Source organism: Vanellus vanellus (genome assembly GCF_965231255.1).
Source record: "Vanellus vanellus genome assembly, chromosome: 5".
In the NCBI taxonomy this organism is placed as follows: Eukaryota; Metazoa; Chordata; class Aves; order Charadriiformes; family Charadriidae; genus Vanellus; species Vanellus vanellus.
This window is the reverse complement of record NC_138910.1, coordinates 78,329,251-78,473,429: the sequence shown is the minus strand read 5'-3', so window position 1 is coordinate 78,473,429 and position 144,179 is coordinate 78,329,251. Positions and strand designations below refer to the sequence as shown.

Genomic DNA, 144,179 nt, shown 5'->3' with positions numbered 1-144,179 from the left:
TCTGCTCTTTCACAAAGGCATGTGAGTGTGATATTATAATCTGTTATTGTTATCTTCAGCTATCAATTCTGCTTGGAATTGAAGTTTGATCTGCATCAATGGGGTGCCACTGGAGGCTGGTGGATAAGGTGTAAGCATGGGTCACTGGTGTTGTGGACTGAACTGTTTTCTCCCCTAAAATGTTTGAGTTTTGACAATAATTTCAGGATTTCTCCCCAGAAACGGCTTCTCAGCTTTTCCATAGACCCACTGTCTGACCTCTGGCCAACTCGGTCATCTCTCTACGCCACTCTCTCATCCGTCCCATCTGTTTGGACTTTAAGCTCTTGAGAGCAGCCGTTGTCTCTTAAAGTGTATTTATTTTGTACAGTACCTAGCACCACGGGGCTTCTGCCTCAGTTGGAACCACTGGGTGTGACTGTAATGTAAATACTGAGTAATAATAATAGCATATGTGGGGGTGTAGAAACAGGGAGAGAGAGAAAAATATTTTCCCCATTCTTGTCTGCTTTTTGTTGTTGTTCTATTTCCTATTCACAGAAAGCATACAATACTGATTAATGAAAAATTTCTGGCTCCAGTTCAGTATCTGGCTTCAGTACATTTGCTATTTGATATCTGAGATATGTACAACATGTTCACAGTGAATTCTCCAACTGAAAACAGTAGAGTTCAAACCAAGTCAATTAATTCACAGAGTGAATGGATTCAAGCCCAGATTCTCGTGCCTTGTGGAGGCCTCTTTGAGTCTCCTGCCAAAAGATATCTGTTTATAAATGCAGTAAACGTAACTATTTGATACTTATAGCTCTTACAGCCTTATGTGATTTTTTCCTTGTTATGGCTGATCTCTGATAATTGAGTTACATTTTGCAGACATTTCAGGCATTCTCTGTCTCTCTGCGCTTTCTTCCCCCCCTGGCGCTACAGCTCAGCCAGTGCTTTGGACGGTTTCACATTTCCTTTCTCTTTGTTGCCTTGGATATTCTGCTGAAGTAAGGCATAACAAAACTGTATCCAAAATCCATATGTAGTTCTAGCCAGGCTCCGTCTTGAACCTGCTTTGTGACTCTTGCCTGTGAGAAACCTTACCATTTCTGCGGAAGGAGAAGAGAGATAAAACCTTATAATAAAAATGACTGTTGTGTTCTGCATTGATGATCCAAGAACATTAATAATAGATCTTTGTTGAGTAGTATCTCTCATCCCCAACATTCATGCATTTAATCAACTGATGTATATAGTACAGTAGGCATTTTTGGAAAACATTCATCACTTATGTGGAGTATAGTAGGTAATGTTATAAAACCAAATAGAGAAAACAGTACATGGGGAACATCTTTTATACATGTGAAAAATTCAATTAGAACAATGGGGAGTGGAAATTTGGGCAGGACATATGGGCTAGAATTTCTTTTCTAATAGGAAACATTCAGGATTTCTTTCTTTGATTCTTTAAATCTTGCTTTTGTTTACTTTTCATCTCCTTGTTGTGCCCTCTGCTTTCTTTCTTCCCCCAAGTGAAGGTGCTCCCAGGCCTCTTTTGATTGTGCTCTCCTCTCTTCTCTTCATACTCTTTGCCCATTTTTTAATGCATCCATTCAGCATATTCACCTGCTGTCTTTACACCCACTATCCTCTGACCTTCTGCTTCTGAACTGTTTCAAATCATCCACCTCAGAGCACGGACACATCTTCCTGGCTATTTTGCTACAACTGAAATGCTTTATAGACAGAAGTTAACTCCTAATATATCCTTAATATTTCTCTCAGCCTGTTTGTTCTTTATGATCCTTGGCTGCACCACTCTTCCCTTGCTGCTCAGGTCTGCCGCCTGTGATGATCAGGTTTGATTCATTCCAGTCTTTGGCCCAGACAACAAGGAATTAATTCCTTTCCATCTCATGGACTTCTCATCCATTTGCTCCAAAGGAATTACACCAGTAAAGATTATTTTCCTTGCCCATTCCTCTGAAAATTCTTCTAATTACTCCTATTTTACCTCATCATCCCTACTATTTCCTTAATCCCTACTACTTTCCATAATCTTCTGGATCCTTGTTACCCTTGTCTCTACTATATTCTTGTGTCTTTCACTGCAGTACCCATCTACCCCTGCTCCACCGTGGCACCTGGACGAGTTGCTCATGGACCAGTATCTCATACTAACAGCTCTGGCTTTTATCATATCATAGAATGGTTAGAGTTGGAAGTAACTTTAAAGATCAGCTTGTTCCAGCCCCCTTGCCATGGGCAGGGACACCTCCCAGTAGACCAGGTTGCTCAAAGCCCCGTCCAACCTGGCCTTGAACACTTCTAGTGCCACTGTCTACTCTTGATTGTCTAGTTTCACCTCCATGATAATAACAAAATAAAATCAGTCAGTAAAAGAGACTTAGAGACAGGAAAGATTAACAATACCCATATTTTAAAAGTACATTAAAAATGCATACACTGTTATATTATTCCCCGCCTCTCCCCCCCCGCAACAGGTTCTGTGTATGACTTCTATACTTCTATTCTGAATGGAAACTGCAAGGCAGGACTTATTTCTTTCAACATATTTCTGCAGCACCTGGCACAATGGAGTCCTATTCTGCTCTATTATCATAAATGCTGCTGAGAAGCAGTAGTAGCAGATGAGTACTCGCTAACACTATGTTGAAGTATTAGAATATTTTGTTTAGCCGCCTAAAGAGAGGTAACATGAAGCTGGTACAATATCAAATGAATATATATTGTCTTCAATATTTTTAGACTAGGAATTAGAAGACAGTTTGTAGCTGCCAAAAGTTCAGGAATGGCCTCACCAAAAGGATTGTGTTTCAAGAACAACTTAATGAATTAATGCAAGAGATCGTAAAACAGGATAATGGCAGTCTTGAAACCACTGTTTCTGATCATGAAGCCAGGGGTATTTCATTTGTTGATTCATTATCCACAAAAGCATTGTGAAAAGAGATTTGATCAGTGAACATGAGTTGTGTTGTATTGGTGTGGTATTTAACTAATTCCATGCTTTAGGGCTTCTACTTTCCTCTAAAGAAACAGTAACCCGCTAGATGTGAGATTTAGTATGTAGTAGACAAGATGTATCTAGAAGTCTAGTTTCTGAAGATGTTTTCCTGCTTGTAAAGGTGCATCTTAATTGCGCAGGTTAACTGGGGGGTTTAGCTGCATATGCTCAGCTCAGGGGATCTGGAGCCAGTCCTGCTCCCTCCTGCTGCCACTCAATGGCAGATAGCTTTCCCTTCTTTTGCAGCAAAGACCCGAAGCTTGCTCAATGGTCTTCAGGAGGCATTTTGTGTCACGTGAAATGGGTGACCTGCAGTCCATTCTGGCTTCGGCATCTGTGCTGGGGTTATCGGCAGCTGCAGGGGCTCAGCAGCATCGCCGCAAGCAGCCTTTCCCAGTAGTTCCCGTTGCCGTTCACCAGCCATCTCCTGCCCGCATATGACGGCAGTCGGGCTGCGCTTGGCAGATGCTGCTCAGCTAATGGGATCCCTGCAAAGGGTGCTATAACCTTCGGCAGGCAGTAGCACTGCTGTCAGCACTAGCACGCTGAGCTGTTATTTGTGGTATATTTCGATAAGGAAAGATAACTGAGGAAATAAGTGTCAAAACTTAAATCATTTCACATTGTAAACTGTTGAACTGCTTTAATCCTACAATAGTTCTGCTTCTTTCAGTTTATTTAAGTTCAGTCACAGCTAGAAAATCAGTTCCTCGGTATTTTTGCAACCACAAGTAAACCTTGCCAGCAGTAAGAAAGAGGGGAAAAGGTGAAGGGTTGAAACAGTAAAGCCTAGAAAATAATGAAATGTCAGCATTACTGTGCTGGTAGCAGATCCCTAGCAAACCAGCAAAGAGCAAAACCAATCATGTTAAACAGCCAGGAATAGCAAATGTAAGAAAGCTATTTGGACCCTGGGACAGTATTCCATCACAAGCAATTGCAGGAATGTGCAGGAAGGCTTTTGTTAGAAATTCAGAGAAGTCAAGAGCAATTCCCTCTTCCATTTCTCTCCTTAGAGCATTTATTAAGGTTATCATTCTAAATCTGCCTCTCCTTGTCTTGAGGAATTCTCCTGAACTTTATCCTAAGATAAAACCTTATGTGTACTAATTTAAAAAAGGCATCCAACAGATTCTTCACTGCACTTACCTTGCATATATATATAGGTGGAATTTCATTCCAGCACTGCTCGTGTAGTAGAAAGTGCTTGCATAGCAAGCTATGATTTTCCTCCTCCTGCTTAGGAAAGCATCAGTATCACATGGTCGGGGCATCCCATCGCATATCATGGACACTGTCTAATTGAAAACATGTGAAACCAAATATCTGGTCATCAACCCCTAACTGAAATAGATTTTCAGAAAACTTCTCAACAATGTCAAATAAACGAACTGTGTTGATAGACAAGTTCTGAGCAGGAGGGAGAAAGTCTAAATTCATCCATTTTAAGCTGTGAATTAATAATAGCTTCAGAAACGGCTTCTGTCATGCCACAGTTTTGATGTTTCCCTCCCCAAATTTTCCTCATACCTTCCCTTCCTTTCATCCTGATGATTAGAGCTTCCCTTGGGATGTCTGCTCCAAGACATGCATATCCAAACAACCACATAGGCGCTAGTTTCTCACAGATCGTCTCTCTCCCCTCCAGTCTAGAGCTCAAAAATGCTATTGCTTTAAAATTTCTCTATAAAACGTCTCCATCCAGCTGTCTCCTAGACCATTCACCCTCTTCCATGCCTTGCTCATCTCTTTCCAACCCTTTACTCAACGTTTCCTTTGTCCATTCTCTTATTCAAAAAATTCTGTCTCTCCTCACTACGTATTAGTGGCTTCTGTCATGTTTATAAGTCAGGTAGTTAAATTTTGCTCATCTTTTTGCTCTAGTCTCTTCAGTGTTTTTAGGTAGATGATGGTTCATGAAAGTGTGCAGTAATGTAAAAAAGAAAAAGTTAAATGAAACCATCAAATAAAGCTAAGAGTGAGGCTGAGACCTATTCGCAGATGTTCAATAAAGTCAAAAAGAAGCTGATTTGAGGGGATAAATTATTCATAGCTAATTATTTGCTCTTCTTTAATGCTAAATATCCTACATTTCAGCCTCCTGCAGGCAACTCAAGCCGTGATTCCTGAGTTTTTTAACAGCAACAACCACACAGAGTTTTTGAAGTGTTTTTGGTCCCTCCGGGTTGACAGGTGCTACATAAAAAGCAGACAGGATATTGTTATTAAGACTCTTGAGAGTTTGAAGCATAAAGTCCTGTAGAATGAGCTGAGATTGTATCTTCAAAACACACATATTACAGCTTCAATGTACTCAAAGGCTCCAGGCTGTTCTTTCGGCACAGGCTTGAGCGAAGAGCAGTGTGTCGGTTGCTCTGCCCCGGGGACTTGGTGACTCCAGCTCGGGGCTGAATTGTAGCTCATTATCTGCATCTACAGTGCTGTGAGGAGAGAAGAGGAGAATGTACCATTTGCCTGCACTACACAAGGAGGTGCTGGTTCTCCTATGCACATGCTGACTTTGCTGTTTGCCCAAAGAGCAGCTGCTCGACTCAGGTTTCTTCTGGTCTTTCTCCTTGCCTTCCACCTGTCCCAGAGTAGGTAAAGATTGGGCACAAATCTCCGTTTTCTCATATAAAATGCAAGATACAGCTTGCCTGGTTAGACCTGCAAGATTTTTCTCCAAAATCATAGTTGAAGTCTCAAACTGACCACACATGGCTATGGACGCACACTTTTGGCTATGGATACTCTGCACTCTGGCCTGTTTTATTCAAGGAAGTTGTTATTCTGTAATTCAGATTGTGCCAAAACTGGCGTATAGTTATCCATCACTGAACTAAACCATACATAAGTAATGCGCACTATCGATCCATTGTATTTGTAAATCCGATGTAAAAATTGTACCGGAAAAAGACTTGCTTTTCTTTCCTTTTCTTCTCCTCACCCCCACCCCCCCCCCCCCCCCCAAAACTGGAGATGCTCGTGTTATTTAAATGAACTCAGACAGTCCAAGTCAGTCCTTTGACAACCTAAGCCCTTCGGTAGTCGGTTCTGACTGGCACACAGCCACTCTCTTCTGCACTTGCTCATAATGAAATCCATTCAAACATATCAGCTCCCTGAGAATGATGTGCCTCAGTCTAAGATTACCATGAAGGAACCTACAAAACAGGCAGCTACAAAGTGAGGACTATTTATATGCATCATTTTATTTGCATTGTAAAAGGCTTTTTCCAACACACAAAGAGGTCCCAGTTGTCTGTGATGTTTCAGGCTGGCTACTAGAATGCACTGTATATTTTATATATGTATTTATATAGAGATATATATGTATATACTGTTAGAAGATTATTAGCTCAGCAACTTCAGAGTTGTATCAGGCTATGAGAGGAAGTCAGTGTGCTTATACAGACACCAAGTAGTATGTTAAAGGGCTTGTTTTTTGGAAATAAAAGCTTAATTTCATTATCATAATGATGATAACATACAGCTTTGAATGGTATTAGTTCCTGTTTACATTACTTATGGTGTTGGTCTAAGCTGCATTTGCCATCTAGACATAATTACTATTTTATTATTATTTTTTTCACAGTTAAGTGGAGCATTTTAGCACAGCTGAATTGCTGCAAGCCTTGGTGGAACAAATCTATTAGTGGTATGGCTTGAAACAATACACAAAAGAGCCCTGTGTGTGGTCTGCTCTACATGCTTTTCACTTCCTTATGTTAAACAATAAATCTCTGAGTCAGCTAGAACTCGGAGACTAACATCCAACGAGAGCCGCATTTTATCTTTTATTCATTGGCAGGAACATAGCTGTAGGAGGTATTCAAATCACACTTTTATTTAAACAAACACAGCTGGATCACAGCCTCTTAATATAGCAATTCTCTAATGAAAAATAACAACATAGTATTTATCTCTTTTCTTTTGTGCAGCTCTCAATTTGCTAAAATTAGGCAGACTTCAATCCCATACAAAATTGGCATGTTTTCATGACCAGAGCTCATAGCAACTAACTGCAAAATTATAATGGGAATGTAATTATAGTAGGGCATGTGAAATACACATCCTTTTGCTGCTGTAAGCTATATGGGGTTATACAATTATGCTGTAATAACATCATTTATCTTAAAGAAGTCAGACAGCTGATTTCATTTATTTAACTTGAGTTCTCCAGTTATCTGCTATGTCAGGTTAACATTAAAGTATTGCACAAAGTAATACGGTGCAAGAAGCGAGGGCTTCCCCGAGTTGCGTTCTTCCCTTGTTTGCACAAGTTTATTTTATTTATTTATTTAGAGACAAAAAACTTGAGTTTCTAGCTCTTTGGGAGCCTTGTAAAACGTGTTTCTACCTTTGCAGCTGCACTGCTTTTTTCTTTCTATGGGTGTGATTTGGGGCCAACAATTTGTAATTAACTGCAGAAGGATGTGGCAAGGTAAAATAGCTGAGTCACCTGGCTGCATGCTGTGTGAGAGGTTGAAAATAATCACCTTGCATTTATGTGGGGTAATAATTAATATTGGCCAAATTCTGCACTCATCCGAGGCAAAACAGTCACATTGAAACCAATAGGACTTTTGTAAATCAGTCCAATCTTTTATCTCCTCAGGATTAAGCAGGGTACCCAGAATACCATATTGCTATGAGAGATGCAGTATTTAGTGATAATTTTTAAGATTATTCTAGCCAATTATAGTACACTGGGAGTAGTGGCTTGGAAAGAGTTGCCTTGCAGAAACAGGACAGGGACATGTGACACCAAAAAGATAGTAATAAATGGTCAGGGAGGACTGCAAGGTGCTGTATTCCCAGTCAGATATCCTGGGAAGTTGTGTCACTCTCAGGACAGAAAGGATGTATGGGGCAGGGAGACTATAATCTGAGAAAAGCCTCTTCTTTGGGAGAGAGACTTTGATCAGATCTCAGGTATTTGTGTTTTATTGTAATAAATAACGATAGTAATTATTATTGCTGTTCAATGGGACAGTGCAGGCACAAGCGATAATTAAGTTCACGTCTCTGGAAGTATTTTACCAAGCACTGGGATGTGTATTCAAGTCCTGTTCTGTAGCTTGGGATCACACCACCATCCTAACACTATGTTTCCCTTGGCTTCTTCCTAATCAAGCATTTTCAATAGACAGGCACACAGTGAAAACTTTTACGGAATCACGGAATTTTCAGAGTTGGAAGGGACCTCTAGAGATCATCTAGTCCAACTCCCCTGCTAAAGCAGGATTGCCCAGAGCACATTACTCAGGACTGCATCCAGGCGGGTCTTGAAAATCTCCAGAGAAGGGGACTCCACAACCTCCCTGGGCAGCCTGTGCCAGTGCTCTGTCACCCTCACCGTAAAGAAGTGTTTCCTGTATTTGAACGGAACTTCCTCTGTTCTAACTTGTGCCCATTACCCCTCGTCCTGTTACTGGGAACCATTGAAAAGAGCCTGGCTCCATCCTCCTTCAATCCCCCCTTTAGATACTTGTATGCCATAATAAGGTCTCCCCTCAGCCTTCTCTTCTCCAGGCTAAAGAGTCCCAGCTCTCTCAGCCTTTCCTCATAAGGCAGATGCTCCAAGCCCTTAATCATCTTAGTTGCTCTTCGCTGGACTCGCTCCAGCAGTTCCCTGTCCCTCTTGAACTGGGGAGCCCAAAACTGGACACAGTATTCCAGTTGTGGCCTCACCAGTGCAGAGTAGAGGGGGAGAATGACCTCCTTCAACCTACTGGCCACACTCTTCCCTATGCAGCCCAGGATTCCATTGGCCTTTTTGGCGACAAGGGCACATTGCTGGGTCATGGGTAATTTACTGTCTACCATGACCCCCAGATCCTTCTCCTCAGAGCTACTTCCCAGCAGGTCTGCCCCTAACCTATACTGGTGCTTTACGTTCTTCCTCCCCAGGTGCAGGACCTTGCACTTGCTTTTGTTGAACCTCATTAGGTTCTTCTCTGCCCAGCTCTCCAGCCTGTCCAGGTCACACTGGATGGCGGCACGGCCCTCTAGGGTGTCAGCCATCCCACCCAGTTTGGTATCATCAGCAAACTTGCTGAGGATACACTCTGTCCCCTCATCCAGGTCATTAATGAATATATTAAATAAAATTGGACCAAGTATTGACCCCTGGGGGACACCACTGGTTACAGGCCTCCAACTAGACTCTGTGCTGTTGATCACAACCCTCTGAGTTCTCTTACCCTCTGAGTTCTGTCTTCTGTTTTAGTTTCAGTCTGAACTCTCCATGTTCTTAGTGTATTAAATATGCCTTTTGTGGACTGACAAAATATGGTATTATTGATGAAGGTAGCAAATTTGGATTTCTTCAACATCCATCAGTTCACTAAACACGTGTAACTCCTGATGTAGACTGGATTAAATAAACTCTCTGTTCGTTTCAGAAGGCTGGTGTTTAGCACACTTGCTATAATGGATTTTGAAAAGAGTTCAGCCTGTTTAAAACAGCAGCCATATGGTTTTCAATACTGGAGGGCTGGCCAGAATGTAAATGGATATGACACACATTGTCAATAAAAAGTCATTTTACCGCTAAACACACATCTGCAATTTTAAGGACACTCTTGGGTTCAAGTCCACATTCGTTCAAACGTACGGGGCACGGATGTCTCATGTGGGGCTGAATTTTCACATTGTTATTTTGGATTACAAGCTCCATTTCCCAGTAAAAATATCAACTTTTGTTTGATCAAATTTGTATCAAATATCTTGATTTTTTGAACAAGTTCATTTGTATTTGTACCTAACTTACTGTGTTTCCTACTTTTTTTTTTTTTTGAGGTTTTCTTCTGTCGCTGCAGCTATACCTGTGATATAATATCTGAATTATGCTAGCCTCCAGAAGTTATTGGTCAATCTTCTTTAAGTCCTATGAGTGTAAGTGAGGACTGGAAAGCCAAAAGATCCCCCAAACACTGACCAGTCTGTAATTGCCAAACTGCAGCCCCAAAAAGTGGAATTTTACTAACACAGACCTTTGCTTTTTACTTTTTGCCATGAAGTGCACAGTGTGTTTAAAGTGCAGTCAGTGTTTCTACAATCTAACTTCCCTTAAATAAGTGTGGCACTTTTCTTCTCTGTTTTGGAAACAGTTTGTTGGAGCTGAGGTTGTTCATCATGGTGTTACTGAAAGCCAAAAATGTCTGTGTAAATGGTTCTTTAAGAAAGGCTTGTTTCCAAAGGTACAGTTGCAGCTGGCTATTATATGCCTGTGAACACATCTTTGAACCTTGGAAGCTAAAGCAAAAATATAGTGAAGAGTTACTTAGAAAAATTTAGTGAAGAATTCTTGAAACCTGTTCTTAGGTAAGACAGAATTTGATCATACAACAGGCTATAAATTACAACATAGGGCCTCAAGATTGTATCAAATAGAAAGCTTAGAAGGACCCTGAAAGATGAAGGGACCTCAGGAAATTTCACCAATACCTGTGCAGACTCTCAAACAGTGAGCTATCACCTTGCATTACAAAAGAAGCCCCTTGAAGGGAGAGAAGACTTTCCTCTTCAGTCAATGTGTGTTTCCACTTTCCAAACAAAATGGGGCCCTATTGTATTTAGTGTTTAATTTTTTTTTGTTTACCATCTCTACAGTTTTTGTGTCTGTCTAACATGGTATCTATCATTTATTGCTATCTTTCTGGTGTCACATATCACTGACATTTAGCTATCCCAGTTTTCACTGTTACAAATCCTGGAAAATTCAGCCAGGAGCCACTTGAGTGGAGTGAAACCTTGAGAACAAACTGAGCTTATGAACACAGCCTACGTTCCTGGAGATGTTTGGGAAGGTGCAGAATAGAAGAGTGGTTGGTGAGCAAATACTCCCAGAAACGCATTTGGCAGACACTACTACTCTTCCAGGGACTGTCCACCCCCAACTCAAAGTGAAAAACAAATAAATTAACCTTGGCGTTGTCCTTGAGGAACGAAGCTCAGTCAAAATGATTTCTTTCTATGGATGCCTGGCAGATCATCATTATGACAAGTAACTTGTCTGGGCACTGTGACAATTTGTGGATTTTGTCTATGGATGTGAATTTTCACCGAACAGAGCACTCATGAATGCAGATAAATTCCTTTAGGATCTAATTCCACTATGGTCCACTCCACTATTAGGGATAGGTGTCAAACGTTAAGATGGGCTAAAACACTCAGCTGCTCCAGAAGTTTATTCAAATCCATTTGGATAAACTAAGCTGAGGTAGAGCAGCCTCAGGAGAACGAGCTCTCTCACAAGACGTGTGATACTTCCCGTTTCTGATTTTACAAAAAATAAATATTCCTAAATACTGTTTCAGCTTTCGTGCTTCTCTTCCTGATTAAAACCAGGAAATGTGGCATTACACTGGGGAGGTAAATGAAATCAAGGGAGGGACATCAAGCCACTTCTTGATACTTCACAAGCATCCTGGTTCAGGTTTTGGAGAAGTGAGCTTAAGAGAAAATTCAGCACTACTGATTCACAGGTTTGGCAGCATAAACCAGAGTGACATAACTGAAAGAATATTTATTCCCCAGAATGAAGTGTGGTTGTAGAGTTCTAAAGTCAGCTTGACTGTGTATAGTGGCAGTATGTTAGTGGTTCTTTCATTATTCTGCATCAGGCATGAAATCAAGCAGGACTTCAAACAAATGTAAACAAAATAAACAGGGAACCAGTGGTGGCTTCTAAGCACTGGCTTTCTGTGCAGCTGCTACATTTTCAGTGATCATCAGGAATGCCAGCACTGGAGCCTGCTGATGTAATTTCACCTTTAGGATGCAAAGCTCTGGATGTCCCTAGAAGAGAGACAATTTAGTATGTGCGTATGAGAGAGATGATGCACACAGATTTTGCACTAAATTCAGACTGGAAAAAGCACAACTTTAGCCATTTAGAAGCCTGTCCAAATGTGCATCCCGTGTATCCTTTCTTGTAGGGAGCTGTAGCCTCTCCATTTAGTTTTATGGTGAAATTTGGAAAGAGTGTCTTGCATGTTTTCCTTAATGACATGGTTCAGGAAGACCTTTTGTTTGCTCTTATGGATGAACATAGAGTTCATCTGCCAGTACATCATCAGCAAACACAGCCTCACTCTGTCTGTGTTCCAGTTTGTCCAAATTCCATGTGGCTGTGTCAACACAGCACCAAGCCCGAGTTAATATATTTTGTCACTGGCAGGGTTTTCCCATTCAGATTTGGCATTGTGTTAACCACAAGGCTTTGACCACCTTGGAAAGTGGTCAGACTGAGCTCGTGTCTGTTCACAGTACGTCATATAAGACCCTGGAACCATTGGAGTACTGGGGCCGCTTCCACTTTGAACACCCTTTTCGTATACTTGCTTATTTTCTTAATGTATGGTGTTCAGCTGTCTCCCCTCCTCCTTCCTTTCAGAAGCATCAGCACAAGGCTAACTTTGATATAAAGCCTAGGGCAACTCGTCAAAAAGCTTAAAATCAGATTTTTGATGTATTATATCATCATGCAGAGACATCAAATACATTTTATCAGATGCTTTTACCGAATTGTTAAACTATTAGCTGTGTTTTCCCTCCAAAACTGCGTGGAATGGAGTACTTGTGTTAATGACTGACAGAAGTACCTACAGCAATGTGGTACTTCTGTTTGTGGCTTACACTTCTGTTGAGTAGTGGTACCTAAGGCAGAGAATATTATGACAGGCAAAGTTTTGAACATGGAGTGCTAAGCTAGTATCCCATTAGAAGTAGCCACAGAGCTGGTTCAAGGTGTAGAGTAAGTGATCAGCCCTTTCACATGGTTGCAGTATGTCTGCGTCTGAGCTGGTTGCTCCTGAGAAGAGGTAAAAGGTTTTTTCTAGCCTCCATCAATAATTTCTGCTCCACCTCTCATTGTCAAAAGCAGCAGTTAAAGTACCTTGTTGGTTTCCCATCCCTTTTCCCACCGAGCTTTGTCCCTAACCCCACATTAGGAAGAGTAATGGAGAAGAAAGGATTTGAGTTCTGGGAAGTCGTGAGTATGTAGGTTATGTACCTCTGGTTAGCTGCAGCCACAGTACAAATAAGAAAAATGAGTACTGATTTTAAAAATACTTTTAAATGCTTCTGCTTTAAATCACTTGAATCTCACTTTTGAAGATTTCCACCTATAACCTTCTTCATCTTTCACAAATAGAAATATCCCATAAAGTCCCATGTGAGGTGGAGTGAGGTGGAGAGCTTTTTCTTTTAATAAATCTTCTCGAATTGATTTCTCCTGTGGGGCACTAGGCCAGGAGTGTGTGCAAAGCAAGCGGAGAAAAAGCACAGACAGACACGGGTCAGCCAGACAAGTGGCACACACATACTGCTGAGTTCTTTCCCACACTACCAGCACGCAAGAGGCTTTGCCTGCAAACACATGTTGAGTGCCACCTTGTAGATCCAAACAGGCTGGAGCTCCATGGACTTCCCTTTGAAGCACAGATATAAAGAAATAGTGAGGAAGGGAGCTGCTTTTTTCCTTCCTTCCTGTTTATCCTAGACCTCATTGAGCAAAATAAAACTAAGACAAAGACAACTATGGACACAAAATACTTGTGTTGTTTTCCAAAGACTGCTATTCTTTACATTTTACCTTGGATAAAGGAAAATGTTAGTTCAGAATATTGCCTTTTCACCCAACCACTTCACTGCCTCATTTACTGGCAATAAACAAGATTAAGAATAGATATTGTTTCTACTTTCCAGTTAGATGTGCAGAACTACACGGCTATGGGAAAGGGGCTCAGGGTTCAATCCCAGAAGGCACTTCATTAACAAAAATGACATATAACCCCCACACACACTTGGCAGCCACCTGAAAAGGGTTAATGAAGGACCTATTTGCCTCCCCCATCTGTGAAAAAGTGCCAATCAAAAAACAGCTGCTATAAAAGGCTGCAGCCCAGCAGGAATAGGAGTAGTAGGTGGAGAGGTGTTGGAGCAGCAAGCTGTAGGAGGCAAGCCTGCCAAGGAGGGCTGATGGAGCTGGGAGGGGTAGGAAGACCTGGTCCTTTGCTTGTTCAATGCTGGCTTGGAAGCTCAAGGGGAAGGTGGGTGTGGGCCCCCCTGATTTCCAGTGGGAAGGGGACTGAACTTTCAGGTATAGGAGCCCTGTATGTTTGGCCCTGATGCTGGATGTGGGCTCTTCCAGGTTTTGGGGAATGATTCTAATGTTAACTGTTTTCATGGGGAAAGCTGAATGGGCTTGGAAGAGTTCCCACTCACTGGAAAAAAGCCCCACAAAACCAAAGGTGCTAAATACTGTGGGCCCCTGCCCTAAAGATAAGTTTTGTTAAAAAGATAAAATAAATCTAATGGGACACTTGTATCACTCTGTTCTCTTACTACAGAACTCTTAATTGCTTCTCAATAGTCCTGTTCTTACTACTATATTTTGTGTATGCTCATGCTGTTGCTTGCTATGAATGTGTTGCAAATGACTTATTCAGGAAAAAAAGGTGTTCACTGGCTTAGGTTCCAAGCTCAATAACTCTTCCTTTCTTTCCATCCCCAGATATGCCAGAGAAAAAAAATATAAACAAGGAGCTAGAACTTGCTGGATGTTACTGGAGAGGAGGCAGACATGTGGCATACATAGTCTTATGCTTCCTGTAAGGCTCCTTTCCTCTGTGAGATTCCTTAGTTACTTCAACCTTCACAACCTGTCAAAGGGGGGCCGTATCCCTGCGGGTGTTGTACATACAGGTATAATCCTGGGATCTCATTAAATTTAAAAAGCAGGTCTAGAGGAAAAAAGGTCATTTAAATTAATATTAGCACAAAAGTGTGCACAGGAGCTGGGAATGGAAAGGCTTAAGGGAGTTGGAAAATGCCTTCAGCAAAATAAGATGTGATAGAAACGATGTGTCAGCTATCAAAGACATTGACTAGGAGCTGAAAATGGCAGTAGGAATACATTAATAAAACTTGAAAACAACAGCTTAAGGTGTTTGGTAGCTTGTTTCCTTCATATCTGTTGAAGAGATGGAAAGATGATATGAGAGAATGAGGAATATTCCCCACACTAGCTTGTGTCGTTCTCCAGCAAATCTGGTGTGGACTTTGTCAGTGATCTGTTTCTGAAGTGCTTAATTTTTTTACTCATTAGCTCTACCTGTAAAACAGAAAGTCCAAGAAAGAGCATGAGCCAAATGGCAGATCCCTAGATACGTTCATGGGTAAACATCACTTGTGTAATTACAATTAAGCTTCCTGCATGTAACAGCAGTGGGCTGGATATTGTAGCTGTCTGCTATCTCAGTAAAAACCAGATAGATCCCCTGCTCATATGAGGCATGAACCTACTGAGATTGGAATAGGGAAAGAACTCCCTAATGCTTCTCAGTACTGTCAAAGACATTTTTTTACTGGGAGTTGTGCTCGCTATATTTGAGGTAGGACTAGTAGAAATGTTGATGTTTGTATAGATTCTTTAATTTCATCTGCCCTGTGTTATTTTGGTGCCTCTTCAGTAATGTGTGGTGAGTCTGCTGTCTTGTGTGTGGTCCTTGTCTGTGACAACTATCCCCATGCTAGGCTGGTCTGAGGCACTTGGTGGTCTCCAAGGTCTGTGCTCAGGATCTTGGAGTTCCTGCATCCTGCCTTTGGTAGCATGCCTCTCTGGAAAGAGAAACTTGTGGCATTTCCCTTGTTTGAACCTGGAGGAAACGGGCCATCTTGGAAAAAGAGAGAATTTATTCTTGAAGAAGAGTGACTCCATCCTGTGACTTAAAATTGGGATTCTTGATTCTTACTAAAGCCATGTTCCTCTCTGGTCTTTGTGAAAAGACAGGTTTAGGGTGTGCTGCTGATGATACAGTAGCAAAGCTTGTTGTAGGAATATGTACTTCTGGTATGCAAAGGTGTCTTTGCTGTACTGAATTTCCCCTGGGCTCTGTGACGTGCAGAGGCTTTCCTTGGTGCTCTCTTCCCAGCCAGCTCAGCACAGTTTGATACCTTTCACGAGTCTGCCAATATACCACGTTATTGAACATGGAGTACTAATGGCACATGTATTCTGTTAGGAATATGGCAAAGACCATAAGCTTAGTTTATTGTGAAAGCTGCATGATGTATTAACAGTGATGGCAGCTGACAAACTGCTTTGGCTGAACTCCTGCTTCCTTCCTCGCCCTGCCATTCTGCCAGGTCATGGACTCCAACCATCACATTTCCTCTACTCTTCTCAGTATTCCATGCATCCTTTCCCCATATTTGTTCATAACTCTGCTTGACAACTTGCTCTGATTTTCCTGCAGCCTCCCTTGTTTTTGCTTCTTGCCAAGAGAGGAGAATAGACCATGTGACAATGAGCAGGGATTTAGGAGCAGGAGTGGACTCTGGATGAGGGATCTCTGCCACGCGCCCCGTGAGTGCAGTCCTTGTGTTCAGCTTGGCCCTGTGCTGGCCATTCAGCTGTCTGCAGAAGAGGCAGCTTTCCCTGCTGAAGAGTTTGTTGGCAGTAAAATAAGCCAGTCTGGGTTTCAAAAGCCACTATTCATCAATTTCATCTGTTCTATAATGTATGGGATGATAGTTCATTTAATCTAGTTAGTATTATAGAAGAAAGCTAATCTGTCTGCTATACACAGCTTAAAATTGAACCTTGTGTGGCATGTTTAATAATGTTGATGGTCCTTTGTAGAACTTGATATGCTACGCAGACAATTAGTTATCTGCACACTGTTTCCGGATCAATATTAAAGAAATGGGGAACTTTGCACATCATCTAGCACAAGACTAGAGTTATTGATATGTATATTTGGATGAGCAGATTAGTCTCAGTGTGCGTGGGGTGTTGGTGGCTTCCCTATCGGGATGCCAAGATACTACGTAATACCACGTGGCTGTGTAAGGTTTTAGATCTCAGGGTGCCCTGTTTACAATAGCTTTACAACGCTACCTGCATGGGGGGTTATTTTCTTGCAGTCACAAGACCTGCAAATTTTTAAAGTGAAAGCTAAGTGTGACTCTAGAAGCAGGGAGTGAATATGCGATAGAAATAGTGCCTGTGACTTAAATGCTGAGTTACTCCATCTGGGACCACCACGGTGTTGGCTTCTTATGAATGAGAGTCCCGAGGGTTATTGCTAGCTGCTGCCCCAGCAATTCTAAGAAGCTGTTCTAGAAAGTAGCTTCAGTATTCCGTGTTTGTCATGTCTGCACCTCCATCTCTTCAGCTGCTTGGGAAATATTCTTGGACAAGACATGCTTGACAGGTGGGGAAAAAAATCAAGCAAAGCAAAATGCTGGTCTCTTCCAAAGACGGAAGTGTTACCACGTTGGCTGAGGCTCTAATGTTGCCATGCTAGCCATATAGAAAAATGGCGTGGAAAGGAAAGCTTGGGTGTAGTCAGGAGTTCTCACAGTCCTGTTTTTGTGTTATTTGTGTTTGCGACAGTATCAGCTTTTTCCACATAAATACCCGGAAGGCAAAATTTCATTTTTTTTTCTGCAAAAGCTCCAATAAACAATCGCTTGGTGCCTGCTCTGCAAACTGACCCTCTTCCTGAGATAGAAATGTGAGGGCTTTGCTTGTTGTCAATGAGCCTGTCATGGTTTTCAACATGTTACTTTGCAAGAAATTCATTTCCAGTGATCAGCTTATAAACCTGCCATAAGGAAGTGTGTTTTCACACTAGTCTAGTGTACTTCTTGTTTTCAAACTCTCAGGGACGTAGAAATACACCAGATTTTTGGCAGCACATGGTTTAAAAATCAGCACCAACGTATCTATTGAACATCTCAAATGGGTAAAGGAAAGGGCAGGTTTCATCAGGGGTCAGTAAACAACGAACATCTGCCTTGCCAATCTTTTCCTTTACTACAGTTTTTTGCAGTCCCAAAAATCCTTCAGACATATGTTGAGCAGAGTTTCAAAGCACCCAAGCCTCCTGCTTCTGCTGATATTTTGGCCAGTGCTTAACCCTATGTAGTTCAGTCAGGATTTTTTTCTGACTGCAACTGAATCAGATTGGGTGGATTTGCCTAGCGTTTTGGGCTGGAAAATTAAGGTTTCTGATTTCCAGCAGGCTAGATGTGGTATGGGCAGAAGCTCTCTAAGCCTCTTCTGCAGTTACCCAGGAAAAACAGATGAATGAAGTATTAACTAATGTTCTTCAGCCCTCTCTGTTGGATCTTGTCATGTGACTTTTTAGCATTAATGTGCTTATTATAGTACGTTCCTGCCCAGTGCAATCTGCCCCAATTGGCTGTAATAAATAGTTCCACAATGGTCTTCAGCCAAGGAAGTGTTTGACCTAATAATGCATCTTTTGCTCTGCCTTGAAGCTCAGCAATGCTTGCTGTGCTGCGTAGGACACAACAGTGCTCTCTGAAGGTCAAGCTAAGCGAGTCTGCCAGCAAGGAATAGCCATCTGGTGACCCCTTGCTTAAAGCATCAGCCTTCGTTCCATAAACGCGCAGCCAGTGGATTGCCAGCAGATATATTTTGTTGAGCCTGGGCGTTGTGGCAGTGCAGAGGGAGAAGTGATCCATAATGAAGCTTTGTTCCAGCCCATGTGAGGCTTTGATAGACTGACACCCAGCAACAAACAGCAGGTCAGATCGCGAGGAGCAACTTACTCATGCTGCGCTGCTCTGTCAAAGCATTGACGAACGGAAGCTTGTGAGTAATCTTCAGGGAGAGTCACAGCCAGAGTCAATTGTAACTGCCCAGTGTAGGTATGCTTTGCTCTTAGTCCATAAAACCCAGACAGCTATTATCCCCTGGCCCACGTTTGTAGGCAGAAAATGGAAGGGGTCAAAAGCAGTAGTGGAGCAATTATGACTTAAGCACAGTCCCAAGAGCATTTTTTGGTAGCATAGAGGTGTGTCTCATTCTGTTCAATCCTTGTTTAATTTGTCTGAAGTGTGCAAATAGTAATGCTGATTTTGGACAGAAGTGGCCCCTAAGGACTAAGCAGAAATTCATTGTTCTGTTTAACTTTGTTAGATCTTCTCTGTGTTAAAGTATTAGTTTGACTGTGGCTGAACTGAAAGATGGCTCTTGAAGGAAAAAAGAAAACAACAAAAAAACATTAAAAATTCCTTTGTCCATTTCTAATTAGGGTCTGAATCAGGTGGAAGAGAGTGTGCTGATGCACTGCCTTTCATCCTGTACTCAGTAATTTGTCCAAAATAATGTAGAAATATGACTACACTGTGCTGGTGATGTTTCTTGCTTACTCTGCATGTTTTTAGGTAGCTGCATGTTGTAGTAAGGCTGCAGATCTATGCTTTTTAGACCTATGTGTTACTCCAAATACTACTGGAAAAAAGTGTTTCTGATACATGTCTTTGAAATGGAAAGAGAACTAGAAATGTTACAGTTGTAGTCAAGTAGGATGACTGATCAGATATTGTTGTATGGGGGGGAAGCATCAGGTAGCTGATTCTTTTTAAACTTTTTTCCCTAGAAAATGTAATTCTGTCAGAACTGAAAAATTCCTGAAAGCAAGTTGATTTTTAGTGAAATTTCACTCACTTCTATACTCCATTTCACAAAGGAAGAAAGTTTTAATTGTCAAAGTGGAAAATTTTGACATTGCCAGAATAGTCTAAGTATTTTATTTTTCAAAGATCTTCATTCGTTACTTAAATAATGAACCTTAAGTCAAAATGCAAATGGAACAATCTCATGGAATATTTTGTTCTATTTCTGAAAGTATTTTGCTTGGAGAACACAAATTTTGGGGCTTTGCTTTTGTACTGAGTAAATGGAAACAAATAATGAAGTCCTTCACAAAGCGTAATATCTCCCTTTGTGGCTCTGCTGGTCATAAAGTATTGGTCAGAATTTCTCCTTAAGATAGAACACATCTCAATTTCATTCTGGTGAAAAAGATTATACTCTCTTCTTGTTTGAGAAGTATTTGCTTTGATTTAACATCTACTATCGCACACGCATTCAGCTTTCATAAACAAGTTTCTCTGATGCGTAGTGACTTACCTCCACACCAGTCCCAGGGCTAAATATGTAATAACTGACAATGTCTAGAAGAATTTTGCCTCTGCTCACTTGCTAACAGAATTTCCTCACGAACTAGACAAAGAACTTTGAGCAGGGACTCACTGAATTTACTCGGCTAACGAGTCAGTAAAAAATGCAAAGACACTGACCAACTTATAACCTGGGTTTTGCTAACCTTATTGTGATCAGAAACTAAAATAGCATTTCTTACTCCTGTGCTCTGGTCCAAAATAGTTCTCCTGCAACAGCAGCTGGTTATGTCTGAGACAGTGGGAAAAACTTCAGTCTTGCACGAAAGCGTCAGGTACTCAAAATGAGTCCAAGCTCCATGGATCTTCTTAAGGCTTAGTACTACATGAACATGGATTCAGGACCTGACTAAGAGTAAAAAAGATGTCAAAATGTGGATTTTTCTTTCATATCAAAGCTTCTCTCCGAATAAAGGACTCTGTAGCCACACACAAGTACAAGTTTCTTTCGGATGCCATTGTGCAGCAAGTGATACACACAGCCATTGAAGGTCCCAAGTTCCCATCCCCTGGTATTGATTCCCCCAGAGGCATTATGTATTTTGATTAATCCTGGTACTCCAGGGCAGTGAACAGGGGTGTGGGAGACTATTTCTACATGCATGTGAGTGAGGTAGCTTTTCCTCCTTGGTTATTTGCAATGCAGAGACAAGACCAGAGGTAGAGAGGCCAGTAACACAGTATTTTTAACAGGTCTGTAATATAGCTTTCACCGCAACCAAGATCCAGATGAACTGCATGTCAGTAGAAAGCCAGACAGACTTATTCAGGAATAGCCATCTACTCCTGGGGATGTTGTGTGGTACCACCTGCAGCCCTTGAGTTGTGGGACATGAGCACAGCGTCCTTATGTTGTGCTCTTGTTGGATGATCATACGAGGATGTGATGGTGATGAGCCAGATGATCCTTTCACAGTGATCTTGCTCCATACCAAAGCTTCATTTTATTATCAATTGCAAGGAATCAGATTGTACTTACAGGGTCGAAGGTTTAAGTATCCACTGTGTAATTCTTGTAGTACCGTCATGAGGCAGGCTTGTATTAATACCGCCTCATATTGGAAGCCTTCAGAGCCTGTCAGTATTTCTGATAGTGTTTGGCACTTAGATATGACAGTGAATGGTAATTTGCAAGTGCCTCAAATGGACAGAAAATAGTTTTCATTATTTTTACTTGATTTGGAGTAGTGTCAAGCACCCTGTAAGTGCTTGGATATTACTTGGGCTGTGGTGCTCCCTAACAGGTGGCTGTGAGTGGTACAGCGTGTCCTATCCTTAGCGTAGGTCTTGAGGTTGAGTTCAATTCCTGGGCTCAGCACTGATCTTCTGGGTGACCTTGGGCGGAGGAAGCAGCTTGTTTATTGCCTTTTGCAAATTGCTTGGAGAGTTACAGATGGAAATGCTATATAGAGGGAAGGCATGACTGCTGTGTTGATGGGTGTTGGGGAAACATGGGTTATGAAAAAACAAGTGGGTGTAACAAAATAAGGAAGAGGCGCAGGAAAGTGGTGGAGAAGGTAGGAAGGGATAGTAGCTCTTCTTTGATGCTGTGGGACTGGGGTGAGGACATCTGGGTACCAAAGTACTTATGCCCTTGACACCAGGACTTTGGACAAATCAGCCAGTCTACTCCCATGTTGGCTTTTGCTGCTCCTCTCTGCAGACCAAATGATGTACTTTTCCTTTGAAGAAGCTGTAATTACGGAAGAGCCTGGCAGCACTTTCCTGTGGCGGTAATAGATATATCAGCATTTCCACAGAGTCCCTTGTTGAGGGATTTACAGCTCTGCCATTAATATTAGCCACACAGTGGGTGTAAAAGCTGCTTGCCCAAAAGTATTAAAAAATAGTTTAAAACAGCATAGACAACTTTAGTAGGCCTTGTCTAGAAGCAAACTTGCACTGGTTTGATAAAGTGGTTTTAACCTAGTTTGGTTAGAGTATTGCTTATTTGTGTGTGCTTGCTCAGATCTGGCTTGAGTGACATTTCAACCTGTTCTGATTTTAATAAACTAGGGCCCATGCAGAAATTCTTTAAGGATTCTCTCTTTGTGCATAGCATCCACTGTACTGAACAGAACCGGTATCTACTGGATTAAATAAAACAAGCGTCTGAGCATACACAAGGGGCAGTACACAGAACCAGCAAGTATTTAGTCCAAGTGGTTTTGAACGTCACTGCAGCTAAAATGCTATAGATTGTGTGCAGCCACAGCCTAAGACTGAAGATGGGAGAAATCATAGAATCATAGAATCAGTGAGGTTGGAAGGGACCTTTAAGATCATCAAGTCCAACCGTTAACCTACCCTGATAAAAACACCACCACTCCTAAACCATGTCCCTAAGCACCTCATCTACCCTTTTCTTAAACACCTCCATGGATGGTGAATCCACCACCTCTCTGGGCAGCTTATTCCAATGTTTAATAACCCTTTCAGTGAAAAAATGCTTCCTAATATCCAATCTAAACCTGCCCTGACATAACTTGAACCCATTTCCTCTTGTCCTATCACTTGTCGCCAGGGAGAAGAGGTCAGCTCCCATCTCTCTAAAACCTCCTTTCGGGTAGTTGTAGAGGGTGATGAGATCTCCCCTCAGCCTCCTCTTCTCCAGGCTAAACAACCCCAGATCCCTCAGTCGTAATGCTGAGCCTCCAGCTCTGTTACTACTATCATGGTGTTAAAACCGAGAGGAAATATCAGAACCTCTTGGCTCAGTTTAACACAGAACAGCACAAATATCCTTTTATCCTCTCCCATCTACTTTATTACATTGGGTAGGCATAAGAAAACATTTTTCTTCTATTTCTGTGAGTTAAAAATTACATGCATGCTTACTGAAATAAACAAAAGCTTTGAATGTCAGAGGTAAAGCTGAAGGCTTTTTCCGATGGATGATCTTCAGTATTAGGAATTCATGGTTCAGAAGGCACTTTCCTCTGGTAATGGAGTCTGAGGCAGTGTTAATATGTATGGCTTTTCCCATTCTGAGAAAATATCCTGGCAGGAGGAGGAGGAGGCAATGACACTTTCCTAGTGTGGAGATTTCCCTACAAGTGAGGAATATGAAGCAATACAGGAGGCTTCACACTCTTGTCAAAGCAAGACTCCTTAAAAATCAAGTTGGATCCTTGTATGACTGTAGGATGGTGGACTGACCCTGGACACTGGGGCACTTTACCCGTTTTATTTTTGCTTTATATGCTTTGCGATCTCTTTGCCTAGTTATGGCTTTAGAATGGAAGTCCTTCTGCATGAGGACTGTCTCTTCTCTGCTCCTGCAGCACACAGTGCAATGAGTTTCACTTGAACACACTGCTCACCACTAATATTAATATTTATTACTACTGCTACTGTGATCACTTAAATTGGTTAGAAAATGGAGAACATCATTCCAAGAGAGTCTAACAGAGCCTCTTGATCAGCTCTTAATCAAGACCCAACCTGATTTGTGTGTGTTTTCCCTTCTGTTTTCTGTTTCTGAAGATCTAAGTCAGGGATTTAAGAAAACAGTTGTAGATCTAGGAACCTTTTTCCATAGGATGTGCATGTATGTTGAAAACTGGAGTGCGTGAATGCACATGTAACAGCTTTTTTTAGCCTATAAAGGTGGGGGTTTTTTTCCTCCTGAATGTGAAGATTTTTCTTAATCTAGGAGCAAAAAATATTGAAGTGTTGTGTTAGGATGGTGAAAAATTACCCAGGATTACACTGTTTAACCATAAGAATTCTTGTACATCCATGAGCTATAGCTGTAGCCTTCCTCCTCCCAAAAAGCTCCTTTTGGTGACAAGCAATAGGGCTAATGAACAGCTGGAGGAGTGTTCTCTGACTTTTCTCTTTAACGCAGCGGAAACATTGCAAGGAAAACTGAAATGGCACTTAGATACAGAATTTGTGGAAGTGGCTTGATGCTACAACTTCAGAATTTCATAACACTGCTGCTCGCACTACCATTACAATAAATATTGGCAGGCTTCAGAGTGCTGTAAAATATAATAATGCTAGCATATACATAGAAGTCAGTACATGGGAGCTTGTAACTTCCCAAAGGAATATACTGAATAGTGTAACTAAATAGCAGAAATAATTGCATGCGTGCCCCCAAAGATGATCCAAAGGACTAGAGAGGAGAAACTTTATCACAGAGGTCACAGAGAAAAAAGATGGGGGATATGTCGAACCCTTCTGACAATGTTCCAGCCACTTGACTACATCAGTCTTCAGAGGAAGACGTCAATTTGGCCAGGAGGCAGCAATCAGTGCATAGCAAGCTTCCAGAAAGAGAAGCTTCTGTGAATTTTATGTGAGTCTTGTGCTTTGTGTGTGGAAGCACTTTCCATGCCCATGAAAATAATCCTGGCGCTTCAGCTTCATCTTGTCAGGCAAAGCGGTGGAGGTCCCTGAGGAGTTTGTGTCTGTAAGACTGGGACTAGGGGTGCTGCTTGGTTGAGTTTACACAACTTAATATCCAGGAGGATGTTTCTGAAAATTCAGTCAGTCTAACATTTTAGTTATAATTGAATAATATTGCAGACTTGTTAGACACTCGACCCATTCCATATTTAATACTTTCAGAATTAATAACTGATTCAGCCTGGGACATGATGAATGTCCATGTCAAAGTCTAATCATATCTGGCTTTTGTTCCAGCATATTCCAGAGACAAAACATTCTTTTATGACTCTCCTAGTCTATGCATTTTTAAAAACACAGAATAAAAAGTCTTGGCAGGAATCCAGTCACTAGAATGATATTCATTCCAGGAATATTTTTAAGGCCACTGCTTGCTGTTCATCCTCCTGGTATTCTTCAGTTGCTTATTCTTCTCTCTACGATTGAGACATCCTCTTTTTAATTTAAAAATTATACATGGTTTCAACTTGCTCTAGTAAGAAGGCCTAAATTCTAATGATAAAAGGTATTTACTTATCTGTATGTATTCACAAGCTGTCACAGTCCTTTAAACTTCATAAAGCAAGTTCAAAGGAGGCTGTAAAATCAGTATAATTATTTATTTCAATTTTCATCCCTTATGAGATACTCAGATGAGCTACTACTACTTGCATTTCTATAGAGAAAACTTTATCATGTGGAGAGCTCCAGAAATGGCAAAGAACCACATTTTCCTAGTATTACTCAAGCCTGAGTAACTGGTCACTTGCCTGCACTGCTTGTGCTTGGAGATGTAACACCAAGCTACTAGAGCAACTGCAGTGTAAGGTACCCTGCAATGTCTCAGAAATAACTTCAGAGTTAGTATGTGCACTAGACATACCAAGTATTCATGACTTGGAGAATCTGGTCTACAGCAAAAGAGGAGTCCAAAAGAATCCATCTACTTTGAAGATATTAGGATTTACAAAAATAAACCCATGCAGTTACTTTCAGCCATAAAATTAATGATATTTGAATAAAAATGCTTGGAAGAAGAAAGTTTGGTCTTCACAAATTGTGCAGTTCTTGAAGTTGTTTCAATTATTGATTGCTGGATTACGGTGTTTGCAATAACTCAGAAATCTTGAAATGTTTTAAAGTAGCCTTTTCATTTTCATACAGAGATTGCAGAGGTGCTTGTTCAGCAGGATGTGAAGATGAACCCTGCATCCAAATACATAAATAACTGATGAGGCTTTTAGTTTTTTTTTCATTGTAACTGTTGCTTCAATTGCCGTTCTTCTATGGGAAAAGGTATTTTGACTGTTTGTTTTATAAAGACAAAAATACCTTGGAGATCATCAGTGTTTGGAATGTCTTTCTATAAGAAAGAAACCTTAATATTAAAGCTATCATACATAAACTGGCAGGGATCAGATACTTGTACCCATTCTGACATTGAATAGCACTTTGTTAAAGGAACAATTCCAAGGTGATCCACAAGCTTGTAAACTTGTGGGTTATTTTAGGGCAGAAAGGGTCAATATGATCATCTAGCCCTGCTTTGTGGGTCATAGAAATGTAGCTGTTCCTTTTGGATGTAAGCCCAAAGACCAAGTCTGTCTGACATTTCAGTGCTCTTATTGTCTTCAAGTGATTTTTCTTAGAAAAAATAATAGCTTTTTGCTTCAGGAGTACTGCATCATTTTACAATTATGTCCAGTCCAAAGACAATTCTGATTTTGTAATCCATGCATTTGAATAGGGAAAAATAGGAAGTACAGTGACTGGTTTTGATCTCTGAACATCTTATCTAGGAAAGGGATAGATTTTTCTCATCACTTGTGGCATTCCAGTTAAGATTTGATATCATTTTAGCTCAGTAAGAGGGCATTAGTGCACATAGTGGACTAACATAGGGAAATTCTGTGGCACGGGTTATGGAGGAGGGTCTGACTAGATGCACAAATGATCCCTCCTGGCCTTTGTACCGCTGAATTACTTCACGCATGTTAACCATAGTTTACAGTAAATGTGTGCAGTGGAAATTACCAACATAATGAAACAGGCTCTAACCCTTTTCTTTATTTCTTCTTATTTTTCCACATGTGAACAGAATGTCAAAAGAACCATGTAACAAGATAACACATTACAAATGATATTACCTATGCTCTTCTAAGACAACTTACCCTGTGTCTCTAGTTGTGAGTGGGGAAAAAAGTGAGTATTCCTGTAATAGCTGGTGCATTTGTAATAATTAAGGGTTAAGGTATGGGATTGGTACGAGAAGGGTGTTGATACTGGTGCACTCCTGTGCAAAATTGATGGGTTCCCCTTCCAACTCCCGCCTATTGTTAGCTGGCTAGCTAAACCAAATAACACTGCATGCTAAATATAAGTGGCTAGATCCTACTGTGGATCCATCTGCAAACATACCACGTGCCAGTTGCTCTAGGTAGGGTATCTTGGCATGGACATCTGTTTACAGGGAAAGCCTTTCTTTTTTTTTTTTGCTGCCCTAATTGTTTCCATGTATTTCAGACTTGGGTTTCTCCCATTTCATGGACATGAGAGCAATTAGCCAAGAACTTACAAGCTCAGCAGAGTTAAGGGAGTAGTTTATAAACAAATCAAGGTTGCTCACAAGGCATGTTTTCTCAGATCCGGTGAAATAGTAAATACAGTCATCTCTCAATTAGTCTGACCAGCAAGGGGGAGATGGCATAACCTGGATAAAGAAAACACAGATACTACAAAACATGTGTAAATGAGTCAATAAGATTGTATGATAAAAGCATAACAGACAAAAGGTTTATGATGCTTTTGGCTTAGATTCGTGGGTGCTAATGAGCTCCCGAGCTGGGAACTCTACGCAGTGTGCTGCAATATAACTTAGCCCAAGTCTGCCACATATGGTATATACATTTCCCTGGTTCCACGGCCCTAAGAAATCGCATTTCTCAGTGGGGACTCTGTGCTTATGCACAGGGCTGTGAGCAAGAGTGATGCTGCTCCTGAGTTGGGTCTGGCTTGGCTGGCCTCTGCACTGACACTGCCAGGGCTTCTGGTTATAGGGTCAGTGCAGGTGCAACCCCCTCTGTGGTTATAGCATCGCTGATCCGCTGCACCCCATGGGTGGCAGAGCTTGCTACATGCAAGGCTTTCTTGGGATCTGGTTTATAAGCAGATATTTTTCTATCTGATCTCTGTATTGTTGTTGCTTTCCCATATTTCTCTAATTAAATAGCTTCTGTCTGCTGTTCCAATATAATATACTTGCCAATACTTAAACTGACATTTTCATACACTTCTCTAAACATACTGCGTCAAAATTCAGCCTAACTTACACCGATGGGCTTTTCTGAGCTCTGAGAAAAAAACAGTGGAAAGTGTCTTACAAAAGTGAACTTACAAAGCATAACATAATCAGATATACCCTACTATGTGGTATCTTAAAAACTGCTGACCTATGTTCATGCAATGTGCTAGTGAATTGAAGTATACTAGTATAATAAATGTCCAGAACCATAGTGTGCACATATGTGGCAAAAAAAAAAAAACAACAACCCTTTAAGGAGTCACTGTTGTATAGATAAGTACTCTGTAGCACTTGCTTTCAGAATTAGTATTTATTTGCACATCAAATATGGAACATGTAAATATTGTTAACTATTCCTGAACACTTAAATACCCAGTCTGAATTCAAATTCTGCATTGCTACATATTTCATTCCTTGGGTGCAACTTGTGTTCTAAGGTGTGTAAAGCTATGCAAGGTTGCCACAGTTAAGTATGCTTTTTTTAGCATGGATCCTCAAGAGTTAAAGCCCGCTATTCTGAATGGGCAATAATTTCTCAAGGTCTTTTTTTCAAAACCCAAGGGCTTATCATGGACAAGATTTTCTCTTTCTGCTGATGTTCCTCCCAATGGATATGAGTTGGTCAAGCAATGTTGGCAGTGATGGTAAAGGCATATGTGTAGGTGTTGCACACAGTTGTAAAGTGATCGGGACCTTCATGGTTCCCAGGCTGTTATGGATGGAAGCCTATCTCTAAGTCTGGTTGCACTGCAAGGCTCCTACCCAGCATCCTCATCCTGAGCAGCAGCAACGGTTATGCAGGTAACTGCTGAAGTCCGCTGGGCTCCCAAGATGTGCATCTTGTGAGAAAGGGCTGGAGAACAAGGCCTTGAATGCAATAGGCAGATGTCCAAGTCTGCCTGCTCTCTTGATAAAGTTAAGTTTTCTGCACTGATGCCGAAAGTTTTAGGAATCGAGCCCTTGTCTATTTTGTCACTGTCAAACCTGGGGAGGACAACGCTGGTACACATCCACTTCGTAACTGTCTAAGGAGTTGTTTTTTTAAGAAAAGCCAGGTACATGTATACTAGTTGTCTCCTTAGCACAGAGCCTCTCCAGCACTCTAACCCTATACTTTAGTCACTACTGACAGGTAGAGGGCAAATTTGCATAATGAACTGTTTAAATATTCAGTTTTATCAAGGCTTCAAGGCACTATTTGTCCTCCGCATCTTCAATAGCTAGTGACCCTATCTAAATCAACATCATTTGTCAAATCAAATTAGGCTTGTTGTTAATTTCAGACAGTGATGTTCATCTTTTTGATGCTTTCAAACAACTCTGAGGTAAATCCCTGTGACATAATGCTGCTTAGATATGCTAAATGAGTCACTTGTTCAATGCTGCAATTGTCAGAAAAATATGAAACTTAGCTCTAAGGTAAATATTGTTGGGTCACTTGAAATGTATGCAAATTTGACATTTCTCTGCTGATTAGCATATCTACACATCAAAGTTTTCTATATATCACATCAGATATTTTTGATTCAGGAGAGTTAAGGTCAGTGGCACTTGGCATACTCTTTACTTTGCATCAGACAAGATGAGAAATGAAAATCTTCTTAGGGAAACTTTCCAGCTCAAACCTTACTTTGCTGAAGCAAGAACATTGGAGGCAAGCAGGGGAAAATAGCAGACATTCCTGTTTTTCAGTATAAAACTAATAAAGGAACATAAAGAGATTATTCACTTAACTAATGAATTCTAAAGGGGGAACAAAAAAAGGAATAGATTAGGCATTTGGGTTCAGAGAGGGTAAAAAGCTTCTCTTAATCTCTGCAATGAACTTGCCTATACAAAGTAGACATCCACATATGTATCTGTTTGCTTTTGAAATAAGTTGTTGTTTTTTTTTTTTTTAAATGAAAAAAAAAAGGGAGGTATGTCCTGTTCTTTTAAAAGTTGTGTTTTCATTTGTGGCTCAAATGTCAGTTTTGCACTGTCCTTCCACAAGTCTACCTGCATGTGATGGAGTGCTGCAGTTCATAAGTTCATTAGCTTGGTGATTGCTTCCATAGATGCTAATGTAAGTGGTCACAAGAGTTAATTGTTCACACATTTTGCACATCAGGCCTTTAGAGATCATCAATAAATTGTCAGTGGATTCAGGTCTCCAAAACTCTATGTGAAAATCCATTATGTTCAATGACAGACAGGTATTGGTTTGGATGGTCCTGGGCTGCTGTGTACATTATCGTGGGTAGGATAATTTATGTAGCCCCTTTGAGGTCCTGATACCTGAACAGCTCTGTGTTAATGAGGATAAGGAGGTACACAGCAAGTGGGGGGTAGGCACTAAAAATGCCAAAGAGCATCTTGCTGGAGAAAAAAAACTCAGTGCACAAGTACAGTGATTTTTTTTTTTTCTGTTCTGCTGCAGTGGAGTAACTTGGTCATGTAGATTTTTTTTTTTTCTTTCAAAAACAGGCAAAGTATCTCAACTGCCGCATCCAGTGAATGCCAGCAAAAGTTTGTTTTAAAAATAAATAAAAAAAAATTTCAAATTATTGGAGCAGAAAGATGTGTCAGACACCACCAACATATGTTTATTTTTTCTTTTTCTCTCCTATAACTGAAACATGGCCAAATTGTTTCCTTCTCCTTTACATTGTGTGAGTGTGTGTGTACATATATACAGATATGAATCTTATACTTACTCTGCATGGAGTCTTTACATCCTACATTCTGGAAATGACTGAATGGACTCATTAGACTCCAGAAAATAAGACATAGAAATGCTGGTTTATCCATTATTACTGCAGGGCATATAGTACCACTCAACCACATTAGTAGTTGATGTTTGATGATAAATCAATAATAGCTTTTATCTTCTAAGTAAAAGATATTTTATTCTCTTCCGCCTTTCCCGTGATGGGTGACATAAAACCAGGAACTGCACTCAACATTCTTAAGGCAAGATTTAAAAACTATTTTGGTGTAAGATTCACATTTGCAAGCTGCCCATGCTTCCCATATTGGCAATGATTTTGACAAATGTAAAAAAGTCACTAATATTTTGACACTTTCACTGCCCAACTATGATACCAGCTGGCTGTGAATTCAGTTATTCATTGTTCTGCTGTATTTTAAAGACTGGTCCAGAGCCAATGTACTGGACCAGCTCCATTCATTCATTTTCAAGATTGAAGTTTCAGCTAACTGTAGTGGCCATTTTTCAAATAGATCTGGAAACCTCTTCCAATTTAACAGGATAGTACAGAACAGAATAAGTCAAGTGTGCATGTAGATTTAAAGCTCTTCTTCTCAAGGGAAGGGATATATACATTTCGGCATGAATCAACCTAGTCTTCACAGGATTTCTGACTGCTGTCATTTTTTTGAAGACATGACCAGTGTTTTCTTCACAGTAAAGCAACCAAAAAAATTAAATCTTTGTAATGATTAGATGGAATTAAACTAAAATTGAACTAAGGGATAACTGTTCTGAATTCTTAAAATGAGAGATCACTATGATGGACTCATGCTGCCTGAGATTTATAGCAACTCAATCATTACTTTTAAAGAAACTAAAAAGAAACTTACACATTTTTGGCTCCAGGTAGGCAAATACAACTTTAAAAGGGACAGAGATGGAGCTCTCAGAAGTCCTTGGTGCATCTGCAGTGCAGACCAGAAGTACAGGACCTTTCATAAGTCCAATCTTTTCCGATCTGAGCATCCTGGAGAGCAGATACATGTCTAAGTTAACAGGTCCTGTTGAAGTGCCCTTCTTTAACAAATGTAATAAAAATGTGCTTACTTAGTAAGTCTTCTTTATTGTGCCTGCTAACGTTTTACACTGTTTTCCAAAGCCAGTAACAATATTCATCCCTCTGGCTTGTAACTCACTGATTAAAAAACAGATTGCCAGCAGTCATCTGCTATTGTCTGGCTTCTTAAATTCTGTTTCTGGTTTAATTTACTTGATTGTTCCATGCACTATTCATGAGTTCTATAATATTCCAAACTTTAATTTCAACAGATTAATTCTTACTAATTATTCAACATATGAACCTGCACATGAGAATTGTACTGTATGCACCATCCTGAGGCACAGAATGCAATGTCGAATCGTTTTCTGATTTCAAGTGGAAAACAAACTAATTATGTGGAAATATGATAATATATTGTGCTGCAGGGACCAGCCCTTTGTCTGTTTAGAAATGTTTACTTATGATCGGCTCCCTGTGTTATTTCTTCCAGGAGGAGCTGCCCTTTCTTAATGCATAAACATTATTGACTGGTCCATGATTCTTTACTTCAAGAAAGCTGATTTACATAATTTTATATTACTTCCGTCTGGTGGAAACAAACAAGACATCCCAGGAAAGTAATAATTGAGCTAGCTGTAGCAATCTTCTGGAAAGATAAGACACGGAAGTCCTTGGAAATGAAGGATCACTTATTTCTCTTTTATTTCTCCTACTTTTTTTTTTAAGCTGTCATGCAGCTTTACCTCTGCACTGTTTGATTTGATGCGTATCAGCATCTAGCTCTTCAGCACAGCATGGGGTGCAAATCAACCATCAAAAACCTGAAGTAGAACACGCTTTCTCCAGTTTTCTGTCAGCATACCCCAGTCAAAGCTAATTGGGTAATGTTGGTACTGTGAAATATCGGGATACCAGATCATTCGTTGCTTGGGAGAAGTGAGGTGAAGTCCTGCCGTGGTCGGTGGAGCTGTCAGCAGTCTGGGCTGTGGTGTTTCAGCCTTACCAGGCTAGGAACTGTGGCGATGCAGCAAAACCTCACTGTAATGCTGCTCAGCTGAAAAAGAAACGATTTAGTCAAATACAGGAGGTGGAGGGGAAATAAGACACCCCCCCAAAAAAAAAACATAATACATTTTTGCTTCCCATGCCATGTGAAATGCGATATGTGCTACAAACTGAAAGCTTGAAATATGTTTTCATAAATTAATCACCAGAGAAGATGATAAAAATAAAACAGAAGAACTGAGTTTCTCAAGGGACCCTGATCAGTAGTGGCGTTATGTAGCAAGCCAAGGCTTTAAGAAAACAAACAGCAGCAATGATGGAGGAAGGCAAAATCCGGTCCTTAGAACTACATTTTAATTGACCTTGGGTGATACAATACGGTTTAGCATATATCATAATACTTTAATTCCCCCTGAAAATTCAGGTCTTGAGTAACAAGGAGTGTATTTGGTTTTCCATTCCTCGATCTTCCCCAATAGTTTGCAGCTTATGAACTTTAAGGTATCTAATGCATTCCACTATTTATCCCATTTATTTTTTGCTTTATGATGGCAAACCAGTTTGCAGATCGTCTGCTTTCTGGTTCATCTCTATTCTTGCTATTATTTCTACCGTGTCTTGCCTAAAGACCTTAAGGGGCAATCAGAAGGACATGTAACTAATGCAAACAACTGTCCTAAAAGTTCCCACTCTAGGGTCCAATTCTGCATCCAAAAAGAATCCTAGCATTCATTTAGCTGTTTTTATTTAGTAAGTCTAATAGAAGTTTGCAATTACGTTATCCATATCTTAATGTGTAAAAACTGAGTCAATGCTGTGACCAGAAGTTATTTCAGTCCTCTCTGAAAGAAAGTCTTCTCTCCTTTGTGCTGCCTTAGTATTTAAATGAATGTTGAGTTGAAAGTCCCCTTATGGTCTGCATCTGCCTGTCCCAACCTTGCTGCTCGTTACTGGTTGAGAGGAGGGAAGGAAAACAGAACTGATCTTGGGATGAATCCTTTCATTTGTTCCAGCCACTGATTTTCCAACGATTTTTCCTGCCACAAAGAAAAATGGAGGAATCTATTTTTCACAATGAAAGTGTTCCCAGAGAAATCAGGACAGCTCAGGAAGCATATGCAAATCCAAAGAGGCAGCACAGAGGGGAATTAATTTCCTGGTATCAGTTAAAGATGGTTTTGTTCACACTTAATGAAGTGATCAGATGAGGAGGATGATGGGACTATATGGATGAGATGGTTATTTTCCTCATTGGGGCTCAGACTTGAAGAGTAACTTGCTCCTTTTCTTAGAAATAAGGACCGTGGAAAACTTCCTTGGGAAATGGCTGTATAGCATCTCTTAATGGTATTTAAATAATTGAAATATAAATATCATCATAACCAAACAGACTGTGTTTTCTGTCTGCTGCAGCAGTGCTTAGCACGTTGGAAAGGCAACATAAGGAAACGGGGGAGAAAGGAGGATATTTTCCCCAGTCCCAGGGCATACTATGGATCCTGCTACAGCCTGCGGATGTGCCACTGGCTCTAGCCTGTGATCTCGTCTGATCTCCAGCTCAGTTGGGTCAGTCCTTGGCTGAGAGATGTTCCTGGAAAATAAACTGGAGATGTTTCCAGGTATAAGAGGTGACTGAAGGTAGTTGGTTGGGGCTGGATCAGACCTACTCTGGCCAGGGAAGAGACCTTTCTGCCACCTCTAGCTCCACACCTGCAACCACACTAGAAATGCCTGCTGGCAGTCTGTGGAGTCGCTGATGCTAACCATGCAGCACAGTGCACTACCCCTTAGAAGTGCTGTTGCTCCACTTTACAAGTTGGGAGTCGTGTGATGAAGCATCTTGATCAGGACCAAATAAGAACATTTCTAGCAGTACAAGAACATGAAACTGTATCTTCCATGTCATGAGCTACTGCTCTGAAAAGGGCAGTCTTTTGATCTATGTGTTTTGAGTCTCTTCAATTCAGCTTTCATAAATCCTGGGCATCTCTTTGCAAGAAGGCAAGATTTTCAAATTTTTTTTTTCAGCACTATCACTGTATATGAGTATAAAATGAAAAAGGGAGGATTTTCTCATGCTTGCCTGGAGAGCCGGGAGTGCTCTGGGCTGGCTGATGCAGTCGCCTGGGTGGTGTTAGTGTAGGAGGTGCAGGACCTGGTAGAGGTGGGAGGATTGTTGCAAAGCCTGAAGTCCGTGCCTGACCAAGAGTACCACCATCCCCTTCCTCCCCTTAGCACAGTTTAAGCTCCAAGGTGAGAGCAGCTGGCAGAGCAGTGCCTCTCGCCTATAGGGGTGCATTACAGGGGACAACCGAGGTCTCTGTGGATGATGGGGTGTGAGATGCTAATGAATTTTACCTTGATCTACCCAGGCTCTCAACGTGTGTGCCATTGGTGAATGCCTCTGTGTGGGAATGGGACAATTTGTTAATTCCTGGTATCTCTGAGCACTCGGCTGAGTTGATCAAGTTTTGATGCCTTCTGTGGGGGGCTTTGAAGGCATCAGGAAAGTTTGCTCTCTGCTGCTCTGACCTACTCTGAGTATCAGATGCTCCGTATTTCAGACATGAGCGTTTTGGCTGGAATTTTTGATGGTGTTAGGTGGTTTTGTTCAAACAAACAGTGGGGCAAGAGGCATCCTTGTTTCTAGATAAACTTTTCAATCTCCCCCCTTCCTTCCTTCCTTCCTTCCTTCCTTCCTTCCTTCCTTCCTTCCTTCCTTCCTTCCTTCCTTCGTGTGCGTCTCTTCATGGAAGGACAAGTTCCCCCTCTCAGCCCACTTCTCCCAGGTGGTCCCCAGCAGCTTTACCTTCCATCTCCTTGACTTGCGCTCTGCTTCCTTCACTGCATCAGCTCATCTCTGCCACCAGGATGGGATCTCACAGGATGTTTTCTGTAAAGAACAGGCTCCCGCTCCACTGTGGTTTGTCATTGCTAATCCATAGAAACCCTGAGGGAGCTAAACAATGGTCTGTCCTCAACCAGGTCATCTGAATGGGGCCATCTCTTGCACCCATGTTGTTGCTGGTGCACCCACCAGCTCCTGCAGGCTGGGTCCACACCCTTTGGCCAGAATTTATGGACATCAGTTAGCCTGGCTGCTCTATCAGAAATTGCCATAAATAAGGTGCTGAACATGCTTAGATTTACCATTCAAATTTTTCACGGTGTGTCTGCAGTGTGTTAGCTTGTGCCACCCATACTGGGTTTCACTAGAAAGAAGCCTGCCATGGCTACTAACTTAAATGATGTATGCTGAGAGATTTTTGTTGAAGGAGTGACAGATCCAAAGTCTGTTGAAATAAATGCAAAGAATAGCCTTGTCTCCAGCGGGCTTGGGATCAGGCCCAGATTCATGATCATAATATACTGTCTTTTTCATAATTTTGTGAGAATGGCTTTTTCTTTTGTGCAGCAAACCATAGCTAAGGGGAGTGGGGAAGAAAGGAAGTCAAGGAGAACCACAGAAACTGTGCTAAAGGAATTTAAATGAAAAATGCATTAAAAATTTAGTATGTGAGCAAAAACAGACTACTTTGCTCTGGAAGGGTGAAAGGGAGGAAAAATTATTATTTTAATATGTACCAGGCAAGGACAAGCACAAATCTGACCACGTCTGAGAACAGCAGAGAGCCACAGCCTTGGCTTACACTGAAAAGTTCTGGCAAATATCTCTGCTTAGAAGAAGGGGTGAGAGAAGGAAAGAGCCAGATCTGGCACATAAACCCCTAGATGTTTGTGTGAAGCTATACCACACGGCTTCTGAGACTTTTTGCCTGATTTGAATGCATACATTTGATAATAGGGAATGACATATTTATTTTTACTCCTTACATTGCTCAGGAGTCTTTTAAAGAGTTCAGAGAATTAGTACAAACGGTTCTGCAAGTTTCTGTGTCACTCTTGCCAAGGCAACCTGGTAATTAAGGGTCGCACTCTTCAAGTAATGTAAATCTAATGGTACCGGGAGCTTACGTGACTGGCAGGTAATTCTGAGATCTTTAGTGGGGAAAGACAATTTTCTCATTTAAGCAGAGCGAGTTTGGTTTGGCTCTATCTGCAGGGACTCTTGGCCATGCAAAGACTCCCAGTGAGACACGTTGTGTCCCTCCTGGTCACGCCTGTGAGGAGCACCTTGCAAATTGAGACCTTAAAGAGCTGTGGTCAGATATCCTCCTAGTGTTTCCAGATGTTTTCAGTTTTTCTAATGGGCTACATGTGAATTACCCATGACTTTTTAATTATTTTTTTCATGGGCAAAAGTTGTCTTCTAGGGGCTAAGAGACAAATCAAGAGAAAATCTGGTCGTGCCTTTCAGAACTCTGTATTGAGTTAGCTCCTTTGTGAAACTGGATGTGCACGTCAATAGTGTCTGTATGGAGACTTCTGGAAAGAGCATTATCATGGAGAGTCTTAGAGCAAGCAGTTCTTTGGGTGATTTTTTCCTTCTAAAAGCTGCTGTGCAATCAAGAAGGAGATACATACGTGAAAGCGGGAAGATGCAAATACACAAGTCTAGGCCCTCCACATTAAACACCCAAGGGGGGGGAAACAAACCCCCTCATTTTCCTGCAGGAGTAGACATGAGTAAGAGATGTCAGTGCAGCTATGACATCTGTTTACATGGGGATTTTATGCACCTGTTCACTAGGCAATAACAAATGCTTACCATGGTGGTAGCTGTATCACACGGTACATATGCTGCTTCTGACATACATAACACCTCTTTAAGGAAACACATGGCCCCATATGTCATGAGAACTTGTTTACATTCTACAATACAGTAATGGAAAATATGTTTCATAATAAATGTTTTCATCATTTTTGTGTTTAAGGAAAGAATGGGAGCTTTCTGCCCTAGCTGTCAAGCTGAGCGTCCTCCTTCATTGTTCTTATTGAGAGATGTGCAGCTGTGGACTAAACTTCCTACAAGCTTTCAAAGTTCAGAGAAGTTGGGGTCTCAGCTGGTCAGTTTTAAGGGCCGATGTCTGTGAAAAAGGTAAAATAAAAAAAAACAGTAAGATTGCAACATATATTTGGGTGCAAATCGGAGTATTTCTTTGTTTGACTTGCTGCCAAACGCCCAATTTCTGGTCACTTTGACAAGAGAAAAAGTCATGTATCGCCTGTGTAGAGCTCTTGAGATACTGAAACCACCTTAGGAAGAGTATTCCAATGGCTTCACAGCCCCAGCTTTTAGTTCAGTCACCCTGCAACCAAGAAAATAAATCATATTACTTCGTAAAATTAAGCATTTCCATGCTTGAAGGTTGTCTGGTCCAACCTCCTGAGAAATTAATTTGGATAGGTTTTTAGCTTGGATATGTTATGGTTGAGATCATTCAGATTTATGCTGCCATTTTAAGGCTTTTCCTTTCTAGTAATTCTGTTTCCGCCATGAAGACTGCCCGTACACAGGAGTCTGTGTCCTCTATTAGGTCCCCTCTGCTTCGTCCTACAATTAAACTAACAGTACTGTAAAAACTTAAAAAAAAAAAAAAAAGCTTTTACTCTTACTTCCTATGGAAGACAGATCTAAGAGTTAATAATTCTTATTATAGGGAATTCTTTTCTTGATATTTAGCCTAACTGTCACTTTATGGGATTCATTTTTGTGGAGGTAGCTAGCAAGAGTGAAAATCAGACTCCACCTTGTTAGGGGAATCCACTGATTTACAGACAAAACTGAAGTGTGAATGAAGAGCGAGATGTGTGGACAAGCAACTTTTATTATTTTGATTTAAGGAATCCTACATTGATATATTGTTAAAATACATCTTTTCTCGGTTTAGCCTGGCTGCAAAGAAGTATTCACAACTATTTCAGCAGTTCACTTGGTATAAAAGAATAGATGAGTAGACTATTTATTCCAAAATGTAATAGCTCAAGCTGGTCAGTTCTCTTTGTGCATAGATTCAGTGTTGTTTAACAACAAAGAATTTTCCTGACTTTCACAGCATGTCCACCCCAAGTACTTTGTATTACCTTTTATCACCTCTACCTCATCTATCACATAAAATGCTTTTTTTTTTTTTTAATATATATTTCTTTATTTTAAACTAGGGACCTGATAACTTCCTTAGGTGCTTTTAACTGTAGTCTTGTGAGAAACACAAACAGTGTTTGGTGGATTTTTCTTTTTTTTGCATTGGTTTAGATTTTATGCAGTGCAATATTTATTCTTCTCTCCCAACCTCTTTCCAAGACTGGAAAGTCTTTGCCTGTTTTGGCCAAGCTTGGACAAGTGGTGTAACTCTATGTGATCTGAAAACAGGGGCCACAGAGCACTTCAAAACCTTGTTATGAAATGTGTCAATGGTAAAATGATAATAATGCTACAAAAGTAGATTAAACTGCACTTTTACTGACGTTTTCTGGCTTATACTTTCTCAGTGTTAGTTTCTGAATTTCTTGGGGCTTGTGCAATATGCTAGGGCATGAAGGTATTCTTCCCCATATGTATTTGAGGACAAAGATACATACTTTGAGTACTCTGTGATCTAAGCATGTTTTTGGTTTCAAACATGCTGCTCCAGTGTAGTACCACGTGAAAATACTCATGCTAAAGTAACCCATTTTGCAGAAAGGATACCACAGGGCAACTCTGACCTTCAGCCTCTGCAGGGCAAAATTTAATCTGACTCTTGACTGACACTTGCAATGTCACTTCAAAAAGTTAAAACGAAACACCTCCCAAACTGTCTGGTCCCTGCAGTTTGCATAATAGAGAGAAATACGATATATTCTTTTAATATGTTGAGAAACCTGAGGCCCTGATTCAACAAAGCATGCAAGTCTCATTGACTTAAAGGATGGTTAAAGTTAACCACATGCTTCATTGCCGTGTTGAACTGGGGCCATAGATATAGTGATAATGCATTACCCTACTACAAACTGACCTGGGTAAAAGCATGGGCTTACTAGGCTTTAATAGTCCTCAGTTTCATTTATGAAGAATTCCGCATTTTGAAAGTACCCCTTTAACACACCAAAACATAAGGTTTTTTGTCCCTAGGATAAATTACCAGCTGATGGAATCATACATAAGACTCTGTTTCTCCCCATACTTGGCTTTCATCACATAGATATATAAGTATATATAAAAATGTATATATAATGTATATGTGGAGCACCTCTCCTATGAGGACAGGCTGAGAGAGTTGGGGTTGTTCAACCTGGAGAAGAGAAGGCTTCAGGGAGACCTTATAGCAGCCTTCCAGTATCTGAAGGGGGCCTACAAGAAATCTGGAGACAGACTTTTTACAAGGGCATGTAGGATGGGGTATAATGGCTTCAAACTGGAAGAGAGGAGATTTAGAATAGATTTTAGCAAGAAATTTTTCACTCTGAGGGTGGTGAGGCACTGGAACAAATTGCCCAGGGAAGTTGTGGCTGTCCCATCCCTGGAAGTGTTCAAGGCCAGGTTGGATGGGGCTTTGAGCATCCTGGTCTAGTGGGAGGTGTCCCTGCCCATGGCAGGGGGGTTGGAACTTAATGATCTTCAAGGTCCCTTCCAACCTAAATCATTCTATGATAATGTATATGCATGTGTGTGTATATATGTATATTTGTAGGTTAAACCCACAATTAGACACAAGACTCCTTTTGAATTTATAGTTAATTGTACATGGAATAGAGGTGATAGCAAATCTTGTTTGACTTAGAATTCTTGGCAGTCATTTCTTATTCTTAAATACGTTTCCCCGTTTTTTTTTCATTTTATTCATTACATCTACATAAATAGAGCAAATTTGAAAATAATTGGAACACACTTAAGTGTTGTATCTTAATCCATCTATTTATGGATGGATGTCCTTTATAAGAGGATGATGTTTTCAACTTCAACTATGTTAGAGTACACAATTACCTTTTAAAACACTGATTGAAATCCTGTTTTCAAGCTTTTGTACATTGTATAAGCTACTGAAATGTGCAGTGAAATCTTACCTATTAATTTCTCCTATAAACTCTACTGAACTGGACTATTGCTCGTGTACTTAGGTGTCTTGTTTACAGCAGAGTGCTGACAAGCTTTATGAATGGGAGAATGGTATCGTTTTAAAAAGAAAGTAACTTGAATTCCCTAAGGAAGAACAGTTTCCTAGATTTTTAAGGCCGCAAACAATGTTCCATCAGTCTGAAGCCAACCTTTTTTTGACTTATTTTCAAGCCAAGAAGCAATATGATAACAACCTACAGAAACTTGGCACAATAATTAAATAATCCTTTTTCTTCCAATGTCTGATTAAGCCATAAAGAGAAAAATCATGAAGATGAGACAAATTTTATTTCGCTATCATATATGGTGAGTAGTTTCTGAGAAATACTGTTTCCTCACTACAGGGAACCAGCGCTCACTAATAGCAGAGCCAAGCAAAAGTTCTGAAAATTGTTATTGTAATGTTTACATAATGAGATCATATTTTTTTCTCTTATGAAGTACAGGTGCAAAACCTAAACACTGCTCCCAGAAGCGCAACTTTCCAGCCATTTCTTTCTTAAGCAGTCCTTGCAAACTTAACCAGCCAACTATTAATGGGCTATTGACAACCTTGGTAAATCTCTTTTTTTTTTTTTTTTTTTTTTGGCCTCTTGCAAACCTATGAATGCAAAAAAAAAACCCTCAACAATTCCAAATCTTTTTGCTTGTTAATTTTCTTTCTCTCTTTTTTTTTTTTTTTTCCCCCCTCATATTTTAGTTTTTGAGGACCAGTCAACCCACAGAAGAGCATCTGCTGGACCCTGAGTGGGGAAGCAGGCGAGGAAGCCTTGCAAGTGTAAAAGCCAGGAGTGGATCGGACCCCAGATGGTGAGTGTTTGCTCTTAACAAGGAGGCTCTTTCTCCTTCAAAAGAAGGGAGGTAGCACCCTCTAGCACTGAGCCTTTGCTACCACTCCAATGACAGGCACTGCCAAACATAAATCAGAGTGATAACAGTCTCTGCTGGGGATTCAGACCCACATTTTCCTGCATGGAAGATAAAATCTTTTCTGGTTCTTAATTCAATCACATACCCAACTGGCAATCTTGCATATCAAAATGGGAATCCTGGGAGGCTGCTGGAATATGCAGATCAACAGAAGCTAATTAGCATTTACTTGCAGCCATCCTTAACTGATTGGCAGCACAGCTGTGGGGACCAAGCAGAACATGCTGAGTTGCATATTTGTATGGCCACCTGCCATTTGGTGGGATCCAAAATAGTGTAAACTACCACTTCACAATAACTCAGTGACCTTAGTTTTGAAGTAATATTGAATAGACATATTTGGCTAAGTGTATAATTAGTGCTTATTTCACCTGACATGCAGTTCAACAATAGGTGCTGCAGCAGTACCTTCTTAATTTGACATGTTGATGTCTTAATTGAGATTGACAACTTGTTAGAGAGGTACTATATTTCCAATGCAGGCTGAGATCTACCCATCATCACTGACTTCCCTAAGCATATGAAACAATGTGCTTTTATGCCTTAAAACATATTCCAGCTATTCAGAAAGGACCAATCAAACCAGAGTAGGGCTGATGAAAGCAACGGGTCCATTTCTTGGAGGGGTTTTTAGGTAAGTACTTCTATTGCTTTGCTCAAAATATGCAATGGAGTGGGGTGTGACCCAGCAAATAAAAATGTCAGGAAGCATAACAAAGAAAATAAAGGAGGAAAACATGTTTAGGCAGAAGGAATGTCAGCATTGTAGGCCAATTCACACTGGTGTTGAAGTGAAAATGAAGGAAAGCTGTACCAATGATTTACTGTAAGCCATTGAGAAACAAGTGGTGCCTCTCATGGTTAAACAAGCAAAGATCTATAGCCTGATTGCCTCATCATCCTTATCTGAAAATCTGGGTTATCTGGATGTCAGGATACCTCTGCTTACAGGCAAAAATAACCAAAACAGATCAAATTTGTGTATCCATGACAAACTATATATAACTGACCTCTGAGAACTGGCATGTTTTCTCAGGGTGGCTAGACCGGCTTGTAGCAACAAGGAATTTGGTCCTGTTTCAGACTGCATGCTAGAGAATTGAAAAAATACATATATGGGTCTGATAAGTAATAGGAAGAGTACGTTTAGGATTGCTGATCTACGTGAAATACAATGAAATACATAGTGCTATAATACTTAGTGGAAGATGTAGTAGCATAGTGAAAGATAAGAATGGATTTCTTGTTTGCATGTTTCCAAAAGGGGACCATAGCCTGTGGAAAAATAAGTCACTTCAATCAAAACCATATTCTCATTATTCCCATGTCACATAGGGACAGAAGCAAGACCTCTGAGTTCATCTGCTATTCTTCACCTGAGGAAGTACTATAAAAAAAGGCCTCCTATGCCTTAACCATTACCTGCCTTTTTTGGTGTCATTGGGACAAGTATGTTCAGAGATACTTTGGAAGGACATGACCATAAGGCATTTCATGTTTATTAAAGCACACACACATAAAGCACATTCCTGGTAATGCAAAGGAACAGATAGGTGGCCAAGTTAACAAAAACCCTCCCCTGTGCCCTCATGAAAGACATGAGCTACAGGTGGAAACAGTCTACCAGGCCGTTAAGTGCAGGTGACATGCCTCTGAAGAAGTCATTCCAATAATTGCTCAATGTTTGTTCTTTGCTACATTCTCCATCATTTTGTCAGTGCTCTTCAAGCAGAGACAGTTGTTGAATGTTACAATAGGGGGAGAGCTACTCTGTTCTTCAGCCCTGATGAGAAGGCTTTGCACACATGGCTCCAGATTTGCATTGGCTCTTTCTGTAGCCACACTGAATCAAAACATCTGCCTCATTCAGCTACTGGAGGAGGAAAATCTCATCTTGACTACTAAGAAACCCTGACAGATAAGTAAATACTTCTGAGCTAAGGCTTCATAGACAGTTTGTCACTATTGCAATCAATTCTGCAGTATGTAGTAATTACTGCAAGGGGTTGTAGATGTAGCCTGCTGGCCCAAAGGCAACTGAAGGTAACAGGAATTCTCCCATTGTCTTGGATGTGCTTTGGATCACACCCACAATTATCACATAACTGTGTAGTTCTGTTTCTGGACATAAAGAGGGATGTCCTCAGGTTAGGGAGGTCACATGTGTCAGGAATCTTGCTCCTGCCCAATCAGATGTTGATTTCCCAGAAAGTTACTTGGATGTGCTGTTTTATGAAGTCTGAGCAGGCTTGGCAGCTGGCTGAATGTAGAGTGGAAGGGTTGTAGGAGTGTAAGCTGACAGGCAACTTGAGACCCTGTTGGGCAGGTTGCTGTAGCTCTAGGCTTTATGTATGTGTGGGAAGCCAGGAGCCTGGGAGCATTGGCTCCTGACCACCAAGACTCCCATTCATCTGGGCCTTCCAAGTTCCTGTCTCCGTATTATACAGCCAAGTGGAATTTTAATTAGAAACTTATCCAAATTTTTTGATAATTTTTCAAACCTTCTAGATTTCCTTCCTTTCCTTCCAAATCAGAATGAAAACAAACTCCAGAATATTAAAATAATTGTTGTGCCAGAATTACATAGCTTCATCCAACTCTACTTCTAAATTTGTGTCACAATAGGGTTTGTGACTGCGCTGTGTCATGTTGCATCATGCTGTGTGAATGACAGCCTGATATTATAAGTGCTCATCACAGTGCCATATATGTATAAAGACGTTCTAAGTTCTGCCAACAAAAAGACATGGCTGTTTGGGAAAATGTATATTTGCTAAACCACAGAAGTAGTAGTAGGGGCAAGGCAGTGAATTCATCCTCCATCAGCCTACTATTGTGGTTGCTTGTAAGAGCTAAAATCTGATGATGGTCGTGGTGTATGGTGTATTTACTCAGCAGGCTGATATGCACGATCACGCATCTTCCTAAAGACATCTGAGCTTGCAGGTACTATCAGCTCTGCACCAGGCATCTCTGATGTAATGGCTGATGAAATGGGCTGCTAAAGAGCTTCTGATTGCCTTTGAGGTGAGTTTGTAGCAAATGATAAAGAGGCAGCATCATTTGAAATTAAGGCAGGCATTTCTGTGGTGAGCTGCGTGAATGTCTCCAGGTGTTCCTGGGGAATATATTGACCATGCATTGTGTACCCCAGGTGATGCCGCGTACTCTTTTGTGAGACTTTCACACTTTGACCAGGGCATGGTATTTGCACCATGACTGCTCTGTCGCCTTTCCGATGAAATGGGCTCTCTCTCAGGAAACTCAAGAGACTAAAGAGGCCTAAATATGACAAAAAGCTACTGGACCCTGCAGAGGCATTGCTGGGAAATACTTTGTCCCATCCCTGAAGTTGCAGAGGATGATCCTGCTAGCATTAAATCAAATTACATGAATCTCGGGTTCCTGCTAGCAAAGGAAGCCACTCTACCTGTTTAGGAGCATGTTCTGGATTTTCGCTTTCTTTCACACCCAGCTGAGATCTCATGAGCAGTAGAACAGTTCATCCACCAGGCAAGCTCTGGGACACCCCTTCGTTAGGATTCATCCTGATCTGTGGTGATGCTTTAATAGTTAATTGGAAAACTCCATTTTAAGACCCTGTTCTGCAAGCTGAAGTGGGATGCAGTCCTTGCTAGAGACTTTTGCTTCTTTTCTGCTATGCAAAATAACAAAAAAGACTAATCTTAAAACTGCTCTTAATGAGTATAACCAAAATATTAACAGTAGTAAACAAGAATACATTTGCTCATAACTTGTCATATCAGTGTAATAAATTAAGCCAGAAACACATTAACATTTGACAGCTTAAACAATGCAGGAAAAAATACAAACCTCACAGGGACTATGTGAAGCATGTTGGCAGTTTAACAGACATTTTGAGATGTAGATACATATATCAACCTTTCTGAATTTAGTCTTGATAACTCCTTTTCCTCTGTGTGCCAAAACACTGCCGTGTGAAGACTAATGAGTTCCAGATTTGTTTATCTTTGGTGGCTAAGGCAGATTCATGAGCCCCTTGAACCTATTTTACAGCGGCCATGTGATACCAGCGTGCAACACCAGAGGCAGAAATGTCTCTTTTATGCTGATGGATATATGGCATGTTAAAAGATCTTACAAGAAAGATGTGCTTGGCCATCTGATACAAGGGACCATGTCAAATCTGTTTTGGATGATCTATATGAGTGAATTGTCCTGCCTGTTAGCTTTCATATGTGTTTTATGTTTATGTTTGGAGGTGTAATAACAAATGCTTGGAATAAATCTCGCACATGGAATAGGGATTATTATGTCTAACAGCAAGACTTCATGTTATGCACTCACCAGATTTTTGTATGGGTGATTGTTTTTTTCCAAACTTTTTTCATATTGTGTGAGCTCTCAAATAAACATCGTAGCTCAGGAAGAGCCTGGGTCACCTAAGTGAAGCTTCGTCCTTTTGCTTTTCCCCTGTTTGAGCTCTACATTCTTATTTGGCTCTTTTGCTTTTCCATTAATCGGAGGTTTTTTGTGCTTTAATGTTTGCCTTTGTTAAGATCTGCAGCTGTTCCTGGTGAAAGGAGGGGTTATGAATATGCATCTTTATCAAAGTCAACATACAACATTTTGTGTAAACTTCTCTGAAAGCAGAGCAGAGCATTTTCCTGCTGGAGGTCCAAGCTAGTGGGTTCTTTGTGGACTAAATTTTGCTCAGTTCTGGAGAGGGTGGTTTTGATCTATCATCCCCTCAAACCCATGTCTGGTTTTTATCTCAACAGGCCAAAGATGGTGCAAAGGAACCTTAAACACCTTAAAGCAGAGAATGCGGTGTGAGAGTCCCTGGACAACGGCTGGTCCCTGCAGTGGACCTGTCTCTCCTGCTGTGGCACCAGAGGTCTGGCCAGGGACAGGAGGGGCAGCCAAGGCATGTGCCCAGCGATAGCTCTAAGTAACAGAGAGTAAATTTAAACAACTCTGATGAACACTTGACTTTCTGCCTTCAGATTTCTTATTCATTATTAGCAGTGTAAGAGAGGCTCTAATGTACCCTTTCCTTAGTTACAGTCCAAAAATAACCTTTTTTCCTCGAATTTAAATGTGGTGTAAGTGTTTAACTAACTTGTTGTTGTTTTTTTCCTGTTTTAGCAGATGCATTTGGACTAACTACTTCTGCAGAGTAATTCCTTCTTTAGCAGAGACTGCTCTGTATCCTCCTCTTTCTTGAAAGTAATATTTTTTCATAACTTTTGACTAGTGGAGCCAGATCATATATTTTAAATGAGCAGCAAGAAAAGTTAATAATGAATCCTCCCTCCCCTTAATATTCTGATTAGAGAACAACGAAATTCAAGTGCAGCCAGAACCACACAAGACTTTCTGTGCAAGTATGATGGTATGTAACTGTGCCCCATGCAGAAGGAGATGTAATGCATGAATATCCTTGTAGTGTGTGATTTGGGAAGGAAGAGGAAGAGTAAAGAAAGGTTTGTTAGAAAAACTGATCTATGTATTACGGAATATTTTGGGGGTTATTTGTAAGAAAAGCTTATAATAAGTAATCTAACACCTCGACTCTGTTTTTTTCTAGTAACTGGCCTTTAGCTCTTTCTGATAGTAATACTAAACCGAGGTCAGAATTTATTACATAGTAAAGAGAGGTAACAAACACTGTTGGGTTTCACTGCTCATAGATGTCTCTGTCATTTTCTGTGTGCAGCACACTCCCACAACAGCCCGATCGAGCCTGCAGTCCTCATGTGCTACGCGCTGTATGAACGCATGGTGAGAGACAGTTCCTGGCCTGAACTGGTTACTATCTAAATAGGTGTAGCAGGTGAGAAGCGGACAGAGGGGAATTTTATTTTATTATATATAGACATCTGGACTGGTGAGAGGGGGAAATGATTCTGCCGTAGGCAGGTGTTTTGCCCACTCTGGGTGGCTGCTGAGCCTCCGCTTACGCGTCGCACTGCCCTCTCCAGCGCTCTATTCCATGTATGTAAAAGCAACCATTTAAGTATGATTTTCTGAACAGAAGAAAAATCTAAAAAGAAAAAAAAAGCCATCTCATGTAAGAACAGTAGTCCATTTCTGTACCACGAGCCATGACTGTTCTTGTTCCAGTAAAAGCCAGACCTCCTCATAACATACCTTATAACCTGTTAATTATAATTTCCTTCTCTAACACTTGGATCACACTACCAAATATTTTTAAATATCTATATATGTGTTTTTTAAGCTGCTGGGTTTGGGTTACACCTTTTCCATATGCCCAACCCACACAATCCCATCAACGCTTTCACACACCAGTCAAACACTCTATATTTGTGTGAAACTCACTGAAGGAAAAAAATTCCTATTACTACTACTACTAATACAAATTCATTTCTCACAACTATTAGTATTTTCCTGAATGCCACTGAATGAATTTACTGCAATTGAATGTCTAACTTTTTGTTGTGTTGATTCGGTGAAGATTTTTGATTTATATACCCAATTACTCCAGTCCCATCACCACACGTCTCATTTTTTCCTTTTTGCTCGACAAAGCTCCCTTTACAAAACTTAATCACTTTCTGTATGAGCAATCCCCTAATACATTTTATATTCTGTCGTTACGGGGAATGATGTTCTGAAAGTTGATATACATTGCAACAGCAGGTGTTAAGACAAGCAAGTAGGGAACAAAAGCTCTTAGTGCATGAAAAAGTCTAATAATAGACAATTTGTTCACCTGGCACTGACTGCATAAGCATTTGAGATGAGCTCATTGTTATTTGGCGATGAGCTTTCTGCTGGTTGCACGGATGAAAATATGGAAAATCCAGGTTGTGGAAACAAAGGTTTGCTAATATTAGAACAGCATTAAATGGTGCATGATAGAGCTTGGGAGGTCGCAGGATGAGCTGTGGGGTTTGAAGCAGTGAAACACTTCCATAAGTAGGAAAGCAATCAATAAAGACACAGTTGTGTATATTCTTGCAATAAAATTACATGTGTAAACATTTTCAATAACTCTACAACTGGGCAAGCTGTTCAGAGCGGGTTTGCACTCAGAAGTGTAGTTCAAGCTTTTTCTAGGCTCGTTGAAAATGTGGCCATTAGTTAGGGAAGCTCACCACAAAAAACAGAGTTAAGCAATCTGGTCAAAATTGAATCATCGATCCGTAAAGGCAATTCTCTGCAGTGATCGTGCTGGGGCTGCTGGAGCCACGGGGCAATGCTGGGAGCACAGTTATGTCCCACAGGAGTCCCAAGCATGAGGTACGCAGGGGTGTGTGTCCAGACCCAGAGCAGTCAGTGGGAGAAGACGACTCTGATTTCTGGGAGCACATTGAATGCCTCCCTGCATGTTGATGGTGTTGCACAACATTTGGGAAGCTTTCTCCTCAAGGAGGGGAGCATGCCTGCTCTGGGGGAGCCTAGAAGAGGGGGGAGAGAGTCTGTGCTTGGCTGTGGTTCCCATCCATCCCCCAGAACAGACAGTGGAGCTCCAGTTAAAAAGGGCAATGCCACAGCTGACTGTCCCTAGGCCACCTTCTCCTTAGCATGCACCCTGCTCCTAGAAAAAGGGCATATGTGCTCCCCTCAGAACAGACAGCAAAATCGGCATATTTAAACCCCCAGGTGCATTTTCAGGTCCTACTCTTCTAAAATTGAGGAAATCACATTAATTATAACATACCATAAATTGTCATGTTTCTGCTTTTGAAGAGCAAAAATCCCCCTGATATTTCTGATATTCTTTGACTTCCGTAGGAAATGCCACAGGACCCTGTTCCTATTTGCTGCTCTGAGCCATGCACACAGTTGCTTGCCTGGATCCCAGGGAGACTGAGGAGACTATAAATGCCATTGGACCTCTTTCCTTAGGCAGATTGTGGAGATGATCCCTACGCCAGCGACCACCAGTGACAACTGGTGAGCTCACTCTTGGCTTCGGTTATACTGAAACTACACATTTGCTTTGCAAAATCAGGTTGACCTCCTAGTTCAGTTTTTAATCAAAAGTCTCAGTTCCTCAAGATTACGGGTGCAGTTCCCAGGAAACAGTAATCTTACAGTCTTTACAACTGCCGAATGTCAATGAGCCCTGTCATGATTTGGGCTGCATTGGCCACTCAGGTGGAACAACAGATGCTCTCCCCTACCTCTCTTCAGAGAGAAGCAGGAGAGAGAGTTATGAGTTTAGAAGAAACTAAACTACTTTAATGAAATATTAATAGTAAAATAAAAAGGAAATAATGAAATATATACAAATACATATCAAGTTCCCAGGATGACAGTCACGTCACCGGCTGGCGCTGGGGAAGTCCCAGAATGGACTCAGTCACAGATGGGAACTGGATTATGGGTCTGGATTCAAGATCGGGATCAAAGGCAGATGAACAGACAGAGTCCTCCTCAGACGTTGGCCATTGAAGAAAGAGACCTGACCCTTTGATCATTCAGCTTTTATATTGAGCATGAGGCAGATGGTATGGAATACCCTCTTGGTCAGTTTTGGGTACCTGTCCTCTCCACTCCTCCCCACAGGTGGGACCCCTCTAAGCTTTTCCCCTTCCAACCCTCCAACGCAGCAAACAAAGTGAGCTGGCTGTGGGTGTTACAGCAATAAGTATAAGCAAGAGCCTCTCTGCATACCATGCCTTGGCATCACCTCTAAACGTAGAAGAGGCCTAACTAAAAAGCAAAGTTACTGAAAAAAATTGGTCCTGTTTCACCTCAAACCAGGACAAGCCCCTACCAGCATGCAGTGCTTTGGGCTCACTTTCCAAACCATAACTATTAGGGCACATTTTGGGCCAGAAGCCCCCTCCTTATTAAGCTTAAACTACAGTGGATTGACAGTTGTGTTGCTGTCAAGCGAGGATTATCTCACACCAGTACTATTCATCAGCATCAGATCTGGTATTACAAACATTTATGGCGAAGTTAAGCTCATCCAGCAAGAGGTCAACATAATGCTATACCACCAAAATTAGTCCCGATTAAAATACTGAGTACTGACTTCAACAAATACTTCACAAGTAGGCAATGGTTTAAAAGATAAGTGCATGATACCTCACACTCCAGCGAATACACTGAAGTTTGTAAACATTTAGCAATGAGTTCATATATTGCTTGACCAGAGCAGTTGTGCAGTGACAGCCTTTGTGCCAGCGTGCAAGTCTCTTTGGCCCATATATGTGTCATTGAAAAGTTGAGGACCAAAGAGTTAGTTTCTTCATATCAATTGGTTTTGTTGTCTATTAATTTTTTTTTTTTTGTCTTTTAAAATGTCAGCTGGAATTTAGCACGTAAGCCTTTAGGTATCTAAAGGGAGGCCACAACACAGAGAACAGATCAGATTGCTTTTCCTTGCAAAACTCCCCCCTTTGCATTCCAGCCTGACAAAGTTTTGTTACAGTTACTCAGTACATAGATAACTAAATGCTTTAAATACTAATTAAAATAGATGATGTTTAACTGTTGGCCTGTGCCATTTGTTTATGATGGAAGACAGCAGCAAAGCAGGATCATCTATTATCATTATCAGCAGAGTATTTCTTTTCTTCTCCTCTAAGCAATATATACGTCCAGACGCTGACTTTGTTCTTGTAAACAGCCTTGTTTCCAACAGAATCCCTTCCTCCACCTTTCCACTGCCTTATCTTTCAATTCACCCTGAAACTACCTTAAAACAATACATTCCAAGTTCACTGTTTTTTCTTTATACTCAAAACTTTATATTGGAATTGTTTCAGTCCAGAATGCTTGCAGGCTCATTCTCTGTATGCAGAAGTGCATTCCCATTAATCAAAGGAAAAGCTGAGCAAAGTGGTACAATCCACATTCTCATTTTGGAAAATTAAAAGACAGTATCGTTATTAAAAGGCAGTTCTGCTAAATGTTTTCTGATGGAGGGAGAATTGGGACACACTACGTTGTCCAGTGACTTTGCCAAAAATATGACACCAAGAGACACGATAAATGAATGTATAAATAGTAATTGTTCTGAAAGGGGTAGTCATAAATCATGAAGTGAGTTGCAGCACATTTCTTTCTCAGTGATACTTGAAATGTGATCTACCTTGCATTAAAAGAAAATCAGATTTTCTCTTTTGGTTGCATTGAAATGATATAGAAACTGGAAACCCAGTTTCCCTGAAGTAGGATCTTATGCAAAACGTGAAGCTCTGCAGTAAACATTAGACCAAGTTTTGCAAAAGGAGAGGTTTGTTGAAGAATGGAAACCAGCAATTTGTTGAAGTAGGAGGTTATTAATCATACAACACTTAGGGTTAGCAAAGTTCTGGCCTTGAATCAGTGAGGCACTACAACAAATTGAATCACTCCAATAAGAACAAATAAGTTGCTCTGTGAAGTTCTGCAGCAGATCTCGAAAGACCTTTTTCCTTGCAAAACAGCCTGTGTTATAATGAAAAACAATCCTGTTATTTGTTCTGATCATTTATCAGCAGAATTTGACCTGTCTCATGCTGTCTGTGTAGATATTCTTCCCAGGGTTCATCTACTGTGCTTTGGGGTGGAGAAATCACCTGCAGACCACCTCTTCCCTTTTTTCCCCTGAACATTAGTATGTGCACAACCTGGGAAGCACACCTGCTGAGGAGCTGGGGTCTGACGAGTCTGTAAGATGGCTGAGCGCTAGACCTTATCAAAAGGTCTTTCTTCCTAATGGGTGGGGTCCTGTGGAGGTGCCCCTGCAGACCTAATACAATTCTGCTTCCGTTATTAGACCAGATGCAGGATTCATAAGGCACTTTAAAGCCTGGGTCCTCTGTATTTCCAGAATCCTCTAGCCACCTCCCTCTTCTCTTCCAGGGGTCTCTCCATGACCAAGTCTCTGCTGTGCCTATAAGCAGCAGTGCACAGGTTGGCATCACTAGCTATAATTTGCTGTAATTACATTTGAAAGTAGACCCTTGATAAGATTTGGAAACAGGGACCAGCTCAGTTATGCAGCTATGTGATTTTATTTTATTTGCTTTGGTTTCCATAGTCTGCCTCTTGTCCTGCTTGTTGTTTGTCACACTCCCTTGTGCTCTGGTTTAGATCAAATGAGCTCTTCTACACTTCCTGTTTGTATAGCTTAGGATATAGGGACAGCCCAGGAAAAAAGCCTGGGGCCTCAAAAAACATGTATTTCCTTGGAGAAAGCCAGTTTTGGAAAGGCAGGGGGAGAAGAGACTTGGCAGTCACGAGGGGGCTAGAGCGAAGGGGGTCTAACTGGGACCTGATGTACCTCCCCAGACCTGTAGTCGGGTTGCAAGGGAAAACCCAAATCTTTCTGAGCAGGAACGTTTGCTGTAAGCTGCAAGTCCACATGGGGCTATTCAAAGACTGCTGTATCTTTGTTATTCCTATAAATTTGAAGTGGTCAGATGATCACTACTTTGTTTTCCAGTACTATTCTAGAATGGCAGATGCATGTCCTTTTTCCACTGGGTGCCTGAACCTCAGCTACATGGTGTAGGCACTTGAGATGCTCAGGCAGCCTTGACGTTCGTACACGATTGATGCTCTTTCTGATTTCATAACTCATTCTCACCTGATGCAGTAATTTCCTCAGCAGCAGCAAAGAAGCTAATCTGGTTGCTGGCCTGACCGATGCAAGGCTGAGACTTCTCAAGCTCAGTAGCAGGAGTCAAAACACTTGGTAATTTAGGAGTTAGCTGAGTATGTTTCTTTAGTATAGCCTGCAGGTCAGCCATTACCTGTTCATAAATAGGTAATAAATAACCACTAACAGTGTCAGCTTCCTCCTATTTATTCTCTCATACTACATTCTGAGTCTATTTGTGCCACAGGAGAAATTACCTGGTTGGAAAGGCACAAGCCACAGCCGGTTTGCCCTGCTGGCGCTTGTACAAGTCTGTGTGGAATTGGTGCCTCGGGCTGTCCTCGATACCTGCAGGACCGCAGGTAAATCACTGCTGCTGTAAGGGAACTTCCAGCCAACCTTGCTGTGTCACGTCTCATGCATATCTATGTGGCTGACCTGGTCCCCAGCCAGGGATCATTCTCCAGCTGAGAATTTGGCTTTCCAGTATCAGTCTGGTCTTTTTACAAGAGTGAGTTGTCAGGCACGATTGCCTTCTTTCTCATTCTTTCTCTTGTATTTCTTTTGGTTTACTCACCTTGCTAAAACTGGCTAAAAGGTATCTGTCAGAAGATTGATGCAGTAAATTTCATGCTATATCTCCAGTAAGTGAGGTATTTTCTGCCTATTATTCATCCAGCTCCTGGATTTGGACAGATAGTTTGTATTAATAAAATATACGCTAATATCAAAACATTTTTCAAGCCAAATCTATTAATTACTTTTTCCATTATCTGCCTGGCTCTACACATGAATAAATGAAAAGAAGCAGAGAAGACGTAGACATAACATGATCTGTTATGTAAATCACCTTGCACATCCCAAACCATCTTCTGGGGCAGTGCTAACTAATTTATGACAGGTCACCCAATAGTTATTAATAAGTTATTAAATTGATACAAAATTAATCCAGTAATTTTTTTTTTTAATTAACAATGCCTGACTCACAACTTGAACCAGCCCGTTGGTATTTTTTTGGCGAAAGGGGCCCAATGTCATGGCCAGTTTCAAGCTCTATGGCGTTTTTACCTGCATGCGGGTAGATGTTGAATCCCTGCGTAATAGTCAGGAAGATTCGGCGTTGCATTGCTTCACTGCGCAGTCCGTTTCCTCACTGAATGGACAAGCCACTTTGTGCCCTCCCACTGTGGCTGTGGAAGGTATCACAGATCCCAGTTTGCTCTGGGACATCCCAGTGACATTAAACCCTCTTACATTTCCCAGCTTCAGGATTTGACTAACTCTTTGAGTCTGAATTTGGATACAGTGAGTTTCTAGAGGCATGAATGCAGATTTAGAAAACTCACTAACGTCACGGGTCCTTGCTAAAGGTGCATGTAATTAAAATACATTCCCTCTTCACCAGTGGAGGATGGCTCCATAGACATATGCTTTCAATGCATCTTAGGTCCGGAATATCTTCTCTCCGTATTCTCTAAAGCCTTCATGTCTCCTCCTCATTACGTTAATGGGTGGCCATGCGCTGTGTACTCTGCTTGCCTCCGCTTGAATTTTGCATTGAGCTTTCAATTAGTGGTGTTCAAACTGATTATTCTGGCAGTGCTTTCCCCTCCAGAAATCCAACTCTTATTGCACATCAATTTTTAAAAAGGTGTTATTGATACTTCAGGAGTTGTCAGGGGTCTGCTCTGGTGTGCCTAAATACGAGGGAAGAAACTTGCCTGGCATTAGGATGAAACTGCTTCCCATAACCATCCAGTCACATGCATGTGGGATGGCACGCTCCTGCTGGAAGACCTGTCTTTGGAGCCCCTAACCAGAAAACTGGGATTTTGATGAGAGAGACTGGTAGCATAAGACTCAATTCAAGCATTGGGGAATATTTTGGCAACAATTTAAAAAAAAAAAAAAAGCATGAATATTGGGTGGGCTCCCACATCCCCAACTTTGAATAATTTGAAGTTTGCCAGCCCTCATGTCTTTCATTAGTCAAGGATATTTACTCCATTTTCCAACCATTTTTCTTCCTTTTGTCGCCTCAGCTTTGCTGCCTTCAAGGGAACAATATATTGTAGAGAGACTGCTTTGCCCTTAGGAAGGTACGGTGGGTTATTGAGCTCTGATGCTGTTCTACTTCTCCTGAGGATGCAGCCTGAAACTCAGCTGCTATCTATCCGTAATCCAACCTATTTTTTCTAAGCAAAGTTAACCCTTTATTTGTCAAGGGAATTACCTCTTCTCTGCAATGGTATCGGTCACACCAAAATTTCTTCCTCCAAGTCCCAGCGTAGAGATACAAGCCTGCTGCCTTGGTGGTGCAGTCTGAAAGACGCACGGTCAGTTCAGCCCTAGTTTCTCCTAAAAGGAGTTCAGTTAAGCCTTCTGACTGCAACTGTCTAAAAACATTTGGAGCCTTTTTGTTCACTACATGTAATTTTGATTAATGTCATTATTCCAAGCTGTTACAGTACATGTATATATTGTTTTTGCAGTAGTTGAGCTATTAGTGTTCTGTTACTGATACAGCAATATTGCAAATGCTGGTGTCATTCACAGAAATGCAGTTGCCTCACATTAACATTTTTGCAGACCAAACTTCATCTGATGAGAATGTTCACAGGGAGTGAAGTGTAACTGGTTTCAGCGCTCGGGAAACTATTTGAGTGCAAGATTTTGATTTTCCATTTCAGATATACCTGAGAAATAATTAGGTAAAGTTAGACCAGCTACAGTGGAACTGAAGTAGGGAGACTGCGTGGTCCTGTGGGTGTGCACTTGTGCCTCTCCAATTTTTATGATGCCACTCTCCATCGCTTTGAATGAGCTGCCATTGCCTACATCGCAGTGCGGTGCTGTAGGGTTGGGCTTACTCCAGTTAAAAGACCCTAACTGGAGAAGGGTGAGAGCTGCCAACAGCACATTTTGCAGACGCCCGCTGGCTCTGGAGCTTGTCCCCAGCCCCATTGGTGTGAAACGGCCCAAATATTACTGACCCTTCTGGGCATGGTGTAAAAAACCATCTGTATGCAACAGCTTTAGAGGAGGCCTGATGGCATGGGATTTGGACCTGGGTGGAAAGGGGTATATTCTGCCATTTGATTTATTGGCTGGTCAGATTAATTTGCTTTGTTGTGCAAGAGGATCATTATGTTGCCAGGTGTTTATTCCAATTGGACTGTGAATCTAGCTAATTGCCAGGGCTCACCTAGAGCTTGTGAATAACCTTTTATGAAAGCAAAACAAAAACTTAATTTAAATGTACAAAACAACACAAAGCATCTTGCAAAACAACCCTCTTTAGCTATTGATTGGAAGCCACAAAGTGGAAGAAGAATTTAGCACAGGCTGGGGTTGTGGACGCAACAGTACGTGCAGAAGCAGAGCTTTTACCCTCGATGCACAGGTAGGACCTGTCTCAGGGCTGTATCCAGAGATGATGCTTATCTTTGGTATTCTTGTCTCTGCATGAATACGTGGCTGCCAGAGACTAGGGAGCCCTCTCCTCTTCCTCTTCCTCTGCTTCCCAAAGCGGGAGGATGGCAGAGCTGTTTGGTAATTCACCTGGCAGTGAGGGGAGAGCAGCAGAGCCAGGAGCAGCTGGAGGGAGGGGGTCATTCCCCAGGTCCCACTGCCCCTGCAGAATTAGCACAATCCCGGTGCAACCCAGCGGGTAGGGCCCAGGACTAGGATGCCAGGGTCCCAGATTTTGTCACCCGCTCTTCCAACACCCCGTCTGCCTGGCCTCGTTTTTCAGCATCTCCTCCTTGTCTGCTTGCTCTCCAAGGGAGGCGCCGTGTGTGGTGGGGACCGTTTCTGATTCCCAGCACAAGAAGGCTTTGCATCACCTGGTGCATCATCCACCTTGGGACCTACTTGTTTGCTCATTTGAAGCATGCTGTGGCAGGACTTATACTTTTATTTATTTTTACCATTATTCCTACACGTTATAGGTGGTGCCTTTTTTTCTTCCACATTGCTAGTGCAATTGTTAAATGTTCGAAAGCTGCTGGGCATGTCTGAGGGATATGTCCCACTAGGTCTCTTAGGAAGTGATAACTTTCCTCCAGCTTTTTAGCAATGATGCAATAAATTATTACCCCGCCATAGAATTTAATTGCACAGTTAAATACACCATTTACAAGGCTTTTAGCATGCCCTGCTAAATTCTCCAGTTTTTCATCTAATCTCTGTAGGCCATCATTACGTTTTCAGAGACCTGTATGGGTTTCATTCCTGTTAAACGTATCGGTAAATCACAGCAGGAAAAAGAAACTGACACGTTTCCCTAGAAATTTTTGCTGCAGCCTGAGCTCCTAACCTTGTGGCTTCGCGTTCAATAGGTCAGCTGATACTCCATTTGTCATTGCTCTTTAATTACCGTGGAACCTCTAATCCAGGCCACAAATTCCTCCCTGCCCATACTTCTTTTTACTTCAGAATGCGTATCTAATAGCAACCAAGGACTTTTCCTATTTTCTCACTTGGAATCTGTTTTGGGAGCTTGGAATTGCTATCTAACTGAATCAGTAACATCTGTGACTGCGGGGCAGCTTGAGTGGGAATAGTTAGAGGGTTAGACAGATTTCCTGCATTTTAAGGCTCTTTTCCTCTGAAGAGACTGCTTTGGGACAATCCAATTGCATTTAACGTTGCTTCTTTCCTTTTTCTTTTTTTTTGTTGCTGTTGTTTAACCCCATCTTTTCTCCCCCTTTCTTCCTCTCCCCCTTCCCTCCAAGTTGTTTAGGTTTAAGAAGTAAAAATTATTTTAAGGAACCACGCCAGCATTTTGAAAAGTTTCAGTTTCAAACACATGAAAAGGAAAAGTCTGAAGGGATTCCTAGAACTGTATTGCAGCTTGCAGGTATGGCTTTGATTTTCCTTTTGGCAGGCTTTCACCATTCACTCTTTCATTGCCCTTCCAAGAAACACTGCTGGGTGCCTAAAGACCGGTACGCTTCTTACACTTGGCAGGGGAAGATAACAGTAATGCTACAGTTTGTGCTTTGAAAGATTAAAAGGAACATTTATTCCTTACAGTACTTTCAGACTTCCTCAAGTTAATTTAAAATCCATTTTAGAGAATGTTTAACTACTAATACTGGATTTTTAATATTTTTTTTTTTTTAATTCAGCACACACCGTACCTGTTATTTAAACCAAATAAGAGGTGGATTAAAGTCAGCACAATTCTTTAAAGTGCATTAACTGCTTTGAGCAGTCCTTTCCCTCCCTTGGAAGGAATACCCTGTGCCTCCATGACTGGTCTCTTTATGATATCTCTGTAAAAGTTCTGGCAAGAAATGACCATACTTTGAGAGCAAATTTCCATTTTTCAGAAACTTTTGCTCCTCCTTCCCCTTTTTGATGGGGATCAACCCCATTGCTAGTCGAGTAGACAACAAAAGTGTCCCTTCCCTGCCTTGTGGAGCGGCTGATAAATTATTCATACGACTAATGAGGATTTTGAATTTTCAGGCAAACTGTGATGGCATTTTTAAAGGCTTGCATCACTTCGGCAACATTTCTCCTACACCTGCATGCTTCAGGCAATCAGGTGTTTAAAATTATCAACACAGAGCTTTGCCCCTTCTCCTCCTGCAAATGCTTTGCTCAACAAGGGAGTCCTGTGGCTATTTTGTCTGTTTGTCTGCGTGAGGTTTTTTCTGTGCTAATTAGCATGAGGGGAAAGGGGAATCCGAGAGGGCTGCGTTAATTAGCAAAAGGGATCACATACCTTGCCTTATATTAATTTTGAAATGACAAGACACAGGTGCACTTTTAGTGCTGTTTGAATGTATGTTAGCATTTAAGGTCCTTTCATATTTTTTCTTCCTTCCTATGGATTGATCTCACTTTAGCGGGAGCGTATCAGAGAAGAAAATTTTAAAGTAAGGAAGCTCCTGCTGAAGCGAAGAGCTACATGATGTGAAAGGGCTGATTATGTTTATATTACGTGTTCTCCTGTGAAAAACCCAAGCCCCCCAGCTAGTAGGGGAAGAAAGGTCACTGGAACTGAAGAAACAACTGACTCAGTGTCTTAATTCTGAAGGAAATGAGCCCTTTGGAGATGAGAGGGATTTTCTGATCTAGTTCAGTGGAAGGCATGCAACTATGAAAATAAGCTTTTCCTGTTATGTTGGAGAATAAAGCAATGAATCAGAAGGACTGGGGATTGAAAGGCAAAAAAAGTAATTCACATTTAGTTTTGTTTTTACCTTTAAATGCTCCATAGATGATTGGGAATGCTATATCATTCTCCCTGGTTATCATCCACAGAATCCTTAAGAAAAAATAAAGAGTGAGAGATTAACAATAAATTAAATCCTTGTTGTAGGTGGCAGCCAGACTTCCATGGCTGGGCCGTAAAGAGGTTTACCATCACTGGTCTACCTGATGGCCTTGGGTCCTGAGGTTCTCACATCTCCTTTTGTACCCACCACACATGAACATTTGAACATGAAGGAGATGGTAGAAGGCCTACTGTCTCAAAAGCACTTTATTAGGGAATTTGGTACATGTGTATTGCACTTTGAATATGGACCTGAGCCTATATTTGAGCCCAAGCTCACCTTCATTCCACACTGTGGAGCTGAATTTGCAGTGACTTTTGCTGGATGTGAAAATTAGAGCTTGCATCACTGCTGGTCCATACCCAAGGGAACATTGCAGATGGGCTGGCCCCCAGGACCTTCCTAGGATGCTTCTGTCTGTCCTGCTTGCCCTGACAGATATGTCTCAAGAGTGCAAAATCCTTCCCTTATATCACTTACCACAAGGAAAAGTATGATCTATGGGCACCATGAAGCAGGGATCCTTACACAACAGTGTGGATTTCTACAGAGAAGGTATAGAAGGCAAACTGAATTTGGCTATAAACGGCAAAAAAGTATCTTAAACTTAGCGTGTTCCCTTACTTGGCATCATCAGGTTACTGTGGACATAGTCTTTGTGGTCATGGATAGGTACACAGGAATGCACGTGTGGTGGAAGCCGGTCTTTGTCATAGGTTGTTTTGGTGAAGGCTGTGATAGTTCGTGTGGGGCTACCAAGGGTTTAGAAATGTGCTGATGAATCTAAATCCTCACATAAACTGCAATGGCATTGTGAAGTATGAGTGCTGTAAATCTTCACAGATTATTGGTCACTTGAAACATATATGCTTGAGGACTTTGGTGCATATGGCAGTGATTCAAGCATTCTTGGACAATAATTTCGGTTTGAAATAAAGCCAGCTGAATAACTACAGCTACTTCACACTATAGCAGTAGGCGCTGAGCATTCAGAGTGCTATGCTTACAACAAAAGTGACCGTATTGAAAAAGCAGGTCACTGTGGAAGTTGATCAGAAATGCAGCAGAGGATTGTTTCTAATGGCTTTTGGGGGAATATTAAGATTTATTCCTGTAAAGACTTACTCAGCATGTTGCACAAACTCCTCTTAGCGCACTAATAAGTCAATGTGTTACCAAATGCTTAGCCATTATAATTACAGCCACATGTTGTCCTTTTTACAAATAGGTCTGGCTTAATTGCGTCATTTTTCAGCAGGATTTATGTGGTCCTGTTTAATCTAAAATTAGTACATGCACAAATGAAGCACAAACTACTTTCCATCACTGAACTGTGAAATGTTCTCCAGAATAGAGATATACCAACATGTTCCTAAAAAGATGCAATAAGCAGTCAGGCAACTTTGTGATTTGTGTGTGTGTCTGCACCTATACAATTTTGCTAAAAGTAAGAAAAAATATACTAAAATATACATTAGCTGTAAAATGAACAAAAAAGTCAGTTAAATGATCTAAATCAAGCAGTCTTTTTTGATTATCACTGGTAAAACAAAGGATGGGGGAAATCATAAATCTATCTTGATATTGCTAGCTTTCAGCATTTATTAAATACAGTAAGAGCTAATGTGTTTTATAGATTACACCAATCTATCCCATGCAAATATATCACATTTTTAAGATGCTCTATAGACCAAGACTGTGTTGGCCTAAATTCTAAGTTACTGTGACTAATATTCCATATCACATACATAGCTCTGAGGGCCTAAGGATATGCATAGGACATAGCAGGCATAAGAGTTTGGGTTACCTGAACTTAAGTCAGATGTAGCGTTTGCAATACCTATGTATTGATCTGAACTGTGGAACATCTATGATTTCCAAGGCTGTTGGACCTTAGACATAAAGATATAAATGCATGGCACAAAAGCCTAAAGCTGGAAGCAGATGAAATCCTCATTCATTGTATCTAATAGGGAAAAGTTACTTTGACTTCAGTAGAGTGGAGGTCTTACCATCCAGAATGGAGATTTACTTACTGCTATGAGGAAGTCTACTGATTTTTAGTGAGTAAATCTGAAAACCGAGGAAGGTCTCCTTATTGCTTAAGTACTACTATGGAAGTGCTAAGGCTTATTCTGTCTCTAAACATGGCAGTTTCTCTGTTAATTTTTTTTTTGTTTTTGCTGGTGTCATCTTGATGAAAATATATGTAGCTGCAATGGAGACAAATGCAGTTTTTGAAAGCTACTCGGTTTTGTGTAGAAAGTAGGAGAAAGGCTCTATTAGTAAAAATACATGAATATTGAAAATAGCCCTTGGTTTAACTTCGATGTTCCTGATTTTTACGGCTTGAACATATTTTTCTTTTTGAAGACCATTGAGACCATATTATTGAGACCATATTATTGGTCTCAATGGGCCAATATTTCAAAGACTTATTTAAAGCAAGGCACCTAGTGACCTGTACAGTATGATTTTAGCCATGAGAAACGTGCATCGCTGAGAGTGTGAATGGGTTAACATGCTTACAAACAGTAGCTTGCAGGTCACTGCCATTTCTCTCTGCTTCAGCATGTCACCACAGTAGTTCACACTCTGAAACCTTAAGGCTATATCTAGTAACGTGCTGCAAACAGAAGCTTCAGCTGAGCTGTCTCTTAAATAGCACCGTTCCTGAATGAGCAGAGTGATCTTTGGTGGTTCTTACCATCCATGAGAGAGATACCTGTCTGTTTCTGTGCTTGGCTTAAAGTGATGTTTATGGTGTGTGTTGTCCCAAAACTGAAAGATCTGATAAGCCAATGGTGGTTGGCTGGGCTCATTGTTCCTGGTAGCCCTTTAATCTGGATCCTTTGAGATGACAACGGAGGTGCACCCAAAAGAGGGCCCATGGTTTCTTCAGTGGTTCAGGACTGATGCTTGAACCAGGATACCAACCTTAACTATCTCCCTGCCTTATTCTGCACATTCACAACTGCTGCTTTTCCTAAGAGCATTTACTTGTAATTAAAGTCAAGTGCCCAGGCTGAGCAAGTTGCTGCCATTTGTAAGTCAGGAGCTGAGCATTTACCTGGTATTTCTCACGTAGGCTTTTCCAAATGTACTTTTATAAAAGCGTATAAACACCATTAGCTTCACTCAATAAGAGCAAAGAGTGATGCAGGAGTAGGATATGGCATCATAAACACACTTGGAAAAACCATACGTGGAAAATGAGGCACTGATGAATTTTAGAGAGCATTTTCCTAAGGAGGCAGAAGATCCTCCATGGATGTGACAACACTCTCAATGAATCAGGCTTGGTGTAAACTCCTTTCTGATGCAGAGGCGATTTGGACCACTTTGGCCTCTGGTGCAGGACATATGGATCTTGCACAGAGCAGGAATGTCCTTGGAGCATGGAGCTTCCATCTTCCAAAATAATGGTTTACTAAAAAAAAAGTGAGGAAAGAAGGATGCTCTGCCATGTACTATGTAAGTTAATAATTAACGAGGTTCTGTGATTTTTGATTACTGCCACAACTGAATAAACATTTTTGGTGCTGTATGTATGGCTTTGGACATCTTCAGGTAAATAGCTTATGACTCTTCTGATTTTGTTGTAAAGTATTGTTTCTCTGAAGCGTGTTCCTCTCCACACAGAGTGACCTTATCCTGCCTGCATGTCAGGCGAGCAATCTCCATCTGTTGAACACTTGTCAGGTGAACTACTGACCTACACTGATCCAACATCCGGCAACACCTGTGAGCTGCTCAACCGTGGCCACCGGGCTACCGAATGACATGGAGCAAGATGCACCGGCAGCAGCTTAGAAGAAACCAGGTCTCTTTTTTACAGACTTTGAAATAAAATACAAATCAAAACTCCTGATAGCGGTAAAGCTGGAAGCAATTTCCAACCTTTCTTACAGAGAAAGGCTGCTCTTGATTGTTAATTCCCAGAAATGAACACTAAAACTTTAGTCTGTCATACGCTTAACACTTTAACCGCATTGAAGGAGGCACCTGGACTCAAAAGATCAAAGCTCTACTTGGTTTTCTCAAGTTGGATATTCTGGTATTTCTGGTGCATCTTGACTGCGTAGAAGCAGCAAAACTTGTCTTGGGGAATAGAGGCATCAGCACAGAAAGGGGACAAATGGTGTACGGTATTGAGACCAAGCTACGGTTCAATGTTCCCAAAGAGTGATTCCTGCAAGGTAAGAGTGTTTTTAAATGAGCCAGTGTCGTGGTTTAGGCCAAATCCACCACTGGGGACCCGAGGGACCCCAGACAGGACCGACAGATGCTCCCCTCTACCCCTCTACAAAGAGAGAGGCAGAGGAGGAAAAAGAGACTTAAGAGTTTAGAAGAAACTAAACTACTTTAATGAAATATTAATAATAAAATAAAAAGAAATAATGAAAAATATATACAAAACCGCATCAAGCTCCCGAGATGACAATCACGTCACCGGCTGGCACTGGGGCAGTCCCAGGCTGGACTCAGTGGCGGACGGGAACTGGATTCCGGATCTGGAGTCAGGATTGGGATCACAGGCAGAGAGAGTCCTCCTCAGACGTCGGCCATTGAAGGAAGAGCCCGTGACCCTTTGGTCCCTCAGCTTTTATACTGAGCATGAGGCAGATGGGATGGAATACCCTGTTGGTCAGTTTTGGGTCACCTGTCCTGTCCGCTCCTCCCTCCAGGTGGGACCCCACTATGCTTTTCCGCTTCCGACCCTCCAACGTGGCAAATAACAAAGCTGGTTGGCCTTGGCTGTTATGGCAATAAGTGTAAGCAGGAGCCTCTCTGCATACCACGCCTGGGCATCAGCTATAAACATTGGCCTTATCACTCTGAGAGAGTGAACACTGTCTGCACAATATGCAGTTAATTTCAGTTGTTAGAAGAGGCCCAGCTAAGAAGCCAAGTTACTGAACAAAATTGGTTCTGTTTTACCTCAAACCAGGACATTCCACCCCTTATTCCATACCATTTGCATCTTGCTCAGATTACTATTACTTTTATACATCAAATTTACACACACATAGTTATATATGATATGGATATATGCAGGTCACTCAAACCAGGACAGCCAGTGACACAGAAATTTGGTAAACGAATGCTTGCATATGGGATTGGTCTGATGCCGAGAGGGATGAGGTGGTCCTCTGCCCTGCCAAGCTGCCGAGGGCAGTGCGTTGGGCGTGGGAAATTGGTGTGGGGAGAGCTGTTGTCCAGAGGGCTCAGCTCCAGCAGCCTTGAGAGGAGCCAGTGGAGAGATCACTGCCTGCTTTGAAGACTTAATAAGTCATTTTAAACAAAAGTGCAAGTGTTGGTTTAGGTAAGTTTCGTGTTTTTCAAGGGGAAGGTTTTCTTCCCAACCTGGCTTGCTAGCGGATGACATTCCCTGAATTGTAAGAGTTCATAAACCTTTCAGAAAATTTCTGTTTGATTTTCAGGCTTTGTTATGGTAAATTGAGGTGTTTTTATTTGCCACGTAATTGTTCCTGGTGTAATTGTTTTTGCAATTAGAAAAGAATCTAGATTAAATGATAGTTACAGTTTTGAATTCACTGGGTTGCAGAAGATTTGCATTTAAATTTTTTTTCCTTCAAATTTTGCAATTTAAAAGAACTTTTTAAAAAACCCAGTATCTAGAGAGTGTTTGTCGCTGATTCCTGTAGGCTGTCTGCAGCCAGTCTGGGCTGAGGATGAGCTTGAAAAGGGTACTTATATGCTCCTGGAAGATGAATTAATCCCTAACTTCTCCAAGTCAAATTAACGATACCCTATTTTATCTTTTCAGAACAAGGGAAGACATCAGTTAAATTGTCACAAATAAACCCTAAACTGTTTGTGAAACAACATCTGATTTTCTAGATTAATCTGAAAGGTATGCTTTCAGATTTCAAAAACCTCTCCTTAACCTCCTTTCCACAAATAGCTTTATGCTGAGATGAAGTGTAGACAAATACACAATAGAACTTAAATATCACTTTCTAATAGGAACTGCTGAGGGGTGTGTGCTATATCCTCTCATAGCAACCATAGGCCACAGCTCAGATTTGGAGGCTGAATGGATACTATGCAATGGTTTCCATGGTTGCACAGGGTTTCGTGTACCCAATAACATTAATATTCCAGTCTTTAATAGAATACCTTGTACAAAGGCAATTTTTTCCTCTTTGTTTCCTCTCTTAAATTATTACTGTGTAAATGATTGAATAAAGTATAACATGAAAGTTATTATATTAAAAATTAAATTGTTGTTGAGATTGTTTTAGCATGAGTTCAAGCCTACAGTACTTACATAAGCAAAATTTCAGGTGCCTCCTCAGTCAACACTCTAGAATTTGACTGGTAAAATAATGATGTTTTTTTTCTTTACCAGCTTGTTAGTACCCTTTATCTTAGCATAAGTTTGATTGCCACTTCTTGTTTGGCAAAGTTAAGTATACTGACAGTGGCTGACCATTTTTGGAAGAACACAGTGTGAGGCTGAGAACTTACAGGTGGGATCTCGGTTGTGATAATATGACTTATATTTTTAGCCCAGTAAGTTACGTCGGTTCGATCAAAAATTGTTTGTTAAGGGAGTGCCTCCTTTTGTGTTTTAATACTGAGTTGGAGGTGATTATTGTCCTTGCCTTTGTTGTCACCCGGGGTTTTCAAAGGCTCGCCTCTGTTGGAAGTTGTCCACTACCTCATTTTTTTATGTCCTTCTGAAAAAGCTCAGCTGTTAATTGTGGTAGCTATTAGGAGAAGAGCACTCCAGAACTACATCTTAGCCAACAGTCCAAAAAAAGTCCCCAGTAAACATGGAATTGCTTGGGTAGCTCCGGCTGACTGGGACTTTCATACAACTTAAACCCACAAGTGCTTAGGCTATATGAATGATTCCTTTCAAAGTGCCAATAACTTGCAGGTGCTGTCCTAGTTCTGGGACAAGTCGTGGCTGAATGAGGGGTAGGATCTTGGGGAAACTTTGCTGTGGGGAAGCAGCATCATGTAGCTGTCCATTTGATTTACAGGAGAAAGAAATATTATGGCAGTTCTATTTGATGTTTCAAGCCTCAGTGGGTATATCCAGCCCTATTCAAGCACGGGGTGTAAGTATCCATCCCAGTACCACAGAATAAAATATGCAGAGGTCTTAAGAGAGCTCTTCAGAAATACAACAGAGAGCTTAAAGAAATTGTTCAAATGTGTGTGACTTTGATATTTATAATGGTTAGTTGCTACTGAGATGTAATCAGTGCTGACTTCTGGCCTCCGCTCTACAACTGAAAGCCTGTGAGAGCGCGTAGAGCTCTCTAAACCTTCCAGTGATTTATCTGAAGTGTTTATTATCTGGCTCACAGATGTGTATTAAAGTACTGTTTACAAAGAAGAGCTCAATGTGCAAAAAGGTTAAATTCTTAGCTTGTGCAAACTGTTGTTTTCCCACTGAAGTCAACAAAGTCGCCTTGTGAAGTACCCCAGCAGAGGATCTGGTCTCTAACGAACGTTCGATGTATTGTTCTTGGCTGCGTCCATGAATATTTCAGAGTGTGCTGAAGCTGGACTCTGAATGTATTCATTCACAGACCACTGTATAAATGATCAAAGGAAAGGCTTCTTGATCTTGTATGTAATAAATCGTCTGCTTTCAGGTTTACTGAACTGGAGACTATCATAGAAATACTTGTTCCTCACATACAGATCAGGAAGCTGGAATCAAGTATTACTCACGTTGGACAAATGCCTCTGGAACTCCAGGAATTGCTTGGCACATCTCACAGAGCGCACGGAAGCATCTCGGCCTTCGTTTACTGCCGACTTGAGCTAGGTACGGTCTGCCCACATTGACCATGTCTTGGGAGACCATTGCTCACTGCTTCAGGTCAAATAGTGGCAGAGAAGGGGTATTTACCTGAATATCTAAAAAATGCATGCAGAAGGAAAGGTGACTGATTTGAAAAGAAACAGTATGTGTTGGAATAAGCTTATGTTTGGATTTCAGACCGTTTGTTATAGAAACGTTGCCTAGATTTTTAACAAGGGTTTGTCTTAGTTTGCAATTTGTCTAGTATTGTTTTGCATCTTGCAGGTTTCTTTAAAGAACAGTGGAAAATCCTTAGAGCAAAACTGACGTGAAAGTGTTTTTTGGGTCATGAAAGAAGTACAGAATTCTCCTTAGACAGAAGAGACTTTTGCCAGCCATCCAAGTAGTCAGACTCGCGTAAAGATTGTTTAAAAGCAACATTTTCTAAGGTTGCTTGCAACCTGAAGATATTAGAGAAGTCTGTACAAGGAAGACTAACAGTAAAGGTAAAGATCAGAACTTTTTCACTCTTTCCAGGTTTCTTAAGGGAATGTCTATTCTTTCTTCAATAATGTATGGCACTGATTCATGGGATTGGCAGTGCTAAAATCTGATCTCAGTCAAATGAACACCTTAAAATATTGTAGCAGGGGGATTTTCTTCTCTCATGTACATTACTGCAGATGTCCCCCATGGTATACTGGCTGAAATTTTTCAAATCAAAACCATCTTCACCAAGGGCTCCCGTGACGCATATCTTCCTTGCAAAGGGCAGAGAAACAGTGACAGGTGGAAAATACAGTCTTGTGAGGCAATGATTCCTAAGAGAAATACTTTTCTTTCAGCATAAAATATTTTACTTCAAATATTAACTCCTTTCAATTTTCTTTTTTCTTTAGAATTGCTTACCTGCACTGATACTGGTAAAGTTTCCCAGAAACCCTAAGCATGTGCCTGAAGGTACACATCCACACACCTCGAGAGTCTCTGTAGGACACTGATGTGTAAACTTATTTTCATACTTCAGTTTGTATTTAGACGTATACTCCTCCTCCTTCTATTAGGAAGGGTTATCCAGAACTGCTATTATTGTCTAAACAAGAGCGGTCAGAGTGGTCCATCACAAGATGCTTTAGCAACAGTTGAAATGTCATGGAATCACAGAATCATGGAATTTTCAGAGTTGGAAGGGACCTCTAGAGATCATCTAGTCCAACTCCCCTGCTAAAGCAGGGTTGCCCAGAGCATATTACTCAGGACTGCATCCAGGCGGGTCGTGAAAATCTCCAGAGAAGGGGACTCCACAACCTCCCTGGGCAGCCTGTGCCAGTGCTCTGTCACCCTCACCGTAAAGAAGTGTTTCCGTGTATTTGAACAGAACTTCCTGTGTTTTAACTTGTGCCCATGTAACTTCTTTATATGTGAAATAAAGCCTTTGTGAATTGTTTCCTTTAGTTAGCTAAACCAAAGGACGTATCCCTAGTAACAGGGCCTGCCATCCTGGGTCAAAAGAATTATATGGTATAAAGTCTAACAGTGAAGATTTCCTGGGTATGGGTCTGCGATGCCAATACCAAAGCCCCCCATCACCAGAGATGGACGACAACCCCATTCAGTTAGAAATCACAGATAAAATACAATCAATTTCAATTGGTGAGAGCAGATATTGACTGTTTAGCATGTATTTAATGATTCTGTAGAAAACTAGTAAGGTCTTGCCAGCTACACCTAAGTAGTACTGATTTATTGGTGGTGGTGTGCTGCTGGGCACGAGTTGGGATGTTGTGGCTTCCTGGTACCTGGACTCATCACATCTTTTTATGATCATCTGAAGTGCCTTGCCATGACTAAATGACATGAAAAGGAAATAGCAGTCTTATCACAATCCCTGTCCATTATTAGCTATACAAAGTACCCGAGATGGCTGCTTGAATTGAATTTATGTTATTTATAAAAAGTAAAGGTGGGATTTTGAAAACCCTGTGGGCTGTCACCCCTGTGGAGGGTGTATGAACCTTTCCCATTCAGGACTCAAGTTGCCTGAATGAACGCGCGCAAGCTGGTTTTTAAAGTTTTCAAGGGCTTATCATTCATGCCATGTCTTCCTACACTTAACTGACATAGATAACAAAAAACAAGTGCCAAAATCTGGCAAATTAGTGATTGAATTTCTCCGTACATTAATGCTAACCTATGTATCACCCTTCTTTGTGCAGTTGTTTGAGAGGTTAACGGAGAATCCTGCCCTTTTGAATGGAAATTTTGCCAGCAGCATCAACTGGAACAAGATTATTGACTCTCTGAGGCAAAGCTTAGAAGATAATCATTGTGTTTAACTGTTAATTCTATAGCATTATGCCAGTAACTTGTTGATGCATATCAGAATTGCTTGATGTCTATCTATACACACCTACACATGTGCACACACTTGCCTTTGGGAATCCACATGCTTCTGCTAATACGTATGCAAAAGATTCACTGGCCTTTCTTATTTGTAAATGGAAAATGTTTGGACTTATGTCTTGATAAAGGGAGCTATTACAAAGACAAGACCAAGCTGCATTTGTGCCTGTGTTTGTCTTAGAAGCTGATCAGTTCATCCTTGCGCACTTACAGGCATGGTTCAAGATGTTGAAGATGCAGAAATGCCAAGGGACAAAATAATGTTGTGCATTGCTAAACCCCCACTGCAGGGATACTTCACCCATTTGGAGAACCGTACGCAGCCCATTACATCCTTCACTCAGCAGGATTTGAATGATATGAGAATTGCTACCTGCCATGCGACGTGTCTCATGCTGGGAGACAGGTCTATGAAGTAATGGAGCCTGGCTGTCTGCAGTCAGGACTGCTGTACTACATCCAAAGCAAGCTTGCCAGTCGGCAAATGCTGCATTAATCTTTGGGGAGCGCTTGTTTTATTAGGCTGTGTTTCATCAACTGATAATGTGTTCATGAGCAGTTCTACTCTTGCAGTCCATTTTTCAGAAAGAAGCGTGAAGACCAATGCTCCTAAGGTTGGGTGGAACATGGGTGTGAAGGGTTATATGCGATCTTGCTTCAGTGTGTGAGCTTACAGTGCTTTCGAGTGTATGTTAGTATGTCTACACAGGTACATTTGGGAGAGTGGAGTTATGGCTCTTTGAAGTCCGATGAGTGTTTTTAAAAATATACCTTGGACACGGTCCTTCTCTATTGGCGCTAATTCTGCTGGTGGAGTTACCTCATTGCAAATGAGATGTACGTTTGTTTATTTAGTAATGGTCAGACCTTCAAACTGCTGAAGGATAAACTCTGAAGGCTTCTGAGGATTAGGTAAGATAAATATTTTATTGCTCACAGGTTTTTAAGTATTGAAATTCCTGGAATTTGGGGATTTAAATGACAGTGTCTCTGGCCTGTTCCCACTTGTACTTTCAGTGTTGCTGCTCCGTCCAGCTGTATCACTGAAGTTACAGTTCTTACAGGCACTTAAAGCCCCATCCTTCAAAGTATTTTTGCATTTAGTTCCTCCAAGCAAAAATGAATTTAGATATCCAAATACATTTTAGGATGAGGAGAATTCAAGTGCGATTCTGGATCCTCCCAAGTGTGTAGGACCTTTACACAGGCAGCATTTTTCTGGACTACTTTTCGTTTTTTGAAGACAGTGCTATTTGTTGACTTGCAAAACAAAATCTAGCAACATTTCCACAAGTTGAGAATTTTAGCATCCAGGGTGAGAACAGAAAGATGCACTGCGATCTTGAGGTCTTTTAGCCTGATTACGTACTCTGGAAGAACCGGACTGGGCAGTCAGTCTGTTACAAAATGGTGATCTTTCATGGTGTCGGGATAACAGAAATCCAGTGCATGTTTCATGTGCACGTACTTCCCCTGGAAACTTTTGCTGAGAATAAATCTTTTAACTTAAAATCTCTTCTGCTAAGAGTACTCCAAAGGTAAGACACACAGCAGTGTATTTTTTTAAAGTGTATTTTTTGATGAAAATATATACCTTCTGCTTAAATTTAACATGGAAGTTTACTTGGAGGAGGTTTGGAATAGGGAGGGAAGGGGAACAATTCAGTGCTTTTCTGTTTTCTGGCTTGTAATTTTTTAGAAATTTTAGTCTTATTTACTGTTACCCTAATCTTGCACCTTTGCCTAGTCACAACAGATGATTAAAAAGGCAGAAATGAAAAAAATATATATGTTTTGAAATCCACCAGTGTGGGGGCAAGTAGCACACATTTTTTTGTTCCTTTCTGGTTTTGAATTATGTTTCTACTCTAAAGGTCAAATCGCCTGGTTAACATATTTGTCTGGAGGGACCCAAGGCTCGTGCAGACCTGGCATGCAGTGAGCAGGCTGGCTAAATGGGGAAAGCTGTCGCCCTTCTTTGCCTGCTGCATACGTGAGCACAGTGAGAATTCCCTTGATACGGGGAAGTGTTGCGGTATTAGACTCAACATTTATTGGTGTAGTAACAGGGTGGTTCCTCCAGGCTCAAATAAACACTATAAAACCTCCCTTCCTCAAATCAACTGCTTAAATTGGATGCAAGAGAGGGTTTAGCATCTTGCATTTTGCTGTGTACTTCGTTGTAAAGAGTAATGCAAATCTTTATGGTCGGTCTTCAGTTGTAATATGTATGTGTATCATAGGTTTGGACTTTGTATCCTTTTATGTAGGATACTCTACAGACTGCTAATAATGATAACCTGAATGCTGTCCAGCTCTTGGTAATGAAAGGTCCCCAACATGGATGGATCACAGCTTGGGGTATGCTGTGTCAGATGTGAGTTGAACTATGGGATGCAATGCAATGCCTACAAAATACAAGCACAATTTCTCTTGTAAAACTTATCCTGATAATTTTCCTAAGCAATGTTTGATTCTTTTGCATGTATTCTAGAAAAAATAACAGACATTCTTTGGGAAAAAAAAAGAAAGATTTTCATATCTTTTGCAATTTCTGCAGTGAGACTATGCTGACTTCATGCTGACTACTAAGAACAGCCCAATGTATATCTGAGAGTGAAAGAATAATCATGTCACTTCTTTGGAACGTGATCTGAAGTTCACTGAAGTGAATGAAAAGGCTCCTGTTGGTTTTAAGTAGATTCAGCCTTTACATTGTGAACAGAAGACGTGTGTCTCATCTGCTTAAACGTGAAAATGTTATTGGTAATTTATGTTGATAGAAAGAGCACATGGTAACTTTCTTCCTGCATTTATATAACAAGAGGCAAAAGCTTCAAGTGCGCAGTTCAAAAACATCAAGGATGCATTTGCCTACTACAAGCAGGATGATAGTGACACAACCAACAATTAGGCTGTTTTAAGAATATTTGAGGGAAGGCAAAGCATTAGGCACAAGTCTCCCATTAACATCCCACCCAAAGATGACAGCTTTTACCATTCCTGGTGAGCAGTGTCATCTTCAAGCTTACAGAAGGAGAGATGGCTCTCACTGAAACACCTGTGTTGATGTTTTCTGATTTTTATTCAAGTGATGATTATACTCTCTCTAAAATAACTGAGCCAACAAGTGCCACAGAGGTTATCAAGGAATCCTCTGCAGATGGGCCAGGTAGGGTGTTGCAGTCTGTGGAGGTGACAGTCTCCTGGTACTGATCAACAACGGAGTGACTAAATTTTGGGAGTGTGGGAGTACGTTGTCTACACCAGCTAACAACGTGTAATAGCTATTGCCCCCATGATATGATGAATGAGGTTACCTTGGGCTGGAATTAATGGAAGGCTAATGGGAGAAGAAAAAACCCAGCAAATAACTGCCTAAAATGATCTGTGATGGATCTTGTATTTTTAAGATATCCCTGTGTCAAAGTGTTTGCAAAGGGATCTCTTCTACAGCCTTGTTTACCATCATCATTTTGGAGAGGAGATTTTTCAGGACTCAGTTGAGTTCATTTTATCTGATAGTTAAGAACCTCCTAATCTTTGATGCTCAAATAAGTATCTCTCTTTATCTCTCTTTTTTTTTTTTTTTTTAGATGACATAGCGTTCAAAATGTTTGAAAACCACGCAGAAGAATATTACATAGTAGGAAATTGTGCAGGGGTAAGATGGCTGAAGTCACTCATCTGTGATAACATGATGCTTCATATGTCCAACACCTGGTTTACATTAATGACTTGATTAAAATCAACAGAGTTGCTCTGGATTTTCACCAATATTAAAAAAAGGTGAGAGCAAAAGCAAAAAGGCCGATTGACTTTTTTTTTTTCTTTTTTTTCTTTAGGAATGTTGATTCAATTTGTTTCTTTGGAACGCTTAAACAAATACAGAAAATTAATAAAAATGTCAAGACACTGGGAAAAAAATAAAAAGATTGAAAGAGAATTTTTATGAAATGATGAGTTGAGAGCTGAGCTGGTAGCAGCAGAATGGGACCAGTCAGTGGTCAGATACCATATGCTGGTTCTCCACAGTTTTCAGCCATCTTTGAGACCGATGCCTCATGTTACATGAGCCAGAGGAAGCCTGGAACTACACAACTTGCTGTCAAAGAAGCTTGCACCATCACAAGGCATCACCTCAACTCTCCAGATAGCCACTCTCCAGACAATTAACTTCTGTGTGGTGTTAATACTTTCTCTCACTTCTCCTCCATACATATGAAACTGTCGAGCTGAATTACACTTGATAAGGTGACAGGGAAAAGATCTAACATGTATTTTTCCCTTTTACAGGAGGGGAAGCTGATTTTTACAGCCTAAAAACCAACCCAGCAAAACAAGTCCTGAACTGATATCTTTCAGGTAAACCAGAAGAGCGTCTGAGATCATTTGCAATCATTATTACCATTTTTTAAGAATCTCTGTTCCCAAAAACGTAAGTTGGGAGAGGGATAAAAATACATGATGCTTATTGGAATCCAAATTTTTACATTAAAGTACACCAAACGAGCACAAAAGTAGAAATTTAGGCCTGAACATAGTCTGGCATCACCTTCTCAATCCCACTTCAGAGCCTTTTAAGGGGGAGTTGAACATCATGCAGCCTCACTGCAGAGAACAATGTTCCCCATCAGTGCATATGCTTGAGACCTTCTCTATGATCCCTGCAAAAGGGGGCCAAAATCACTGATTTTCTCATTGTTTCACTGAAATTTGTCCTGTGTGGATATCAGTGCTTTCCAGCAACGTAAGCATTTTTCTATTTGATAGTGGACAAGGACCTGCTAAGCTCCTGGGTGCATGTTCACCATGGCAGGCAGCAACAGTTGTGCTCACTCCTCACACTCTGCAGAGTAAGAGATTTGCAGTTTCTGTGCCAAAGCAGTCAAACCCCACGTCTCACATAATTCACTAGAAAATGAAAAAGGTGAGCTGTACATGATGCTGTTTTTTCTGTTCCCTGCCAGCACTTTGACACATCTGGCAGGAAAGTTCAGTGTATGAAGTGTTTTCTACCTTAGTGAGACCTTTTCGTGACGTTGCTTGAAAAGTCCAGGTTTGCCAATTCCTTTGTTGTAGAATAAGCTGTGCAGCTTGTTCCACACATTTCTTGCCTGACTTCTTCCTCGTTGTTTTGTAATGGTCTTGTATTGTACCATTTGGTGAGTAAGTCCCTGCCAAAGTCAGAGCATAAAGCTTGTTCAAGGTGCTTGCATTCCTTGAAAGTAGCCAGGCAGGCATTTTCTACACAAATGAGAATTATTCATCGAATTTATTCCATCTGGGGTTTGTATGTGTGCATGTCTTCTTTGCTAAGTGTTTTAGCAAATACTAATATCCCAGGTATGTTAAGGGGATCGGCAAAATTCATGCCAGTACTAAGCAAATATTTGCGGAGAGTGAATTTTAAGTATGCTGTGTAAAGCATATAAATGCTTAAGGCTGTATTCTTCAGCTAAATGGTTAAACTCTGACCTAAGACCAATTTGTCCAGAACAGTAGGAAAGTAGAAAAGAAGTGAGAGTATGCTTGTAGGGAAGAATATACAACTATGTAAGAGGATTATTTGGGAAATTAGAATGCCTTGGAGGCATTCAAGAGACTTCATTGCTTCCAATAGCAAATTGTTTATGAGGATAAATAAAGCTAAACCTATTCATTTTTTTTTTTTTCAAGTAGCTCTAGTAACTTCTAAGATTTGTGTCAGGCTCCAAGTAGAAAATGATCACCAATTATATTCCAAAGAATAACAATAAAAGCTTGGTAAAGGGAAAGCTATACTGAAGCTCCTTTAGTGAGCTCAGTAGCTTTAATTGCTGTGCTTTTTTTTTGGAGGGTTTTTTAAAAACTCTGAGCCTATTTTCTCATCTGTAGAAGTATTGCAATTCATCAGCAGTGGTTTTTGGCTTGGTCTTATTCCTGTCTTTCTCAAACTCACATTTTAGCTGTGCATCTCTGGCTATTAACCCTGTGGATTTCTTTTAGATGTTAGAAAGCTTGTTTCCAGTAATCCATAAGCCTCAAAGACCACCCCAGTGGGCTAACACCCCACTCACCCCCAGCTTTTAACGTCAAAGAGAAAAGCATCTTGGTGCTCTTGTATTGCTGACAAGTCACAGCAGCTTTGCTTCTGACTTGACAGCCTTGGACAGAAGCAGGTAGCCTTTTCCTTGTTGTTTTCTTTTGTCCATCTTTCAAACCAGGAGCCAGGAATTTATCCTAAGAAAGAGATAACTGTCTTCATAAGCTTATGCCCTGTGGCTAGTCCGTGGTTTCCGAAGGGCCCCATGCTATCCTTGTTATCTGATAGAGGATGGCAGTAGAGGGATGAAGAAAACCTTTCTGGGGCAGGCAGATTAAGAAAGCTTCTCATTCCCACTGAAGTTAGAGGCCAAGAGAGATGAACTGAACAGCACGATTTCTGCTTACAGTTTACTCAATGGAGTGGGCTGTATTTTATCAGTAGTACGATGGGAAGAAATATCTCATTAAGTTGGTTTTTCTATTCACTGCTTTGATTCAAGGTGGCAGATCAAAGATGTTACAGCGCACCTGGTAGTTTGAATGACCTTTCATCAAATTTTAGTCTTGCAAGGTGGAGTTTGCGTCCTTTTAAGTACAAGCTTTTCAGCAGAGCACTGGCAATGGTTACTTGTGCCAGGTAGACTTCAGGCAGACCTGTTAAGCTCTAAAATAGGGACTTGCAGAGCCTTTGGGTCTGCTGACAAGCATTTCAAGCTTTTGAATCTGCAGGGCAGAACCTGGGAGAGGAAGAGTCCTTCTATTCCAAAAGTGAAGACACAATTGCTTGGCATCAGAGGACCTCTGCCAGCCCCAAACAACAGGCAGGTTTGCTGGTGGGGTGGTTGGATTCTGGCAGGGTCCCTCTGGATGCAGCAAAGTAAAACCCTGCTTCGTGCTCCCATGAGGATCTGAAAGTTTTTTCTAATTAAGAAACCTCCGCGTTCATTGATCCACATGGACTTGCCATGTTTGCAGGCTTTTAAAACCAGTTGCTGAATTTGGGTTCTTCCCTTAAAAATCCCCATTGCTGATTACTACCCAGAGTCTCAAAAATAGACACTCTGATATGAGATTTTGGGGGGAAAGTTAAGGCTGTATCTCATCCATAACTTGTGTAATGGTGCCTGGTAATTCATATTTTTTAAAAAAACTGTTTTAAAAAGGAGGCTTCTGATTTTGTGAGGAGGGCAGAAGGAAGCAGGTGGAAGGGAGCAGAGATCAAGGAAGACTGTGGCATAAGCTTTCCCTTCTGTTACCTGCAGGCGCATTTAAACCAGCTGTTGCTGTATTAAAGAGTTGGGTTTTTTAACATCTAAGATATATGCATAAAAATATGATGCATTTATTCTGTCAGTTTAACCAAGTGTTTAGAAACAGCACCCTCTACTTTAAATAATTCTCAAAGGTAGAAGTGACTGGAGCTTTTCTCTTGCCATCTCAGCGGGGTGACAACCCAAGTGGTAAGGGGACCTGGTCATTCCTCCTTGTACGGGTGAGGACTTCCCAAGGTTTGATGTCCTGCCCCACCAGAAATTTTGGCTATGGTGTGCACTCATTAGGTTTTTGCTGTCTCTGTACCGTCATGTGGATGCCAGTCACGAAGCCACTTCTCTTGTCCACCTCCGTCTTGCAGAATAAAGATGAGGGACCAGGTCCCCATGGCAGGCATTAGTTAAACACCAGTGAAACCAGTGGGACTGATGGTGCTAAATCCGGAGTCCGGAGCAATATTTTAAGTGGGAGCAGCCAACATGATCAATTGAGAAAGTGGGCAATGCTGGACCTCAGTTCTTCCCTTGCTCCCCTCCCCTCGTATTTATAGGTTTCTAATTTCCGCTGGATAATGAATATCGCTCTTCATTATAATTATGTTAAAAGGTACCAGCATGATGATTCAGAAACCCTTGAAGATATAGTCATATTTTCAGCAACAGATGGATTTAACACTGCAGATGGAGTGTTAAGAGTGCAGGTAATAACAAACTCAGCAATGTACTGTACTGAAATATAATTGGAAAGTATTAATCATATATTGGTTACTTCAGCTTCACTAAGTAGATGTTTAATTTTCATCAATCTTTTTACCAGATTCCCGGAAAGATTTCTGTGTAGACAGAGTGTGGCTTCTAGGTGAAATGATTGCCGAAGTTATTAATGACTAAGGCCTTGATCTCACAGGCATGTGCCCATGGCTTACCCAGGCATGCAGAATAAAAATCATTTGTGTTAATAAGGCTGTCAGATGGGGCCCCATTCATATGGCCCAAGTTTCAGCTGGTGACTAGTCAGTAGTAAAAAGTGAGATCCCTCTCAACTCAGGGGCTGATGGAAACCCACCAGCAGGAACAACTGGCTGCAGGATTTGGGGCAGAACACAAGAAATTTGAAAAACCCCATTTATGGAGGTGAACCATGAGTCTAAGCCTTTGCAGGACTGGGGAGTTAGCACGTAGAAAAAACTGGGAAAGACTGTTGATTTTTTTTTGCCATTCCTTATTATTTTTTCTAACTAAAGACCTTTGAAATTATCTGCATACAGAGAAATGTCTGCTGCTATTTCCATGAACCCTGTCATCTTACTGGTTTTTAAATGTGCCTCTTCCTAGAGGTTGTATTTGAAACCTGAGTAATTCAGGGGAGGTTTTGCTCTGAGCAGGCCATGCAGGACCAGGGCAATCAGTGATGCCTGGTTGCATACCATGACTCTGATTCTTTAATTAATGCCATTTATAACTAGAATTTCATCTGTAGGATCAGAAAGTGAGTGGTGTTCTGGTGTGCCTCCAGAGGACGCGGGGAGCAGGGAGTGCTGTGGGGCACAATTCCAGCTCATGCAGGGAAAATCTTCATCTGTTTTACGGCAGGAACATAAAATGGAACTTTCGGTGAAAATAGAAACATTTTTCTTTTGAATATGTTTCTGTGGATGGTTGCTGTTCACATTCTTCTCTATGGGTTCAGGCATCTGGTGAAGCTGCAGCTCCATTGAATTCCTTACATACTTTCCCTTCCCTGGTGGGAGTTGGTAGCCATGGTGTGCCATGATGACTATGGACTGATAGGACTGTAAACAACAACATAACCATTTAATACCTAAATTTTAAGTCCCATGAAATACTTTGGCTGAACGCTTTGGTCTTTTGCTGAACTATTTAGTTTTCTAGCTATCTGTGGAGCCTAAAAATGTAATGAAAAGCTGGAATTCTCTCTGGTAAGTTGAATCTCACTTGATGGTACAACATCTTTATCTTGGCTGATGGGAAAAAAAAGATCAGGTAATAAAATTCAACATGACTGGAAATAAAATTGAGCATGACTAGAAACCACAGGTGAACGTGCTTAATAATGGAAAATTAGTGTGCTGTCTACTTTCTGACAGGCATTTATATGCCAGAAAGATACAAACAGGCACTGTTCGATTGACCGTGATAATCAAATAAAGTTCTGTGAGTTTAAATGCTCTAAATATGGTGCCTCTTTAAGGGTACCAGCCAAGATGACTTGTTTGTAACACAGGTCCCACATTGCTGTTGTGAGCAGGGGGCAGCTTGTTGCTAGTATGGGAAGACAAATAGTATTTTTGCTTAATTTTCACTTACACTTGGAAATAATCTCTCCCTTATCTTCCTTTTCTCTTCTGTCCAGATTATGTGGGTGAGCGGTGAGCCCCAGAGCTGCAGCAGAGATTGCAGGCAGGGATGGGTGTCTGGAGGGAGGATCAGCCAGGATCACCCCTGAGCGCCTCTGTGCAATGGATGCTGAAGGTATTGGCACAGAGCTGTTGTCAGTGGCTGCCCAGGCTCCAGCACACGGGGAGATAGAAAGGACAAGAATCATGGTGGGTCAATTTTCCCAGTTGGATGCAATCTGGAGGTCCATCGCCTATGTGCATACTGGTAGGATAGACTTTTCATCTTTCTGGTAATGTTTGAATTTTCCTCCTCTTCCCCCACCTTATTTCTGTGAATTAACTGAATCAAAGGCGATTTAATTTGTCAGGCTTCATAGTTTTGATTTAAATCACACATTTTATAACTTGTTGTGCATTTGCAGCATGGAGTTACGTTGCTTGGGAGAGGTTCAGGTTCAGCTTCGCTGTTCACCAGGAAGGCAGGACATTTGGTACTTGTTTGTGAGAAACAGACCAGTAAAGCAATGTATATACACATAATAATGTAATTTAATACACATTAAGAAGCTGTCTAGGTCTGTAGAGAAGATATTAGGAGGCAATAGATCCCCTTTAATAAATCATCTCATTCTTTGCTCTAAAAGGCTTAAACTCCAGCTCAACCAAAGGGGATTAAGGAAGGGGTGTAACAAATAGCTGTGACCCATGAAAGCTGCAGAGCCTCTGTTGTCTCCCCATTGACATCGGGACTTCTACCTGTCCCTGTTTGTCCTGCATCATCTTGGGATATGCTGCTTGATCTTTCCATGATGACTTTTTTCATTTGTGACTTGTGACAAAGCGCTTTTGGATGAAAATCTTAACTCAAGCAAAATCACAAACCCCTAACTTTATGAAGGCATTTTATTTGCTAACTCAAGCTGTGTGAAATTTGCTAGATGTATCACAAAATAAAAGTAAATATCTTGTATTTTAAAACTTGATAAATTATTGACAAAGGAAAAATGCCCCGAGTTAATCAATCTGATGGTTTTGTCAGCACTTTTCCCTCGAGGATTTTGAAGCAGTGGATCATGCTTTAACACTGGTCTGCTCTCGTCATTTGGAAGAGCGAAAACAAACATTCCTGAGTCTCAGCTCCTCATCAGTGTCTGAACTTGAATGAATCAGCTATTGAGCTGAAGGAAATGAAATATAAATTGACATGAAGAAAATGTTCTCCGTGCAGCTGCAGAAACAGCTATAGTTGTCAAAAGCTGATTTTTATCCCTTCAAAGGCCAGTATTTTGGGTCACATCGTCCTATTCAATAGCTGGACTTTCTAGAACAGTTTGGCCTAAAGGTACTGCTTTCATATTATTTTTTTAAGTTTATTAAAATAAGTTCAATGAAATATTGTCTTAATTTCAGTTGCGACTTTTGGCACACGGTTAGAAAGGAAAATCAGAATACAAGCTACTCTTCTTAAAGGTTGCTCCTGTTTCTTCCTTGTTCATTATCACAAACATAGCATTTAGTAGTCTGACAGAGTAATTTAAAAATATGGCTATTTTTTTTTATTGTGAGACTTGTAAGTCAGTAGTTTGTGTTGCAGAAGTGCTCCTTCTGGGGGTCAGACAGTTGCATTTACTCACCTTGGTTTTGCTGGGCTTGCATGCACAACCATGCAATGACATAAGGCTGTAACTTATTGCACAGGCATCCTAAACAAATACTAAATAGTTTGGTTTGGGGAGTGCTTTCAGAACATTTAGACTTCCAGGACTGCACCCAACACTCCTCTGGCTGCTGCACTGAATTACCTGGAATAAATTCCTTCAACTCAGCTTGCCCTATCATCCTTGTTGTCTTACGTGGAGCTGTTATTTAAATGTTATATTTTTCTGGGCAATTTCTTTGCTACGCAACTTTTCTGACTTTACTTTGAATACGCAAGGGAATATGACAAGGTTTCTCCCTGCTTCTCTTCTCATGAATGCTTGGAGAAATGAAAGAGCGTTAAAAGACAATAGTCTTGTAAAATACATTCATTATACAGGGGAGAAAAAACCTACCAACCTTGTTGGTATTTTGGAAGATGTCTTGTACAGTCATGTTATTATTCAGTTCTCTACCACAGCAACTATTTGATTATAGTACAGGTACAAAATGTATTATCAAACTTACATTACTGTTCAAGCCATTGGCATGGAGAAGAGCTTCAACACGTTAAGCTTTCAAGTTCAAAACCTGCTTCTCTCCTTCTCCACCCACTTTTAGGTTTGGGTTGTTTTTTTTTCCCCACCTGTGAGGGCAGCATCTTCTGAGATAAGAGAGAGCTTTCCTTGCTGCTTTGCTCTTTCTTCCAGCAGTGCAGTTACTCATCCCATACAAAGAATGGACTTTCTAATCACTGCCCATGTTGTACTGCCCATCTGAATACTGCTCCTAGTTGGCACATCTTCTGTAATTAGATGCCTCTTAATTGTTGTTAAATAATATATATCTGCCTTGAGATCAGCTGCATTGACCATTTGTGGAAGTTGGGTCTTTGCCTCTTGGATCCTCTAAAGCATATTCCACGAGATCCCTCCAGTTTTCTTGAACTTTTTTTTTATTATTTTCTTAAAGATGTAGTTGATTTGGGGCATGACAAAAAGTCACTTTGGTACAGCATTGACACCTGCTTAATTTATAAGATTGAATGCTACAGGCAAACATCTTCTCTTACATAACTGATATTTCTTATTTTAATACAGTACATTTTTAAAGCTGAACTTTGAAGCTGATCCCTCTATAATGCTAAACAGAAGCCTTTTATTATTTTTAAAGGATTTGTACCCTGTCAGTTGAACAGATGCTAACATGCACCTGTACTCTATCTCCACTGGGAACCATATTTACCACTACTGTTTAGAACTGTTTGGAAAATTTTTGAACCAACTTCACGATGAAAGAATAGGCTTTTATGTAAAAAAGCTTTAGCAAAAAGCATCTGCTTTGTATGTCTAGGGTTTTGGGTTTTGGGTTGTTTTTTTTTTTTTTTGCTAGAACTAAAAATTGATGTATATCTTTTGACTTGAGAATTTCTGTTCAAAATACCAATTTTCTGTAGAAAAAGGAGATGGAGAAGATTTATCTGAGGACTTGTCAAAATTCTGTCCAGACATGGTGATGACAACTTCTGTGTTTTATCTACTTATCATGTTTTGTTGATGTTTTAGATACTCTTATTTGATATTTGTATTCATGAGGCTGAAGTAAATGGCTTATTTGGGGTTTATTCCTGATTTTGCCATTAACTTTAATTTTCCAGGACATTGGCCAAATTTTTGTGCTTTGTTTTAGGAACTGGTGGATGAGGGTAAAGGGGTAGGATGAGCAAGGCAACTTGGACACCCTTTAGCCTTAACTCTGAGGTGCTTAGTGCTCATATCTCCAGTCCGTCATGAATATCCAGCATGAATTAAATATTAGCTGTTGCAGAGTACTGGGCAGGCATCATCGGGACATGCAAGATCCAGCAAGAGGAAGTCAAACCAAAAACAAGCATAGAGAAAAACTAACGGCATGATCAGAAGAATGGAGGGTCTATCATTAGTGAGGATTAAGAGTTTGGCTTATTGAACTCAGCAAAACAAACCCTGAGAGGGAGATAAACTTACCTCCAAGTATCTTAAGGGAATAAACAGAGGGGGTAAATAAAACCTAAAACATTTTGGCTAATAGGCAATGTTGGCACAAAACCAAGCCGGCGTAAACTGCCATGAGAAAATTCAGGCTAGCAATTAAATGATGGTTTCTGTCCAGTAGAGGAAAAAGATTCTGAGCAGCTTTCAAATGGAGGCAAGAAACTTCAAAACTGGAGCATAGTCTGTCTGTGAAACGGGCTTTATGTCCTGAGTATTGATGACTGGAGGGGACAGAAAGTGACAGTCAGATCTCTGGGTGCTCCCTTCAAAACTTGAGCTGTGATTATCCCTCCCTCCACCAATAAACCCCTCTGCCACCCCACAGGTTTCTAACTCTGTTTCCAGCTCTTGAATTGGTTTGCACATTCCTTCTGAGTGTGATTTCTGGACCGGTTGCTCTCTGCTCCTCCCTAGGGCATCATCCTCCTGCAGACCTCTTCGCTCTGTCTCTGACAGAGGGACAAGTGCAGCGACTGGTTGCTGTTTTGATGAAGCTCTTCATCCACCTCTACCATCTCATGCTGCTCTCCCAGTTTGTAATCTGAATGCTGCATCCCTGCCCATTGATAACCAGTGGGTACCCTGTGCAACATGATTTCACTTTCATATTTAACCTAAATTACCACCCCCCTATATAGATATATATATTTTTTTTTTAAGTCTGTGTTTAAGCCTGCATTGTTTTGGGCCAGACTGCAGTGGCAGGACTTATCCTGGGTGGAATCAAAATCTTGCTGTTTCCCCAGTTGTAAAAGCCATGCAGAGACTGTCGCACTCTCACAAACTGGGTAGCACAGGAGCCAGCAGCAACATTCTGCTCCTCTAGAGATGAGTCATGCTATTTCAAACTATTTGGCTAATCAGTAAACTGAGATCTGCTGCTTCACAGACAATATATAATATTTTCTTTGCCTTTGTGCATTACTTTACATTTTGGATCCTTTGACATTAGGATTTGAAGCGTATAGACTGCATCTAATCCAATTTATACTGTTCATCTTGGCAATGCTTGCAATGCTGACAGCTTAAAGAAAACACTTAATTTGACTAAGTGTTTTCAGTTTACTTCTCAAAATAGTTGAAATCATTAAAGCCAGAGCACCCCTGCACTGCAATACACACAGTTCTGACCTACTTTGGCAAGTTAATTACAATTTGTGTGATCCCGCGGTCTTCGCTTATGCTGCAGGCTGAAGGAGTTTACCTAGTTAAGTCGGGGCTCAGTGTTTGAGAATAATTCTCCTGGTTTGATGCTTTTTAATCTGACTTTTAAAGAAGGTCTTAGAGCGATAATGGGAAATATTGGGGAGCTGGTGTGGTGTGTTGCACTGGGCAGGGCACAAGGGGGGCTGAGTGCTGAGCTCCCCATGCGGATGCTCTACTACTGTGAGGCTGCTCGAGTCCATGTATCCATAGCTATTTGTATTCATTGCTACGTGCCAGAGGTGAGGCACAGCGGAGGGATGTAGAGCAGCCCTGGAAGTGCCCTGATGAGCACAAGTGATTATGCACAGTGGTTCAGTAGCACTGGAGCGTGCCTATGCTGATGGGGTCGTGGGCTGCATCCCCACCCTCCACATAATACGCTCATAGCTGAGGACTTGTCACAAACCCCTCTGTGATGGCATCTCACCCTACCCCTGCTGCAACTCAACAGGAAGAAACGTTATCAACTGTAATTGCCACACACAGATCCCAGACACCGATCAGGATGGAAAAGAAGGGAGAAAGCATAAATGAGAATAGAAATGGACCAATTGGATTTTCCAGTACAAGCAGTAATAGGTTATACCAGTGTGAGGCAAGTGTAGTTGCAAATGCCATGATAGATAACACTGAAGTAGCATAAGCATCAGTACATGCTAATAAGCAGAAAATATATCCTGAGCTCCTCAGTGGTCTTACACCTTGGCTCGCTCATGCCACCGTGTCTCTTCTGCCAGTGCAGTCACAACAGCTCATTTAGCTGCTGTGCCTGAACTTTTGGGAGATGGCAATAATTTCCCAACATTCTGGGTGTCTTACGATCCAGTTTGTCACTTGGATTCATGTTTAATGTAGTTAATGATTCAAAAAATTATGAAATAGTTTTCTAATCCCAATTTCTTACAAAAATTGCATTTAAAAAATCCTGGTATGGATGGCTGATTTTGAACTGCTAGATAGGACCAGGAGATCCAGTGTTGTGGCTCAGTAGCACCAGAGCACCTGTCTGTCATGGTGAGGCAACCTGAAATTGCCAGTCATTGAAGGGCAGGTGATATGATCATGCTACAACAACACAGAGATAGCTTGATTTGGCACATCAGTGTGATATAATTTTCCTCTGTGGTTTTGTGGTTTTTTTTTCCTTTTGAATTATTTGCTTAAGACTTCCCTTTCAGAGATGTGTGCTGGCAAGTTGCAATACCACAGAGAAGGGAAGGTCCGGAGCTGCAGTAGGAGTAAGGAACTTGGAAAATGCAACTGGTGCGGAAGAGCGAACAAGGTCACTGGTGACAAGGCTCTGCTCCATCTGTGCAGGCACGCTCGTGAGCAGAAGCATTCCAGCAACGTGGCATTTTGTCACATTATTCCTTTCCTTTTAAATTTCAATAGCTAGTTATTTGCCTGCCTTTGGTTAGGAGACAAAGCTCCTCTTTGTGCAGCCACACAACGAGGCTATCTCATGTAACGGAGAAACAAAATGCAAATTTCTCTGATAAGGCAGGAATGGTGCTTGTCTGGGGAAGAAGGAAGCATTGTCTGGCCACAGGAGCAGAAGAAGGTGGTGTTGCCCAGTGCCTCCAACTGTCAGTCCCAAAAGGTTGAAGAAACCACAATTTGTGGAGTCTTCTGATAACATTGACATTAAAGCCTCCCATGTCCCCATGTCATCTTTCATAGAATAGGGACAAAAATTAGTCTACTGTTTTGTGCAATTTGGCAAAGCATTTTAACATGCACTTTTTTTTTTAAAGTACACAAGAAGATCCCCAACTCTCTGCACAGAGCAATATACATGCTAAAGCATTTTGTAATATTGGGTGTGAGTAATTTGTAAAGGACCTAGAGAAGTTTAACTGAGGATCATTAAAATTACTTAGTAAAAAACTCTAGCTAAAAAATAGTAAAGTAAAAGCAAACTAATGCTGGAGTAAAGGAAAACCTTTGAGTTATCACTCAGAAATTTGTTCGTTCAGTATCAGAACCCTGATAAGAGCAATACGAATGTGTGTTGCGCATATGAAGAGCTATTCAGAGTTTAAATTGGTGACACTGCCAGGGGACAGTTTAACCTCTGGCATTAGCTAGAACTGGGCAGCGATATGAGCCACTGCAGTAGTGCTAATTAATGCACCCTGAGGGGACGCAATGAGGCATTGGCCCTGTACACCTGAGACATGCTTCTGTTGGAGCCGAGGTACCAATTAGAGCCTTCTCTCGTAAAAATAACCCATGTTAAAAAAAAAAAAAGGCAAAATTCCAAGCAGATAAAACAAGATTTAGACATAAAATTATAAAGTGGACTCAGGAATGCATTTCTCTAGTTCTATAATTCAGGACAGGACGAGCTGTGCTGTAGCTGCTGTTATTGAAATGCAGAAGCTTCGTTCCCAGTGTGGGCAGCAGCATCTTTGCTAACCTCGCTCACCCTGCTTGGGCTGAGAGCTGACAGAACTCACACCCATCATCTCGGGCAGTCTCCAGTGGAGAGCAAGAGTGAACATCTCAGGGCCATCATCTCTGCAGCTGGCATGGGAATACCTGGGAAAAGATCTCTGCCTACACTAATGGTAGACACAAAATAAACCCATTTTGGACTGAACAAGAAACCAGGAAAGGATTTGTTTCCTGTTCTGCTTCTCATTTAATATTAGTAGTGCATTGTCCTTTGTAGCCTTTCAGTCTCGGTGAATTCAGTAATAAAACCTACCAAACACTCAGTGGTCCTCAAGCTGATAACCACTGCATAGGAAATCAAGCTATTCTGGGAGTATGGCATGTTCTTGGCTTCATCAGATGACCTGTTCTTGATAACTGAGGCAAGGAAGCAGTTTGTCCAGACTAACTAGAGTTGTGTTAATCTGGATTTTTCTCAGTACATGTGTTTGGGGTGAATGAGGGATGTTAAGCACGTATCCATTTGAAATATCTCAATGTTTCTGATGAAGAAGACCCTAAGGACCTCAACTTCACGTCAAGACAAACCCTCAGTACGTCTTGCTAGAAAATGTTCTTCCCTCAGCTGGCTATGAGAAGATCAATGCTGAGATTGATGTGAGTATATACTCTACAATATGCTACTATCCCTCTAAAAATTATTTTATCGGAGTTTAATGTGGTAATAGTGCATGGTTGTATGGGGCCCTCCTTTACAACTGCCTGGATGGTAGGAGAGAGGAACCATTTGGCAAATCAGGCAAGACCAAATGGCATTCATTTGGTTAATCACCAGCTATTAAAATAGCATCAAATCATAGCAACCTATTTGTTTATCATTCAGTGCACAATTTTCTGCACAGTATATTCATAACTGCTGTACCCAAGCTAATTTTAAATGAGCCAACAAAGCCATTTTCCAGCACTCTCCTGGGAAATGGATCTGTGGACTGATCAATCTCTGCTTCTGGGGCTAAGCCCACCCCCAAAATCAGAGCTGATGACATTGATGTTTAACTTTGAAATAAGCTCATTTTGGATTTAGACTATTTTTTAAAGCTATGTGTGGTCTTAATTTCTTGCATTACTCCAAAATTCATTTAATTTCCAGGGCCTCCAAGTAGATTATATCCACTATGTTCTCTCCAAGCATGTGAACGTTGAGGCATCATTGCAGATCACTTTGTGATTTCTATTGGAGACAACCTTCACAGAATCACAGAATCACAGAATTATCAGAGTTGGAAGGGACCTCTAGAGATCATCTAGTCCAACTCCCCTGCTAAAGCAGGATTACCTAGAGCACATTACTCAGGACTGCGAGTCAACAGTTCCCTGGTGGTTCCTCTCTTTGTCACCATGAATTCAGCAAATGATGAAACCCCTTTTCTTCAGCTCAGGAATACAAAACTAACTTTGGTCTTTTTCTTCAAAGTGCTGATCTTTTGTTTCTGAGGGCTGATACCTCACTGCTGGAGTAGAAGTTATGGGGAGCAGAAAAGTAGAGCTGTGGTCTGTGCAATGATGAAATTATTTTAGTATCAGGGCAAAGAATGGATGAAGATGTGGTAGTAGCGAGTAGCCAATGAAGTTCTTCTATTGTTTGTATTGCAGAGCTTAGGAGCCTTAGTGGTGAACCTTTGGTCTAAGAATTATGCAAAAATCTGAGGAACGAGTGATACCTGTCCAAAATAGCTTTTTCATTTAAATAAATAAATGGAGAGTTCAGAATTTCTCCTCTGGCACTGTTGGAGTCCTCCTAATCTAGCTTCCTCATCTTTAACACCCCTGCAGAGAAACCAGGACAAATTATGGCTTTGCTGGCAGACCTCGTCTTGCACAGATTCCCACTGTGTCCACACTCTCACGTCACTGAAATAGGTATGTGCATATTTTTAGGGATGTGATGGGATACAATGAAACCTCAGACCCATCTTAAGGCTAGCTGAATCGTTGGCTTGGCATTTCATTCTTCACGTCAGTTGATTGGTCACCAGTTATGAAGTGAAATTAGATAATCTCGATGCCATATGGTATACAGTATTTATAGTTTAGTATGTTTTCCATACATGTGTGCTAAAGCCCGCTTCAGGGATTTGTTACGGTCCTTGTGTTTACAGGATTTGGGTCTTGGGTGAAAGAAGAAATTGACAGTTCCTAATGCTTGATTTAAACTGATATATTTTAGGCCACATGGGTGATCCCTAATTAAAGTCAATTTATACTTCCTGTCCTTCACCAGCGAGGCTGTTGGGGCTCCCCGTGACCAGACCCTGTGTCCACCCAGCTCTCCTACCTCTGGTAAGTGATCAGGAGGGGGTGACCCCAGGGGACAGGGGGAGAAGCCCGTGGGAGGCTAGGAGTGCTTAACCTCCACCCCAGATCCCCTCTCAAATGGCCATGTGCACATGGTGTCTCCTGAAGGTCTCTGACACAGGTAGGCTTAACCCTAAAGCATCCCTCAAAGGATTATTATCAGCATTAGGTTTAACTTCAGATTTCTTGCTTTCCATCAAAATGCTTCATTCCCCTTCAAATCTTGATAAATAAGGAGCTACAGGATTAATTATGTGGGACATTAGTCACTCAATATGTGTCATTATTTTCTCAAAACAAGTCTAAATGAGCACCACAGAAGGGTCTTAGAAATTTGCATTTGGAGCTGACTCAAAAATTGAGCAAGTGCTCAACCCCAAATATTTGTTGCCTGGTACATGTACCTGCGCTGGGGACCTTAGTGAGTCGTACAGTGTGAATACCCTTCATACAATTTCTTGACTGCTTCCCTGTTCCCCAGGGCTCAGTGCAGGGGACTATTCTGTTTAATACCTTTATCAGTGTCCTGGACGAGGGGATCGAGTGCACCGTCAGTAAGTTTTCAGATGACACCAATTTGGGCAGGAGTGTTGATCTGCTGGAGGGTAGGATGGCCCTACAGAGGGATGTGGACAGGCTGGATCGATGGGCTGAGGCCAATGGTGTGAGGTTCAACAAGGCCAAGTGCCAGGTCCTGCACTTGGGTCACACCAACCCCATGCAGTGCTACAGGCTTGGGGAAGAGTGGCTGGAAAGCTGCCCAGCAGAAAAGGACCTGGGGGTGTTGGTGGAGAGCTGGCTGAGTATGAGCCAGCAGTGTGTCCAGGTGGCCAAGAAGGCCAATAGCATCCTGGCTTGTATTGGAAATAGTGTGGCCAGCAGGACTGGGGCAGTGATTGTCCCCCTGTACTCAGTGCTGGTGAGGCCCCACCTCAAATACTGTGTTCAGTCTTGGGCCCCTCGCTACGAGAAAGACGTTGAGGTGCTGGAGCGAGTCCAGAGAAGGGCAACAAAGCTGGTGAGGGGTCTGGAGCACAAGTCTTACAAGGAGAGGCTGAGGGAACTGGGGTTGTTTAGCCTGGAGAAAAGGAGGCTGAGGGGAGACCTTATTGCTCTCTATGATTACCTGAAAGGAGGGTGTAGCAAGGTGGGGGTCAGTCTCTTCTCCCAAGTTACAAGTGATAGGATAAGAGGAAACAGCTTTAAGTTCTGCCGGGAGAAGTTTAGGATGGATGTTCCAAAAAATTTCTTCACTGAAAGGGTTATCAAACATTGGAACAGGCTGCCCAGGGAAGTGGTTGAGTCACCTTCCTGGAGGTATTTAAAAGACGGGTAGATGTGGTGCTGAGGGACATGGTTTAGTGGTGGTTTTGGCAGTGTTAGGTTGATGGCTGGACTCAATGGAATGTCCCTTCCAACCTAGATGATTCTATGATTCTCATCAAAAAAGATCCCTATGCATATATTCAGCTCCAGAAAAAGTAATAGCAGAGCTGTGCTAAGCTTTAGAGCTCAAGCAGAGCTTGGTCTGCTTGGGACTCACATCCCACGTCCCACTCCTCATCTATGTCTCTGCTGCCGTGCCTTGGTCACTCAAAGTTGTGGTAATGGCAGACACAAGAGAAACTGGCTGAAGCCATTTTTAAAAAGCAGTAAATGAAAATAATGAACAACAAACCCTGAGAGAGGAGAAGAAATGTTCAACTGCCGTGTAAGAACCCAGCGAGCACTTGAACAAAGAGGAGTTAATAAATGTTACAGTCAGGTTTTTTTGGATAGGATTCTTGCAGAATATGATTTCATAATCCGCTGTCTCTAGTGAACAACAAGACCTCTGTAAACACTCAATATTCAAATAGGAAATTGTTTCTTGTAGGCTTCCATGGCACAAAATAAAAGCTCTGTAAATCTGGGCCTCCATATGTGGTTCTCAGCTGGTGTAAGTCCCTGAATGAATTACATGTGAACAGAGAAATTAATGCTACACACATGGTGGCCAAACTTGAAAGCAAAAATTGCAACTGAGAATATACTGCAGTGGATTGTGAAGTATTTGAAGATAAATGGAAGCTCGAGTCCTTGTTGATATAATGCATCATTGATGCTTTTCAAGGGATACACAACTATCACAGCGAGATAGTATAATACTGAGATCACATTTGGGAGAGTGTGAGGACTCACTCTTTAAAATCAAAGACTGAATTTAAGCAGAATGTAAGCTAAAAAGGCAAATAGGCAATATTGACTCTCTAACATAATTTTTGAACAAAAATTGGGTAAAATACTTCCCCCTTTTTTAAAATCTGTCAACTTACTGTTGCAGTAAACATATATCCTATACAGGTTTTGAAATGATTGTGCTCTAAAGCCGCTTTTGTTAATCAGTCAACGTTAATCATGAATTACCCAAGAGTTTTGGTACTTTTGAAACAGTTGTGATCTTTTTGTTGTTGTTTTTTTCCCCCTCCTCCTCTCAGCAGAGGAGGAGGGAAGAATGTGCATGTTACAGTGAATTCTAAATGAGGGCTGTGCCTCCCCTGTTTGCAAAAAGCCAAGCAAAGCAGTAAAAATAATAAATAAAACAAATGAAACCCTCTTTAATCCATTCATGAGCTCGAGTGTTTCAAGTAGGCCATAATATTAAGACAAAGAGTTCTGAAAGAGATGGATCAGAGGAACAGGCTATTGCTTCAACAATGTCAGCCTATTTAATTGAATTACGTATTTGTCAGCTCTGTATTTTCCCATGTCCAGGATTCTTACTGTTGATTCAAGGCTTAAGGGCTAAACAGAAAGGGCAACAACTGCAGTATATTTTGATCCTGAACAAGCCACGTCCTTTAAAACGCCAGCACTCGGCATTGGGAAGAATGCTGGAGTGCTTTGTCGCAACAGAGGGCACCAGCAAAAAAGGTAGTGAAAATATGTTACCCCCATGGATTTGGCCTTGCCACAGCATACTGAGGAAACTTGACTGAGCATTTTTAAGCCCGATGTTATTCCTGTAGTGGTTTACTTGTATGTATCACAGGGACAACTGGGACTGGGGTAGTGGACCAAGAACAGGGCCAGGAGCCAGGAACTCTCAACTCACTCTTTGAATTGACTTGGCAGGGGTTCTTTTTTTAATATATAAAATCTATAGTTTAGTCATGGGCAATTCCAAGTGTTCATGGCCTTACGATAAAAATTTAAATTGTTTTCCATGCTGATTTGTTGCACAAAATAAGCTCTTGTGTTTCCTTTCTCTCAATGGATATCTTATGCCTCATATCCACAACAAAGCTGGAAGGAGCCACTGGGACTTGGACAACAGCAGCTCAGGCTGGAGCAGGAGATAAGTAAAACTTGCAAGCTTCAGTCTGGAGTATCTGCTCTGTTTATATAGAGACAGCTTCCCAGTCTGGCACTCCCCTCTGTCCCAGCCACCTATCTACCACTGCCATATATGTTGGAACAAATAGAAATTTGGCTGTTTTTTCTCTTCTTTACCCATACCAGTTTTGTTTATAGGATGATTTTGAGGACAAATGGTCCGTGATTACGACGAGCGTGGTCCGTCCATTGTCCAATTCTTTGAGTCATCTCTGGCAAAACTTTGGTAGCAGGTTTCCACTGGCATGTCAAACAGGAACCATAACATAACTGGAGTAAATATGTTGGCATGGCATCCTAACTTTGATAGGGATGACACTAGAAAAGAGATGCTTGAAATTGGTCCCTCCATGCAACTGTCCATATAACAAAACTCTGCTGAGTCACTTTTAAAAAATCAACCAAATATTCTGTGAATCTTCCTGAGTGATATTTGTGAGTGTCCAGAGCCTCAATCACCTTTCATTTACAGCCCGTATACAGGGCCTAGGTACCTCTTTTTCCATTGCATTGTACTCCAAATGCCCATGAAATTCCATTTTTTTTTTAGAGGCTGGAACAGCTCTTCCCTGACTGGTACCTGAGTGACACAGATTAATGCCTCTTCTGCTTACACTGATGCCAGTGCCATAAAATAAGTTGACTTTGTGCTGTGGGATCATGTTCTCAATATCCTGAATGCTGAGTGCAGAATCTGGCTATTTTGGACTAAATTGCACTTCAATTGTGCTTGAAGGATCATGAAAAATGTGATCAGGGGCATCATGTTCCTTGAAACACATCATACATGAATTGGGCCAAATAAAGCACATTTTTTTTTCTGCCAAAATTGCTAAGTATGGGATGCAATAGAAGCAGTGTGTGTTGAGTTTTATTTTTCTTTAAGATTTCATTTCAGGATTGGGTGTTTTCCTTGAAGAAATGCCTGAGTGAAATACAGGTTAACAGGCTCAACAGAGCAACGTTGGGGAGAAATTCTGTACTTCATGTCCAGGCAGGGATCTGACTATCTTAGCTTGACAGATCTGAAAAATTGTCAGTGCTTCAAAGTACACTTGTCCCTGCTAACAAGCCCACCCAACTCTCTGCCACTCGTATCAGCTTTTTCCAATGAATTTTTCTGTCAGTGGAAGAAATGTCTTCGTTTTGCCTAAAGTTCAAGGTAAGATGATATTTCTTTCAGCTGGCTCTAGTTGTCCCAAGCTGTGTTGAGGCACGGCTTTCCCTCCTGCTGAACATGCAATTTTAGCAGCATTAATTGTAGGCAATTTTTTAAGAAGAAGTACTAAAATGGGTTCCATAAATAGGAATGTTATGACCCAAGGAAATGACTTACCCAGGTTGAAGGGTCTGCCACTAGTGCATCTATCAACCCAGCTCCACAAAAACCGTGCAGCAAAACTCCTCTGGAATTTTAACCTGCCCATGTACAGAGTGGTTTAATTTTGTAACTCCAGTTCCACAGAGAGCGAGACCACAAAACCATCTCACGGGGCTGCTTCAGTCTATCTAAAACGCCTGTGTGGTCCTGTAACCTCCACACTAGAGTCTTAATTTGTCCTCCCAACAGGTTGTAGGGAGAGAAGTGCCACCACCTCCATTTACAGAGAACAAAGTGGGATGCAAAGAGGTTAAAGACTTGTGTGAGCTGGCTCAGGGTCGGTACATTGAAATTTCAAAGCACCGGGCTCATCACTAGCTTATCCTTCTGCAGTAGAGCAAACGGGCTGCACGGTGACAGTGGAAAGTTTGGAGGAGTGTTTGTAAAGTCAGACTGAAAATCTTTTGCCACTCTCTGGTGAGCTGAATTCCAAGGCAAAAATGTTTCTGTGGAATCTAAAGATTTCAGTTGCCATCTTGCCTAATTATTTTATGAAGCATTTAGTTGAAATATGATTTCAAGTAACACCTCAAATACTTTATTTTAAACACTTTTTTTTTTTTTATAAATACTACTATTTCACACTACTTTTTTCAAGTTTTGGGGGATTTGTACTTATTTTGATTGAAGCACTTTTTTTTTTTTCTTTTTCTTTTTTTTTGCATATCATGCAGTTCAGATGCATTTTAAACAATTTCTACTCGTGTCCAAGCTCTGGTTCTGATGTGTGCAAAGAGCATAGCTGCTCTGAACCCACCACATGTTAAAAGGATGAATATTAACTTTTGTTTTTTCACAGTGACTCTTTAATTGAAAAATTAAATATTTAATGAGCTATTTCTATCCAGAAAGGGGAGGGGGGGAATCCTAAGTTCCTCCTTCCCAGGCAAAACTCATGCCGGAATCTGGTACACTGTCAGTGGTGAGCTGGCAGCCGTAAGGTAACAGTAATTAGTGCTAACACAGCCTGCACCCGGGACATCCTTGGGGGTGCTGGTCTGGACCCTCAGCTCTGCTCCCAGCCCTCAGTACCTTACCTACACCCCTTAACATATAGCCTGTGTCCAGTATTTCAATTGGAAAACATCTCTGGCTGTGGTTCCTTATACGAGTCTTTACTCCGTCAACGTATTTGGGTAAAATTTGGTTCGACTCACATGAAACCTTGTAATCAAAACAAATGGCATTTCTAATTGAGCAAGGCCCTCCCAGTAATGAAGGGCAGCAGTGCTGTTGAGATCACCAGTTCGTGTTTCTCTCCCTGTTCAGGAGACTAAACTAATTTATTTATGAAATCAAAGCAACCCACCAGATTAGCCATATAACTAGCTAGCTGCGTTGTTTAGATTCACTTGTTTGCTATCTCATGACATCCAAGTGAACAAGCTATATGTCAATGAAAGCGTTGGCGCTCTATCGTATATAATAGACTAGTTTGAAGTGCAAAAAAAAGATCCTGCAATGGGGCTGCAAGCAGTAATTTTTTTTTTCCAGTGAGCATATGCTGCGAGTGGAAAGGACCGTATAATGTAAACGGAGGTTTCATTAGCGATGATATGTGGCAGTCCCCGGGTAAGGGAAGAGAAAGCAAATCTGGGAGCACCTGTAGAGTTTGCAGGCTTGTACCCACGCAGAAAAGGCACAGGCAGGGATGTACTGAGGGCAACGATGGGATCCACTCTTCCCTCTTACCCTCCCCTTGGGCCTCCCGGTAAATGCATGTTTGCTAGGCTCAGCCAGTTTGGATGCAGAATGAGTCCCTCTCTGCGCATCTGGCCTCCAGAAACCAGTTTTCGCAAACAATAGGCAAGTGCGCACTTCCACCGGAGGTTTTCATATTTCTATCAGAAAGGCAGAAGCTCTGCTGGGAAATATTTTTGGCCAAATGTCTCCCTTGTTCCATCATTCCGCTTTCAAAAGTTCTTGCTTAACTTTTACAGAAATCTTGACGCCTGGCCTGGCTGTGTTTCCTCTCCCTTGTCTTTTTCCTTGCAGCAGGTTGGGGAAGGTGGCCCGCATGTTACGGGACTGACCATGCTGAATGCTGAAGACCTTGCCACCCCTGCGGGCGTGCTGAGCATCTCCATCATTACCCTCCCGCCAGCTCCTGGGCTGATATTAAATGGACTCTTGTGGCGGAGATGCTGGTGGCATGAGCTGCTGAGCTCAGCAATGCTTCATCAGGATTCACAGCTTTTTCCTCGGCTGAACTCAAGTGAGCTCTGAGTAATGGCACTTTGGCTTTCCTCCGCTGCTTTTTATTGTTTAGCTGCTTTTCGCCGCATCAGGGCTCTGGGCATGATAGACGGCGGCGCAGGAGAGAAGCGGGCCGGCCGGGGCGGGGGGGCTAGCACCCGGTAAAACGAGGTTTGGGCTCCTGACAGCCCGGCTCGGCTCTGCACGGGGGGTTTAGTCCGTGCCGAGGGGAGCTGGAAGGCGGGGGCTGGCGGCGGGATGCGCGGGATGCGGATGGCCTCTGCTGGGAGCCGCCGCTCACTGCAGCCGCCCGGGGCCGGCTCTGCCAAACCGGCCGGGATTTACCTCCAGGAGGAGGGAGAGGCGAGGCCAGGGCAGGGCTTTGAACGGTGGCTTGTGCACAAACCTCTGTGCAAAACCCTCCCTTTCCCTTTGGTTTTGCTTTGTTTCCAGCCCTCACCTCTCCCCGCGGGAGCTGCTGGTCCAGGGAGCCACAGGCTGTGGCTGCCCTCGCATCCCAGCCCAGCCGGGGGACAGCAGGCAGCCACCCAAAGGCATCTGCCAGCACAACTGCCCGCAGACTCCGCTGAGGAACCAGATGCAGCAGGGGAGGGGGAAAGAAAAAAAAAAAAAAAACAACCACAAACCAACAACCACCAAAAAAAAAACCCCAACCCCCAAAAAGAAAAAAAATCCCTTTCGTGGCTTGGCATCTGTGCGGCACGTGTGCCAAGCGGTGTGGGAGCAGGGGGAGAGGAAGCAGCGGCAGGCTTGGGGGCTATTTGGCACCCCCACAGCCCACAAACGGTTTGGGTTTTGAGCTGAGAAGCAAGCGATGTGCGCTAATGTAAAGGGTGTGTTTTTCTGAAATTTGAAAAGCCCGTGTTGAAGTTAAAAAAAATGCCAACCGGGCGATTCAGCAGAGTTGAAATCCTTCTAATAAAGGGGGGCTTTTCTGCACACAGGCTACAGGGGTGTGGTTGCGAGGAGGAGCCCCGACCCCTTACCTATTTCAGGAGACTTTGAAGGTGTCCTGGGACCGCTCAGCACCGACGGTCAGCTCTAAAGCTAACAGCCTGCTTGATTGTTTAATGGTCAAGCCTGTACAAGCTGCTTGAAGCAAGATATAAAGCAGGTGTTAGAAGCCTCTGGAAAGTTTGCTGTCAATTACTGTGATTTCCTCTTCCCAACAAAGACTTAAAAGTGGAGTGGATCTTTTTGGTTACATAAATGCACTTTCCCATAAATACTTATTTTGCCCCCTCCTCCCCCCCAAAGAAATGCCTGTGGGGGCTGCTGTGTCTAGTTAGGGACTGATCTAAACCTGCGCACGTCAGTGAGGTCGCAGGGGTATTCAGGCTGGCGGCAGCCTGGGTCAGCTCTGAGCATGGGGGTCTGAGGCTGCCATCCTGCCATGGGTATAGATGCTCCCGGGGGGGTTGGGGGGTGGAGGGGGGTGGTTGCAGGCATTTTTGCATGCCCTGTGCATGCTCTGCTCTCCAGTGGGCAGCAGAACTGGGACAGGGTGTGTTTTTCAATTTTGGAAAATCTTAATTGAATAGAAATTGTCTCTCTGCTACTGATTTATTAGGAGAAAAAAACTTCCTTTGAGAGGAATTTATTTGCACCAAGGCCATGAAGACTAATCCATCGCTCCTTGTTTCTAAAGACCCAGAGGTTTATTCAGCTTCTGGACTGTGAGCTAAAACTCTTTTGTAGGCATGGCTGGCTGTGATTTTTTCTCTCTTCACTGTGAAGGCTGTGTGCTGGGGAATAGCAATGCAGTGGGTGAGACTGGGAAGACTGGGCTTAAGCTTCACTCTCAAACTGGTGGATGTCTGGTGGCTTCAGTAGATGACGAAGCCGACCACTGGCAATGTGCTTTAAGGGAGGGAAATCTAAGGGAAACTGTGGGGCATGCTGCTTTTACATGGCATCTTAAAAATATTTGGAGAACAAGGAAGTGGTAAAGTTTTTGTTTCTGTGTCACATTAGTCGCCCAGGGTGACTTTTAGTGGATTAAGCTAATTATTTTGAGGAATTTTTTTTCTTTAATGCAGTCTTTGCAATTCAAAACCTTTTCAAATATCCTTTTTTTTTTTTTCTCCCTGTGCATTCAAATACCTAAAGTTTAGCAAATTCTGGATGTATTTACCTGCATGCACTGAAGCTGATGACTACCCCAGTCCCAGTTAAGCCCTTTCACGGACAGCTTGATCCCATGTTTCCCCATTACCTTGCCCCAAAAAGGATTGAAGAGCTGCATATGGATAGGAAGCTACACCAGGTCTCCAGGAGCATTGTTTCAAATCTTCCTGCAGTCACTGACTTTCTAGGTTACTTGTTAAATTTGGCTTGTGCCCACCTGTGTTTTCCTACCGCATTGAGGGTTTGGCAAGCCGGGGCCACTGACCAAGTGTCAGGCGCTTGGATGCCATGGTGACAAGGACCACGTTTGTGCCCAGGGAGCACGACATTTAGGGAGGGCTCTAGCCCTGCGAAACAGACATGTTGAAGAACACATCGTGTACGAGTCTCTTTTAAGTGCCCCCAAAATTTACTGAAGAAATTGCCAGCATCTCTCTAGCGATCAAGCTCCAAAACATGCCGAGCTTGGCTCGCTCTCTGCTCCGTAAGTTAGCCAAGGAATGACTTCCAGAGCCACGCTGTGCTGCTTCTGCTCTTGCATTTGCAGGAATCGCAGCGAGAATAAAGGATCCGCCGAGGGCTGCTAAACATGGACTTAACCCCTTGGGAGGGGTCTGAGCTACAAGTCACTGCAAGGTGGGAGACCACAGATGAGAACTATCAAAGCCCTCTCCCTAGGAAAGCACGGCTGTGGGAGGGAGCAGCAGTGGGGGGACACCATCAGAGGGGCAGCACCCAGTTTGGGTGCTGGCGTTGGGCTGTGAGTTGTGTGGGTTTGCGTGTGTCCTCGCCGGGCAGGTGACACTGCAGGGCTGGGCATTGGCATCGCAGCAGCTACAAGAATTTCTTTCAGTGGAAGCAGGATGGACTTTCTGGGACACCGATTCTGTAGTATTTGAATATCACAAGTGATTTCTTAAATTCCAGGTAGCTGGGGTGAATTTTTTTTAAATAATGTGATTACTACGTTCTAAGTTTTTAGAGATTTTCATTTTAATTTCCCCCTCTTTCCTGTAGGACTGATGCTGCTGTACACGCATGATGACACAGAAAGCCTAGAGGATAGTTTTACCGTGCAGCTGACAGATGGCAAGCGCACAGTCCAAGGGACACTTTACATCTACATCATGCCAGTCAACGATGAAATCCCTCATCTTTCCAGGTTAGCTATCTAAGTGACATTCAGTGCATAAAGACTTACAAAGTAATAAAAAAAAAAAAGAAAAAGAGAAAGAAATGGAAGCAACCTGTCTCCCCACCAGCATCTCCAAGCCCACCCACAGTACAGAGGAGATCTTGCTTTCATTGCATGTGTTGTCCCTAAAAGCTGGTTCGTAGCAAGGCTGTGCTTGCTGCCGCCTGGTGCAGGACCATGACAAGCCTCACAATACCATCCAGCAAAAACCATTCATGCAGAAACAGCTGGTTTATGGTCTCTGGGCGGAGGCTTGTTTGTATTTAAGCTAGTGGCAAAATTCTGGTTGTCTTCAATTAGGCCAGAGTTGATCCTTTTTCACACTCTATGACTCTCTCCTGCTTCCTATATTTCTTTCTGCATGTTTTCTCTATTCCCTTTAATCTATTTTTAACGGTGAATCTTGTTGGGAAGAACATGGTGTGGGTTTTTTTTTTAATATTTAAGGTCCAAAACTAGTTGAAGGCGGGAAGCTCACATTCCTTTCAAGAAAGCCAGAATGTCACCTCTGGGAATAAGGGTTCAAACAAAGAGAGGGGAGCTACATGGAGAGTAACATTAATTAATTGTCTCTGTTCATGAGTGGTAAAGTCCTTCTGACATCCTTTCACCATAAAATAATCTGTCTTGAGGTTTTTGAATAGCATGGCAAGTCTAAACCCTGTTAATGAGCATGCAGGTATGAGCTTTGGTTTATTGGTTTGAGAAACACAGGAAGAAACCTGGCCTGGTGGCATGTTGTGAGACTGGGATGTGGGAGATGCGGTTTCACTCACTTCATGACCATAACACGTGTTTTGGCCTAATTAGGGTTTCTATTAAGAATTCACAAGTTGGAAAAAAAAAATATAATCCTGTGGAGCTGCTGAATCCCTCCAGAAATGCCAGATCCAGTCTAAAAAAAAAAAAAAAAAGAAGATTAAAATATTAATTTTGTTTCTTGCCTTATGTAGACCCTTTAAAAGATTTCCATGGGCCACAGGGAAAAAAGCATCAGTAAGGCTAATACTTCAGTACCCCTCTGCATGGTGATGGTAACAACGTTTTCTTGACTTACAAAACTAGTTGTAGAGCTAAAAATGATTTCTATTTTCATCCCACAAGAACTTTTGGCATTTGAAAAATAAAACTTTTGTCTCAAAGAGAGAAGAAAATCAGGCACAAACTTGTATCCAGGTCCTTTTCTTCCCACTAGCAGGGTTTGAATCCCTATTTTCAGTGCACAAGAAACCTGTTTGATCACAAAATACCTGGTGAACTTTTAGTTCTGCAGATAAGTACAAGCTTTCCTCTTGAGGCATAAATCAGTGCACATGCGAAATCCCATCTTGTTCTGCCTGGGTGCCTGGGGCCCCTTTGCTGGGGTCCTTTTTGCAGAGGAGAGGAGAAAAATCCCGTGCAGTTGCCCCTCTCTGGAGCGGAGCGGCAGCCCGTGGTGTGCGCAGGGGGGCATCGGCGCTCGAAACAGCTTTGGATCCTTTCCCAGAGCGTCACGTGTGTATTTTGAAAAATTTCATAGAAGTAATAAACAACAAGAAGTTATAAAATGGATGTGTCCCTGCTTCCTACCAGCATTTCCTTAGGACCTCATGGGTGCGGAGTCATTGAGCCCCTTTGCTCAGGGGGCAATGCTGCCAGCCTCCCCCCTCCTTCTCCAGCCAGGTCCTCTCCTTGCAAGTCTCAGGTCTCCTACCGTGTCTTCTTCATCCTACTCTTCTCTGCCTGTTCCCTTGGTCTGGTTTTCTTAAGCTTCATGTCTTTCCTCAGTTTGCTCCATTTCTTGCAATTTCCCTCTTGTTGTCTATCTATCCTTGCTGCTATTTCTGTTTTCATGCATGTGAAATGGCTTTGCTGGATCCGTATGTTCCCTCCTTCCTAGCGTGAGCAACCCCATGGAGACGCCCCTTATTTAATCTTTTTATTTCCATGTTATTTTCTAGTCCGTCGGAGGCGAGCTTCACATCTCAAATCTCATTTATGCATTCCCAGCCCATGGAGCAAATTGAGCACTTTTGTAAGGGAAGGAAATGTGCCAGTATTGCCATTTTCCACCAAGCCAGGGAGCTGGGAGCGTGCTCTTCTTCTGCACAGAGGCGAGAATCTGACGTGTAGTTTCATCCAAACCCATGAGGCTGAAGGACAATGTAAGAAAGAATCACATGTGAAGACGTGGCAAAGCTTTCTGTCCCAGTCCTGCGGGAGCAGATTTGTTGAAATGTTTTTAAAAAATTCTATCTGCTCGATGCTAAGAGGAGCCTGTTGATGCTTAATAAATTGGAGAAATTGCTCAAAAATACTTCATCCATATGAAAGCGTGAGCCCTGTACCGCTGCCAAGAGAAGTGAGACCTGTGGTGTCATGCCGAGTAAGTGATGGTCACATGAATTAGAAAAGCTTAGGTACAGATCCCTCGCTACCACAGTTTTCCCTGTGATGTGAAAATATAACAGGGAAAATACTAAGCAGTATGCCGTCTTTCCAGCCAGATCTGCCTCTTTTGGACACGATCACGGGCCACGTACTAAGCAGTGTAAGAGAGACCAAAATAACATCTTTAAACAATCTGAGCTCCCTCTTCCGCTACTTTGAAATTAGAAGTAACTAAGAAGTAAGGAGCCTCAGGAGGAGCTGCTGCCCATCGCCCTTCGCTGGGTGCTCTACCACCACATCAGTGGCATTCCTGCTGCAGGTCACGCAGAAAAGCCAATAGCCTTTGTTGCAGCACATGCATGTATTTGAATTATGCTTACCCAGCTTCGTTATCTTAGCTAATTTTTGCCCAGCCTCTCTCCTTTGCTGCTTTTCCAACACCAACCTGGAGAAGTCCCTTGGTTCCCAGGCACTTCAACGGCCAGCCTGAGGAGCAAGGGTGATGTTGGAGGCATTGGGACATAAACTGTGCTTTAAGTTTGGACAAGAGAGTGTGAGTAACTTCTGTGCAACATGGAGATACGCTGAGCTCAATGAAGTCTGTCTCAAATTGTTAACGCCCCTCGCTAAAAGGGAAGCAAATGCTGATGGTTTGTTTTTTCACCAGGGTTTCCCTTCCTGTTTAATTTTTAAATTTTTTTCTCCCCAGAAGTATGGGTTTGGAAGTTGAAGCAACTGAGAAAAGCCATTTCAAGTGCCGCGTCGAAAGCAGTCACCAAGAATGCTCCGAGGTATGAGCTCAACCAAACTGTCCCCGTGTGCCCAGGTCTGCAGCTGAAGGTGGTGGTGGCTTTAGGGCTTTTATTTCTCCCTTTTCCTGGGGACAAGTGAAATCCCCAGCCAGCCCCTGCAGCAGCAGATTTGTTCTGGAAATGGTTTAGTTCGTGACTTGACTCAGTTGATACGCTAAGCAGCAAGACCAAACATTGGGTTTTATTTGAAACATTCTCCTGTGTTTAGGTGGATCTGGTAGGTCCTTTACAGGATTTCTTTCTCAGTTCCTCCTTTTCTGTGCTTCAGAGCTAGCCATAGCCTCCACCCTGATCCCACCTGGAGCTAACACAGCACACTGTTGTAACACACCAGGGCAAGCTAGAACCCATCCTCTGGCATTGCCGTGCAGCATCCTGGCCCGGCCGGGGAATAACTCAGAGGGAAAACTTTGCCTCTTGAGCTCAGACTCTAGAAACTACTTCTTGCTACGTGTCTCCCTCCACCATCCCTCTCCATAATGACACATTTTAGATGACTTTTATATTGGTTCCCTAAGCCACGGTGCTGTCTTCTTCCTTTTATAATTAAGCAACTCAAGAAATCCTTTGAGGTCAATAAATTCTGAGGCTTACATAAAACAGAATATAAAGTGGAGAGCCTTGCCATCAGAAGCCAGTAAAAGTCAGCCTCTTTGCACGACACCTCTGCAAATGGCATTATGTCATTGCCTAATATTAGTAAGAAAAGGCAAGATTATGTTTTTTTGTTCAGAGCTATAAAAAGTAATGAGTCTCACATAATCTACTGAAGGGAAGGGGAGGGAGGAGAGCACAAGAGGGGAGGAAGGCAACTCTAAAAGTGAACTTCCATTTTTTGGGGGCATCCTAAGTGCATTAGGAAATCTAACTCGTAACACCCAAATAGACTTTAATGTGCTCTGTCCCATTGATTTAATTTAATTTATTTTGTTTTGCTTTGCTTGCTGGGAACACACACACAAAACCTTTCAGGAGTCAAGTTGTTTCGGTAAATACAACATAATAATCAGAAACTGGAAAATATTATGGGGTAAGTGAGGACGGCATTATTCATCCTGAGCCACGATATGGTACTGCAAGCATCTTGGATGCTGCTGATCCCAGCTTGATGAAGTCCATGGTATTATTCTCAATCTTCACAAACAGGGTGACATATTTCCAGCGCTAAATATTTACTTTCTCACCGTAGGAATGTAAGTGCCCAACCAAGAGATCTGTGGAGTCATTCATTTTGGAAAAGGAAGGAAGCGGTCCTCTAAGGGAGGCTTTATGCTACCGACCTGAATACGCAGGTTGTGCAGGAGTTAAATACGAGCTGTGAGGGCTGGGGACGCAGCAGACCGCTTCCCCGCTGTAAGCCAACACGTTCGTGAGCAATAATCTGTAATAAGGACCAGGCTTTACACAGAGAGCCAAGCCCTGTAGGCGATGGCTGGTTGGCTTTTCATCCTGCTTGGTCCTAGCGAAGGTAGAAGCGCATCAAAATGGTGTGGGAAGACACCTCTGCAGACTGTGCTCGGTAAATACCAGTACTAAATTGCAGACTGGGGCGAGGGGTGGGGAAATATTTTAGCTGTGATATTCTGCAACCAAAGGAGAGGAAGGCTTTTTTTTCACACACCATAACTGTTCACTAATGCATGCATGAACTAACTGTCCTTTCTGTCAAGCGCCTTCATTAGTATTCTTCTTCTTTCTGTACGGGAGTTAGACTGAAAGAGAGATTATACCAAAAGTTGGCTGGCTATCAGTTGGTCCAATTTTATGTATTTTAAGATGTGTGCTTTTTATAGGGGTAAAAATTCGTCCGGAGCCTCTGTGTAAGCAGCAGCTACTAGGACTGGTGGCTGTTAGCTTTCCTTTGGATCCCAAATTGATTCTTGTGTGCTGTGGGATATTCATCCCAAAGACGTGCGAGTCCCTCAAACACCACCGAGCTTTTCCGGAGCTCATCAGTGCTGATGAGCGGGGAGTAGCGCAAGAGCCATCAGCGACAGCTAGCGTCAGGATGTGAAATAATCAATATTAATGCATGGAAGTGCATATCCAAAAAACCAACAGATATGGCAGCAGCCCTAGAAGATGCTTCAGCCTGGTGGGTTATAAGTGGTTCTGGGTTGGAAAAGGTGCAGTTTTTAATGCACTAAGTGACATCCTGCCCACTTGTGCTCCTCCATGCTCTAGTGGCACCATGCTCCTGTTCTCCTCAGGATACTCTCCTTGTGTATGTCTCAAGTGATCCCTCTCTATGTATTTCTTAGAGATTACTATTTTCTAACTTGCCTTCCTGATACCTCGTAATTTTTTTTAACCTTGCTGTGGGTGGCAAATAAAATTGGACAATAAAGGGTGACATACTTAGGGCCATCAGAGCTGCTCTTGCCCTTTTCTCTTTCTCCTTTCTGAAATTTTACCTAAGCAGTGAGAACTTCTGGATTTACCCAGAGTAGCAAGGTATGGGGCCCCGCAGCAGGCGCGTGTGGGACTAGCACCTCTGATAACATCAGCAAGGGCTGCCAACCCTCCAGAAATCCTGCATGGGCCACAGCGTATGTACGGTGCATGGCTTTATAGCCCACGCGCCGCCGATCCAAGGCTTTCTGGAGTGAGCGGGTGCTGCACAGTTGCTCTCCACATGTGCCGCAGGTTTGGCACATCTCCGAAGCGTTGGACCCTGCTCGTACGTGCTGCTCCGAACGCACCCGCTGCAGACAGCTGGGAAGCCCCCGCCAGCCAGATGGTCGAAAAGCTCCCTGCACCTGAATCCTTAAAAGCATTTGTTCTCCAAAAAACTGTTTGTTCTCCAAAAAGGGTTCAGCAGAGACGTGGGCAGCTCTAGCACTGTGGCGGGGGGCTGGTGCGTGAAACCACGCCGCGTCCCTTTGCCTGTCCGCTACGAATGTTGCCGTGTCACCTGGGGTGTGAAGCTGCTGCTTGTGGTGTCTAGACTTGTGATTACTGAAAATTAATTAAACTGAAGGAAATTAGGCTGGAAGGGGAGTAGGCTCCTGGGAGGGGAAAATGGAAGAGAAAATAGGATAGTGGTGTTAACCCTTTCCAGCTACTGAAATAGGAAAGGCTCTTAAATGCTCTCAAGGCCACTTGAATGCATGTTGATAGTGAGTTGGTGTGATTTCAGGAGTTCTGCTCCTTACACACTCAGACACTGTGCAGGCAGTGCCTGTAGCCCAGGTGTGATGAGCACGTCAGAAACAGGCACCCCATTGTCCCTCTCCTGTGTCTTTTCAATAAGTCGCTTTATTGCTAGCCAGACCTGAAATAACTTGCAGATCAGCAGTAGGTTTGAAATGAGCCGGTCTGATTGTGGGTAAGGTCAGGGGAATGGAGGTGCTTGGATGTAATCTGATAATAAATCAGAACTTTATGGGGACGGCAGGCTGGATGGGCGGCAGGGGGAGGTGGTTGCTGGTGGACGGGTCTCCTCTTGCTTTTGCATAGCCTCTTACCTGCTCTTCTGTGTCTTAAAGTCTCTCTTATATAGCTTTTCAGCATGGTATCCGAGTGCTTTGTGCCTTCCCCTTGGCATACAGCCACCGTCTGGCTAGCGAGCAAGTACAAACTGTAACACCTGGGTGTCAGCTATGAACATTAGGGTGTGCTACAATGGACCCATCTGTAGTACTTGGCACATGCCGAAGATTTTTATATGTGGTTGGCTGAAAAGCAGGATCAGAGAGAGAGAGAGGAGGGAGAGCAGGGGAGGAGGGCTCCGCTGGGCACGCAGAGAACATCATTTTGGCAAAGGTGCCAGTAGGTTTCCATGGGCTTGTCTGCTTCTTCGCTCAGCTCATGCATTCAATAAAAATATCCAGGTTGTTTCTAAGAAAAGCAAGAGTAGATTTCCCCAGAGAGCAAGCTTAGGAGCCTCCTTCTTTGTCTCTGGAGAACAAATCTAATGCTATAACTAGATTTAATAAGAATACATTTAATAGTAATAGATATAATAAAACCCTGATTTAATAATAACTAGTTTTATTGTTCTTCCACATGAACTGGGTCCTGTTGACTGACCCCTGGGGCACCACAGGGTTTCTAGCAGGGTTTGGAGGGGGGAGCGATCTGGTTTTCAGGCTGTGGCGGCTTTGACAGCGTTGTGTCCTGGAATAAATTTCAGTCAGGAGGGTATGGACAAAAGCTGCCTTCCACACCAATATCTTGACCTCAAAGAGTCATGATAATTTCCAGTTTTACTCAATGGATGGAAAAAACATGTCCCCACCTGAAAATGTCTATGTATCCGTGAGAAATCCCAGCAAAGGTAGGGAATGAGTTTACAGCAGTAAAAGGAGCCATACCTTATTGCATCAGGTTCACCTAAGTGAAAACTGCAGTGCACTGAAAGGAGAGGAAACATTTTTTCCCCCCTTTTATGTGGCACTGATGTGTTTTAAAATGCATGGGCAAAGTTTGTAGTTTATTTCCTCCAAAGGGGCCAAGTCCTCCTGGCATTCTTATGAACAAGCTCATTAGAATAAAATCCATTATGCGCATAACTAATGACACAAATTTACAAATCTGTTGACAATTATGACCACATCCCTCATTGCATTTGCTTGTAGCTCACTGAAGTGACCAGGCAAAGGAGTTCAATCCAGAAGTTTTACAGCTCACGAGCTCCAAGTGCAGCCATGTGAGATTATTTCCCAACTGGATTACAAAGCTGTCATTAGGCAGGGCAGCTCGGGAGGACCAGGGCACGAGACCGTAAACTGTCCTCGAGAGACTCGAAGTCATTTTGAAGGCAGGGCAAGATATTCCTGGCTGCCGAAACCATTTTATATATATATATATATATATATTTTTTTTTTTTTTTTTAGCTGGGGAGGGGGTTGAAAACACATGCGTGTGCACACAAACGAGGGCTGTTCCAAGTAATGCCTGGCGTCCTCTGGAAATGAATAGAAATCAAATTGAGACGCTGGTGTCCTCCGAGTGTTAAATATTTCCAAGTTCTTGCCAGCCGGGTGTAATTTATTGAATGTAGGTTTTGTGAAATAGTGCTCCTGTCAGGGGGAGATTGGCACCAGAGAAATGAAGGCGGCTAATTCTCAGGGGGTCCTCCCTGGCAAAAACCCTCTATTGAGTCCTCATGCTACTTGTGCTCATAACTGCCGAAAAACCAGGAGTGCCATCTGCAAACTGTGATTCATAAACACTCTGTCAGTCTGCCATCTACCCTGACATCATAAAATAACAAGAAGCAGCATTGTAATAAAGAGAGGAGGTTTGCAGTCGACCAATTAAATGCATCTAATTTATTTCTGTTACAGCTGAGGCTTTATTTATTAGTAAACAGCTGCATTTGTTACACTTCCCCCCCCCCCCCCCTTTTTTTTTTCTCTTTACTAGGAGTGTGCCAACTGGCACTTTTGATAATCCATTAATCCTAAATAATCATCTGGGTACTTCATGGTTGGGAGGAAAAAAAAAAAAAGCAAAAAAGGTTATTAAAAGTTAAAATGTAACCTTGCAAAGGAGGCTGGAGAGTGCTTCTCAGCTGCGGGTTTGGATGAGTTACGGTGAGCTTAAGTTTGCAGGCCAAGTCCTACGCTCAATTTACACCTGCGAGTAAGCGGCGTGGCAGCCCAGCTGAAGGGGCTATAAATCCCGGAGCAGGATCTGGCCCTGTGGATATTTTTTTTTTTTAAGGACAGCCTGTTTGTGGTACAAGAGGAGCATTTTGCATGTTCAGTTTACGTGCCTCTTCCTTTCTCAGCGCTAGCTTGATTCTCAGCAAAGCTAAAAATCTGCTAATTGGTTGTCAAAGTCTAATTAGCTGATATTACAAAAAAAAAAATAAAAAAGAAGATAAGTTTGCCTTTTATAATTGGAGCTGAACTCCCCCCCCTTCCCCTCCCCCTGAGCCCCCTGGTGTGTGTTAATTGAGCTCCAGGACTTTTCAGTGTATTTTAATGCTCTATCCTTTTCAGTGCCCTGGAAAGCTTTGCAGTTAATGAGACAATAATATGTACAATCAAGTAAAAATGTACTAAAAAACTAGGCAGAGCCGTATGGAATCGAGATGGTGTGAAGGTGTGTGGACGTGTGGAGGGAGGGAGCAGTTCACCAGCCTCCCTAAAGCAGCATCATATGGTCAATAATATCCCGTAATTTTTAATTTACCTTCCTGGGTATTTCCTTCCCCTTACAAGGGGGAGTGCTTTTTTGCTCAAGGATGTATTTTACCAGTTAAGGGAAGACGGCTGTACTCCATGCAGGAGTCAAATGAACATGATGAGGATCCTCGAGGCCAAACGAGGTGAAACATTGGTCTCCATCATATTTTATTCTCTCTGCATGTGTGTACCTGGATATAAATACAAAATCCCCCCTGTAGCCAGAAACCGAGCCCACTTTGAAGTCTATATGGGCTCCCACCCCTCCATCCTCTCCTCTACCACCCTTCCCAGGACCCCAGTACCTCCCAGTGGTGAGTTAAACACCATGGAGAACATCTGTCCCCTACTCTTCCTCCCACAGCCACCTCTGGAGGAGCAGCTCGTGCCACACTGTGCCTTGTTTTGGTCGCTCAATTTTAAAGCCTATCTCTTGTTATATATGAAAAAAAAAATGTTAAAAAGAAGTGAGCACAGGTGGGTGCTCTATATATGGGTGCTCTTTTTCAATATGTATAATAACATTGAATTTACTTACTCAGTCATGTTTTCCTCTTTCTCCTCCTCCCATCTTCCTCCTCCAGACCTGCTTTCAATCAGTCCCCTCTGCCCCGCCTGTCATCCTATCCTCTCTGCTGCTTTTACCACAAGCCCACTAATGTTATATTTCAAGTCAAACTTTCAAGCCCACGACATTTAAGCGAGTGAATCCAAAAATCCGAGGGGCTTCACCAGCCTCGGAGCTGGCATGGCCCTGAGGAGCGCGTGGGGGATGCTGGCGACCTCTCGAGCTGCTGAGGTGCAGCCGGTTGCAGGGTTTCACCCATCCTAGCAGTTGGAGTCGGTTTTTTCCTTTAAATCTGAAAAGTGTTGGTTTTGGTTTTGGTTTTGGTTTTGTTTTGTTTTTTTTTCTACAATCTAGAAAAAAAAAGAATATATTAAGGCCAAATGTTGCTGCTAGATGAACAACTTCAGATGTACGTGTCTTGTCGTACGTTGCATACGCTTAGCGGTGCGTACACTGACCGCGATGGGTATCAGGCTGAAAAAAAGAAACAAATAAGGAAAGCAGTGAATCAGGCTATCCAGAAGACCAGATGTGTATTTATTTATTATTTTGATTATTGGTATAAAGTTGGAGACTTTTTAGGTAAGTTATTTTAAACAATACCTGCTTCGTGGTGACCAAACCATACTGGTCGATGGCTGACATCCCAGTTCAGCAGTGTACTCAGATCAGTGTGACTTAAGTATAGGCTTGAAAGCTTTATCCTTGGGCTCATAATTAGGGGTGTAAGGAGCCTGATTTTTTCCCCCAGTGTTAAGCAATGGGAGTGAGTAACCTGCTGCTCAAAGGAGTAATCAGGAAGGTCTTCTCCATGTCATGGCTTTTGGGGCAATTTCCCATCATTGCATCTCTCTAGAGAAAACCTGATGGAGTTAGCAAAGGTCAGGCTCTGATTCTTGAAAGGCTTTTTTAAGTTGGGCAAACTCCTGTTTACAGATGGCATTAATGGGACAACACAGCACGGTGGCAGACAGTAACAGAAAGCCATTGCTGTCCCCTGCTGAACATCTTAAAAAATGGGAATATCAAAAGATTCCCAAGCTGCTATGGGAAACCTGGCCCTTTTTTCCACATGGGCAAAAATGAAGTTGGGTTATCTGCACTTGCTGGTTTCGCTGTTGCCTTCTTATTTTATTGTATTTGTTTGGATTTCTTGTAAAGAAAATGTGTCAACATGAGCATTGCATCTACTTAATCACCTTGGCCTTTACTGTGGTCTTCTGTAACCCTTGAGCAAAGTGTACAGCAGGTTGATGTCCCGCGTCCCTGGCTGTTTCCTACAGTGTTGTCCCATCCTTTGACTTTTTAGGTCCTCTCTCCTCTGTGGTCCTCCTTGATCTCAGATCACCTTTGGAAACAGTCTGAAAAGGAGGCTCTGGTCAGTGAGATCTCATACAAATTTAGTCTCCTTCAAAGATGCAATCAAAAAGAAGCACCCAACTTCTTCTCCAATGTGGCACAAATTATTTGTCTGATGCTCCAAGACTGGTGAGTTTTGATAATGTTCGTTGCGCTGGGGAAGGGGCTGGTTATCTTCCTTTTTGATGATTTTTCTCAAACCCAATGAAAATTTTTGCTGCATAAAGGCAAGCTAACTAATTGTATTTATATTTGGAATGACTGCGATGTCCTTAGACTAATTTCCTCAGATAATAGTCACTTTTTGAATGCATCAGGTCCCATTCACAGTTTTTGTCTGCCACGCTAGCTGTAGTGGAAAAGCGGTGTTAAAAGGGTTAATAGTAAAGGTGAGCCATCAAATGGGGTGGAAAGCATGGAAATTGGTGCAGATTTTGTTGTGGAAATAAAATTTTTAAACCCCCAAGCCCTGACAACCGCTATTCTCAGATGTTGCTGGCAGCCTTCTCCATTTAATAGGAACCTGTTGTTTCTGAAAGTCAGTTGGCAACATAATAAGGCGGCAAGAAACAGAAAAAAAGCTCCTGCGGAGCCCAGGCTAGAAATGCCACTATTGTGTATTGTCATCAGCAGGTTGACTGACAGCAAAGGAAGCTGACTGATGTTATTCTCTTGCTTTTGCAGCATCTTCAGATAAAAGCTCGTCTCTGCTTCTGCCTTTGGCAGGTCAACCGTTGCGCTGCCACCCTGATTGAGATATGTTTTTAAAAACAAGGAGGGTTATGATAGAAAAGGATGAAGTGGATATGACCAGGTAAATCATCGTTACTCCTCTTCTGAGAAGACCAGTTGTTCAGTTTTCCGGCAGCCTCAGTTTTTCTGGGGCCACTCCTTTGTAAATGTGAAAATTGTCCTGCCCTGGGGCGATACAGTGGAGCTCTTGATAAATAAATCTAATGGAGCCAGAACCTCTGTTGCTGAGGTTACAGCATCACTATCGGCTTAAAACACAGCATTTGTGCTTAATGCTTAGTTCATTAACGCGTTCTGTCCATTGGCTCGTTTGGATCTATTAACATAATTGTTCTTTCTAAACAACTGGGTCATTCGCTTTCCCCAAACAGAAAATCAAAGCTGGCTTCAATATTTTGGACAAGTCATGCAGCGAGATAAATACACGTGCCCCTCTATAAACTCACCCGGGCTGAGATTAGGTAAAAATGTTGTGATTCCACTTAGCATCGGCCTTGAAGTGAGACTCACCGTGGGGCATATTGGAAAACAAACGAGATGATAGCTCTGCAGCTTTTTCTGTTGTAAATGTCCTGCCTGCCTCCAAAACCTAAAGCAACAATATTTTCACAAGCTATTTTGACAAGATTCTTTTCCTTCCCCTGAGCTGAAGGGCTGACTTTTATCCTGTTCTTTCCTCTGGTCTGGGATGTAATAAGGAATATTCCCCTTTATAATTTCTCTCCCGTTGGTTTCCCCTTTTACTCATTTAATTTTTTTAGGTGACATTGTTCTACTCGCCAAACCTGTAACTTTAACAGAGGGTGACAGGGTGACCTTGACGACAGATGTTCCTGTGGCAACAGATGGCACTAGCAAACCCGAGAAGCTGCTGTACGCCGTCTCCCTGCCACCTGTGCATGGTCAGATTGAGCACATCAATTATCCCGGCGTGCCCATTTCCAGTTACCGCCAGTTGGATGTGGTGGCCCAGAAGGTCTCCGACGCCCATGACAATAGCCATGGGGCCGGTAAGGAGTCACTCAGGTGAGAAGACCTCCCCTTTGCACATCAACATGCTGGAAAGGCCTCCACCAGCGAAGGGTTAAATCTCTTTATCCCCGTACCAGTCAGTGCAATATTTAACGACCGATATGGTTTTGGGGAAGAGACTGCTGCAAACAGTAACGTGATGTAATTTTATCATTATGGCGATTACACACTTTATTAACTGCAATAGTGAAGTTGTACGGCCAAAGGCAATAGGTGTCTTGCAGGCTTTATATTGGGGTGTACCCATGTAGGCTTTCCTCATCAATTAGCAAACGAAATCAAATGATTTAGGTACGTATAAAGAGTTTACCATGTTTCTCAAGGTTGCCAGTGGTGGAAAAGGAAAAGCAAAAATTCACCATCTGCGGCTGTTGTTGCTTTCTGGGCAGTTCGTTCTCCTGAAGGGGAAAAAAAAAAATAATAATCGTAACATTGTCTGAAATGATCAGGAGAACTTAATCCAGATGGTGGTGTCATTTCTAAGAAAAAGCATATGTTGGCCATTATGATACTTAAATATAATGGTTTTACATTCCTCTAGTGGGCACAAAAGGCACACAACAGTGTTGGCGGGGTTTTTTAATCTTCTGAATGGTGGCAGTGGTGGTGGAGTGGTGGGAGATTTTATCTTCCAAATGGTGCGTTTCCCAGAAGATATGGCAAATTCAATTGAGGAGAGCCTGCTGTAAAAGCCGTGCTCCCGTGGAATGTAAATTTGTGCCTTCCTCTAACCAGGAACAGTGCAGAGGCTTAATTTACTGCCCCCTTCTGATTATCATCATTTTATATATATTCTTCTGGCTTTTGCTTTTTTCTTTTTTTTTTTTTTGCTTTAACATGTTTTTCTTCCCGATTTGCTTTAACAGTTATTTACGCTCCCTTTGCAGCAAAGTGGGCACTATAACTAATTTTATTCTTACCATGATTAACTATGAATAATTTCCAAAGAAATGAGTCAAATTAACAAGGGGAAGAAGGAATCAATAAATCATGAAAGCAGCCTATTTCTAAGTGGGGTTAAAACCACCATTAAATAAATCACGGACTCTAAATGATGTCCTGCTTGGATGGGGGGGGGGGGGGGAGAGATGTCTATTTAAATTGAGGTGAAAGGAGAAAGTGTGGACCAGCAGCTGTGGCCCCCCACGCCATGCAAGGAGGGAGGGACGGGAGAGGGAAGGAGCTTTGGGGAAGCACCCCGGGACGAGGCAGAGAGGAGAGATGTGGTTTCCCTGCGTTGGTTGCTACAGTCCAGCTGCGGGGAGGCAGCCAAGCAGGGATCAGAAAAGCTCTGGCTTTTGGACGTGGAGGCATAAACGTTGTTTAATAGCATCTTCTGCCTCCATCCCTGCTCTGCACGGGAGCTCAGGAATGCAGGGGCTCACCCAACCTTGCTTGAAATACTTGAAATGTTTTCACTTTGCTTTGATTTTTATTTTTTCCTGTTGGCTTTCGTAGGGTTATTCACAATTCAAACTACTTGGAGACAATTTCACAATCAGGCCCACCCTGCTTCTTAGCCCGTTTACATTATATCCTTTTAATCTTGCATTAAGGATCATACTTTGCCTGATGGTACGCTGAGTGCAGTGATGTTACCTAGGGCTAGATTTTCATCTTTCTGTTCGTTGAGACTTATAAATCTAAATTTTACACAAGGAACGCCATCACTTTTGCAGGAGAGTGGCTCATCCATCTTTACACCAGTATGTAAAGACATCCTTAAACTGTAGAAAATTAGGCAGACTTTCTTCCTCAAGTTTTCTATGGGAAAGAAGGGGTCAAAATGCTTATCCCTTAGTTAAAAGGGAAAAAAAAAAAAAAAAAAAGAGGAAGGGAGAAGCAATTCTGCTTGTAACCTCCCATTTTCAATTCTTTTTATGATCTTTTCTCCTCCCTGAACACATGTATGAAATGGCACCAGCTCCCTGCTCGCTGGGAAGGGGTACCTATTACCTTGCGTTATGGGCCAAAGATTGTCACCTGGTTTAAATCAGCGTATCTCCATTTGCTGAAATGATGCCGTAGCCATTTAAACTGTGGCTTATAAAGTTAGTTCATAAAGTTGCTGAGAGGGGCTCTTTCCTAATGTTCTTTGTGGTCATGGGATCTCATCTATTTTTTTCTTGGGACCGGGGAGTGTCCCGTTGATTCAAGGTGATGTGGTATCTCAGGATGTGTTCGTCCTCCCTGTCTTGTGCCCACCTGGCTGCTGTGGGCAGGACTTGGTGCGGGTGTATGCGTGAGATCAGAGAGCCACAGAGCACAGCAGTCACTCCCTGCCCACAACACCCCTAACCGCTGCCAAGAGCAGGCACTTCAGGGCTTCCTCCAAAAATGAACGTGAACTGGTGAAGCCGCATGCCTTCATCCCTCCCTCCGAGCTGGCACTGAACCAAGGGAAGCACATGAGCATCTTCACCCTGGTGTCCTCTGTGGTGGCCTCAGTGGGTGAATCATGCTTATCTAGTGCTTTTGCACTGGTTTTTAATCTTGGTCTTGCTCTTTAATAATAAATGCTGCTGAACAGAGTAGTGCTATGGAGCAACCAAGAATGAAGCCTGTTTTTTCCTAAGCACTGTATAAACACAGCTGAGTATGTGTCCCCACGGTAGATGGACGTGTGCAGGGAGGACTAGACCCATGTGATGGCCACAGAGCTCATCTCTGTTTCCTCCCACTCGTGGGGGACAGAGAGATGGGGGAGATGGAGGATGGGCAGGATGCAGAAGAACAGCAGCAGGGCCGATGGGGAGTGAGCTCGAGGTCCAAGGAAGGGATTGCGAAGAGCAGAACTAGAGCAGACGCACCAGTTGTCCCTGCAGGGTGTCACCTCTGCCTCCCTCCTCTTCCCATTTCCTTCCAAAAAAAGTATTTATGGACAGGTGTACATCTCCCTAGCCCAAGAACATCAGTGACCAAGTTGTCTCTGAGGAAGCCGCAACCTTGGCCTCTCTCAAACATGAGGGAGATGCCCATGAAAGAGAGGGTGTAGGAGGAAGCCGAAGGAGAGGGGACCCGCTGCCTGCCTCCACCGTGGGGATGTAAAGCGCGTCCAGCAGCTCTGTGGGGAAGGGTTGGGGTTGAGGAAGAGAGACGGCGGACTTGTCTTTCAGGCATGAAGGAGTTAAAAAACAGGGATTAAAAAAAAAAATCCTTAAAAAAAAACCACACACACACTCTCTCACACACACTCACACACTCTCACAAAATCCTGCACCCTAAATTAATTTCTGCTGGTAATCTATATCGGGTTAAATAACGCCTCATTATTCTGCAACACAGCTGAGGCTTCTCAAAATGTTTATCTTGTTTTGTAACTGGTACCTTCTGGCATATTCCAGTGCCAACTCTCCTAGCTCTTGCTATATTTCATTCTCACTATTTTTGGAATGGAGCTGCTGGTTCCAGGTGATTTAATAAATTGCTTTTTTTTGTGTTCCTTTTAACTTACCCATCTGCTCAACACATGCGTAACTTGCAATCTGTCGGCAGTTTGCAGAAAGACAAACTGTCAGAGCTGCATGCATTTGACAACTTTGTTCCCAATTAGATTAGTGGTAATTTTAACAGATTTCAGGGCAATCGAAAAAAGGGATGACATGTTATTAAAGCATCAATTTTGACAGACCCAAGCACATACAATTTCAGTGTAAATTATTTTAAATGCTTTAATTAAAGCTATGAAAGATTTACCCTTTTAAGCGGTAAGTGATTGCAAGACAAATATAAAGGGAAAGTGGATAACAGAGTTTCCTAAATGGTTTATGCTGCGCATGGCAGTCCACAAGTCACCACCACCATAATCTATGACTGTAATGTTGGAGGCATAGTTAATTATTCATAGCCTCATCTCTGGAGCAGACGTGATTAAGAACATGAGGAGCATTCAGAGATCTAAGCAGTACCTATGAAAACTGGAGTCCAAGCCCTTCTTAGATCAGATGCTGTTAGGAAGCACTTTAGGGGTATCTCGCGTGGTGGATATTTTTATAAATACGCTTTCATTTTTGCCCCAGTTCTGCTCTGATTTAGATGGTCAAAGCCCAGTGGTCAGGGTGATTGTAGATTTAGAGCAATTGGGGATTTTCTATACTTGAAGACACTTTACAGGCGGTACAAGCCCTGTAAAAAAAAAAAAAAAATAGAAAAAAATACAACATTTATTATTTAAACAGAATACAGCACTCTAAATTCGTCACTCCAGGAGCACTGTGCCACATGTGTAGCCCATTTAACCATTTAAATGATTTTACGAATTATGGCCCCCTTCCAGCAACCTTCGTTCAGGCAAGGCTGACCTTGGCTTCATGGTGAGAGGGCTGGGCTTGGCCCCTCTTACCCAGCCCTTGGGTCCCAGCTGGAGGACCATCAGCCTCCCTGCAGTCACACCTTCATCGTACACTCAAATATTGGTCTGAATTGGAGCCGAAACCTTCCAGGAGGTGGGCTCCAAGGGTTCTGTTTATTTTCTGTGTGCCTGGCTGTGCAGTGCAGTGTAGGGCTGTTCCATTTTCAAATTGTTAAATGTGCGTATTGCTTTTGTGTATAAACTATCGGTCCCACAACCTGCACTGAAAGTTTATTTCCTTTTTAATTCAGGGACTGTAGGACTTCCTGATGCTATTTAGAGTAAAAAGCGACAAGCACACTCTTCCCACCCTTCCCTGTTTCTTAAAATCAAGCTTGCATGCATCTGTTTTGGGTTTTTCTGGTTTCCTTTGGGGATGGGGATGACTTGGTATGACTTTCTGAAAAGCTTAAAAGTTTTTCTTTGGAGTTTTCTGACCCAAAGCATTGCAGTACCGTAATGCAATGGAAGTGAGAGAAGCTGCTCCAGCGAGCGCTGCAGGTAGAAACTGCAGAAAGCTGGTCAGACCCCGCAGTCTTGTGCCCTTTCCAGCTGTTTGACCACTGGAATATGCAGTGATTTGTAACTGGCACAATGAGACCAGCAAATAAGGCAAAATCCTGATGGAAGTGTCCCACCACCTTTGGGACTGTTTTTGATCTGCATGCATATACTGCAAGTCTGTTCTCTGCTTTGCAGGTCTGTGAACCAAACTTTAAAGGGGTTGGCGGTTGGGACAGCAAATCCTAAATCCTCTCAAATCCCTTCCTCTAGTGCTCTTCTCAGCTGGTGTGAATCAGCGAGGCTCCATTTAATTCAATCAACCTACTCAAATGTGCACTGGTTTAAGGTCCACCTTCCTGTGTCTCAGTTGATGAGCACCATCCTCTTGGGATGTCTGAGTTTGCCATGAAAAATCATCTTCCTTCTTAAAAAGCAAAGGAGACCATGCATCAGAGATCAGAGCGTAAGAACAAGATCCTCCTGGTCAGCTCCCAGATCAATGATGTTAGAAGGCCAACAAGAGAATGGGGCCAACGTGATGGATAATGAGGAAGCAGATAAACACGGACAATGGGAGCAGATTATTTCAATACTGATAACAGGCCACCCATGCTCACACATATCAAAATGCCTTGCATGGTGGAGCACAGCACGGGAATCCTGCTCAGAGGTCCTTCACCAGGTAGCCCTGCACAGCCTCTTAAAAAACATATGTATATATTTTTTCCTCACCATTTGCATGTGAACGAGACTGTTGTACTTTGGGGCCAATTCAATAGCATGAAAACACTCCACTGGCACAAGGGAGGTGCTAGGAAAATTGGAAACTTATATTTCATTAGTACGGAGCCAATCATGGTTTTCTTGTCAACAGACCAAGAAAGGAGCCAGAAGGACCTGTGATGCAGATGAGTCACTAACTGTCTACAGAGGTCTTCTGATGCACCACCAAATGGTATTGAATGACAAGTGTGTCATGTAAAGGCAGGAAGAAGGTCAGAGAGAGCAATCTCTTGAATCTTGTGGCCTTCTCCATGTTCATTAGCGCTTCCCCTTCCGAAGAAGCTCTAATCGTTTTGGTTCAAAACATGATACGCTGGAGATACTGGAGAGCTTATCTTCATAACAGATTAGAGTAGTGACAGAGGCTCAGAAAACTTGAGGTCTGAAAAATCTTCTGATTTTTAGTAAACTTATCCAAAGATTGTGGGCCCATTAGAGTTTCTGAGATAAAATCACTGGTGAAGGTAGTCCCTGTAAACTAAGCAGAGACCTAAAATTGCTTATTCAATCAAGTCACATACAAAACCAAGCAAAAAAAACCCCTGCTTGCATACATATCGAGCTTTGCTGCCTAATCTATTTTATAATGTTTTGCAATTAACCGGCCAATGTTCATCAGCTGATAAATAATTAACAGCTGTTGTTGTTTCTAGGGCATGACGCAAAAGGCTTACATAGGACAAAAACTAGCTTGAGTTGTTTGCCAGAACTCTGACCAAACATACATTTATAGCTCACAAAAACAAATTTCTTTGAAAAATTGCACTTCATGGTATCTCCGAGGGAGTCCTATTTATGAGTCTGCCAAACTTATTAGAAAAAAGTACTCACCTGCTCTTTTTGTCAGGCAGGTATTGGAAACCTAAGATGAGGGCTTCTCTTTTTTTACTGACATTATTCAGACAAATGAAAAATTCAAGTGTAAACACAAAGGGATTTAATGATTCACCTACAGCTCGCTGGTATCTGTAGTTTTCCTGACATTACACACAGGATTGTCTGATCTTTGCTCAAAATCCTCACATCTGGGAGGAGAGAAACCTGAATTTTCTAAGCTGAGTGTGTTTAAACAAATATAGTGGTCTAATTGTTATTCACCTGAAAAAAAAAAAAGTAAAAATCAACTTGCAGTAAACTCTGGTTACAAATGGGAGATGCAGAAAACAGATCGTTTGGGAACACCCTTTGAACGCATCTTGCTGACTGTCTCATCAGCTCGCAACTCTTCTATTTGCTGACTTGCATCTGTTTCGAGTGAGGGGAGGGTCTGCATGAACCAGGAATGCCAACAAGAGGAATACCTGCAACGGAATTTGAGCTGGAGGAAAGCTCAGTGGCTTCCTCCAGAGCTTTTCTGATTTATTTATTTTTATATGGCATATTCATCAAGCAATTACAAGCGCTCTTGGCTGAGAGAGGGGGATGACTCCTGTTTACAGCACACACAATCATCTATGATTAAGCAAGTTCATACTATGCTCATGCAAAAGTACAATCTCCCACACGGACAAGCTTTACTCCTGTTGTAAAGACTTCTACATCACCAGAGAAGTGTGTTTCTTAACCACGGTTTTTATCCAATAGTTTCCTGCAGTTTTTCAGATGTCCTAGCTTCAGGCCAAGGAGCATCAGAAAGAAAAGGGTCAAAAACTTGAACATGTCTCCAAATTAAAATTGTGAAGCTATGGTAGACAGTTGAGGATAGATGTGATGTATTTGTGGCAGTGAGTGTCACTGAAGAGGTTTTCTGTAACATTTTGTACTATTTGGAGTTTCCTAAGTGTTGCAGGCTTCATGCCCAGGTATATCGGTTTGCTGTAATACAGCCAAGTGACCAAGGTGTGAAAAACTAAGGCCAGGTCAGTATCTGCCAGGATGGGATGCAGTCTCCCAGCCAACTGGGGATGGTTGGAAGTGATAATTGCTGCTATGAGAGAGCTGAATGTACTTGTGGATTCTTCTCCTATTTTTTTAAATAGGAGCTCAATTGTGAATGCGTGCTTTAACCGCAAACTCTTCCAAATTCTCTCCTCTGCATACTGACATCTCCTGTCTCGCTTGGGTTCAACTTCACCTACCTGCTGTGTATCTCTCAGATTAGTTTGACTCAGCATTGAGACCTCATCCTGGTATTGGCATGATTGCGTATGGTGAAAAATAGAGATGTTTGTTTTCTGTGCCTTGCCAGCACTGAGACCACTTACCTTCAGTTGCATATAAATATTGAAAGAGGTGGAGTTATGTCTTGGCCAATTTGATACCCCAGGGTAAAGATACAGGCTCAGGCTTTGCTCTGGACTCACGTTGCTTCTTGTAGGTGAGATGGCAGTTCCTAGCGTAAGTGGTGTTGTAAAAATACAGAGACCTGGAAGGACAAGAGTGGATTGTCTTCCTCTCCATTGATGGGAGGGGATCTCGGATTGGTGGCAGCAGAGCCATTTCAGCTCTGGGTCTGGTGTGAGTCCGGTTTGTGCAAGGCTAGACCATTGATCACAGTGAAACAAGCATTAAGCTTCCCAGTTAGGGCAGACTAACTATCCTGATCAGACATCAGAGGTTCATGGTGGACATAGTTTACTGATGTATGTAGAGGTGACTTCTTTAGAGGTGATTTTACTGTTGTCTGTTCGAAGGAGCAAAGAAACGCTCCTTCGCTGTATTATATCAAGACTGTTTGGTTCAAGAGGAGCACCAGTTGTTTGTGACTCTTCCCGCAAACGATGGAGCTAAAATCGTTTGGATCGTTGGTGGCTTTTCTAAAATCATAGGATCATTGGTGGCTTCTGTTGACTGCTTGTCTCTTAGAAAACTCTGGAGTGTCCACTGCAGTAATGTGATCGCAACCTCTATTGCCAGCGGTTGCAGTGCCCTCAAAATTATCAGGAAGGCTGAACATGCAGTCAAGAGTGACTTAGGTCAGAAGTTACCTGAGATCCTTAGCCAGGGTGGCCTGTGTATGAACACAAAATCTGTAAGGTTTTGCCTCTTATTTCCTTTTGGTAGCAATTTAGTTGTTATTCTTTCTTCCCCTCAATCTTTCAGACTTCCCTGAAACCAGACTGTGCATCATCCTGCAGCAGGATGTCTTTTAGAACGGACATATTTTAAAACCAGGGTAGCTCTCTCCACCTGGGTTGGGATGCATACCAGCCTACTGGCGATGGCGTCCCACCGCTCTCCCTAAACGCTCGTAAGCTTCCTGGTACATCTGCAAGTCCTCCATCTCACCCACCGAAGGAAACCCTGTGCCTTTAAACACCCTCCCCACAGCGGGCGCACACTTTTCTGCTTATTCTGAACTGACAGGTTTAACATGTCGCCTGCCTGGTCACCGGAGAGAGGCACCTCTGGCAAAAGTTCAGAAGTCAGTGTTTTGGAAAGATTGGTTTGACCAGCTCTCAAGCGAGAGCAAATCCCAGACCAAAAGCAGTCAAATCTTCAATGACATTTAACCGCTGTGGTGCTGTAGCTTGCAGATATCCTTTTAACCTGGAGAGGAGTGTTCATCACGTTTAAACCTTCAAGTTTTACTTATTGTTTCTTTTCTGGCAGAGGGAGCCTGGGGTAAAGACAGGTTGTTTTGACTTAATTCTAATTAATTAATTTGCTTGCGTATGGTTCTGGCCCAAGACTAAGGGACAGACTAGCAATTTTGGATGTTGCCTTGGTATCTAGACTTCTGTAATATATAGCATTGCAGTAAGGACATATATTCCTTTATTGCCTCTTCAGGCCATGTTATTGAAGGGATCGTAAGATTTACTGCATCTTGCTTTGTACAATTGCCAGTTCACAAACTTTGTTTTGTCCTTTGCTATTTACATTGAAGGGTAACAACTTCTTTAAAACAAACAACCAAACAAAAAGGGCACACAAACAGTTAATAGTAAGTGGTGCCAAAATTACATATTTCTTAAACTCGTGGCCTACTTTACTAATCAGTTGTCATAAGATGTCAGATGGGGACCCATCACTGAAGAATTGCAGAATGCAGCCAGTGAAGCAACTAATTAGTTGGACAGTGGCATGGAGGTGTGTGTCCCCAAGGAGCTGAAATGATCAGAGCAGGTGAAGAAAGTTTGGACAGATCAGTATCTCCGTAGTATAAAACCCAACACTTGGCTGAATCACAGGGATGCCAAGGGTGAGGGCACCATGGGTCCTCCATCAGGGACTCTGCACAGCGAGGGACTGCAGTACCGCTGTTTCCAGAAAGAAACACGACTCAGCTGAATGCTTGAAGACGCTTGAGCATGACCTGAGATGTGCAGGAATTAGAATAGTTGAGCAGTTTCTGGGTTTCATTTAGGAGACCTGTAGCTGGCTGGCTTCCTCACCGACGGCTTGTTACTCACTCCCAAAGCCTTTGCTCCCCACCCACTGCAAGAGTTGGTGTTGGTAACTCCCTGTAGGCACCAGACATGCCTACCATCACAGGTAGGTGATGGTCATTGAGCCAGCAGAGTGGAGGGTCCATCAGCTCCTGCTACAGCTGGGGACAAAAGGCAGCAGTGAGGGACCCTCGGACCTCTGGAACAAATGTAAAAGCATCTGTCATGAGGTAAAAGATGTAAAAGAATAAAGTTTATAAACTTCTCTAGGCATCCCATATACTCCATTAACACAACTTAAGTTGTTTTAAGAATGCTGCGTGACTTCTCTCTTCCCTTCATCCCACTCCTATAGAGGTGCAGCCATGTTGCACTGATAGCAATCTGTCTCCCTACACAAACTCCATAGGTCCAGCAGCAGAACAAATCCTCTCCAAAACTTCTCCTAAGGGAGAGCCCCACCACCCTGCAGGACCTGCGAGAGAGTCAGCCTGGGAACCCCTTCACATCTGCAAGTCACTTGCTTTCACAGCGAACATGAGGATCTCATCCTCAGCCTCTGCTCTTTGGGTAGATGGAAAACTCCAAACCAGGTATTTGACTTGGGATCTTCAGTGCAACAAGTCCTCAGTAGGAAATCTTCTCAGTGCTTGGATTCTAAAAATATTATTGTACACTGTAGGAACAGTTGCACAAGATGATAAGAACTGTTGTTTTAAGTATTAATAAGTAATATTAAACTGTATTGTACAGATGAAGGATAGCTATGGCACAGGAATTATCAGATGTGTTTCCAGACCTGGAGGTCACTTTTGGAGCCTTGCTCTTGTAACTGCTTCAGCCAGTGGACAACTTCCACCACAAGGGATGACTGAACGTTCAACCTGGATCAGCAGTTTCAGGACTGGCCTTACCCAAGGAAGCGGATGCTTACAGAGGATGATGGTCCTCCTGTGATGATGTGGCCAAGGCTGGTGGATGAGCTTGGAGGATGCCTTGGACAGGTAGTGCACACCATGTGCCTTGGCAGAAACACACTCAGCAAACCCACACGAATGCTGTCTGGAGGTGTAAAAGTAAAAGGGCACCAGTTCTTTTCATCCTGTTGAATTCAGACAAGGTACTTGCTCAGGGGACAGATTCTCGGTTCCAAAAAAGCTGCTTTGACCTTTGAGCCGCCAAATTCCTTCCCCCATTACCTCCCATCTTTCTTTCCAGTATAGCACAGCTACTCTGAGTCATTGTTTATCTAATTTAATTAACATTTGCCAGTGCCTGCAACCTAAAACACTGTCTTAAAACATTTGCTTGAAAAGCCTCCTTGTCCCAGAGCTGTCATTTTTTAGCATGATGGATAATGGATAGAAATAATTATCCTGAACAAGGTTAGACAGCTTAAATGATTTGAGTTTCAAGGAATTAGTAAGCTTAGCTAAACATCTTATTTTTCAAGACACATTAATGATAAAAACACAGCAATGACCATAACGGACTGTAAAATCTGTGCTCTGCTAAAACGTATGCGGTCTCTTGCAGGTAGCTGTGTCTGCAACACCTTCACCCAGAGAGATTTAAACCAGTGCATCATCGGATACATCATCGGTCCCATTGAAAGGACTTCAGGTAACTTTGAATCCCAGAGAAGATGCTTCCAGGGCTGTGAGCACCGGTGTCCAGTTCAGCCACTCCAAGTGGGAGGACAATGCATGCACGGGTTCTCAGGAGGACCTGGGGTCCATAGAAAACCAGTGCTGCAGCTGTGGTTCCTGTAACAGCTCTGGAAAAGGCCAGAAGAAATCAGAAGGCAGAGACCTGGTGCAAACGGAGTGAGCTATTTCAGGTTTACAAAGGTATAACAGAGGGTGGAATTGGGCTCACTGCCTCTGCATTATTTCCCCAGCCCATAATTTTGGGGAAAATAGAAGTTTTGAATTAATCATTGACCTTTAGCTTTGAAGAAAAACAGAACTTTGGCATGAAATTGCCAAAAAAAAAAAAAAGAGAGTAACGATTTGTAATTGCTTAATTTCGCTCCTAGAAACCCAGGTGCAGCCAGGCCTCTGCGGTGCTTCGCACTGCGCAGAAGCGGGCTCTCCTCCAGGGAGTCTCAATCCAAGGCAGACAAAGAAAACACGGAGAAAACCAGGCACCTGGCGGAGGATTGCCAAGCCACGCGTAACGGGACACGGGAGATGCCCCCTCCGTGCTCTCCACATTGCACTGTGACACCTTTCAAATAACAAACCTCCTCCACCCAGCAAGATGCACAGATCTGATGTTGTTCCCATTGGTGCGGAGCAGAGGGTCGCATCTTGCTGCCCGTTGGCCACGGCGAGTGGTCTCCAGAGCTGCCCAGCCATCCCGCATGGACCCGACCCCAGGAGCAGAGTCTCGGTTATAGGCTCCTGTAGTCTAAACTGTGAAATGCATCAATATGGTGGAGATTTCCACTTAAAGTAGTTTATTTCTATTTTTTTTTTAAATTCTCATTCACCAAGTTTTATATTTCTGGGGCCTTTAGGCAAATTAAATAAAAATCTTCATCCAAAAAAAATGTCCTTTTTCACTTCTGAAAGCACATGAACCTTTATAAAGGTGGAGAATTTGCAGACCTGCTTGGTAAAATCCAAAAGTTTCACTCCGGCCTTCACTTTTTACATTTTTAAATTTGTTTTTTAAAGATCTCTGCATTGGTGTAGAACGATTTAAAATTCCTCTGGCAAAGTGCAGTTTTATTGCTCCAGAGCTAGCATAAAGCTGAATGGGTGGCTGTATTTCAAGTGAGGAGCTGTGGGAGAGTGCAGCTTGCAAATGGCAGTAGAGCCCAGAAATTGAACTCTAGCCTTTCTATTCAGTGCTCTTTTTATTATTAAGTCACAGAATAAGTAAAATGTTACGGGGACACTTTAAATCTACGCTTGTTTGTACAGCATCCAATGAATATGTGATGGGGACAGAAAATGAAAAATGTGGGGATGCTGAAAATAAGGAAGAGCTTGGATGTTGAAGAATCAAGTATGGTAAATTATGGGATACAGTTAAATCCCTAATTCTGACCTGAAATATAGCAACACGGCTTTGGTGCACTGTCATGGTTGTGGGGTGTCTTTGGGGTAGGTGCCCTCTGCTTGGTGGATCAGAAGATGGGACATCTCTGTGGCACAGCAGGAGGCAGCGATGGCCAGAAGCTGCCTCAGCTGTAGCAAAAAAAAAATGGTATTTTAATGTCTGAAGATCCCTTTTGTTTTGATTTTTTTTTTCAGGCTTGAAATAAAATGTCCAGAACCGGATTGCACAAAACTTTTTATTGTGCTCGTGAAAAAGCCGGCACCAGTGGCAAAGACAGGCAAGAGTGCGGAGCCATCATTCACACCAGCATCAGGGTTGGATATGAAAGAGGTTTGGGTGGAGGATGCCTGCAGGCTGCCATTAGCACCTCTTAATGATATGAAGGCTAAATGTCTGGTGGATGCATCTACTTTAGACTAACGAGTCTTTATTTTTAAGGGCCATTTCAGCTAGAGCTGGCTAAGGTTCACCTGCAGGACTACAGTTTAAAGCAGGTGGATCCTGGTACTACAATGATTTTATTCTGTTTCATTATGGCTCTTGCAGCCATCGTTTTTAAAAGGCACATACTGAATACAGTATGGAGGAGACATCTGTACATGGTCTGTCCCTGCATGTGAGCTGCACTGGGTGGAGGGTCTTCTCCACAGACACTCCTGAGGCTGTAAGCCCCTGGGGAGTTTCCTCCATGATGCCTCTTATTACCAATGCCAATCGCAGCCATGGAGGAATGAGAGGGCAGAAACATGTCCGTGCTGCTCCAGTGCTGGGTGTGAGACATCATTGCTGCTCCTTCCACCGTAAGACAGTGCAGGTGACCCACCACCAGCATTTACCCATTGTTTCCCATTAAGATCCAGCCTTGCTGAGTGTTTTGGGTAAGTATCCCTATGCAGTCAGGTGCCAGCATCTCCAAGCATGGAGAAAACAGGAAGAGACAGCGGAGTGCGGCTACTTTTCCAGGCAAGGACGATGGACAACCACCCTGAATGCTGGCACCATAGAGGAGGTAATTTTAAGAAACAGCCTGCAATTTTGGAGTCCTTGGTTGTGCTTCCATAAACCAGGATAGGAGATACAATGCAAATATTGCTTCTATTCCTATGTCCTTGAGAGGGGTGGAAGAGAAACCTCTTGAAAAAAAAATGGTTTATGTGCTCTGGGCTGACTGGGGCCACAGACTGATGTCTGTTTCTCACCAGTAACAAATCAGTTCCCTGGGACTACTACCAGCCCTGGTGCTCCTATACTCACCTGCTTCTTCATCCTGGCCTCATGACCATGCGTCTTGCCATGGCGATTGCCCTGGTGGGAGGAGGAATGAATCCCCACGCCAAACGTGTTGGGAAAGAGTGGAAAGGGCTGATCCTCCCTCCTGGTGTAGCTTCTAGCCCTGTTTTAAAGGTTTCAGAAATCCATTGTAACTATTTCTTGCTCTTTTTCTATCCTAAGGAAATAGCACAGTGTTAAATATGATTTCCTGATGGTGTTTTTAACATGCAATAGCAGAACCAATGTGAACGTCAAGGAGCTTTTTGCCTTTTTTCTGTGCCACAAAAGAGGAGCAAGTGACTCATGAGCCACCCCATCATTTCTAGTGGGGTAAATAACCACAGCTGGTGTTTTCTGTGGATCAGAGATGGGTGGGTCAGATGGAAGAGATCACCAAGGCAGACAGTCCCATGACAAAAAGATGCCCATGTAGGCAACAAGTGGTTTAGATGAAAAGGGATTTGGATGGGGCACCAAACCTGCCAGTAGCCACTTGGGCAGTGGCTTGAGATATGGTGATGAAAAATGACTCAGAGAGTTAAGGCTGGGGTCGATGGTGTAAAGGTAAATGTGCCATGGATGAAATCCTGCTGCTTAAAAGGTAATACCAAAGGTCTCATTATTGTCAGTGGACTCTTGCTCCACCTCTTGTGGCACCCAGGAACACAGCAGCTCTGCAGTCAAGCGGTGGCTGGAGAGGAGCAGCCACAAGAAAACCACATCCAAGGGATGGGGAAAGCGAGGTGTATGTGAGACCCATGGGTGGCAGAGCTACTCATCCACAAACCTGCCCTGCAGAGCAAGAGAGCCATCTCTGCCCCTTTGCCAAAAACAGAAATCAAGGGAAAGGAACTGTAACGCGCGATGGGTATCTGCTCCTTGGGTTTTCCTTTCAGTAGCACAGTTGGGTTTTTGATGCAATTTGTTTTTCGTGCTTGTGGACGTGTAATGTGAGGCAGAGCACTCATCATTGGGGAGCCACAACCGACAGATGAATAACACGGTTGGGTGCCAATGTTAGCATTGGCCCTGTGTAACCATCATGTCGGTAACCTGCATTAATTGCTCATGGCAAAACCAATGGGTTGGTTTTCCTTAGCAACTACTTTGTAATTACAGAATGAGTCCAACAAAAGCAGTAGTAAAGTATAATTATGTAGTTACTGTTTTTTACAGTTACCAGGTCATTCTTGGAGATATATATATATAATTAACGTGTTGCTGCTGGGTGGCTGGGAGAAACCGGGCTTTGGAGCATAAAGTAATGACTGTTTCCTCCATTGCTGGTGTTTTAAGAGGGATAAGAGCCTCTTCTCATCCTTCTTGGTCGGGAGGAAGCATTGCTTTGTCCTTTGCCTTTTGTCCATGGTGCTCTGGCCAGTTCTTGATGTGCCTCTTTAACCTCCTCCCATCTGATGACATCTTTGCTTCTTGCTTGCCCCATGTCCATGTGGCTGAAGCGTTTCTGGTTGTCCTGCAGGGATTTTAGCCAAACACTGTGGCACAAAGTGCTCTTAACACACTGGGGAAGATAGGTATGAGCACAGAAAACTGCTGCTAATACAGCAGTATGTTTTAAAGACTAAGTGCAAAATGGATGCAGTGGACCTTCTTTGGTCCTGTGCTGACTCTTCTGCATTGTGCATGAGAGTAGAGCAGATTGATTGTGTTTGGGTTTTTTTATTGAAGGAAAAGGAAATTTCTGTGCAAACTTAAATTTCCCACAAGAAAATCTCAGGTTTGCTACCAGAAAATCTGATGGGGGCAATCAAAACACAGCACTCTGTTCTGGGTTTATTAGGGATCACACCAACATGCCGGTCTGGATGCCCTGACCTGAGAACATCAGGGTGCCCTATTGTGTGTCTCATCAAACATAAACAGTTGTGACTTGATTTTTCTTCTAAAAGAAAAAAAAAAAAAGAAGCAATATTTCAGCATTTGGCTGAAAACAAATGCCAGTTAATGTTCTTTATGTCTATTAAATAGGAAATCAGTGAATAAGAATGAAAGAGTGAGAAATACTCTTTAATAATTTGGGATTTTGTTGATAATAACATAGATCCGTGTCCCAAAATTTGAAATTCAAGTGACTAGCCAACTCATGCAATATTTAGAAAAAGTGTGATCTTCTGATTATTCCAGTGGAAAATGTTTAGGAATTCATAGAGCGGTCTCTGTGGTGCGTTTAGATTTAGGGATTCACTCAAGCATCTGCTTAGGTCCCATTGATGCTGTAAGACCTAAATCCCATTCCTAAACATGAGTGCTTTCCCAGGTGAGGATTCGGGTTGGAAAAGTGCCTCCCTGCTGGGTGCATTTCAAGCCTTTCTCACCACTCATCCTGCAGTGGGATGGATGTCCAGGGGGAGGGAGTCGTTTCCCCAGACATCTCCTGTTCCCTGCAGCTGGATCCAGTCTTGGCTGTGAAGTGTGCAAAGCCCCCATGGTTTAGGAGGTGGTTTCTGTAGGCCCAGAACAAGGCTAATTTCAGGCTATTAGACTTTTGGCTTTCGAAGCCTTTTTTCCCCCCTTCTGCCCTCTGCTGAGACCCTGGCAGGCGGGGTTGTGGCTGCCTAATGTGAGTTTACTCCTTGCGTAAATCTGGAATATCGCTGAATCCTGCAGAACTGTGCCACCGCTTGACCAGGGTACCTGGTGGTAGGACATTCGCCACTGTCTCTCTGCAGTGTTTTCAGTGATTTTCAAAGGACAGTTGACTTTTCCTAATTTTAAAATATATTTCTATGGAAACGGTGAGGCTAGAAGAATGATTTGAGAAAGTTTAATATAATACCTAACAGCAGCCAGGATGATGGCAGTAGACATACAATGGTGTGGGGGATATCTCCAGCATCCTAAACAGTAGAGATGCAGGTGTAGGCAGGTGGAATGGAGGACACATCCAGTATTCACCGCTCAGCCTGCATACCCTGTGCACCCCTTGCATGGTGCTCAGCAGCCTGTCGTGCTCCCTACACCATGGGCAGCAGTCACAGCCACTGGTGCTGGGAAGCGACTTGGGCAAACTGGAACCTGGGAACCATAATGGGATGTGATAAAAGCATACGGAGGAGTAAAGCCTGCGCAGCTCACTTGGTGCAAACTGCAGCGTGCCCTTGTCTGGGTGCGGAGGTCAGCGGTGGTGCAGCGCTTCCACAGCAGCGCCTGCACAGAGACTATTTCCGACTCCCATAAAAATCTTTATGACTCTGTGATCAGGATTCAGTGATGCAAATTTGCTGTGTCAAAGGAAGATGCTGCTGTAAATGAATTAGTACAAGACGAACTTCTTATTTAAGAAGTGCTGACTCTGCATTCTCCCCTATGCCCTCGCTTTTAAAATTGAAGTCTGGGTTTGCTGCTTGCTATGATCTATATTTAGATACTTGTAAATGAAGTTTCGCAGTCACATGGCTGCATTCTTGTACGGCTTCATGAAGCTGGTTTTTCACATTACAGAGATTTATACGTTTGCGTTTACATATTGCAGGTGTTTCCATAAAAGCTTGGGACAGCCACATTAAGGAGGATGGCCTGAAAGAAAATGAAGAAATGTTTAAAATTATACCGAGCACACCTAAAAACACTGTCCTGGGGCAAAAGAGTGAAGTCACTGCAGAAACAAGGGAGCCGCAGACAAGTAAGATTGATGGCTTTTCGGGAGCACCTCCTCCAAGCAGAGGGTCGAGTCGTGCAAGTGGACAGCATCCCTTTTGGGATGTATCTTGCCTGATGCTCCCAGTGAGCTGCCGAGCCCCTAGCAGAATATTTCAAAATGTCAGAGAGTGCTGCAGTGCTGAGCTCATGCTATGTAAATGATAGCCTGATGAATTATGTGCTGTACACACTACACACAAATCCTGTCCCAACCAGCCCTGGAAGAGGAGATAGCATTCTTGCCGGTGTGTCCTCTGCTCCAGGAACCTTGCCAGGAGGACACACCATAATTCATGCTCTGCTGATGCTTTATAAAAGTTGCAGCCCGTACCTTGGCTGCTGTGCTGCTGACCCCAGCATCCATGTCACCCGCTGGCCCCTCCAAGCCTGGTGGCTGACCGCATCCCCCTGTACCTGTCCTGGGAAGCCTAATGTGTCAGCTAACCCTCCGGCTGGCACGGGCAGTGCAGGCAGGCAGCCCTGCCTTGCCTAGGCTCAGCACAGCATCAGACAAAAGGTCAGGGCTCTCCCTGCTCTCAGGATACACCCCAAGCTGCATTGACCCCAGCTTTGCCCTCCTGACTGCAGAAGCCTACAGCTTGACGCAGAGAACAAGGTGGTAATTCATAGGGTTTCTCCTTAGCTGAAGAATCCCTCCAATCTCTGCTGAGTAACAGCTACCGAAAGCAAAGGATTATCAGCACTTAGTTTAACCTGGTTCAGGACTCACCATACAGCTGTAATGTAGCACCTTCCATGAGGCAGTGCCTGGGAAATAGGTTACCCAGATGGAAGGGGCAGGCTTACAGTACGGGATGATACGGGAATTTCACAGTAAACTAAAATACTTCTGAAACATTGGGGGGAGGAGGGGGATTATGATGGCAGAAGTTTGGGGCCGAATGGTGAGAAAAAGTTTGCCAGTAGGGAAGAGTGTTTTCTTCCACTCTCCATCCCTTTTTCCATGGTGTGCTGTAAGGTTGGCCCGAGGAACCCTGTGCAAACCCCATCCTGCGGGCAGCACCAGGCAAGGTGCAACGCGGGGTGAGGAGGGCGGCAGGGCGGGTAAGCAGAGCCGGGAGCAGCCGGGTAGGTGGGTGCCCAGACCAGCACACCCAGAGGTGCCAGCCTGACTTTCTTTTGGAGACTTCTGCCTTTTTGGAGGCTTGTTGGGGAACTAAAAATCTTCAATTTCCTGCTGCCACAGACAAAGCTGGGTGCTGGCCCAAATGTGGGTCAAGAGTGACACCCTGTGGACAAGTTATTCTTTTCCGTAACACCTCCAGCATTTCTTTCTTGCTGCTTTTTTTTTCCCTTCTGACTTTATTCCCCCCCACACACACACACTTTTTTTGCCCAACCCTCCCCAAGCCCCCACCTTGCGCAGGGGGCGATGCCCTGCAAGCCCGACGGTGCGCAGGGACCAGCCTTTCTCACCCCCTTAAAGGTGAAGCTGTGAGGGGAGACAGCTCCAAATCCTCCCCCGCCCCCTCTTCCTTTTTGTTCCTTTTTTTTTTTTTGCCTTTTCCCCCGCTTTTACACTTGGTTTCACCCGTGCAGCTGAGGGAGGAGGGGGGGAGCGGCCGCTGTCCCCCCCCCCGTCGCGGCTCACTCCGGCTCCTCCACCGCGCAGCGCAGCAGCTGGAGCCGCCTGCGCTCCCGGGGCTCGTAAATCTACCGGCTCCTCGCCAAATTTGGCAAGTATGAACCCAGGCCGTCGTGGTAAACGGGGAGAAAAACTGCGTGGGTTTCCCCGCAGCCACCATCCCCCCAGCCCACGCCCGTCCTGTCCTCTACAGATTCTGCTCCCCCCCACACCTCCCCCCATCGGGGTGAGGATTCCATCACGATCATGAGAACTCCTCAAAAAAAAAAAAAAAAAGAGTATTATAAGGACTGCTTCTCTTCTGGTCACTATGATGGCCCTTTCCCAGTCTTAGACCCATTGGGGTTGCACCACACTGTCCTGATGCTCTTGGCGTTACCCCACAAGGAGCAAAATCTGGTGTCCCAGAACGGGCTGATTGACACCAGCTGACGACCTGGAGAGGGTACAGCTCTATTTTAAGCAACAAATAATTCAGTTTTATATCGGTGAGAAATTCCTCATCACTCATTTAATTATGCAAGTCTAAAAGAAACCATAAAGTTTTGGCATGCCTGAGTGCTGGGAGTGGGAAAGAGGGGGGTGTCAAAATCCTTCCAAGAGTTTACGTCCTTTCTTACCCCCGGCAGTTTAACCCTGCCAAGTCTGCTCAGACCTATATATATACATATATCCAAAAGCAGAGACTGGATGAAGATTCCTTAATACCCGCAAAAGAAGCAAATATAAAGGCAGTAATTTTTTCCAGTGACATTTATATGCCACCATTAACTCTACTTTACCTGGTATAGTTTAGGGCTTTCAGAAAACATAGCTTCAGCTGCACCAACTACCATATGTTTTTGCTGAGAGGTGCTGCAGAGTTTGCCTGGACAGCCCACGTGGATTCTCTGCCGTTTCCATTGTGTGCAAAATCTTGAAAAGGTAGAGGTGTCCTAGAGAAAAAGTGTCATTTTCTGAGCCCTTATGCCATTTCCAGCAATTCTAGGCCTAAGCGTGCATCCTTGTCAGATTAAAAGAAAGACATGGGGTCTCTTAGTCCAGTCTCTGGGACTCTGTAGAACAAGATTACGTCAAACGATTGGGGGTGGGGTGTGTTTTTTCAGCCATACTCTTGACCTACCATGTGTTGTTCTCTAGCCCTTTCAGAAGGCACAAGAAAAAACAAACAAACAAAAAAAAACCAATGTAGAAAAACTTAAAAAAATCTGCATCGTCCTGGGAACTTATTAATGAGCACCAGAAGCGGGGGAAGATCCACCAGATAAGGAGTGTGGGGCAAGAAGCTGCTGGTGGCTGAAGAGTAGGTTGGTTGGTTGGGTTGATTTCACCAAGCAAACAATGAAGGTTGTGGCAATGCTACAGGGTGGTGGAAAATGGGGTGAGGGACCCCAACATGAGCACAGGAATCTGTGTACCATCTCCAAGATGTGGCAAAGCTGAAAAAATCCCTCTTTTAAAAGCCAAGGCCATGTGTTGGTGGGCAACATTTAATCCCAAGTTGTGCCTCCGCAGTTCTGAGGAGACTGAGACAGTTGGGGCTGTTCAGCCTGGAGAAGAGAAGGCTCCGGGGAGACCTTATTGCAGCCTTCCAGTACCTAAAGGGGGCCTACAGGAGAGCTGGGGAAGGACTTTTTACAAGGACATGTAGTGATAGGACGATGGGTAATGGCTTATAACTGGAAGAAGGGAGATTTAGATTAGATATTAGGAAGAAGTTTTTCACTGTGAGGGTGGTGAGGCACTGGCACAGGTTGCCCAAAGAAGCTGTGGAATCTTCAACCCTGGAGGTGTTCAAGGCCAGGCTGGGTGGGGCTTTGAGTAACCTGGGCTGGTGGGAGGTGTCCCTGCCCATGGCAGGGGGGGTTGGAACTTCATGATGTTCAAGGTCCCTTCCAACCTAAAACATTCTATGATTAGGCCACTGTGCCTATAGAAAGGTCCCTTTGGGTGTCCCTTTTGGTCTTATTGCACAGCGGGATGATACGGTCGTGTGCCAAGGAGCAGGTGATATAGTTCACCCCAGAGATCACTGCAAATGACAGGAAATTTATTGCTCGTAATCTTCATCGTAGTATTGGATGGTCTTGCTAAAGATACGCAGCCCCAAGTCAGCCTGGCACCAGGGGCTCGGGCAGAGCTTTGCCGCTTGCTGTGCAACCTCTCGGCTACAACAGCTATTGGCAGAGTTAGAAACATAACAGTCCATTTTGGAGTTTAAATTTGGTCGATTTGAGGTAAATAAAATAACTGTGTTGCCTAGTTTTCAAAGGATTGTTTACTTTTTTGGAAAGTAGAGTATACTTTTGGAAAGTGCACAGGCATCTTTCAGAATGAAGGGCTCTGTGTGCAACAATCAAGTTTTTACCTTTTAATTAACAAAGCTTTATAAAGAATTTCAATTCGGTATTACTAAACAAAGAAACTATACAAGCCCCAGATGAGATCTAAACAGTTTCCAAAAGACATTAAAAAAGAGAAAAATACTGGGCCACATGTTTTTTCTTACGTCTCTTGAGTCCATTTATTCCAGACATCTGACATGCAATTCAAATTTCCAATAGTTTTAGGTAACCATGTCCAATTTAGAAACCGCAGCCTTCAGCTAAGCCTTACCTACCTCCCAAATCAGTCCAGAAAACCAGAGCACTTGCTGATACTCTGCATTTTCAGATTTGCAGAGCTTTGTTATGTGTGTGCCATATATACTTGGGTTGAGCTTTCTGGCTCTGTGCAATCTATTTAGATATATTTCATAGACCTGTAGTCAGTGGTCACAGTCAGATAAATTATAGTTCCTAATGGAGAGCCTGTTTGTGCTTTCAAAGAGTAAAACCGCTATAAAATTGATCTCCTCTTTTGAGATGCCTTTGACGGCGGCTGTCATATGGCAATTCGGCTGGGACAGAAGCAAAGGGCTCCCTGTGGATGGAGGACTAATGAGCTTTATTTCTGGCTCTGAGACTCGGGCTGATTTCTTAACCTTTCTGTGCCTGAACGTACCTCGAAAGTGGAGATTAAACAGGGTCTTCATGATGGGCAAAGCCAAACCACAGTGGAAATCCTATGTTGAGATATGGGCAAATTATGTCCTGCTATGTCGCTTTTCCTAATTGCCCACAGGAGCCTCCTGGGTGAGGAGTTAATGATGTCTGAGAGGAGGCAGGTAAGGCAGGGGATGCATTAGGTGCTGGTTTTCACAACACCCTACTCACTCTACTCCCTAAAACCCGGGTCACCCAACCCTGCAGACCCCAGTGCCCGGGTTGAGCTCGTACACTGCCATTCCTGCAGATGTTGGCATTAAACATCCTCTCTTCCAGGGCCCCAAGGAAATATTAGATGGTCAGGTGTTACTTCCAAGAGAGCTTGGCTGAACACAAATTATGGAGCCGATTCTCTGCTGCTAAACCCCAAAGTCAGCAGAGACTTCATCAGCCTTCAGCGGTGAATCCGGTTCAGCTGGTAAATGGCCATCACTTTATCCTGTAATCTTTCATTCATCTCATCTATTTTTATCTTTCCAGTTTGCTTTCCAGTGGGAGCGCTTGTACGCAGTCGCAAACTCTGCTACTGGGGAAAAAACTAGGATTTGAATCAAATTTATTGCTATTAAGTTCTTTCAAATGAATCATGAATCAGAGGGGGCAGCTAGTGGTGGTGAAACGTCTCTTCATCCACAGCGTAAATGTAGCCTCTGACACCAGTGATCAGGGAAGAGGCCAAGAGTGGAGCTGGTCCCTGGTAGGGTTTAGGGACTGGGAACATGGGAGGGCAAAGGGGAGAGTAGGAAAAGTCACCTGAACCATATTGCTTTCCCTTAGGGTTTTCCTCAGCATCTCCTCCATTCTACCTCATGCAGAGGTGACCTGAGCAGAATCAATATCCATCCTTAAAAATAAAAAGGGAACGAAAGAGAGAATTGTGTGAATCACGACGTTCTCAGCCAATGCCTGGTTTGGGGTGGTATTTATGTCCTTCAGAACCAGCGGTGCAATTGCCACAGCCCCATTGACTTGGGAGGACTTGTGCTGATTTTAAGGACAGTATCTGCTCATTTTGAGCAGGAAACAAGTGGCCGGATTATGGTCCCGCGGTGGGAACACAGCAACAGACTTTCTTCAGCCTTTTTTTCTAGATATACAAGGGCTGAGAAGTAAAGAGGGAAACGCTGAGTCTGCTAAAAACTGCTCAGATTCTTGTGGGTGCTTTGGAGGAGCTGGTATACAATTATGAGGCCATTCTCTCCGCTGGCAAATTAACAGCTTAGAAAAAATACAACAGGGAGGGGAAAGAAAAGAAAAAAAAAAAAAAGACATGGAAATTCTGTTAATGAAACAGAACAATGAAAATCAAAGCTAAAGATGGAAGGAACTGAGTGGGCCCCATCCAGTTCATTGCCTGCTAGGCTGGATTTCTGCCTATAGTAATTTATGCCATAGCCTTGGAAGTGAAAACAGATTTCATTTACTACTGAACAGTACTACTCTGTGTAGACAGAGTTCATGGCCTCGCAGCTTTTCTGAGAAGGTATTGTGGGATTATTGCTCCCACTTTGCAGATGGGCACGGTAATGCCGCTTGAATTCTTAAATTTAGGCTCTGGCGATGGGGAATCTGAATTAGGACTCGGGTGTCTGAGGGCTGTCCCTCGTCTCCTGCTGTCACACTGTCTGGCCACCGAAGGAAGTGTCAAAACTGTGGAGGTCCCAGTGAAGACTGGTGTTTGTGTGTGCGAGGCTCTGCATGAACATCATCCCTTGCCCAGGGGTTTGTCCCTCAGGGGTTTGTCCCTCAAGGGTTTGATGGCAGAGTTGGACATAAGATGCTTCTCCGGAAGGCAAAAGCTTTTCTTGCTTTTCTTTTTCACTCCTCTGACTAGTGACTGACTAGGAGAGCCCAGAGCCACAGCCTGCCCTACCAACGAACATCGAGAGGACGGATGCTGGGTCCCTGCTTGCTCACATCGCCACCGCTGCCACAGGTACAACCTTCCTCAGAGAGCTTTGGCTGTGAAAAATGCACACATTCTGTTGCAAAATAGCAGAAAGCAGGTAAAATTAGCATTTGGAGAAAAGTTCCTATGGAAAAAAACTATATGTTCCCCGAGAGCCAAATGAAAAAAAAAAAAACGCAACCAACCAACCCTCAAACCCAAACTTGCAGAGTCTGCTGTAATTTATGATATACCATATGAATCTAACTATAGAACTTCATTTAAAAATTTTATAAAGACTGTAAATCTACAGCGAAATGTTCTAGGGACAATCTGCTGGCAGAAGCCCACACTCTGCAGGCTGACCTATGGGAGAACCAGTCTATCGAGGGCTTGATCCGAAGCCCACTGCAGACAATGGAAATGCTCTCATTGACGTCAGTGGCCTTTAGATCAAAAAGCCCCCAAAGCCCAGCATGGAAAAACGAGTAGTAAGGAGAAGCAAACTGCTCTAATCAATAGACGCTGTGGCGTGAAGGTCTTTAACAATAGCTTAATGGGCCATGATGAGCTGCTTTGGACACTTTTATTTTGTATTGTATGTATCTTATAATCTTTCTCCTGAAACTTTTAATGGAATTTATCTCACTGGAGAATTTGGGAGAACATCTGCTGCAAATGATGGGTAAAGACATAAGCTGTTGTGGGTGGGGTGAGCCTCAGGAGGTTCACAGTTTGGGTTTGGCTTCTGCTTCAGATTCTTATCTGAACTATACAGATCTCCTGTGGCTGCAAAAATTGGACTGGAAATCACAAGAGTACGAGACTTCTTGTGAGATTTCCAGCACTTTTCTTATGGTTTTGACTGAACACCAGATGTGGAAAAAATATTTAACAAAACTGGATGCAGTTTTTTCGTGTCTGGTTCTAAAAAGGGATGAAGGTTCAAGAATCTAATTTTATCCTTTCCAGTTTCACTCCTTGCTAAGATTCAGTTGTACTTTTTTAAAAAAAATGCAATTTAAACCCAAAATGTAGCTATTGCAACCAGTCCCTGAAGAATCATTCAAGTAGATGAAACTCTAAACATTACATTGACCATGGACAAAATTAAAACCTTATGCCTTTGGCAAGTGGAGTGCAAAGAATGAACAGGGTGAATGGTGACCATTAGGAAACATCCACTAATATTCTTTCCTTTCAAAGATGATTTTTATTTGCTTTCCATGCAAGCATATTTGCGTTTTCGACCCTTTCCTGCCTGCCTTCACAAAACAACCAAGCTCTCGGGCTTTGCCTAGCACAGATATTTTTATCAATACTAGAGCAATTGTGCTTGCCGTGTGGAAATTTTAAATTTTACTACTGACGGCAAAATTTCCTATTCATCAAATAGACTTTGTGGGTCCCTTACACAAGCCTAGATCGCATTTTGCGTGTAACACCAGTACCAGGATGCTGAGTCACTAACCAATGGCAGGTTCCTCTAATCCATAGGTTCTATATGTTCTTTGTGGACAACACAGCTAGAAAAGAGGGTCATTTCATTAGGTCGTTTACTCTAATTGTATCACCTATTCACGCTTGCTTTTGAACTAGTGGTCTTTCATCAGAGAGGAAAAGGGTTTTTTGAAGCCAAATAGCGAAGATAGATTAGCGGAGCTCTTAAGTCACAGGAAGGTTTCAAGACATATGTAGGCATCTTTAGGTGATGGAAAGTGGCACAAAGTGAATGATGTATCCCGAAGGATTTGGATCACAAACATTAGGAGCAAAGCTGACTAACAGAAAGTCAAACAAATCAAACGAGGGAAAAAAAGTTTAAAAGTGTTTGGGCTGGCAATGACCTCACTTGCTCGAATGCTTTGTCAGTCACGATTGCCTGTGAAATTTTTGGTTTCATTTTGGGACAAGAAGTTTGTCCCTGTGGGTTACGTGAAGGACAGGCTGAATGGAAACTGAGCTGGCATATATTTTAAACCCCTCATTTGGTGTGTAGTCTCACATAGAAATCAAACGTGACCGATGACAAGGCAGCATGTTATCCCATCCAGAAGCTGTGGAGCAGTGAACCACCGCTCCAGTGCCTGGGGAGACTGTCTAGAACTCACCATGTCTTGTCATTTTGCTGAATTTTTGGCAATATCGGGGTGTTTTCTTCAAAGACCTAGACCTAAGCCCCCTGTGAACCTCCACTGTCATTTAACAAACAGCAAATAAACCAACTAATAATGGCAAGAAACAGCTCCAAAGTGTGGATGCCGCTTCTGGAAAAGGATGGGGAAGAAAAACCCCAGGGTTTGTTTTTAATCCTATTGATTTGGGAGGAAGGAGGGGCTCTGGTGAAAAGATTTTATAGTTGTCTCTTTGGGCGCGGGGAAGGAGTGGTTTGCTGAGGGAGATGCGCCAAGACCCTGTCAGTGCCTCTGCTCCCACCAGAGATGGGGCTCCCGGCCCCGGCGGGCGCAGGGCAGGTTTTGTGCTGGGGGGGAGGCAGCTTCCTTGGGAGCTGGTTTCAGCGTGTGCACAGGGAGGTGGAATCACTCTGCTTCTTCCTAGAGGTCGGGGAAATGTCCACCGGGATGGACCCTCCAAGAAACATACTGTTTTTTGAAAACGCAACTTGGGAGAGCGCTAAAAAAGGCTGCAGAAAAGGGTAAGGAGAGGAGGGAAGAGCCCTCCCACCGCTCTCCCTGTGCTCCACTCGCAAAGCCGTACCTCCAGCCCATGTGGAAATAGTTACCTCCAAATAACACATCCTGCGGGACTATTTCTAGTCATTTCACAGAAGCCTTATTAAAAAATAGAGACTTTATTAACCTGAGATTCAGGGACTTGAATTCATGATAGAGGCTGTAAACTCTCAGCCCACGGTTCAGTTTTACAAGGACGATTTGAGGGTTGGAAAAGGAAATCTTGTGGAGAGAGGCTTAAGGAGCTCAATTTGGTGAACTTAGCAAAAAAGCAGATCACGCGGCGACCTGACTCTGTGCAGTAAATGCAGGAAAAAAATACCACGTACAAAAGAGCTTTATAGTCTAATGGAGGAGAACATAACGAGATGCAACGGCTGGAAATTTAAGACAGGCAAAACAGAAAGATTGGGAAGGGAGAGGGGGCTGACTGCTGGGACAGGCTGTTGAAGGGGGCAGGGGATTTGTCATCCTTTTGCATCTTGAAATCAGAACTGGAGGCCAGCCCAGATGACTTTGGTGAAACGGATAGTAGTAGGCTCAATTAGCGAGTGAATGTGTGAAATTATTTTCTTGGGGATTTATATTGAGCGTTTAGCTAGATGATCTGAATTGTCCTTTTCAGCCTTAAAAAATGGAGGAAAGGTGCCAGAGAGGGAGCTAGATACCCAAATTCTACCAAATTGCAATTGCTGGGGCCTCTGGGCCCCTTTGGAAATGCTGTAAGTGAAAGGAGAAGTGCTCTATTCTGGGCGCTGGGCTTATGGAGGGACAGACAGAATGATGCATGCCATCGCACGCTGCTAGCACAAACCCATTTGTAGCCGGTTTTCCTTCTTGGTCCCCCCAGCACGCTTTCTTTTTTATATATTTTTTTTTTTGAAACTAAAAATACATCCTCAGAGGCATTAGTCACTCTGCCCACATATTAATAAATTGCATAATGATGCCACCAAGCATCCAAAAACCTTTCAAACTGTTATATATTATTTCTTTCAATAATATTCTAAAAGGCCAGTGAGGCTTAATGGAGCCACATGGTATTGTATTTAATCCAGAAATCTGGAACTGTCTAAAATCTCATATATAAATTAAGATAATATACAATATGTTTTTTCATTTAATTTGGTTCTCCCCATTTGGGTAGGCTATAACTCCCTAGGACTGCGTCTTTTGCAAGAGATTTTTGTCTACCGAATCTTAGATTTGTAACGTTGCTCTCGCTTTTAATTGCTCAGGGCTGTTCTCCATAATAACTCAGCCACTCCTATGCCAGCCAAAGGAAAGTTTAATGGAACCACAGTTTAACTGGGCAAAGTTTAAAAATTATGCAAGTTACAAGAGGTTTCCTGGGACTTTTCCTTGCGGCCTCTCCCACGCGGCTCCTTTTGCATTGCAGCTGAGAACCTCGCTGCTGTGCAATGGAGGTGGTGAGCTCTGCACAGCATTTAACACTGGTTTGCAGGTGTCTCCTTCTTGACTCTCCGTGGACTCAGCTGGGTATCTGGCATTTACACATCGGAATTTTTAGGAGATCAGGAGCTATTGAGTGAAGAAACCCAAATACAAACATTTCCCAGGCTGGAAAAAATATCTGGGATCTTTAGATCTTTAGATCTGGGATTTAAGCATGAGACGTGTTTTCATAAGTATGACCTCTGAACAGGTCTTCCTCTGCTTTACAGCATCTGTAGAAGGTTTTCACATAGTCTGGCAAGTCATGGCAGATGTCACAGGCTATGACATACAAAGGGGTCAATAAATGCCACCTCTTCCTCCTCCTTTCTCTTCATACCAAGTTCCCTTCATGCGTTCAGTAGCTCTGGCTATCACTGTGCCAAGGTGGAATGAGGCTGTGGAACAGGAGCTGTGTAGGTGAGGACCACGATTGATGTGTCTTCTTTTTCAACACTTACAATTTGTAAAGCCAGCGACCCAAAAATGCTCACCCATTTGTTGGGTTTAGAGCTACAGTGCTTCAAAAGATGGAGGGAGAAAAGTGTATGTTCTTGGGTATATTCTACTCTGCAGTTTGACATCCTGCAGGAGAAAAAAGCCAGGTGTGGAAACAAACTGAGTGAGATGATTTCTTGTGGGGTCAATGGAGCAGACACAATGGAGGTGCTGAAATCTGGGGCATACCTTTCATTTGAGAGAATGTGTAGGAGAATTAAACACATTGTGGAAAGTAAGAGGCCTGTGCATTGCAAGTGAACAGCTTTGAATCATATGAGCCCAGGTTTTGGTTGATCACATGGATAAAAACCTCTTTCAGGCTTAAATACTTCTGTTCGTCATTTCTGGGTTTGATTTTTTTTTTCAGTTGACTTTGAATTTTCCTTGGCTTCATCAGGACTAGACCTGACCTTGGACAGAAGTATACTCAGGGCTATAATCTGTTTTTGGCAAACTTTTGGTACAAGCAGGGTGTACGGAGGCCCTTTGCTCTCCCCATGTCCACAGAACTGGTCCACTTTGGGAAAGCCGTGTGATAGATGCTTGCTATATTTACAACTCTCCTTATTTTCTTTCACTCCCTTCCCGATGCCCAGCTCACCAGAAATGCAATCTACAGCTTTCTCATCCCTTGATGGACTATGGGCAAAGCTGCTTGACTTGTGCATCCCAATCCCTCTCCAAACTGGGCTCTGCGGCACCGATATCAAACTGCAATAGTGATAAGCATCTCTAGGTGCTTTATTTATTACCATATTTGTTAGACTGAGACTTTACCCCAAGAAATTTCTGGGTGATATAACCAGGCCTGTGTTGGTCTTCTTACAAACTGCAGCGTGCAGGGCAGCTTGGTTCCCAGAAGGATGCATTGCATTGGAAGATGACCTATGACACCATGAAACTTCATAAGCAGCAGTTGGGAAGAGAAAAACAGGAGCGAGCGTGGGCCCTCGAGGCCATCGCAGCCCCTTAGCCTCTGCCCAGGAGGCACCAAGCTGTATTACACACCTTCCTCACCACCTCTGTCCCCTTCTGGGTCCTTCGGGACCTAAAGTCCAAGTTTGCTCTTGGGGCACTGGTCCAGCACTTGTAAAATGTTATTGTAGGGGGCAAGTGAAAATTTACTCATTTTTGAGCAGAAGGGCAAGGTAATTTTCTTGCAGTCCAGTAATTCCCTTATTTTTTATTGGTAGTGTTATAGACCAGCTTCTCCGAGGTGCTGGGGCTTCGCCTATATTGCATCCTTCTTCCCATCCGGTTCCAACAATAAAACCCTCGCATTTTTTGATCTCTGGCTTTCATGCTTGCTGACACACTCTGGAAAATTTAAGAAGGGCGCAAGGAATGGGTTAGTCACACTTGTTAATATTTATCCCGTTGCAGAAGGAGCGGGGCTGACCTTAGAGCTCGGGCTTTGGAGAGCAGTTATGAGAATGATTCCACCCAGCTGAAACGAAATCTGCATGCAAAGCTCGTTTGGTGCCTGGAAAGAGCTAGGAGGAAATAAAGGTCTTAAATGATATATTTCCGCAGTTAACGTTTTGTCCTGTTTACAGAATCTCACCAGAATACTGGGGGGTTTGTTTTGTTCATATGTTTTTCATAAGGATAAATATCCATGCAGTTTAAACATTTTCATTAGATTCAGACAAGAAGGAGGATATAGGGCTATTTTTTTCTTTAATTGTTGATCTCTCTCTTTTTTTTTTTAATGGCTATTTCTTAAAACACTCTTCATAAATAAGAAGCCAGGTAAATCAAAGAGGCAGGGAAAGTGATTCTCTTTAATTATTCTTAGAGCAATTTTGAGTAATGTAGGCTAAATTAAAAAAATATACAAGCAAGATATTTTGGCTGGGAAGTATGTGTAATGTATGAACAGCAGGAAAAAAAAAAAAAAAAAGCCTTCCTTTCTAAATAGAAAATCTTTGAAAGTAACAGGGGGAAACTGATGGGAAGGGCTGAAGTCCATATATTCCCACCTCCTCCGCCTTGTGCTCTCTTAAAGGTGAGCTGCAAAATGCAAAAGAGAAATGTGTTAAATTCAGATGACTCGCTCGGGTGTCAGGAAGTGGCTCGAACAACCACACGAAGTTAACTAACACATTTCCAGTTTTTTTGTTCACCCCCCCCCCCCCCGCCCCCCTCCCCTGCTCTTCCCGTGAAATCTGTTTTTTTGCTGCTGTGGTTTCTGCCTCCAGGCGGGAGCGCAGCCACTTGTCCACCCGAGCAGCACCCCGAGACCCCCCCGGGGCTTACAGAGAGCCAAGACTTTCTGGGAGGATTTTCCAGAAAGTAAGAAAGGAGGAGAATTTTAGAAAATGTATTCCTGATCTAAACACCCTGTCTACAGGAGAAACGAGACAAGCTGTGAGGAATTGTGTGGTGAGCTTTCTTGGCTTTGCCGTTCATCTTTTGTCTGGTCAACCCATCTTATTATCATTCACCTGCTGTGCTCTAGGTCGTCTTCAACAATGTGGTTCCTGGCATCCACAGCATTGAGTACCGTGGCCACAGTAACCCAAAATGTGAGTAATGCTGTGTTTGCCAATGACTGCTTTCAGTTGTAGGCACGGAGAGAAGTTGGATGTGGGGAAATGCTTTTTGAGCTGCAAGTGGCAGAATTTGTTTTGCGATGGGATGTGTGACAGGAGAATAAGTCTCATTTGAAACACTTGGAAAGTGTATTAGGTCACCAAAAGGTGGTCTGAAAGGCGAGACACCCTGATCCATCAGAAACAGTGCCCCTGCCCATTGCAATGTGTCCTATCCTATGGACCAAGCGCGATGCCGAGCCCCGCACTGCGGCAGCCAGGCCGGGAAAAAGGCACAGAGACGTGGCTGTTTCTCATTAGCTTCCACTTTTCCCTCTGGAAATGCTCCCCGCGCCTTTCTGCCCCTGCTTGGCAGCAGGTGTGCTAGGGAGAAGTTTTAAATCTAAATGGAACGGAGTTATCTGATTTAC

The 144,179-nt window shown here is 42.6% G+C and overlaps 1 protein-coding gene across 1 annotated transcript; it reads left to right on the top strand.

Moving 5' to 3' along the window:
* Window positions 1–69,656: 69,656 nt before the first annotated feature.
* LOC309672549 (FRAS1-related extracellular matrix protein 1-like) lies at window positions 69,657–125,030 on the top strand (the record flags this gene model as incomplete). The annotated part of the gene is given in 17 exon segments (XM_082484078.1): window positions 69,657–69,756; window positions 70,015–70,105; window positions 72,367–72,433; window positions 72,436–72,613; window positions 72,855–72,967; window positions 72,971–72,986; window positions 73,038–73,105; window positions 77,291–77,440; window positions 86,956–87,030; window positions 95,480–95,699; window positions 96,646–96,735; window positions 98,846–98,990; window positions 102,103–102,184; window positions 103,395–103,398; window positions 111,784–112,032; window positions 123,560–123,646; window positions 124,954–125,030. Coding segments are annotated over 17 exon segments (1,812 nt in total).
* Between the last annotated feature and the right edge of the window lie 19,149 nt (window positions 125,031–144,179).